Source organism: Trematomus bernacchii, unplaced genomic scaffold (assembly GCF_902827165.1).
Source record: "Trematomus bernacchii unplaced genomic scaffold, fTreBer1.1, whole genome shotgun sequence".
Lineage (NCBI taxonomy): Eukaryota > Metazoa > Chordata > Actinopteri > Perciformes > Nototheniidae > Trematomus > Trematomus bernacchii.
The window spans coordinates 3,973,053-4,080,736 of record NW_022987698.1 but is presented as its reverse complement, the minus strand read 5'-3'; the positions used below and the strand labels follow the sequence as shown (position 1 = coordinate 4,080,736).

The window sequence follows — 107,684 nt, the reverse complement described above, 5'->3', positions numbered from 1 at the left end:
AATATAAGTATGACATTGCAAATAATGCACATACTCAAGTAAAGTCCCTCGAATTGTACTTAAGTAGCCTGCATTACATGAGAGTACTTATATTGCTCTTATTGAAACCATGGTTGAAACAAAGTGATCCATTCACATGCTGAACCGACCAAAGTTGATATTCCTACATTTCCCAGACTGCAGTGCGTCACCGCGAACCCCGCCCTTTCCTCTGCCAAACTTTGGTTGTGTCGACTTTCTGTTTTGCACTGTGACTGCAGAGATTTGATGGTCTCAGCTATGTGAGTTGGTGCAGACACAACCTTGCCCTGCACCACCACTGGCTCTTCTAATCTTCCTCATCATCTTCAAAACAGGAAACAGTTCATGTGTTTGTTTCGCCGTCCTTTTCCAGGGAGAAAGATGTCCGTTGGCTTCTCCGGGACAGAGCCAGTTTAGGAAGATCTCCAGGAAAACGCCAACGCTTTTTGTCGTGCTCGGGTTGTCATTCGGAGGCAACTGTCATCTCCGGGCACCATTTGTTTTACCCGCAGAGCTGTATGGCTGTGAATCTGGGCAGTGGGCTGTTTCCGTGGAGTTAAAGGCGATGCGTGTTGTGCCAGGCCAAGGCGAGGACGGACTGGAGATGCCATCTGGCTAGCAGCGCTAACGGTGTCTGGACCACGGCTAGGTCGCAAAACGCACAATATTTAGCACATTAGTCGGCAACACATGACTGTGCTGTTGGTGTTTTTAATTTTTAAGACACTTATTTGTCTGAAGTCAGTCAGACAGTTGGTGTTAACTAACAAAGATGCCGACATAGCCGTTACTTTGTTCGCTAACCGATGAAACGCAACTGACGACGTCAAGCTAGTGCTAGTCGGCTTCAACATCATAACAACTAAAGACACATGCACAGCGTAATTCACTGACGCAAACACTGCAGGGTTGAATGTCCAGCACTAATGTTAAACTGACTACAAGTGAAGTATTGCACAGCCTAGCAGGTGTATGGACACACGTCATGTTTACTTAAAGGGGAGATAACTGCACAGACTTTTGAGCATCTCAACTGATTTGGTTGTTTGGCACCTGCTAACCGTGTAAATCACAACAAGGGGAAGACCGCAGCTCTATCTGTTCACCATGGAGGGAAATGTGCAACAACAGAAAACCACTCCTTTAGCTCGGGAACTAACAAGGACATTTAACAGCTACAACAAACACACCATACAGTTGAAGAAGAACCTGAAGGAGACCAATGCCTTCTTCCGGGAAATCAGGCAAAATTACAGCAATGCTTGTGCATCGACCATGAGCTCGGAATCAGCTTCTTTTGAGGCAGGTAGGTTTCAACACATGCAGCAACACCTGAACATGTTTATCCATGTTTAAAGCAGCATATGGTAAACTTCTGCATCACAAAGAAAGAGCTAATACGTTTCTACTGCCAAGTGATTTCTCCATCAACAAGTAGACTGGAAAATGCGTTAATTGGGGTTAGGGAAAACTAAAGAGATTAAACCCCCTCTGAAAAGCATGAGTAGACTAAGTGCACCAAATATGCAGGAATCTCTGCACTCATTGGCTGGCTGAGAGCTTGGTTGGCTGGTTAGGTTTTTACTTTAGGCTGTGGACACATTTGTATTATATTTCAGGCACCTTTCAAATGATCATACCCCACCCCTCTTTTTATTTTGTTTCACACTTCTCCATTACAACCACCCAGATTAGTGGTTTTAAACAATGTTTCAAAGCTCCCGGTATCACATATTATGAGTGAGCTGTATTGATCATATGATAAAGATACTTTCTTGAAACATTGATAACATCGAATGTGTCACATCTGCAGGAGTAGCTATGTCAGTCAGAGCTGTTGTACTGTACACCGAGAAAGTCAACATACATTTTTTCAGTGTTGAATGAACAATGTTAAGCTGAAGATTAGATATTGACAGAACAATGCTGCGTTTCATAAGAAAAACCAAACACATGTCTTCACCTGCAAAATGAAGTCAAAAAGAGTCATCTTGCAAATTAATTTGGACACAAAGGGGCAACATATGATGTTAAAGGATCATTCATTGACAATAAAGAACCTTGAACCTTGAACCTTGTGCTAGATTGAATTGACAATAAATTCACATATCTGTTAGAAAGAAATGCACTTTTATATGAAAGACATGTTGGCCATGTCTACTCTCTTTGTTATATAACTGTTTAGACTGTGACTCAGCATTGCTGGGGATTAGTTGTGATGCCCTCTGTAAGAAGGTTCAATTAGTTCCTCTGTGTGCACTTCACATGTAAAGGCTAGATCAGAAAACAATAGCCCCAAGGACATTTTTTCAAAAAATAAATAGAATCTTTTGTTGATATTGTAAGTCATCATCAGATACAAAATAAAGTGTCATTTTACACCCTATTTACGGCTTAAAATTTCACCAAAGTTCCAAAAAAAGCTCACTTACTAGTAGACAGGGTTGCTTAAGGTTACTGAGGAGTAAGGCAAGGCATCAATGATCAGGCAACCAATCAATTAGTCGTAGATAATCGATTTACCGGTCGAGTAACTGTTAATGTTGCAGAACATGCTGTTTTCAGCATCTAAAATGTGGAAAACTATTACTTATTGTATACCCCGTTTAGGCCCTTTTTTGTTTTATGTATATATGTCATACTGTGGGACTGCGGGAAACGGTATCTCGAGATTTCTGTATGTATAACACATGTAGAAATGTTGACAATAAAGCTGACTTTGACTTTGACTTTGAGATTATCGTAGGAAACTTAACATCTTTGTGTAATGGATTGACAAAACAAGAATTTTAAGCCAACATCTTGGAAAATTGGCATTGTCACTTTTCACCTCATTCTTACATTTTGACAACATTATCAATAGAGCAAATAATCTGCAGATAGATAAATAATGAGAAAAAGTGAGTTACAGCCCTACTGAGAAAATCCTTTTCTTTTGTTCTGTCCGTTCCCCCAGGCCAGCTCAGCTGCATCTCTTTCCCCAGCCATGAGGAAGAGTTCCTACGCAACACTGTGGGCGCTGCCCCGTACATCCTGGTACTGGGCCAGGACTGTGCCGCCCGCTACCAGCTGCTCAACTGCCTCCTGGGGGAGAGGCTGCTGCCCCTGGGCCCTGAGGCCGGACAGGCTTGTGAAGGAGTCCAGGGCACGGTCTGCAAGAGGCGGAAGCTGTGTTTCACCCACGGGAGACAGACCCGGCTCAGCCTGGCGCTGCCCGGTCAGTACGAGCTTGTTCACCAGCTGGCAGCTAACTGTGGCCGCTGGGACACCGTGCCCCGGGAAGACCTGGAGATCCATGAGGAATGTGAGGACCCGGCCCACAGGCTGGCAGAGCTGGAGATCACCCTGCATCACCCACTGCTACAGGTAGGTTTCACCTCGCTGCAGACACCCACTGGATCTAATGGTTGTAGTACAATGTCCTCTCAAGGGCTAGATAAAGAGCCTATAAATATGTTTACGTGGTAGTCCTACTGCTATTTCTTTGTTGGCTCTTCATGTACTTTGACACTTAACTCAGTATGGCTAGGCAAGGCTCACTACTTTATTTTTAAAAGGGAAAGTGAATGTGTATGCCTGGATAACAACTCGGTGTAGTTTATTTTTGGCATAAAGATGGACCTTTGTTTATCCCCGTGGGGAATTCAGGAAGCTCTCTAAAGGCACCTGGAGAAGCTTTTAACAGAATTGATGTGAGCAATAATAAGTTAAAGACATCACATGTATACAAGTTGCGTACATACTCTTTTCTTTGGTCGGAATGGACACACATCATTCATTGTATTAGGTCAGTAGTGCCTTGTATGAGTTGCATCATTGATTTCAACCCTATGGCCCAGACATGACTTTACCCTTAGAAACAGGAAAGATGATTTGATTTGTTTCCCTATCCTTGTGTCTGGCTTAAACCAGCCTTTTTGTTCAACACATAGTTAAGCTGGCAGATTACTGAGCAGAGCTGATTATTTCCTGTATTGTTCAGTGTTTTACCCGAATCGTGCTACTGCAGAAATGCATCATTCTCCAGTTGTTGTTGTCTTGTTTAGGTTTGATCGCTTCTTAGAAACGGATTCACAGGTTATTGTGCGGTAACATGGAAATAGGAAGAATCTTTGGACACAGTGAGGCAGTCATCCTGGTAGTCAGCCAGTGTGAGCTGAAAGTCACAATATCTTCAGGGAGAGAATTGATTTAGCATGGTGTAAGGATTGTAGTCATTCCTTATCATGTGTGACACGTGGAAATTAGTCTCTAATCCTTTAGTCCAAGGCCCCTTCGCAAGCATCACACAGCCCCAGAAAATAGGCCTAACTCTGCCTTGGGGCCGCCCGCCCTGCCCCCTTACGTAATGCCACTGGTCTGGTGCGATTCACATGACTAGGTCATGTTAAAAATCCCAAACCCTTTGCTGTGATGAATTTGCCATGGTTATAACTGAAATCTAGGACACATTGTTACAAAAAACGTTACCGTGTTTTAATAACAAAATCAAAATGTTTTTAGTTAGTGTTTTGTGTGAGCTGTGCTAACAAAGACCTATTCACGACGTGTTTCAATCCAACATTTCTGCTACTAAAATCTATTTATACTAATGTTGACTAACATTATTGCCATAAACAATGAATGGATCTTTAAAATGTGTATGAGACAAAAGCGCGGCAGGCAGTAAGTGCCTGATTAACGTTATTGAATAACTCAATTCCTGGTGGATTCTTGACTTTATTGTATTTTAATGCTTTGTTAAATGTGTGTACATTTCTTGGTAAAACCCCATAGCATGGAGTTTGCATGACTTGCCTCATTCAGACTCAGACAAGCAATGTGTTGGCATTGCTTGGTTGAATAAATAAAGCTTTAACATTTGTAAAACTTCTATCATTACTACACAAAGATACATATCTAAAAAACAGAAACGTGTTATAAATTAATACTTGGAACCAAAACGTCAGTGCTTGAAGCCATTTCAGACCCCTGTTGATTTTCACATGTGACTGAAATGCGTGGGGACCTGCTGTCCCTTATTTGTGTGATTTACATGGTGAAATATAATGAAATAATCTTCAACTCAAGTCAATATTTGCATATCACTTGGATAGTTGTGAACAAAGGTTTGTCATAAACCAAAGCAGGTTAAATCTACCCTTTTAGTTTTCTTCTGAATGAATCAAACGAACCTGTCTCATTTGGAGTATACTAAGGCGCCGTTTACACGAGGAGAAAACTGCTTGTATCTGCATAGTTTCGCGTGCGTATAGCCCTATTATTTACACGAGGCCGATAGAAACTGACCCCACAAACGATAACGGGTCCCAAGGTGGATAGATTTGCAAACGAAACGCTCTGGGGGGTCAACCGAGTCCGTGTAATCACCTCTATACGAATATTTCCTGAAAAAATAGCGAAAAAAAAAAAATAGCACCTCTCCTGCTCATTGCTGTAGGAACTATCAAAATAGCTGTGTTAATTAAACGCACAAGGGGTTCTTGAATGAAATAATATTATAAAAGGCAAACCAGAATAGTTAACGCCCAATATACTCCTTAAACAAAATAAACAGAGTCAGATTTCATGCATTGATCCATTATATTGACAAAGGAGGATCTCACCCGGTGTTTGTAGAGAATATCTCTCTTTTCTGAGCGGGTCCTCTCCACGGAGACGTCGGTCGATGCAATATCCACAGATTCGGTTTCTTTCAGTTAACTTCCCCGTAGCATTTATCCATATGCTGAGGAAATTACTATATCCCGCTGAATACCAGCAATCACCACACACACTTCCTCCTGTCAGTAGCTACTGCTAGTGCTACTGCTACTGACCATGCTACAGATATTAGTGCAAAAAATATACAGCTCCTCTACCACAACCATCAGCAACAAGTGGACATGGAGAATTACATGAACTACATGTTGCTAAATACACCGCGGGGCATAAACAGAAGGGTAGCCATGGCAACATTGCGGCGGGGGCTGCTGGGGCTGCTCTTCTTCGCTGCTTTTGGTGTATTTTGGCGGAAGTTACAGCGCCACTTACAGTCCCGGCATATGTACTACAGCGTTTCCAGCGGCCTCGTTTGAACAGACACGTTAAATGAAACAAATGCATGTGAACGGAAGACTTTTTTGAATACGCATACTGTGCATAAACGCAAACGGTCCCGTGTGAGCGGGGCCTTAGGCACAGAATCTCTCTGCTCATTGTGGTATTCACACTCTCCTGCTATTATCACAGCAACCTGCTTTAGAGGCCGACTTGCTAATTATCCTTCTCCATCCCAGAGTCAACCCGTGCTTCCCAACTCAACAAGAGGACCTAAAGGGTGCTCTGCTATCACCTTGTTTCTAAAAAGGTTTTGAGGTCCATCTTGTCTTTTGTGCATTACTCAAGTAATGAATACAAACAAGTCTGCTTGGTTAACGAAGACCTGTTGAATTAGCAATTACCCTTAAAATATGCTAACAGAAGAAAACTGTAATTTCCTACGTGGCCATTTGTCTTGAATGATTTGCTCTGTAGGGCAGGCTCAGATGGGGGCATTAATGCAAACTCAACATTTTCTCAAAGTGTTCTTTTTGAAAACTGACAGCATTAAATCAATTCGAACATTGTACATGGATTTTGAAACGAATGTTTGCAGGCTATCTTTGTTCCAGAGAGACTGCTCAGGCTCTGCTCTTGTTTCTTGGAGACAGGACTGACTGTCTCCTTTGTCTAGCTGTTGGTCATTTTGTCTCTTTTCTCTGGCTGCCCTTTCCCCGGCATTGGTCTCTCCTCTCAAGCTGAGAATATTTTTAGTCAAAGTTGTTTTTCATCAAGGGTTAAGAAAGTGTTTTTACTTGTCATGTCCCTGCCCTGCTGCAGACATTCCCAAGACCATCACAAATATTGATGTGCCATTAGGTGTTCAGAAATAGAAGGAGCATGTGATATGTGTGGACATGTTTTTCTTCCCTTTGCAGATGAAGATGTTTAAAACATCATTTAGTTTTAACACTTGTACACTTAATATACCTTAGGTTAAGTTTAGCTTTTTAAGACTTTTTCTGTCAAGACATTAGACATTGAAAAGCTAAATCTGAGTATGTTTTTCTAGTGTTTGTAGTAGGCATGAAACAAAATGAAAAAATCCTGTCATAACTGTGGTCACATCTTTTTATTAAAAACATAATTGATAAATACATTTAATAGTTCAAATAAAAATTAATTTGAACGACCCTTAAGTCAGAACAAAAACTCTTTCAAAGAAAAGGCTCATAACATGTTGTTGTTTAAACGCTCTGAGCAAGGAAATGCAACACATTTAGTTTTCACATTACGACTTATATCTCATGAACACATCGTAATCATTAGAACAATTGTAGAGGTCTGCGCTCTTCGGGGCCATTTTAGTTCCTGTATTTGATCAATCTGGCTATTTGTTCCTTTCTTTATTGTGGTTACGAACTACAAAGCTTTTAACAAGTAACATTTCATATTTTTGTGTGGTTTGTCCTCAGGAAGCAAAGGTCATGGTGGTGCCTTGCCCGAGTGTCCAGCCTATAGAAGAGGTGCTGGAAGACTTCACCCGGGGAGTGGTCCCCATCATACTTTATGCCATCAACCAGGACTCTCTAAGCACAGAGCAGGTGGCAGAGCTCTGGAAGGTCAAAGAGTTGCTCTCCTTCCCCATCTGTTTTATCCGTATCCCTGACATTATCCCAGCAGCCTCCCCAGAGCCCGGCCGCCGTGGGGAGAAAGAGAAAGAGAAGGAGAGGGAGAAGAGCGCCCTCCATAAGCAGCTGCTCTCCCTCGGCTTCCTCTGTGGCCCGACAGCAAACTGCCCCTGTGGGGCCCCTACACAGACACCCGCCCCTGGTGCCAAGCCCCAGAGCGTACTGGGTGAGGCTTTCGAAAGGCTCCATCGGTTACTGGTGCCTTTTGCTCGCCTGGTGCTTCAGAACCAGCAGGTGGAGGCTGCCAACCTGCTTAATGGGGTCCACTGTCGCTGTCTAGATCTTTTCATCAACCAGGTCAGAGGATAGTGCTGTTCATCTGTATGTCTGGGATTGTTGTGCTGCATTCTCATGAACTGATTTGACCTGGTATGCCCATAATAAATCGCCATCAGACCTTATCGTTTCTGCTCCCCTCCTCTGCAGGCCTTTGACATGCAGAGGGACCTGCAGATTACACCCCGCAGGCTGGAGTACACCCGTGAGAAAGAGGGTGAACTTTTCACCTCCCTTATGGCCATCGCTAACCGTAAACAAGAAGAGATGAAGGAGATGATTGTGGAAACGCTGGGCAGCATGAAAGAGCAGCTGCTGGAGGACGCTGCCAACCTGGAGTTTACAGGTTAGTGAGTGATAAACGCTACAAGTCAGACAGGGTTCCTCTTCTGTTGTTTTGTCGTATTATTTAAGAAGATAATATGTTAATAAGTGGTGGATCGCACAAGTAGATCGATGTTAAAGTAGCAGTAATGTACTGCTGTGGATGAGGGCAGCAGCAAAAACAGTTTTAGCCAATTAAAAGAAAGGTCCACCGTGAGAAATCATTGTGACTCTGATGTTTACATCGTTAATATGTAGAAAATGTCAACTACAGTACAACACAATGTGCTTCACAAAAACCCTCATGATTAGGTGCAAACGAAAACAAATGAAGCCAATGGATTAAAACAATTACAATATAATAAGACGGGTACAAAATACAAAAACAAGAGTTGCAGTGTAAGAAGTGAATACTTATTATATGACAGGAAAGATAAACAGAAAAGTCTTCATCTTTGATTTAAAAGAAGTCAGAGACAGAGATTCTGCTACTGCCTGTCTTTAAGTAGATGTCATGATACAACTTGATAAGATCAGTCTCAGTTCCGTTGTGTGTTCAAGAAACCTGACTCGAAGGCATCAAGACAGGAGTTTAGTGCAGAGAAGTTGCTATGTTTTAGACAAACATCGCTTTTGAATTCATTTCCTTAAAAAAAGTGATGTGGGCTCTTAATCGTTCATTAGTGATGTGCCATGTTTGTAGATGTTCTTTTTTTAAGAGTTGCTTATCGAGAGAAGATCGTGTTTACAATTTGTAGAAGATATGAGATCATGCAATTTAAAATATTTTTGAAAAGCCTGCAGGAGGAGGCTTCCAGATACTGTATAATGACCTCTAGGTCTTTATGGTTAATTGGAAAAAATGGTGTCATGGTATTTAAATTGATCCTGAAGTGCACACAGGTTCAACACACATCCGTATCTAACATTGAAGCACTGACAGTGTGTCTGATTTTCTGAATGTCAGTGAATAAGGAGGTCATTGTGTTGCAGTTATTCGTCAGGATTTCCCTCTGCTTGTTTGTCACGAATACCACATATTAATCTGACCTTCTTCTTTTAACTGCAGACATCATTGTAACAACCAATGGAGAGCCCTTTACGTCAAAGGAGATCAAATCTTGCATCCACCAGATCCAGGAGCTGATAGTGGTTCGCTTGAATCAGGCCGTGGCCAATAAGCTGATCAGCTCTGTGGACTATCTGAGGGAGAGCTTCGTAGGAACTCTGGAGCGATGTCTCAACAGTCTGGAGAAGTCACACATGGACACTTCTGTCCACAATATCACTTCCAATCACCTCAAGCAGGTGGGCACATCTTTGAAACGTCCTCTCGGTCTTTATGGTTGATTGGAAAAAATTGTGTCACAGTATTTAAAGTGCACACAGGTACAACACACATCCGTATCTAACATTGAAGCACTGACAGCATGTCCGATGTTCTGAATGTCAGTGAATAAGGAGGTCATTGTGTTGTAGGCCCTGGTGGATAGTGTCTCTATGTGTGTTTGTAGAAAAGCAAACCAAAACAAAGGTTTCAATATGCTCTGTCAACTCCACTTGGCTTCAGTGCCACCTGCCTCCATAGACTACATTAACTGATAGCTTATGCCATGGCTTTGACTGCATATTTATCCACTCTTTTCATCTGCCACAGTTATTGAATGCTGCCTATCATGTGGAGATCACCTTTACTTCAGGATCCTCTGTCACCAGACTCTTCTGGGATCAAATCAAACAGGTCAGTGTCCAATACATTCAGCTGTAAGAGTTTTCGCTGCATGGAGACCTCTGATGAAGTGTTCCTACTGTGTGTCTTGCTTCCAGATAATCCACAGGATAACGTTTGTGAACCCACCGGCCATCACTCCAGAGTGGAAGCGTAAAGTGGCCCAGGATGCCATAGAAAGTCTCAGTGCTGCCAAATTGGCCAAAAGCATCTGCTCCCAGTTCAGAACGCGCCTCAACAGCTCCCATGAAGCCTTCGCAGCATCATTGCGCCAGGTGAGCCTTCCTTTTTCTTCATTTCTCTCTCTCAATGGCTGCAGCACTTTGCTCTGTATCATTGACACCAGGCAGTCACTTTCACCGACCATATTCTTTAAGGAAAGTGTCATAACTAACACAGTAGACCCAAAGCATACCTTTTTTGAGTCGTTTACCTGCATTATTCCCACATTTTCTAACAATTTTCCAAACTAGAGAGATCCATAATTGTATTCAAAGGGATTGGTCCCCTTCCCTATGGTCGCCTGTTTTGGTGACGTGTCTTTTGAGCATTCATCAGTGTTGTGGTTGTCTGCCAGAAGCTGCCAGAAATTAAAAAGAAAAACGACCTGCGCAAAGGTTAGCGACGATTAACATTGATTTAACAAAAATATATATACTATACATATATTGCTGATAATATTGATGATGATGATGATAATGGCAGCTAGTTTGGATAAAGCATTAGCAGATTAGCATTAGCTGTCGAGAGCTGTTGTCTCTTCTCAGCCAGCGAATGTGTAAAACTGTAAATGATTTGAAATAGAGGGACATTAATCACATGACTACAATAAGTGTGTGACCTCGCTGTTGATTCACATGAATGGTTTTAAAGCCTTTGCACCTTTGAGAGCCCTGGTATGATTTCTTTCACTTTCAAAATACTTTTATTATTAAATTGTATCAACAATTCTGTTATATATCCAATAAAAATCTTTGGACAGCTCTTATTGTCTCTCAGGCCGCACACACCTCTGTGTTCAGCCGTTGTTTCCCCTCCACTTGAATTGCATTGCCTTTTAAGCCTCAATGTGAAAATAGCTGTGACCCTCCATGAAGTATCTTGCAGATCAGTTGCAGTCAAATTGCTCTGATGCTAATTATCACATGACAGACAGTGTGGTTCACATCACTGGATTTATTTCCACGCTGGCCAATTTCTAAAAGAATATAGAAATAATTTATTGTAGCATTCACTTGGGGGAAGAGCTGACAAAGAGAACTGCACAACAAGCGTCCATGGATCACTCCTTTAGAGGAGGAGGGGGTGATGATGTGTGGGTTTCAGGTTTTTTAAGGACAGAAGTATGCACATTTCATTTTTTTAATTGACAGTGATTGTGTGCAGGGAAAATATTTCAACTTAATTAAATATATATATAAATAAATAAATAAATATATTATATTTCTGTTATTATAGAGTTGGAATTAGAGCCAGTAAAGCCACCATGGAGGTGAGATGGAAACTCTGAGTGTGTTGGTATGCAATTTAAATGGAGAAGGTGTTAGGAATTTTAAATGTAAAGTGTGAAGCAGGGATTAATATCAAAGGAAAACAAAGCCTTCCTGGTCACAAGAATTTAAGAGCAGGGTCCTTTTTATCCTGAAAAGAGTACATGACAAGGCACTTATTCTTATCTCCCGAGTTGCAATGTGATGTTAATTACATAATACTTAAGTGAAGTATGTTTGATTTAGTGGAGACGGACCCCTCCAGGTCAAATTCCCAGGCCCAGTTTTTACCCCTCTGTTTTTCTGCCCTGCCTGCTACCGTACGTTAAAGATTCTGGGTTCAAGTCTTATTTATTGCAAAGCACTTCACAGCCGCCTGTCTGCAAACTGTTTGCACCGCATAGGAACCAACACAACATGCAAATGTGAGAGTGACTCACTATTTCATTACTTGAATAATAGATGAATACATAAATGGAGAACAAAGATCTAAACAGTTCCTCTTTATATTGTGTTTTTATTCATACATCTATTATTACCCATGTTGCATGTCAATATCTGAAAAGTTGTATTATTAAATACAGTAAAAATACAAAACAACAGTTTTTATGCCATGAATATGTTACTAATCTGGTTGAATGAACATCAGCGTACATGCCAGACATCAGAATACAGGGTTTAGATGTTGACTGAATCTCTTTTTTTAAGTGTAAAAGTCTTCAACAACTGTATTGACACATAGTGACTAGGACTGAAGGATTTGGGAAACATATCTTAGCTGATGTTACAATTTTGGTTTGATTCCTGACATTGTATTGAATGACAATTATTGCATTATTATTCTACTTTTAATAAAAAAAACATTTTAAATGATCTTACATCATGCGTCTTCTGCGATCTGTAGATTTCATTAGGACATATTGCGTAATTTATTGCTACATCATTTTTAAACTCATGAACGATCCTGTCAAAATCAGCCCGGGGAGGAACATGGAAACTGCTGTTTCAGCATGTTGTGAGATACAGCCGGCGGCAGCTACTGGCTGGAGAAAGCTGTGTATTATATTGCTTTCACAGAAATGTACGTTACAATCTTCAACTGAAGTTGTAAACTTAGCCCAGTCTGATACTATGTCCTCCGACTCCCTGGACACTGAGCAATTAACCTCAGCCTTTCTCTCTACCTGCACTGGAGCTCTTGACATTGTTGCTCCCCTGAAACTCATGCGCCCCAGAGCTAAATCTGAACCCTGGCTCAATGACGTCACTCGTGCTGCCAGGCGTGAGTGCCGGCAGGCTGAGCGCAGGTGGAAGAAGGACAAGCTTAATGTAACTCATGACATTTTAAAAGAGAGTTGGAGAAAGTATCGGAGCATTGTAAAAGCTGAAAAGACGAGTTATTTTACTGATATTATTTCTAGTAATTTAAACAAACCTTGTGTTCTTTTTAAAACCATTGATGCTATGTTAAACTCCTTTATCCACTTGTATTGAAGCTTCAACTGAGGTGTGTGAAAAATGTCTCTGCTATTTTATAGACAAGATCTCCACTATTAGAGCCTGTATCTCACCACCCTCTTTTGACCCCTCCATTGACATCACATGCAATGGAGGGGTCCTGTGTCGTTGTCATCTCTTAGTGACATTGTTGCTAAATTAAAACCCTCATCTTGTCCCACAGACCCACTCCCTCCTCGACTTTTTAAAGAGATATGGGACACTATTGGATCTAATGTCCATACAATTATAAATAGCAGCCTAGAGTCCGGTTCTGTGCCAGTTTATTTTAAACAAGCGGTTGTGGCACCCCTGATCAAAAAACCTAATCTGGACACTTCTGTCTTCTCTAATTACAGACCCATCTCCAAGCTTCCTTTTATCTCAAAAATATTGGAGAAAACCGTACTCTTACAGCTGCAGTCTTTTATACATGCACACAATATTTTTGATATTTTTCAGTCCGGTTTTAAAGTGCTTCACAGTACTGAGTCTGCCCTTCTAAGAGTATTCAATTACCTCCTGGTCGCTACAGACTCTGGTGACTCTGCCATCCTTATGCTCTTAGACCTCACAGCTGCCTTCGATAGGATTGACCACTCCATCCTTATCTCTGGTCTAGAGCACTGTGTGGGTATCAGGGGCACTGCCTTAGAGTGGTTCAGGTCCTATCTGTCCCAGAGATCCTTCTCTGTTAGGCTTGGTGACTTTACATCGTCTTCTGCCCCCCTATCCTGTGGAGTTCCCCAAGGTTCTATTTTGGGGCCCATTTTCTTTTCTTTATACCTTCTCCTCCTTGGACTTTTTTAAAGAAAACATGGCGTCTCCTACCACCTTTATGCGGACGACTCCCAAAGATATCTACCTAGGGCTGTGCGATTATGGCAAAAATCATAATCACGATTATTTTGGTCAATAATTGATATTCATTGACTTTAAAACAAATACAAATAATAATTTGAACAGTATCTTTTTAACTGTTGATTACCCTGAGCGTATAATTCAACTGAAAAACCAATACAAAAATAAATAAAATAAATTATACATTTATATTTACATTTAAATAAATAATATAAAAATAATAAATACCAATAAACAAGATCAACAAATATTTTGGAGCGCACTTCAACAAGCTACTAAACATATGTAAATATGATAAATACAAATAAATTAGACTAAAATAAATTAGATCAAATATGTTGCAGTGCACTGTCACAACCAAGCAAAGCAAAATAATCGTTTTTTTCGATTATGTTGTTTTCGTAATTGTGGCAGGCCAAAATCGTAATTGCGATTAAAATACGATTAATTGCACAGCCCTATATCTACCCCTAAAAACAAACACCAGCTCTCTGATGCCCCTTGTTGACTGTCTTAATGACATAAAGGCCTGGATGGCGCTAAACCTTTTAAATATAAATGAGAGCAAAACGGAGGTCATTGTGTTTGGACCAAATGGTGATTCCATTGACCTGGGTTCCCTGCAACCGTATGCAAAACCCATGGTCACTAATCTGGGCGTCAAAATCGACAGTGCTTTTAAATTGGATACACAGATAAACTCTGTGGTTGAGTCCAGTTTTTATCACTTGAGGCTCCTGTCAAAAATGAAACCGGTTTTTATCCTTTTTAGACTTTGAGCATGTTATTCATGCCTTTTGTTTCGACTCGTTTAGATTACTGTAATGCACTTTATGCCGGCCTAAACCAGACTTCGCTGGCCCGCCTGCAGCTTGTACAAAACGCTGCGGCTCGGCTGCACATCACACCAATTCTGGCTTCCCTCCACTGGCTTCCTGTCCATTTTAGAGTTCATTTGAAGATTGTATTGTTTGTTTTTAAATCGTTCAATGGGCTGGCCCCTCAGTACATCTCCGGCCTCCTACAGGTGTACAGCCCCTCAAGGGCTTTGAGGTCGGCTGATCAGCTGCTGCTGGTAGTCCCTAAAACCAAGAAAAATACCAGGGGAGACCGAGCCTTCTCAGCGGTAGCCCCCAGGCTCTGGAACGATGTCAAATTGTGTCCCGCCTAAAGAACCACCTCTTTTCCCTCGCTTTCGAGTCAGTCTGAGCTCGACCTATTTGTATGCTTTTATTGTCTGTCCATAGCCTTTGTGTGCCTTGTATTTATTCTTATGTGTGCCTTTTATCTATTCTTATGTGTGGCTTTTATCTATTCTTGTGTGTGCCTTTTATCTATTCTTGTAATATTATATTTTGTTATAATGATATCTTTGTTGTGAAGCACTTTGGCAAACCCTCTGTTTTTAAAATGTGCTATAGAAATAAAGTGGATTGGATTGAAGGCAGTGCTACAGTCGTGTGGCTCATCGCTACAGTATTGTTATTTATTCATCTCCCGTTGTGGCTATGATTTGGATTGTGATCTTTTGAATTTGCTTTTTGTTGCAAACTTATTTTTTATGCATTTCATCTGATAATTCTAAAATAACAGAATTGATTGTGGTTCTGTTGTTGTGTAATGCTAGTTCAGCTGTGTAGTTTATTAGCCTGCGAGCATTGAATGTCATTCCTGTTGGAGAATTATTTTCATAGCACCTGATTAAAAAAAATCCAGCGCCTCAAAGCTCCCTAAAATGCATTTTCTGGCACTGCCGCAGATTTCATGAGGTTGTTAAAAGTAATTTTATTTATTTACCACAACATGCACGTACAGTAGGGAGCCCACATATTACAGACTGCTTAGTGTAATCTATCCATTTCATCCGGCTCTGAGTAAGGCACATTAAGGGCTGCTTTAACAGTTTCTGTTAAATGAAAAGAGTCATTTAGCAGCTTGTTTTAATGCTAACCATGGGATGTTATGTCATGTGTTGGTGTTTGTAGCTGGAGGAAGGACACACGGGGCGTCTGGAGCGCACCGAGGACCTGTGGCTGCGAGTGAGGAAGGACCACGCCCCCCGGCTGGCCCGCCTGTCTCTGGAGAGCCGCTCCCTCAGGGATGTGCTGCTGCACGGTGAGTCACCACCAAGTCCTCCCTCTGTCCATTCATACAGTGAAACTCACAGAGCTGACGTACCTCCCTGAACAACTTTTCAATACTGTAAAAAGTCATTTGGGTCGAGGATCGGCCTGTGTCTTTACGGACAGCCCGTAGGATCCTCCCGCTCAGCGCAGGTGACATTATTTTGGGTCTATCACTTTTTCGTCCCGTAACCCACAGGATCTTTGAAGAAATGTAAAAAGACCGTCTTACTGCGTCCAACCTCGGCAGTGATGGAGTGTTTCGAGAGGCCTTGCTTGTGCAGCTCCTCCTTCACAAGACAGAAAGTATTTTGCCTTTGCCACCAGGAGGTCATGACAGTGTGAATGCCTGAATGAAAATGACATGAAAGCCAGATTTCTGCACTGATTTTGAATTTTTAAGGCAATGGTATTAAACCTTTGATCGGCTGATGAACAGCCTGTTTGAGTTTAAATGCAGTTTTCAATAAATTGCCTACTGTCTTTATTTGATCTATTGCCCCCGTTTCTTTTTTTTTGCATTTTGAAGCTCTACTAACAACCTGGATAAGATCCACCAGTGAGAAATACAAATTCTTGTAATTTTCCCCCTGGTTTTAAAGGGCCCATGTCATGGCCATTTCTACTGATCATAATTCCATTGTTGAGGTATACTAAAATAGATTTATACTGTGCAATTTTCCAAACTCACATTGGTTTCTCATACAGCATCTCTGTAAAGTATGTGTATTCACCAGGTATTCACTCTCTGTCCTAAACGGCTTGTTGGAGCTCCTGCCCCCCCCCTCCCTGTGAGCCCAGTATGCTCTGATTGGTCGGGACGTTGATGCTCGTTGCTGCTCGCAGCTGCTGTGAGCTGCTGCGAGGAGCAGACAGGCTTCCGTGTCGGCGATACAGGAGAACAAGCGAAACTCATCCTGAGCACACACAAACACTCACAGCCTAAGTAAAAACAATAAGTGTGGCTTGATATTGAGTAAGAAAAAGGTTTATAACGCTGTGAGCATGGGTCTGCGGAGAGCATTTCTCCGCGATCCCAACTTAGTAGCCCGAAAAACGTTTACCCATTTAAACAGTCGTGGTAGATACCTTGTTTGTTTTAAACATCAGAAATACACAAACAACAATGAATACTTACAGGTTGTGTACCCGAATCTCCAGCTGGTCCAAACAAAGTAGGAACAGCATCGTTCTTCAGTGCCCTACGCTGTACATATCCGGCATGAATCGCTGAAAGGTTTGGGAAGCTTTGTTACGTGAAAGGCGGGCAGAGGGTGCGGCCATAGCTCTGGACGTGGCTACTGGGTATCCCTACGTAGCGATACCCAGTAAGAAAACATTGGAAAATGAGAAATCTCCAACGAGGCGTTTTGGGGAGGTCTTTTCTGTGTTAGAGTTTTACTCGCTACAGGGTGTGCTTTCAGGGTTTTTGACTCTGCAGACCGTTTACATGCATACAAACCTTCATAACACACAAGGGGACGGGTAATAACCGGAAAAGCATGACATGGGAGCTTTAAGATTTTGTTAGGGAGTGCATCATATTATACAAATTGTTCATTTAAAACGTTTTAGAACATTACAACAAAGATTTCTCTTAGTTTACTATAAAGTATTAAACTCATATTTACTGAGAAATTGTAATTCAGATGAACATAAAACAGTCTTCTAGTGTCTAAACTTTGCACATCATTCTGCACAGTGAAGCTCAAACATCCAAATGAAGTAACCATAAGCAAACAGATTTCTGACTGAACTCAGTGTGAGAACAACACATCTAGAGACAATACGTCTCTAGATACAATACAATACTTAATTACATTAAGGTGAATGAATTCAATCATAATCCCACCCAGCTAATAAAGAATCCAAACTTGTTTTCTGACAGGCAAGCCTAAGCTGGGCCGAGAGTTGGGCCGCGGTCAGTACGGCGTGGTGTACCTGTGTGACAGCTGGGGCGGACACTACCCGTGTGCCCTGAAGTCTGTGGTCCCGCCTGATGATAAACACTGGAACGACCTGGCTCTGGAGTTTCACTACACAAGGTGAGTTAGTTAGAAACTTTATTCTTCACAGTGTGGAAAGATGTCTTTGGCTACAAAAGGTTCCAAAGGTGTGTGCATTCCTCAGTATACTGAATACATGCATCATTAAGTGAGTGTAAAACATCACACACACGGACAGACGGACACAGCTGCTTTGTTGTTATATCGGCAGCAAACCTATTTCTCGTAGAGATATTTCAGAGGTTTTCTTCACATCAAACCTTAATAAAACTGAATAGTCATCACAGCTGTCAGTGCATTATACTGACAGGCGGTGAGGATTGAACATTTCAAATGACTCGCTGTGTCTGAGCAGCTCCATTTATTAAAAGTTTGGACATTGAACATGACAGTTGCACTGTTTGCTGTGAAGGCCAAACTCCTCCCAGTGCATTTAAAAAACAAAACAAAAAACAGTTTTCAGTGTGGAAGCCTCGAGGCTCTGCTGTGCTCACATCAGTTGTTGAAAGCGTCTAATTAATATTCGTCTGCTCCAACTGCCATAAAACTGAGGAATGCATGACGATTGTAAAAAAGCTGCCTTAATGTGGACAAACGAGACTTGCATGAGTATACTGTGACTTCAAGATAACAGAAAGTGATTCTTTAAGGATCATATGGCTGAAATATTTTCTTTCTGTCCTTTGGATGTGTGTTTCTTCAGGTCCCTGCCGAAGCACGAGCGGCTGGTGGACCTGCACGGCTCGGTGATCGATCACACCTACGGGGGGGGGTCCAGCATCGCCGTGCTGCTCATCATGGAGCGGCTGCACAGAGACCTCTACACAGGCCTCAAGGTGACTTGGAGGAATATTATTGGATTTGGTCAAATCTAACTCGTTACTTCCACTTTAAAGCTGATTCTTACTAGTTTGATGTTGAAGTTTGAAGTATTCATGTTGGTTTTTTATATTTTTGTCTTAGAAATACAATAAATCAAATTACAATAATGCCTTTGTCCACACTACACAACAAATATGTATGCATACATTGACTGATCGTAAGCATCTTTGAACATTAGGAAAAGCGCTATAGAAATCCCATGTATTATTATTATTATTATTAATAATAATCAAAACTCAAATTTGATGCCAATGCTTAATGTTGTGGTACATTTAGATTTTCTTGTATAATTGTGGGTGCTGAGAAATCGAAAAGATAACGCGTTCTCCCATATTGATGCTTAAATGGAGGCCTGTGCAAATATTTCCCCCTGCACGAATTAATATGAATATTTTGTATGTCAATTTATTCAATTTTTTGAACATGTTCAAAACAAAACAAACATGAAAAAAATAATTAATAATAATAAAAATAAGCAAAATAACCAATAGGGGCAAGAAAAATTACTTTGTTCATGAAATAAAAGTTCAGTTCATCGTCATCGGCATTCGTGATGTAAATCCGTTCTGGGTGTAAAACGGCTTTAAGTCCAAGTCTTCTCCTTTCTGTCCCCATGTCTCCCAGGCTGGTCTATCACTGAAGGAGAGGCTTCTCATCGCTCTGGACGTGGTGGAGGGGATCCGCTTCCTGCATGGTCAGGGCCTCTTGCACAGAGACATAAAGCTAAAGAACGTTCTGGTAAGTTCAGAGCAGCTAAAAACTCAGCAAACCTTTTTTAGTCTGTGACTTCTGAGGGTTTTTGTTTTTAGTATAAGCTTTATTATAACACCTCCGGTATGGGCTCAGAACAGTCTCATAATACACACATGCACACAGAAGGATTCACACTTGTATTTCCGGATCCACACTTGTGTTTGTCAATGCACACACAAATGTGTTCCGTTTCATATACATGTAAATAAAATCCAAATACAGAAAAAAGTTTTATATATGTATTTTTGATCCTCACATATTTGTTTTCCGTTTAAAACCGCTGCACCTACAAACACAAACCACTTTCTGTGCATGGATCGCTGTGCATTCGTGTGTGGGTTTTTTGAGACTCCCCTGACGGTGACCCGATTCGTACTTGTAATTTTTTCTATCTATAGCCAATCAGATGTCTCCTCAATTCTAAGCCAATCACATGAGCGCGCCCCCACGAGGGTAGATTTCTTGCGTTCATGACGTAGCGCTTCATGTACGCATTTTGCGCTGTCCGGAGCTGACAGGTCCATGGAGCCTGCCTGCAGGCGCTAATCTCAGGACACCTCCACTCTCAGTACATTGCCACTTTCCGAGCAGGAAATGCACGCAAATACAAGCCTTTATATTATTAAGGTACAGTGCCACTTTCCGAACCATTAATGAATGCTTGTGTATACAAAAACGGCAGGCAGAACCGTTTTAAATGTGTGTTTCCTGTATGGCGAATACAGCTGCTTTATTTATGTCTGTATGAAGTTGTTGTGAGTGTGGAGGGAGCAGCTACAGGTTAGCTTAGCCTAATCGATCAGTGCACTACGAAGCCAGTGCTAGACAGTGAACTGTCAACGGGTGGAGCCCCGCCGGTCATTATCGGCCGATATTCACTCTTAATAGTTTGATCGGTGCTCTCTATAAAGGCCGATCAGGAGAGCTGGATCTGATCGAGATGGACATAAACGCGAGTGAAGTTTTAGCGAGCTGCATGAGAAACTGACGGGCTGTCAGGAGAGAGGGAGGGAGAGAGGAAAAGAGATGATCCGTTACTCCCGTGTTATTAGACATATCCGGTCATAGTCCGGGAATTAAGGGCGAACAGAAAACGCTGCTAACACAATGCGTGCTTCGGAGGGAGGTCGGCGGGCTTCGGAGGCGGGCGGAGGAGGAGGAGGAGTGAGGAGGAGGAGGAGGAGGGGGGAGGAGGAGGAGGAGGAGAGGAGGCGGAGGAGGAGGTAGGAGGGGAGGAGGCGGAGGGAGGAGGTAGGAGAGGAGGAGGATGAAGGGAGGAGGAGGATGGAGGGAGGATGGAGGAGGAGGAGGCGTGAGGAGGAGCGGCGAGGAGGAGGATGAGGAGGAGGAGGAGGAGGAGAGGGAGGAGGAGGAGGAGGAGGAGGAGGAGGGCTGGGAGAGGAGGAGAGGAGGAGGAGAGTAGGAGGAGGAGGGTGGAGGAGGAAGGAGGAGGAGGACGGGAGGAGGAGGACGGAGGAGGAGGAGGATGGGAGAGGAGGAGGAGGAGGGAGGGAGGGAGGGGAGTTGAGAGGAGGGAGGAGAGATGAGGAGGGGAGGGCGGGGAGGAGGAGAGAGGAAGGAGGAGGATAGGAGTAGGAGAGGAGGAGGAGGAGGGGAGGCGGAGGCAGGCGGAGTAGTCAGGGAGGAGGAAACCGGACTATACAGAGGACGAATGAGGCGAGTGATGGGAGGAGAAAGGAGAGGGAGTAGGCTGTAGCTCTTCTGAGCGTGCAGGGGATTTAAATGGAAAACAAATATGTGAGGATCAAAAATACATATGTAAAACTTTTTTCTGTATTTTGATTTTATTTACATGTATATGAAACGGAACACATTTGTGTGTGCATTGAAAAACACAAGTGTGGATCCGGAAATACAAGTGTGAATCCTTTTGCGGATCATGAAATACAAGTGTGAACCCTTCTGTGTGCATGTGTGTATTATGAGACTGTTCTGAGCCCATACTCAGGGGCTTCATGGACGAACCGTGCACAGACATAACGAGCCCTCTTTTTTGATGTCATTTCAATTCCAGTTGGACAAACAAAATCGTGCAAAGATAACGGACCTGGGCTTCTGTAAACCAGAGGCCATGATGTCCGGCAGCATCGTAGGAACGCCCATCCACATGGCCCCGGAGCTTTTTACAGGTACGATTACGGAGCAGTCACATGACCTATACCAGTGTCTCCAGGAAGTGTGTCAGAACTGAGATTTGTTATCACATCTTATTTCAAAATGATACCAAATTGTGCAGGAAAGTTATTTATTAGTCTGTTTAAGGTTGCTCTGCTTGTGATTCTTCCCCTGACAGGAAAGTATGATAACTCTGTTGATGTTTACGCCTTCGGGATCCTCTTCTGGTACCTCTGCACTGGTTCAGTCAAACTCCCAGAATCCTTTGAGAAATGCTCCAGCAAGGACCAGCTCTGGAATAACGTTAAAAAAGGTAAAACGTTGCTTTCACACTGGCAGTTTGGTGTGTTGTTCCCTGATCAATAAAAGTAAAATGGTTCGGTTTGTGTTCACTCTGACTTTTAACAATCCTACCAAGAACGGCAAACATGATGTTAAACAAACAGGAACGCACTGATTGGATAGTTGTGTTGTTATCTGGCGATTGTGTAATAATACGGATCCATGCGGAGCAAACATCTTCCGGTGACACTTTGATGTTTGTAATGCATTCATTCAGATTCTCTGGTGTCACAGATTCACGAGGAAACGGCTGATTTTGAGCATTAGTCGAGACATCATGTCATGAATAGTGACAAAGTGGTAGAAACAAAACGTAAAGAGGCTTCTCATGCAATAATAAAACAAGATTACTTTAAAATCACTTTGTGGCTTATTGTTTAAGGAAGCAGTGTCCATCGCAATGACAGTCAAAACAAACCGAGGAGATGTGCAATATTGTAGATTTTTAACATAAGCTGTTTTATTTTAGCTAATATAGTTTTGGTTTTAATATTTAATATATTTTGGCATCTACAGAGGTGGCGAGAGAGACTCTTTTGACCACTATTTAACTGGTTATAAATGGATTTTTGTTTAATTTCTTCATGAAGTTAAATTAGATTAAAGTTAAGGAAGTTTTGTTGAATAAATGAATTTAATTTCGAAAGTGGACGAGAAATTATTTTTGAAGTGCTTAGGAGCAGACCACATATTTATTGCTGTAAACGCAAAAAATAAATCTGGTATTTTATCTACATAGTCTGTTTTGTAACCAAAACAATTTGATATTCAAAATAAAACAATATGTCGTCATACATGTTTTTTCTCCTGCCGTGTCAGGTCAGACACGAAGCGTGCCAGAGCTGTTTGGCATTAAATAATCACCAAACAACACTAAACATTGCTGTAGGTATAAAGAAATTCTATAAACTATACTTTTACAATTGAGTTTATAAAGGCTTGAAAGATGGAAATATATTCTGTGCATAGGCGGCGCGTGAGGCTCAGGTTTGGGAAGGCTAAATAACTTTTTTTACCTGACGCTGCCCGCCTCCGGCGTCTATAGAAAAGAGATCAACTCAGTGAAAGCACCGCCTGCTGACCAATTAGAGCTCAGTGTGCGGAGTTTAAATCTATCAAGTCATATTACAGGATAAAGGAAATACAGTTTAAACTGCCGTATGCAGAGAAGACGCCGACGTGTCGCACTTATCATTCATATCACATCATCAATCATATAATATCATAATATATCATATATTTCCTTATCTGAGTCAGCTTCTCGAGCCGTATCTGGCCGTGCAACACTCACAGTGTCACATACTGTATGCAGAAGTATTATTTTAAGCAACACATTAGGTTGACGAAACACTCAACTCAAATGTAATTAAAGTCAGATCCACTCATGTCTTACATTAAATTACATTACATTGCATTTAGCTGACGCTTTTATCCAAAGCGACTTACAATAGTGCATTCGACCAGGAAGATACAAACTTGAAGAAAACTGAATCATATAAGTACATCAGGTTTCATAGAGCCAAAACATTTCAAGTGCTACTCAACTGGCTTTAGATAAGCCAGTCCTTTATTAGTATACAAGTGCTTTGTTAGCAATTATTTGTTAGTAGTCGCTCGAAGTGGAGTCGAAAGAGATGAGTTTTCAGTCTGCGCCGGAAGATGTGTAAGCTTTCTGCTGTCCTGATTTCAATGGGGAGCTCATTCCACCATTTTGGAGCCAGGATAGCAAACCGACGTGTTTTTGCTGATGGGAACTTGGGTCCCCCTCGCAGTGGGGCAGTGATATCATAAAACTGTTGTACGCTTTCAAACACTCGGTAGTTTATTTATTTTTTAACCAGTTGTTCTATATTCACCTTGCAGGTGCAACTATGTGGCTTGTATCCTGGATTATATGTTTAAGTCATGGATGTTTAAAGTTCATATTTGTCTAATATTTTACTTTTCATTAATGAAGTATGACGCTGCGCTGTCAGTAGGCTACACTTGTCCCTGTTTGTGATTGGTCAAATGTAGCTAACCCCGCCCCTTTCACATGAACGCGCTCTCAGCTGGAGAGAGAAACCCTGGCTTGATTTACCGAGTTGATAACCAGCGTCGTAGGACCGCTTAGCGAGATCTCGTTTGTTTTGGGTTAGTTAAGATAACTCAAACATATCCAGGGTATGTTGAACTGGCTTCGTAGAACAGGGCACAGGTGGCTGCATAGCAGCGCTAATGTCAAAGACACAAACATTATACATTATATTTTAATTTTACCAGGATGCGACAAATATTTGGGAAGGCTTAGCCTTCCCTAGCCTACAGTACCCGCCGCCCCTGATTCTGTGCTTGAATTGAGCTTTTAAAGAGCTGTAGGAGCGGCTGTATTGTTCCTGTTTTCACTCTGTCCCGCCCCCCCCAGGAGCCAGACCCGAGCGGCTGCCCACCTTCGACGAGGAGTGCTGGCAGCTGATGGAGGCCTGCTGGAACGGGGACCCCCTGCAGAGGCCCCTGCTCGGTATTGTGGAGCCCAGCCTGCAAAGCATTATGGTCCGTCTCTGCAAGTGCGGCTCTGAACAGAAACGCAGCAGCCTCGAGAACTCAAACTGAAAACACTCTGGACAAACTAACACGTGTGTGACAGGGACGCTGATCAGGAGTGTTTTCTTGTATTTATAAAGAACGGAGATGAACAGGTGACCAATGAATAATGTTTGAGCTGTCCTCCTTTGTCGGATTTACACTATTTATGAGGATTTGATACAGACAAGACGTTTGAAAATATGTGTGTTTTATTGTTTGTGCTTTGTGTATTTGTATACAAACTCTACATCATGCTTTTGTCGTAGCCGCCATGCTAATTGCTACTTGGTTATATAATTGTTACTAGATGCAAATTGTTTTTAAAGTAGTCCATTCCCAGTGTTATAACAAAATATAAATATATAAAGATTAATTTTAGATTGTATTTAAACTGAACATTTCTGCATCTATACAAAAACAACTTTTTTAATAAAATGATCTGTTACAACATGATTGTGTCACTCCGCTGTCTTCAGTCAATAATATCATGATCTTTTCTGAGGAAAGAAAGTAACAGTATTCCTTTAAATCAATGGTTTCTCACCTTTTTGGCCCCATGACTCCTTACTGTAAAGAAGTGTGTCCTCCCTGAGTGTTAACAACCAGTGTACACATGCTATCAAACAATGGCTCATTTGTTTGGCCTGACACATTTTTAGATGCCCAAAGATATTGGATTTTCCAGTTGTTCACGAGGGAAAATAAGGGACAATAAACATAGTTTTGTCAGAATTATCTTTTTTCTTTTTGGTTCTTTTGAAAGAGTTATTACTTACTCTGTCTTCAAACAATAAGCCTGTACTGCGGGGTACTTCAGTGTGATGGCAACATACAGAGTAAGTGCAACTTTTTGACTGTTTTACTGCTGAAGCTGGGAATCATTGGACATTTTACAAATGTTTTTTATTATAAATAATTCTTAATGGTTAATTACGTTAAATGTACCCTGTGTTAAGGACTAGTTGATTAATCAAACAGAAGTTTATAAATGAGTATTGCTTAATTCATTTAATTTAAGTAATCATCATACACACTCTGCTTAAGCTTTTTAATAGAATTGTTGAACTCTTGATTTAGGAGTAAGGAGGAATGAGTTGTAAGAAGGTTCCTCATCACACTTTGATGAAATATGAACATTATGAGCAGCTTTAGCACCACCTGGTGAGTTTATGCCTCATCTCTCTTTGGTTATAAATGTTTCTAAATAGGGTAAGCAGAACGTTTTAGGGGACAAGTAACAAAACATATTTATATGGACCAAATAATCAATACAAATGCTTGACTTTAAAATAATGACACTATAAAGATTTAAGAATAGTTCATTCAGATATTCTGCTTAAATCAAAGATTCACATTGCTGGTATTTCTTCTTGTTCATTAGCTTCTGACTTTAAGAATTTCAGTGGTTAAAATCATATTTTATGTTATGCTTCAGATGCCTCAGAGTTCAGTCGTTGATTCAGGATTTGTAAAGATAAGCTTGTTACCTTCACTCAGGGGCGCCGCCAGGGATTTTGGGCCCCATGAAAAGATAATCACATTGGTTACTTAAACATTTTTTTCTTAATGTTCTGAAATTGTTTGGGTCCCTGTCAGTCACGGGCCCTTAGAATCGTCCTAACTTTTCACCCCCTTATGGCACCCCTGCCTTCACTAGAGGCAGGCCAACTGTTTCCAGACGTTATGCTACACTGGGCTATGAGACAGCTGGCTTCATGTTTGACGCTACCAAGAAATGAAAGTGGTATTAACATTTAGCCAAGTTATAAGTATATTTCCTAAAATGTTAAATGTTTGCCAAAACCATCCGCCGTGAAATGCCACAAAGGCTGTGTTCCCCATCTAGGTTTGTAAACTGGCCCCTTTGTATCTGATTATTCCATCTGCACGGTAGGATGTACCTTGCTTTCAACCGTTAAGCAAAAAACATCAGACAGGAAAACGTTATATATCAAAGTTAAAGTTATTTGACTTGCACCAATAAGAATTGGAGATAAGAAGGAAATGGTAAAAAACAGTTTAATCAGTAAAAACGGGAGGCGGCTGAGTAAAAGAGACACTTCTCTGTTGGGATACCAGAGTTGATATGATTGACCTGGTAGTGTTGTTTATGGCATGATATCTATACATTAAATTCATATGTTTGGAGAAATGGCATCCACATTTATCACATCAATTTGACTGAAAGTAGTAACTAAGATAAAAAGATATTTCCTTCAGACTTTTAAGATACATTTCTAAAAACTGCTTTTGAGTTCATGAAGGAAGTTTTACATACTTTACATTTAAACATATGTCCCCAATTCATTTACAGGCCACTCTGTACAGTAAAAATGGATTACAGCTCAAATAGTATTACAGCACAATTTCGCATTATTTTACAAATGAAAAAAGCTTTGTAGCTAATCTATAAAATACAGCTGTTTAGTCACTGAAGTCGAATGAATGCGGTCATCCTTCCAGAAAAAAGAATGAAAAAACAAGAGCGCTTTTATTGTCCATAGAAAATGTGCTCTTAGTGATTTACAAAAAAAAGACGTATCAAAAGTCCTTTCCAGCTCTGCACATGCAGGTCTGTCCCCTCAGTCTGTGGGGACATCTGTCAGTGATGAGAAATAGCTTATACGGCATCCACTCGCAGGCAGTGAATCGTTCCTCCTTGTTTTCAAGTTCATAAATCCACAAAGAGCCGGCACCGTGCTGTGCCTCTTGGACATTTGAGGCGTGTAACTCAATAACTTGAGTCTGAACGCCCCCAACAAACTCAGACTGGCACAAACAACAACGGTAAACAACAGAAGGCAAACCAGGAAGACGTCACAACGTAATTCATGAATGAAAAAGGAATTTCCCTGAATGTTTGCATGTCTACCACAAAATGACCCCCCCCCCCCCCAAAAAAAAACCTTGACCTCTTTAATGTTCCACAGTCTTTCAAAACTAAATATATATCCTGGAACAAAAAAAATTAAAGAATCGCCGACAAATCTGGGCAGTAAATAAAAAAAAAAGTGCATTGCTTCAAGTATGTAAACAAAATGATTTCTTTAAAGGGAGAGTGAGACTCGTTCTGTCAGTGTGCGTGAGCCTGGGCCAGTGCAGTGACTCCTGAGGTTTGGCACGCATGTATAAACACACACACATTCACACAGTACAACACACACAAACACACTCGCACTCCTTCAGAGGATCATGACGACGAGGGGAATTCCTTCTTTTTCTACTTGTGTTTTTCAGGAGAAGTCCGGTGCTGCCCTGTTTGCAGTCAGTGTTCAGGAAGGAGGCTCTATGACCTGCAAAAAGACAACCCCTCCATCAGCGCAGTCACATGGGGGTGTTGCAGTGGCTGCTGGGAAAACATGGATGAGCATGGATGAGGAGGAGGTGGATGGATTCAGGATGGATGAAGAGGAACGTGTTGAAGACAAATGCAGCGCCACACGAGAAAGAAAAGAATAAACAGTGAGGCAATGAATCACACACACACGCACGCACGCACGCACGCACGCACGCACACACGCACACACGCACGCACGCACGCACGCACGCACGCACGCACGCACACACACACACACACACACACACACACCACACACACACACCACACACACACACACACACACACACACCACACACCACACACACACACACACACAGGGGTGAATGATGTTTAAATGATGCACCAATCTGAAGACAGTGATCCTGATTGTTTTAATGAGGATCAGAGCTTCATGGGATAAAATTAAAGTATAAAAATCTATGATTTTTGAAAAAGAGAGAAGGGGCAAAAAAGGTTGATTAGTAAACTACAATTTAGATTTTTATCTTAGAAAAGACCTGCTGTTTAAGAATTTAGCATTTAGAAGATGAATGCCTTTCAGAGACACACGTGCATGTTCACATCTTAAAAATAAACCCTGATTTAACTTAACCTTGTACAAACATCTGCATCTGCTTATTACTTCCTCTAAATTTAGTAATGAAGGAAATACTCAGATATTTTACTTAAATAAGTAGTAATACAGTTATATGGAAATACAAGGTAAATTAGTATTGTTTTATATCTTCATTAGTAATAATGGATTGATTAATTATAATATAATATCATTTGTTGGATATATATTGTAACTGAATCTTCAAATTAACTAAACGTAGGGTCTCAAAATGGTACTTTAGTAAAGTATTGAGTAGGCTAAATATTATTAGTGACTGTCCACCAGTATTTTGCATTAGATTTGCATCAATAATTCACCAGATGGATGTAGTAGTTAATCATACACGCTCTGTTCTTAAAGTCACCGTTAATGTGGCCTTATCACCCAGAAGTACATTTACAGTAGGTTCACTGTTCTGGTTTCAGTTGAATCACAGCGGCTTTACAACTTTAGGATTCCTCCACACTGAAGTGCACAGTGTGGGTAACAGCATGATGGATGCTGTCTTCATTTGGTTTAACACTTAAGATAATTAGGTGAATGAGACAGACTACAAGTAATGAAAACCACAATCACTGAGGAAGACGGCACTGGCAGTTTGACGCAGACATTTGAACAAAATGACACACAACACTTACAGGTATAAAACAACACTTTACTGCTTATATGTGATATTGCTTTTTGAGTTATTACTCACTCTGATCCTGACGAGTCCCCGTCCACCGTCCCCGCCTTGATGCTCATGGCGACACCGTTCATCTGATCATGCCGGCCGGGGTTAGCCGGGCGGCGCCGCCCTTCACTGGAGGACGACCCCTGTGGGGACGCCGAGCCGGGGGGGGCGTCTTCACAGAGCTCGTTGTGGATGCGGTTCAGACCGTTCCTCTCAACTATAGGAGAGAGCTGCTTCTTCTTTAGGATCCCTGTGGAGGATAAAAACAATCAACAAGTTATTCATTATCATTCTTAGAATAATAATTTGCCTGTAATATAATATAGCAGGATAACATTTTTTCCTTGTGTCATCATCTCAACATAATACTTGATTACTTGAGACTTGATTTATTTCTCAAAATAGAAAATAGACCACGTATTAATGGTATTTTCTCAACAAGAAAATTGTAAGTGTTGTCGAAACTTAACAACAACATGCAAAGGTATTTGCATTGAGCTAAAACTCACCTCTGTGGGGGTGGGTGTAGATGTGTGGCAGGCTGGGCAGCAGCGTCGTCATGGCGTCCTGGCCGCGGTCGTCTGATAACCCCCGGGTGTCACGGCCAAGACTCAGCTCCTGATTGGTCGGAGTGTCAGTCTTCAGTCTGTCTGTTCCTGTGAGCTCTCCCTCATCATCAGGCCAGTACATCTTACTCACACTGTTTTCTGCAGAGACAAAGAATACATGACATGTGGGAAAAAACACATGTAACAGTAACTATGACAATTAAATCCTTATACTAATGTATACAAACTGTTCTGTCTGCTGCCGTCTGGCAGGCGTTACCGCAGCATCCTGACTAAAACCAACAGATTCAGAGACAGTTTCATCCCACAGGCGATAAGACTGTTAAACACCTGAACTGCTGTAACAACATCCATAACATTCTGCTACTTAAGTAATCATTTATCTATTTACCTAATATATCATTCAAATAGCTTGCATATAGACTCTTATTTCACTTTTTTTTTTTAACTATTCCTTTCTTTTTGCAGTTACTTTTAATATTTACTTGCACTATATTTTTCTGTTTTTCTGTAATATTGTGTTGCACTGTTGGAGAAGCCTGTGACTTAAGAATTTCATCGACATAACTACTCTGTAGCTATGGTTGTATGACTAATAAAGAACCTTGACCTTGACCTATAGTTAAACAGGAAGAGATGGGTTGCCTCTCCACAAATACATTATATGTAGCAATAAAATCTATCATTACTGCTGGTTATTGAATGTGCGGTCTTCAAAAGTTGAAGTTACATTCGTTTAAATTAGTCCGATTTAGTGCCTCTCATGCATTAACAATTCATTCAAATCCCTGTTGTTCTGAAGGTATTTATATATTTAAATCCTGAAACGATCTTAAGAATAATACTCTATTGTTTCCTGATTTCATTTTACTTCCTGAATTTCTGATTTTAAAACAAAACATATTTCTACCGATTCTCAAGATGTGATGGTATTCCCTTATCTAGGCAGCCAGAAATTAAACATGCCCCAACTAATTTGGAGAAACAAAAGCAACATTTTACAATATGTTTTGGTGGAAATACATATATATATTTTTAATAATTCTAAATAACAAACAATAACATATGAAGGTTTAATAAACTGAGGAAGGCTCTCCGTCAGTCCTGCTATCATTTGTATTTCTTTGGAATATTAGTTGGATAGGAAAAGTTATCTAGATGATTTGAAGAGACAAAGAGTGGGGATCAGTACCGTTTGGCTGTGGTCTCTTGGCCCCATTAGACGCCATGTTTTCCCAGCATTCATTTGGAGAGAGTTGTCCCTCGCCGTCCTCGCTGTCGGAGGAGTGTGTGGAGGCGTAGGAGCCGCTCTGGTCGTCCTCTAGAGACAAGTCACTGTCCGAGTCGCTGTCGTGATCTGAAACAGACGAGAGGAGAGGGTGACATGGCCGTACCGTACTGCAGTAAACTGAGCGCTGAGTGAGAGTCATGAGAGTATTACCGTCCGGGTGCTCCTTATTTTCATGGAAGAGTGACGTGTGGTCGTTCAGAGCGATGTGCGCCTGGCTGGTACTCAACCCATCATCCCTGAAAAGACACAAGAAGTCAGTGTACAGCTGCTCCTGTCACTCTGTCATGCAGCATATTATTCTCATCTCACTACTTTTATTTCGTTTTCCTACCTGAGGACAAAGGGCACGTAGCTCTGCTGGCTCTTTCCGCTCTGCATGGTTCCATTCAGAGACACGCTGGAGTCTCCAAAGGGAAGGTGGTACAACCGGCCGTCCATGTAGTTAGTGTTGCATTTGTAGCCCTGCAAAGTATAGATGAGTGGTTTAGGAATTGAAAAACACCTATACAGAGTTAACAGGGATTACTATTATTATGTGATTTTGTGCGGTCCAGCTGCTAAAAAAAACATAAACTTTAAGCTGGAAGAAATAATTTTATAGATATATTTTTCTTGTTGTCAACAAATCTAAGAGTCCTTCTGTGGGTCCCAGCAAACAGAAACAAAGAATGACAATTATAATTAGAATGTACAAACAATCACCTAATAAAATAACAGCTTATTACTTTGAAAACCACATGTCTGAATTCATGTAGTTACATTTCCCCCTTTCTAGATTTTTCCAAAAAGTTCGTTTTAAATCCACAATGGAAAAACATTTTGGAAAATCAAGTGTTTTCAGTCTGAACCTTTCTCTCTTGGATCATATGAAGGACAAGATTTTCATTTTTTGCATTTTTATTTTCCAACTATTATGGCCTTCTATTGCTTCCATATCAGTACAAAGCTAATTGGTTTCTAGTGAAGATGTGAACGTATAGAAAAACATGTCAAAATGATGAACTTCCATATTAAAAAAAACATCAGAATAACGGCACAGAGGAAAACAATTTCATAATATATCAGTACCTAATACTTAAAGGTGAAAGTTATATCTAGACAATTTCTATGCACTTGTTACTTGGTGGTTTATTGTTGTTTGGAACAAAATAATGATAATAACTGATGTTTTTAGAAAAGCTCCCTAAATGAAACTCATGCTGAGCTCTACATCACAGAGTGTCTGACTGACTGACTGGAGTATGTTCGGTGAGTGACTCACAGAATTCTTGGATTTGATCATATGATCGGGGCGTTTGCGGCTGCAGCAGTATTTCATGGCATTCCTTGCTTCCTTGTTGAAGACTATGCGGAAAAAGAAAATAAACGGACCCTGTGGTTTGGGGACAGAAGAGGAAAGAGGGTCAGGAAAAAACGACCGAAATAACAAATGTAAACAGTTTAGGCGGGAAATGGATGGCTCACCTGCACACAGTTGAAGCCAGCAAACAGGTAGTGGAAGATGATCATGTCGCTGTTGACGGAGAGGAGCGCCAGGAAACACGTGACGGAAACCAGGAGGAGCACGCCAGCTGCTGTCTTCAGGCCGGAGCTGCAGGATCACATGAGAAGTTAGTGAGGAGCTGTCAGGAATGTTTCTGAAAATTCATCGATCTGAAGATGAAGACTGATGATAAGCGACCAGCAGCCAACATCAGAAGTGCAGTGAAATCAGAGAAACAGAGCACGTTTTGTCCTGTGAAGAGCTGTGATCACGAACACAAACTAAAGATAACTGTGGTGCAACAAAGTCCCAAATCTAATAAAACTTTTCATCAGGACCGTGTATTTGCTGTGAAATGTGGAAGATTAAAAAGCCTACGTTTTAAAAAAAGAATCATAGAATAGTAAGGGCGATCAGGCAGGTTGATGTATCCTTGGGCAAGATACTTAACCCCGAGTTACACAAGGACAACGGTGTGGGAATGTCTGGGAATGTTGGTTTCCAAGAGCAATTGGCACTGCTCTGTATGAATGAGGTGTGAAAGAGCTATATAAGTACAGTCCATTTACCATTTAAGTCATGAAAGAAATAATAAAATGTATTTATAGAAAAAGGCAGAGTATAGTAAGCTATACAAATGTATAAGTATAGTATGTCCTGAAAGTATTTTAAATAATTAAAAGAAAATCATAAAAAGTCATAGTAAATGTTGCTGTGTAAAGATGACACCACCATCAACAACTGAAAATAATGTATTGTGCAATTAAATATTGGACTATAATGATTTTATCTATGAAATGTAAAGAAATGTGAAAATAGCCAAACTGACGTCCTTTATCCAGGTATTGTATTACAGAGAAGCAGCAATCAATCAATCAATTGATTGTTTCCTGCCCTTGTGAAGCTGGAAACCTGCATTTATAGATATATATATATATTATTTTATACTATTTTATTGAAAAAATGATAATTAATTAATAATAGTTTGCTATGATTTCCATCTGGAGCTACAGAGACAGATAACTGAGCTGTTGATAGGGTGGATCAGAGGAAAAGGTCTGATCTGATGTCAGTGTGGATCGTTTGTGTCTTGTTGGTCCAGTTTTACTAGAAAGTTTGATATTCCAGGCTGGGAATTTCAAAGACAAAGCCTAAATATAACTACATCAGCAAAATGTCTTATCATTTATGATGAACATGTTGGTGCACTCACACACGAGGCTCTTTCTTCTCCATGCTGAGGTGTTTCGTTGAGCAGGAGGCTCTGGACGACAGGATGTACAGGAAGACGTTCATCTGCAGACACAAAGTCAAACGGCATCACTGCTAACATCCTGGCACGAGTCCTCTTTCTGTCACAGTCATGTCTAATATTTTCTTTACACACCCAAATGAACAGAGACGGGTGTGTTCCCTGTCACAACAACACCTGAGTCAGCATCATGAGTCAGCATGGTTTGACTGTCAGGCATAGATGATACATATATAGATTGTGAAACATACTAACACAGCTAAACTTCCTGCATTTAAACGTTTATGACATTTTCTTGATTTTTTGTATTTTATTAGTTTATAAAAAGTGAGCCTTTAAAAAGTGATGGATGCTGCTGTTGTCATGTGTGTAAGAGATGAGACAACAGTCTGGATGTGTAGGACTCACCGACACCACCATGGCGATGGGTCCAGCAAAGCTCCAGATGAGAGTGTCGTACATGGAGAGCCAACAGAAGTCAGGGTTCCCGTAGCCTTCAGGGTCCAGTCCCACCGCCAGACCTGCAGTCCAACAGAGAAAGACCCATGGTTTGTATTGCGTTTTTAATACCCGCCTGACCCCGGAACAACTATGTAAATAGGCTGTTTATCAAACTCAATAGTTGTGTCCAACAGTAATCTTCTTAATTTATAACAGATAGAAAATCTCTGATACAGTTCCTTGGATTTGCTGAAGCCAATCTCAGAGTTTGGGGGTTTCTGTCCAAGGTGCTCTGATCACCACTGGAACCACTGTTGCCTTCACTTTCAGAATCTTCTCTAGCTCCTCTCTGAGCCCCTGTTATTTCCAAATATTCTTGTGTTAATTTGTCCTAGGGTTAGGGTTAGGGTTAGGGTTAGGGTTCATTGCTTGGGATTGCTATATCCATAACCATTGCCTTATTCTGCTGTTCGTCTGGTTGGTTAGCCATTACCATTTGATCAGAGTCTGTATCTGGAAGTCCCACAGGATCTTAGCTTTGTCTTCTCAGCCACCTTTGGAGGTGCTACCAGGCGTCCATGGAGTGAGGTCAGCTTCTTTAGTCAGTAGGTTTGAATTATATTTAATTATATAAGTGAAAATGTTTTCTCTATATGTCTCCAGATAGATTTCTATAACTGGTAGGGCTCAAAAGCACTTGTAATATGCTGCTTTTAGAAATGTAAGATACTACAAGACACACATTGGATGAGGCTCTCCCTCGTGCAGCAGGTGTATCTCGGTGATTGTATTTGTGATTATACGAGGGTTCTGACCTGTGATGAAGGCGGGCACTCCCCAGCCAATCAGGTAGTAGAATCTCATTGGTCCGTAGTTGATGTCTCGCACCTCACTGATCATGCGGTAGACATGCAGCCCCTCCAGGAAGAGCCAGGAGAAGGTGCAGAGGTAGAAGAAGTGCAGCAGGATAGCCATGACTGTGCACACAAACTGCAAAGAAAAGGAGGGGGGAAACAGATACGGACGTTTGAAATATTTCAAGATTAAAAGAAACATCAAGTCACATAAATATAGATCGGAAATATTTACCGGGTTGTCTGCCTGGTTGATGCCCAGTATGAAGATGAGCTCAGAGAAGAAGAGAGCGACGCCTCCATTGCTGATGATGCTCGTCTTGTTGCACTGCATGGCTCTCAGGCAGAGGAGGAATATCGAGGTGAGGAAGAGGAAGCCCATCGTCACTCCCACTGTACTCCACGTCAGTATTTTGACTGGCAGAATCTCTCCGTTCTGACGCAAACATCACGATTAAGAGAACAATCGAAGATTTAGAGAACAAATATAAATCACATCTATTGTTTGCTTAGTGTATTCTTTTATATGATCATTTAAACTTATGTAAAGTGTCTTTAGGTACTATTAACAAGTGATCTATTCATAAATGATTATTATTATTATATAATCATCTCAGGTTTTAGTGAAGTGTCATTTTTTAAGTGTTGCTCACCTCTCTTCTGGAGATGTCCATGAGCACCGCGAAGCTGGTCATGTGATAACACTGACAGCTGATGTGGGTGTTGTTTCTGAAGACGACCTCGCACCCCTTCGCTGACCAGCCGCCGTTCCCGCCACTGAAAATAAACACAAAGAGCAGAGGACGAAGTGAGAATAACACAATTTCATGTTTATTATTATCTCTGTGTGTCTTATTGTAATGTTTAATCCTTTACGTATGCAAGGGGACTGGATAATCTTCTTAATATTGTTTGTTCTTCCCTTAAAAATGACACTGTGATGCAATAAACTGAATTGATTTCAAAACAAAATGTAAGAAAGTGATTTATGTAAGAATTTTAAACATAAATTATTTTGATGACCATTGGATGATTTGCAGTTATATTGGACGGATAATCTTGACATGGTGTGTGTCTGCCAGCCTATGGTGTCTGCACTCACAGTATGGTGTGGTTCCAGAAGACGCAGATGGGTTTGGAGCGCTCCTCGGTGGTCATCAGGCGGAACTGCACAGTGATGGGTTTGTCCAGCGTGTGCTGCAGCAGCTCGTCGTTGTCGTGCACCGTGATGCTCACCACCGGCGTGTTGATGACCGGACGCTTGGGCACCCTGATGGAAATGACAAAAAGACATACATGGAACCGTTTCACTCAGAGGGGATTTATGTAATCATTGACATCATGTGTCCTCTTTAAATAAAAACAATGGTAAAAATAAAAGGTGGAAATCAGAAGTTTCTTAAATATCAACATTTTCAGTTTGTCAGGACAATCTATTTTGGAAAAAAAGATTAAAAGAAAGCTCTAACGGCCTAATAAAAAGAAAATAATCTGAAATGAATATGAGCAAAGAGGAGATCCACTGATATTTGAACCATTCAATTAAAGTCACTTTATGTTATCCTTGTGGAGGATTAGCAGGGGAATCCAGTGCATCAAGTTCAAATGCTTGAGACTGTACAATCACAACTTTGCTTCATGGCATCTTTTTATGTTCCAATCACCTTACACAGGGCCGCCCCTGGCCAACTTGTGGCCCCACGCAAAGTTATATGATGAGGCCCTCTGTGTCGCGAGCGACGACGGGGGACGGGGGGCACGCTACACTGTAGGTGCGCCGCGTTTGCGCTTCAGATGAGGCTCCCTCTGCAAAATGAGGCCCCTCTGCAAAATGAGGCCCCCTCTGCAAAATGAGGCCCCCTCTGCAAAATGAGGCCCCCTCCGCGAGGTGAGGCCCCCTCCGCGAGGTGAGGTCCCCTCCGCGAGGTGAGGTCCCCTCCGCGAGGTGAGGCCCCCTCCGCGAGGTGAGGCCCCCTCCGCGAGGTGAGGCCCCCTCCGCGAGGTGAGGCCCCCTCCGCGAGGGTGAGGCCCCACGCAGTCTGCGTGATCTGCGTGTAGGGAGGGGCGGCACTGACCTTACAGGTCATGATAATTATGACCTTGATTATTTGTCTGACCTTCATATTGCTGTTGTGTTAACAGTGTGTTTGTTTATTTAACATTTTATTTCAGCCAACATGTGGCCATAACAAAGGTTAAAAGGTCTTACAATAACAATAATATTGTTTAACGCATAACTTCTGGGACTACAATTCGTCCAACAAAAGTATCTATAACGCAGCTCTAACACAGCTTTATTATATATTATATTAACCGTTCTTACCGCAGACTCCTCTTGTCAGGATCGTAGCTCTCTGGTAGCAGCGAGGCCAGGCTGTGGAAGATGATCACACTGGCGATGGCGTCCTGCTGGTTGTCCTCAGGGTGGCGTCTCTTCCTGTTGGACGAGCGGTTCCTCAGCAAGGACTCCGGGAAGACGTCCAGGTGTCTGTGTCCCTTGGTGTCCACAGGTAGCTGGAAGACTGAATCGGGCAGCGTGACGGCCGTCTCCAGGTCCGCAGGACGAGGGCCCCTCAGGGACTGGTACCGCGGGAGTTTGGCTCCGGCGAAATTCATCTTTTTCAGACGGTCCACAGAGATGACTGCGAGAAAAACACAGACAGGCAGAGAGCTGAGCTGATGAAACTGGACTCCTTCTTTAACCAGAGAATGTAAGCCTTCAAATCATACATTTTGAGTCCAGAAAATATCAGATTTAGCCCAAAAGTAATTACAGTGCTTATAGGAGGGACACTATCTTTTCTTTATTAATGTTTTATAAGACTTAAATTAATGCTGAAATGATTAGTCAATTGATCAATTAGTTAATGTTTTGAGAGTTGGGACCATGTGGAGAAGCTAGTAGATAAATGTGTCAGTAAACTGGATCTATCCTGCAGTAAAATACCCAGTGAGGCTTTGGCAATAACACGTTGTGCTTCCTGGTGAAGCGCTCACCTATGTGTGGTGTGACGATGGTGAAGGGGCTGAGGTAGGTTTTCCTCATGTTCTGTGCCAGTGTGTTGGCGTAGTCCTCGTAGTGGCGCAGCAACGCCGCTGTGCCGCCCTCCGAGTGCTGGATCAGCTCCCAGTGCGTCCGCGTGTCTGGATCCAGGATGGCACTGCCCACACGGACCAGATTCTGCAAGAAAAACAGCGAGCGGTCAGTGTGACAGGAGGTCACAGCGGAGAGCGAAAATTAGTGTGAAGTCTTCCCTGTGGATACAGCATGAAAGGCTGGAAAGTCTGGCTTTTTTTTGTTTAGTGCTAAAACTGCAGAAATGCTTTGTTTTTATTTAGTTTCATGTGTTGTGAAGTTTCCATAGAGCTGTGTTTGTTCACCTCAGTGAAGTGGACGTCCTGCGTAGCGGTGAGGTTGAAGCCCTGCTGGGTGCTCTCGTGCTGCAGCAGACTCTGTGTGAGCCGGTACGCCACTTTCACATCGCTGCCGTAGTACTTCTCCGTGTGCGAGGTGGCGTTGGCCAGCATGGCTGCCGTCTGCTGGACGTGTCCAGAGTCCAGGAGCGAGGCGTTGCGGGAAATCTTTTCAGACTGGGAGAAGAAACAGAAAAGATTATATTAGTTGGTGCTTCATTACTAAAACATACATAGGAAAATGTCTCAATAACAATATTAAAAACATGATTGCTAGATGTCTAAATGTAAAAGCCCTCAGGCCTGTTTAAATCACAAGGACCATATCCACAACTTTGCAGACAAAGATGTTATTTTTGGAATTGGTACATTTAAAAACTGACAGGGAGAGAATACACACCAGGACTTTGAGTTTGCTGAAGGTGACGGAGGTACAGTTGAAGAGATTGGGAGGCAGCCAGCCCTTGTGCTCATCACAGTGACGGATTGCAGTGCCTGAGAGGAAGGAGAAACAGAGAGAGAGAGGGGGTTGTCAAATGAGAGGTGAGGACTGCAGCTTGAGGCAAGTATATATTGCCATTATTATATGGTAATTAGAGGAGCTGCCATCATACCGAGCGTTCCCCTGGGACAGTGAACGGCAGCAGGGAGACCGAACTTGGTCCTGGGCCACCAGATCCCGGCCTCGATGGCCTGAGGGCAGCTGTCATAGATCACTGAGAGAGATGGAGCAGGAAGGAGAGCAGAGATGATGGTGATGAGGATACAAATGGAAAAGGGTTTAATATACTTGTAGCTATAATAAAGCAGGGATTATGAATGAATAATGACTCTACAATAATCTGAAGCATTCTGACCTTCACAGCCGTTTGGAGAAACCTCGGCGAAGGGGTTGTCGCAGCGGTCACACTGGCGCCCGATGACTCCGGGTTTACACTGACACTGGCCGCTCTCTCGGTCACACACTCTGGAGAACGAGCCCACCGGGTAGCAGTCGCACAGCAGGCAGGTGTCGCTGCTCTCAGGACGGTAGTGGTTGTCCTGGAAACGGGAGAAAGTTGCTGATTTAGAAGGCGAAACCCACAAATATTATTGTTGAATTATCTGTCAATTATTTTCTTGATTGATATAAGTTGTTTGGTCTGTAAAATGTCTGAAAAGTATTTGGATCATTGTTTCTTTAGCCCAATATGACGTCTTCAAATGTGTAGTTTTGACCACATCTTAAATATAATCAGTTAAAAGAGGCGTAAAGAAACCAAAAGCATGAATCAGATAATTGAACATATTTTTTATATTTTTCTTTAAATCTCCAATAAATGAATTGATAATTAAAACATTTAGGAATTAATTAATAACATTTATATACACATTTAAATGTATTAAAAGTTGACCTATTTATCTTTGCAGATTACCTCTTTATTATTTGTATTAATTATAAGAATAAAGAAAATATATCTAATTACACTCAATAAAGTTTGAATAAAAAAACAAAACACCCCCACACCTTTTTTCATGTGTATTTGTTGCAGCTCTCTTTCGAATAGACAGAAAACTTAATTTTCTTAAACACACTGCTGTTTATTGATTTCTTGTATACTTGCTTCACACACAGAGTACTGTAATTAATGTGTGGTATCTATGTAATTGAGAAACAGTTGAATACGTTTATTAGACTAGTCCGTCTGTTACAGAGCGATGACGCAGAGCTGCAGGTCGGCACACGCTCACCTTGCAGCGGCACTCTCCGCTCGTCTTGTTGCAGTCAGAGTCGAAGCCTTTGTCAGTCAGACAGTTACAGGGGCCGCACGTCTTGTGACCCCACCAGCCTCGGGGACACGGCAAGTCAGTCCTGGAGGCATAACGTTGATTAATTTAGAGTAATAAAAGACACAAAACAAGAAGAACCACAACTGACACAACATGACAAGCACAGACTTAGATTGTGGTTTTGTATCACACTTTTCCTAACTACTCAGTTCACTGCAATTAACAAACAGGCATCTGGGATTCTGGGTAAATCCAACTATTGTCCTTATTTGAAAACTCTATTTGTGTGCACACATGTTAACATAGTCTGTGTACAACTGGAAATATTGTTTTTCAGTTTTTTCACAATTATGAATTAAATGATAAAATATCTAGTATTTCTCTGTCAGTTATTTAACTCACACAGATGGTTTTTTCATATTGACTATTCTTTTTTTCAATTAGTTACCAAGACATGAAATGACCTTTATAAAGACAGAGTACTTTGGCTATATCACTCAGCCCTAACAGACACACATTTGAAAGTAAATCAGGAAAACTGTACTTTTTCTCGCAGTAATGGCCGAAGTAGTGGCTGGGACAGTCACACGTGTAACCACGAGGGGAGCTGGGCTTCCTGCTGCAGGTTGACTCATGCTCACACGGGTTTAACGAGCACACATCAGTGCAGTTGCTGCCATGGTAGCCTGTAAACAAAGGATAATGAGCTGTTGTGATGGAACAAAAAAGGTATGGCCAATAAACTGTGGTAAGCAGAGAGAAAGAGAAAGATTTATGTATATGAACTCTGTTACTTTTCTGTGTTGCCATTGAGCTTTTACAGACATCATTGTATATAGGCTGAAATAACATTTACAGCAGTATGAACCCCTGCAAACGTTAGGACCATGGTTTTGTGTTTCTGAGCAGTGCGTGGACTGACCGGCGAGGCAGGTGCAGGAGAAGGAGTCCCAGTCGTCGCTGCAGTAGCTGCTGAAGGGGCAGGGGTTGGAGCTGCAGGGGTCGGGCACGCTGCAGCCCGGCTCCACGTTCACCTTCCTCGCCTGAGACAGACTCAGAGCCCCGCCCACACGCAGACCCTGGAGGCAAACAAACAATTAATCACACGAAGGTATCCTTGGAAACACAACACAGTAATGTGTTTGCGAGCAACACTTAGAGGTTCAAAAGAGTAAATTATCCTGTGTTGCAAATTGCAATTTGGTGAAACAGGCAGCGGGATTTGCGGGAAATAAAAGGAGTGTTATAAAAACACTTTAAGTCTGTGTGCATTTTGTGTGCTCTGGTATTAATATATGTTTAGCTGCACTCCATCATTAAGTCAAGAAGTTAAAACTTCAAACAATCCTGAGTTAGAATGATTTCATATCAAAGGGCAAGTAGAAAAGGGTTAACAACAGAAGGAAAAGTTATTTAAACCAGTGGATTTAAATGTACAGGTTTCAACAGATTATTAATGACTGTTTTTTTACACCTAGTCTTTGAATACTAGGCATCTAAATATGTTTTTCTTCAATCAAATTTGACCAAATCGAGATTCCTTTTGATCTGTAAAACACTACAGCAATACCTTCTAGTTGAGATCCTTAGTGTAATACCTTCAGATATCTGCTAGACATGATCACAAATGCTCATATGAGTAAGGGACTACAGAAGGAACGGACCTGTATACAGCCACGGAAACCATGCTGAATTTTCCCATCAGGCCTTGCCACACCACCAACGCTCACAGTCTTCAGCTTGGAGTCTCGCAGCTTCCCGTCCACCTCCATACTGGCCTGAGGAGGAGCATGATAAAGATTTAATGTCTGCAAAACTACAAGATGTAATTCATGGTGATTGACAGCAACAAGGACACATCCACTCACCAGGTAGAGCCCCTGATCTACAGACAGCACAGCCTTATGGTGGCTGGACGCCCCCCCCACACTGCTGATATCCAGCTGCAGATGATGCCAGTCTCCATCGTTTACCAGCACCTCCTCCACCCGGGACAGAGTGGAGTCTTCCCCTCTGTGCAGACCCATCAACACGCTCCCCCCGCGCAGCTACAAAGGCAGGGAGAGAGCCGGGGAAAAAAGGAAGGAAACAGCAGGAGGGAGATTGAATCGATGTTCAATAACAGAGGAGAGAAAAGACTGGCAAGATCAGCACTGCATCACATGATGAAGAGAACCAGAGAATTCTGACTGTCTTTTTATTCACGCAGCCAAGTTCAAACCTCAAAACTCTAAACATCACAGGTGTGCAGAGCTGGAAATAGATTATGGGAGAGTTATGCAACATCAGAGAGGCGTCAGTCTAGACAAGCTGAAACAGTAACTAGACAGAGATGCTACAATGAGCATGTAATCATTCGGGTTTCTGTCTCAACATCGTCTGATTCAGTCAGTGACTCAACCGGCCAACAGGTGGAGCCTCAACCCTAAAATGTTTCATCTTTTTGAAACTAAAGGTGTTGACTGATTTCATGCCAGACCTCACAACCACCAAGAACATTAATATTTTTCACTATTTCAATTTAATTCAGACATTCAAAAATAAATAACCTAGAAGTCTTTCAACATTTTGCTTTTTTTGTCTAATTAACATTTTGCCCAAAGCTAAAAATGAATGCGTTGCAACATTTCAGTGTCAGTAGAACTGTCTGCAGATGGATGATGGATGAAGGAAAGGAGTATAAGTGTGTCACTGCTACATGTTGCTCTCACCTGCAGAGTGAGGTTGTGCTGCTGGCCGGCGGAGATGTGCAGCAGTGTGGCGCTGGCCTGGCGCGTTCGAAACATCAGCTCCACGTGCCAGGGGACCGAGGCGGCCGCCATGTTGTTCCACTGCAACAGACTGTTACCCAGGAAACGCTGCGGGCTGGCCATCACTGGAGTAAAAAGGTGTTGAAAAACCGGATAAATTGTTAGGAGAGAGTTAGAAGAAGGAAAAAGTGATGAGGATAAATAGAGAGTTTCACAGTGAGGCAATGCGGTCAATCAGCAAGTCCAGTCTGTTCTCTGATCACGTCCAAGTAATCACAGCAAAAGAAAAACCTCTTCGTTTATCAGACATAGTCTGCCAGCTTTTTTATGCCGTCTGCAATCAAATCAAGCGTTCCAAAAACCCAGTGAGCATTTGCCTCGAGAAAAGAAGTTTAAAAATGACCATTGTCCCCAATGCCCCAAAATGGCTTTGTTCACTGTCTTTTCAAAGCAGGATTGGCAGTAGTGACTCTTTTTTTCCCTATGCTTTGTTTTAAATATATCATTTTGGATTAATTTGGAAGCCTAACTAAGAATCCACATCCAACACCACAGCCACAGCCACTATTGAAAATCCCAGTGAATTATGGTCTAAATGTGAACTTTTAATCAAGGTCTTCAAATAGTCAGTAAGAAAATATCAATTTGTCTTCAACAACCTTTTAACTTAGAAAAATAATGTATTCAAATATGATTCAAGTCGCCTTTCGTTCAATTTATTTCCTTCATGTTGTTAAATGTGATCTTTGAGGAGGATTTATGATCTCATAACTTTGAAGTCCATTCAGGGTCCAGACCTGCAAACCTCCAGTGCAAATACAGAGAATTTACGTTCAAGTCGTTAACCGTTGAATCAGAAAGTATTTGTGCACTGATAGATTTAGGATTTTTCAATGAGGCCAAGAGAGTAGATGTTATCTTAAGTCTTTTTAACAAGGGAATTGAATTTATTTTGGCAAAAACATATTGGACATAAATTATCCCTCAAAGCTGTATATTTGTATATTACACGAGTATGAAGGGAATCTTTAATAACTCAAACTAGCACTCTAAATGCTTGAGTGTAGCAGTAACACATTAATTAAACATCATTTTGAATGCAGTTGTATCTGTGTTGTTCATGCATCAGAAGGAAGTCTTGGTGTGTGAGCACAGCTTTTTCAAATGGGAACACAGCATGACAGGAAAGGACGCTCTGCCCCTGTCATTAGGCTGTCACTGTAGGAAACGCAGCAAAGCACCTGATCGAAATGATCGATTAGTGACGGCAAATAAACCGGAGGCTGGAGAGAGGAGTGAGATGCAAAGAAAGAAACTGCAGTGCAATTTCAGTCAAAATGTTTCACGTTTATGCAAAAGCTTTGAAATGAATCCACTTACACTGCCTGATTAATCATACTGTGAAGGTTATGCTGATTTTAACCACACCTGTAACCGTAGCTACATGGGGCCAGCAGAAGCCAGTAGATCAATATTTATAGTACATTTTACGCACACACACTATCTAAGAGCTGCAACCAACTTCTAATTTGCAAGCCTAAAGTCAGTGAATAATGACAATTTCGCCAAACTGAGTAAAATACCACTTGCTGGTTACCAACGGTCCAGAAAACCAAAAATATATAGTTTACTATCAAGAAAGACAAAAGAAAAGCAGTAAATCTTCAAGATGGATCCATGATTTTTTTCCTACCCCTGACCCACATAAACTTCATTTAAAAAACACTCCAATGATGGTGTTGATCAGGAGTGTTTATGAAAATAACATATTCAAGGTATCAAAGCTCATTACACATACAACACTGCATTATGTTCCACTTCTACAATCCCATGCTCCATTTCCCTCAGATGTATGCACTCTATGCAACAAACCTGACCGTATTTGAATATAAACCTCTACTTCCTGTTATATGTAATATACACGTGAAAATGTGTCACCGAAACAAATCTTTTTTCACCCATTCTACTTCAACCTTCAAGTAAGAGGTGTGTTGTTTTGTCGTTTACTTGACTTATTCCTCTTCCTCTGTCTCGGCTCAAATTGCTGTAAACCATAAATCAGCACAGATAACAGCTGCAGAGGATCAGGTGGAACAAAAACAGACACTGGAGAACACCGGGTCGGAAACATAAACGACTGGACTGTAGGTCACTAAAGTCTAAAAACATGTTTTAGTCTTTAACAGTCTTAAAGAGCTCAACATTCTGTAAACCAGGGAAAATTCACACTCAAGCATTTGTGATAATCAATCACAATTCATACGGATCCTTCAGAAATCAGATATTCAAACTGCTGTCCTGTCATCAAGAGGCATGTTATCTCTGAAATCAAGTCATGTGTTTCCTAAAAGCTGAGATTTCTCATTTCACACCAATAACCCTGCTTATTTTTGACCTGATGGATGACAGCTTCCTACTCGATGACAGGTTGAGTCTCGGGTCGGCTCGGCGGCACTTTTCATCTCCACTCACCTCTTTCGCAGTTTTGACCTCCAAACCCAAGCAGGCAGTCACAACTGAAGGAGCCCCACAGGTTCACGCAGGTTCCTCCGTTCTGACACGGGTTGTTGTTGCAGAAGTGTCTTTTGGCAGAGCACCCTAGGAAGGCAGGAAAATACGTTAATTATTTCATCGTTATTCATCATTTTCAACCAAGTAACAAAGAGTCAGAGGGTGATAAACTATTCATAGCAGACACAATGATCACTTCCCACTGACTCCGTTCCCTGCTGAGCTAATTGTTTTCTTCTTTCTCCTCTCTCTCTTCAACAGCAGGCGCAGGTTTAAGAGATAAAGTAGAGTATTATGTGTGGTGGCAAGCAGAGGGTCAAAACTAACCTGGCAGAGTGCCGTTGTTGGCGATGAAGCTGGCCATGTCTATGTGCTGGTTGTCGATACGCAGGTTCTTCATGCAGCCCACAAACTGACGGTTGCGAACAGGAAAATCCTCCGGGAGTTTAGGGATCCCTCCGAGGAGCAGGGGGCCGGTCAGGTCCAAGGATCTGAGAAGATGAAACAGGTTTACACACCCAGAGTTTGTTACTCTGTCTTTACAACATCAACACTAATAGGGGGAACACAAAGTTCAGTTTTGCAGTGTTATTTTTCCCCCTGGAGATAAAAACATGAAGAAGGATAAACATTCAAATAAAGGAGAAAGCAAAGCAGGGAGAGCTGGCACTTCATTTCAAAACAAGTTCACTATCTTTATTAATGAGCCACTTGCAAAGAAAGTAATAAATTAAATTACTGAAGAAAATACAGTAGAAATAAAGTAAGATCTGAGGGAAAGAGCAAAAGGTTGTTTTTGAATGTTTGTTGCGAACATTTTAATTATTTTAACGTTGTAATGAAAGAACTTATAATCCTTTTGAATTCCTGTGGACTCACTTCTTGGATCCTGATTGGCTGCCCTGAGCGGAGCAGGTGTAGTTTCCGATCATGTGACCGAACCGGAGAGCCACGGAGGCGTCACAGTTGTCCACCGTCACCACGACGACCTTTTGGTCCGAGGGGCCCTGTGGAAGGCCCGCCTGGTTCATGATCGGCTGTGGAGCAAGAGAAACACTCATGAATATCAAGATTAATTACGATGCGCCTTCCTTATGTTTGGGCAGGCTCTGATCAAAACAAAGGAAACTCTTTTAAAAAAAAATTCTGAGAGGAATTCATCCCAGAATTATGTCACAGGTTTATTTTAAGAAGTTTCCATCAGTATGCAATGTAACTATAAACATAGCTTGATTTATATGGACAGAAGAGAAGAATTATTATCGTCCTATAATTTCATATTCATTTGAGAATTAGCTGGTTCGTCGTGTAAAGATCATAAAACACTGAAGAAAATGCCTTGCTGCTATTTTTAAGACGCTGAAGTATTTTGGTCACCTAGCATTTATAAATAGGAATCAAATTGTTAAGAAAATATCTCATTGATCTGCTCCATTGAATACAGGGTTCATCCATAAAGCAGTGCAAAAACTTCTGGGGAATATCAACCAGTGCTAGGCTGCTCGAAGCTTTATGAGCCAGATTAAAAACTGGAGCTTTGAAACTAGGAAACAAAAAACTAATAAAGGCCATTTTTGCATCACACTGAGTTCAATCCCCGTTCAGCATTAGCTAGCTGGTGTTCAGTATTTCAATAATTCATATCATAGCAGCGAGAGCCAAAAGGCAAATAGGCACACACACACACACACACACACACACACACACACACACACACACACACACACACACACACCACACACACACACACACACACACACACACACACACACACACACACACACACACACACACACACACACACACACACACACACACACACAGAGAGAGAGAGAGAGAGAGAGAGAGGGGAGATGAGCCTACTCTCTGCAGGACATCATCCCTGTCGACAAAGGATCTTCGTCATTGTCTAAGAAATCAATGCGGCGAGCAACAAAAGGGGGAGGGGTCTGCGGGGGAAAGAATGATGATCCCGTCAATAAAAGGTTGCGACCTCTTTTCAAAACGGCCGGTTTCTCTGAGGTCACGTAGAGCTCATGTTATCCCTAAGTGTAGGTTCAGGCTGGTGTGGCTGAGAGCGGCCTGCAGGCGGACGCTGGGCCGTCAGCTGGTCAGACAGGATTTGGGAGGAATTAGCCCGTCTCATGTGCAGAGATGATAGGAAGAGTTGGCTCAGTGCTGATGCAACAAAAACACACACATGAAGCGTCTGGTCTTCTACATGAAGTTAAACTAGAATAGTCCTCGCCTCTGTTTGCATGAGCCTCTGGGAATGTCATTTCCTGACATTTGCTGTCTGGTCTTTTAATGTAAAAGCTAATTAAAACAACACCTAAATCCAGATATACAGTAGATTTCATTGGCTGGTGAAACATCTATAGCAACTCTATCAGAGGACCTTTATTACACACGTCCAGCTGTTCCTCAGTTCAGCCTGCAATTACATTTCTCTCACGTGAATTTATCTTTGAATAGTTTTGATTAAATCTCCATGAGTCTCTCATAATGTGACTCTAACTGAGAGGCTGCAGTCTCCTCCATCCTGCCTCACTTTGTGTCTTGTGATCACAGTGTGAAGAGTGTTAGTGATGAGAGAGCAATAATAGCACTAAACCATCTGTTATAACAACATTCCACCTCCCTCACTGTATGTATTCTAAAATATGTGTGATGTGGAATAGAGGCAAGAATACAACTTTATTGCCCACCAGCGACAAAAAACATGAAATGTATTTAACAAATACTGTAATCAAAAAGTAAAACAAGCAAACTAGTGAAAAAGACAGGGAGCCCGCAGCCATGCTAAATGCTCTGTATGAGGACCGTTCATCATCTTAGCTTAGCATATTAACATTTGGCAATTGGCACTAAATACAAAGTACATCTGAGGCCAATGAGCTTTAGTTTTGCAACTAAACTTAAAGGATTAACACATTTCTTCTGAGGGCAACATGAATGCATGTTCAAAAAGTCATGGTAATCCATCCAAACTAAATGTCAAGTTTGTGTGGTGGCGTTCATATAAAACTCAGAGATCACAAAAGTAAAGTTGATTCCACATTTGAGATTCATGACTGTCAATTTGTGCCATTATATCAAATAACCTTGAGACATTTAACTGGATAAGTGAGAACTGGTCAAAAGATCACGAGTCAGTAGGATCCATTCTTCGGAGATCATAAATGCCGGGACAAAATTATATATATTTTGAGATGTATAAATAAAAGGTCTAAATGTTTATGCAAAACAAAACAATATGGGTTGTGGCTGAATATAAGTTACTTAGCTTCTTAAAACACCTCCCAGAGTTCAGACTAAGGCTAATACCTACGGAAATGTTTATCGTTTTATCAATATCTTTATTTTGTGGCCATGAAAAGGCTAGCAATCCTCTGAACCCTGAAGTCAAGTAGATTAATACAACTCCAGACTTTTGTAAATAATTTCAAAGACTGACTTGAAAGCTGTTGCGTCACCTAAGAAGATTAACATTTTCAGAGACGCTTAATTGGCGGCCCAGTCTGTACAGAGATATATTAGAAACATTTATCAAGTTTTCTTTCACGTACAACAGGCCCTGTTGTGAAGCGAGGTTCCCACAGGAAGTCCCAGCGCTTATTTTCTTGACTGTGAGACTTGTTGTTCAACACTGAAATGTTAAGTAGACGGAGACAGAAGCTGAAGGTGGCTTTGACTTTTCAGTTGATGCTCCTTGACGCCAATTTGTTACAAATTTGTTGATGATGAAACAAGCAAACATGCGGTGTGAATTGCCAAAGGTGAAATCATCCGACATGCTCTTTTCCACGGTTTTCCCTTTGCTGTGAAAGCTGTGAGGCAGGCAGCGCTCCAGAGTGGGCGCTCCTTTCTCTGACCTCTGCTGTCATCAGTCACGGCTGTTGACTCTCCAATAATGACCGTCTGTCAGGACGTCTCTCCGCCGCACAAAACCCCGGCCTGTCAGCGCTGATTGGAGCGCACATATTTGCTCAACACCACATTAAACACTGCTCTCGCTCGCCACTACAGGGGCTTATGGGAATATGAGTTCCCTGTCACAGAGGATGGCAGGGGTTATGCTGGAAGATCATGGCAGCAAGCAACACAAATATGGGATCTAAGATTGACTAGAAACACCATAGCAACAAGAGGGGTCGGCCCTGAAGCGCAGCGTCTCCGCTCAAAGCCCGAGTCAATACTTCTCTGGGCTTTTCTTTACCCTCCTTTCGCTCCTCTGCTGCTCCTCGCTGGAGAACAGAGCGAGAGGGGCACCTTCCCCGGGGCCGCATCATTCACTGCCCAACACAAAGGCAGCGGTCATTGCCATTCTCCACAGCCCCCCACCATCCTGAAAGCCACATTTCAATCTAAAATGCCCCCTCCCCGCCTCACCCTGCCCCACCACCTGCGGACAGGGACGGGTCAGAGTGGGCCGCTGTGGGACACCTCCGAGGGAGGAGCCATGTTTCTACCTCAGCGGCCCACAGGATGTGCGGCAAGGGGGATTAGTTCAGCCCACAGACTCTTCTGGAATATTAAGTGCTAAAATATGCTATGTATTCAATAATGAATGGGGAAATTGTCCATTGGTTACACTTTACTATATACAGGTAAACGTATATGATATAATATAATATATAACATATTGTAGAATGTAATGCATCATTCTTGATCTATTGAAAGTTATATCATGAATTCTTGTTGAAATGTTTCTGTGAGTTTGTAAGATAAGTTATGCTTTTAATAAATCATAAATAATAAAAGTTAACTTCATGCATTCATTTATATGCCACCAAAGCCCTTATCCAGTAAGATAGAAATATATAATGCTGCTGACCTCAACAAATGTGCTCATGAAATAACAACTTCACTTAATACATTTAACTTGAGTAAGACCGCTAACAAACAAATAGTTAACTTATCGACTAGAAGGGGTAAGCTGATTTTTTTATCAAACAAGTAGTCTGATGAAAACATGTTTCTCTTGTCCTGTACATGCAAACTTGACATTACCAGAATCGAGTCCTCTTCAAACATGCAGCACACTTACAGATGTAAAACTAACAGGTCAGTGAGACAACAAAAGAGCCAGAGACTCATTTAATGTGATGGTTTTGTACAAAGTGATTAATGGGACTATAATGTCTCCTTGGCACAGAAGCAGCTAGTTTTCATCCAAAAGTCGACAAGATTTTCCCCTTCATCACTTCTTCTGGCTAAAATTGACACGGCCGTGTTATCATAGACATTGAATAGAAAATGTGAGCAGCGGGGGTGTTGCCTGGCAACATCTTTATGATGCAAAGTGACTTCCTCAATAGACTCAAATGTGACATCCTGTGTGTCGGTCCTGGCTGGGAAAGTACTGAGAGAGCAGAGACAACAGCTCCATACATTCCTCCACAGATTGAGTTGTTGTGGTGTTCTTACGGAGAATTTGTATTAGTCAAAACATATTTGAGCATGTCTGGAGAAACACTGCCTTCCCACTCTCTTGTTTTCATGTATTCACCCCCCCCCCCCCCCCCCCCTCACATCTTTAGTCTCACCCTCCATCAGTGTCTCACGTTGGCTCTCTTCCAGATCATCAGCAGCGAGTCTTTAGTCTGAGCAGCGCTAAAGAGGCCGAACAACAAATGTACACAACTAACTTCACCCACTAAAGACTGTCCTCTATGGATGTCCTGAAGATACAGCTTTTTATTGAGACAGCATGTCAGTCTGCAGTGCAATAAATTGACATGTGTGTGTCTACAGATCAGACCTGTGATTCCCCCTGAATATTTACAGGAACTATGTCTGGTATTTTACTGCCTCACCTGATGAGGGGCGTAGCAGTAGACAGACTCAACCAAAGGTATGTCAGCAACTGTGTATTATTTATAATAACGAAATGAGAAAAACACCTCTTAGTACGACATATTGCTAAATATACTTTATGGCTTTCTTGAAGAGAGTGAGAAGATTTATAACAGACTCGTGTCTAAACGGCAAAGTTCCTTCAGCTTCAGGCCACAGATTCTTGCTTGAACCATTTTTCTATAAATTATATTTCCGCATGTCATAGCGTCGGTAAATCTGCTCTGAGCATCTCACCATACAAGAGATTTTATTTTGCAATACCCAAAAAGCTAAAAACGAACTGCCCTCATGTCTTAACATTTTTGAAACATTAATTTAAGAAGTTTTAATACCAATAAAGCTTATTTTTAGGATTAATGAATACAATGCCTTTTAAGGATCCGTGGGAACCCTGGTACAGTAAAATAATCAATGGGTCTTTCTCAACATTTCAAACACAAGCAAGTGTTTGGATAATGCATCGCCAGTTTACAACCTTCACACTAGTTATTATTTGTCTACATTGAGAAGAAGAGTACAACAGATGAATACTCTATAATAAATGAAAACGTATCATAAATCACTTTGTGCAAAAACACAATGTTTCTTTTCTGTTCATTATTCATAGATCATACCTTGTTGTAGTAGTGGACCTCCACCACGTGCCACTGGCCGTCGCTGACTCCTCCGAGGATGAACGGGGAAACTGTCGTTTTGGTCTCACCTGTGAAACAATGAAAGACGTGAATGACTCGGGACAAAGATATTTTGAAACTGACTAAATACGTTTGCAGTCAATCCTGAAGATAACTATAACCGTTCTACCTGCGGAGAAGGTGAGCTGTATCTGCTCATTGATGATTTCCATGGCCAGGAAGTCGTGTTTCTCATTGAAACGTCCGTTGTACAGTAACAAACCATTTGGCTCTTTAGTAGCAAACCTGAAAAAAAAACAGACAACAATTACATTTTATTAAATGTTTTACTACCAAATCTCATAACGTTTCATTTATTCAAACCAAGGAATGAAAGCTTAAGGCTGGTGTTGCGTTTTTTATTTGTCTAATTGAAAGACCAAAACTAAACAATTTATTTATCTTAGTAACAATTGTCTGTTTATTAAAAGTATGTCTTCAATTGGAACGTATTGGATTGAGTGACACAGACAGGTAGAAGTCACATTGTTAATTTTGGTCTTTTAATTATATGTGTTGAAATTAAGAAAAATGTTGTGTAACAAAAGCCTTTAAAAATATGTACAAATGACAAACACAGACATGCTCTGTAAGACAGCGTTTGTGTCAGCCATGCTCTATACGTAACAGAGAAAAGAAAGAGGGCAATGGTTTCCTTTGACCCATTTAAAAACCATCCATACTATCCCCTCTCTTTCACCTTGCTCAGCCTTCACACCGGAGTGCTACAGTAATGCAGTGTGACGTGTAGCTGACTATCCTGAAGATGAGCTCAAGATTTAACAATGCAGCGGCCTGACAAAGATCACTGAACAGATAATGAGGTTAATCATAAACACAAGGCCGAGTCAGAGGAAAACGCAGACACAGTGAAGGAATGTCGAATCTGCGTGCCATGAATAGATACCACATTAACTGACACACTGCCACACAGAGACAGAAAACTAGGGCAATGTCAAAGAAGCAGAATGGGGGAAGTAAAGAAGAAACGCTTGGGAAGGCAGTTCGGAGTGACGACATTGACAGATTCAAAATATATTTTCTCGAGGAGGAGAACACAGACAGCTGCTGTAACTATAACCTTAGTTTCAGATTTCTGTTTGCATCTTGATCGGGAAACTAGATCGCCCCGGGGCCGCCATGATGCATGATCCTTGCACATTAATGCACATTTCAATATATCTGCGCCCACATGGTTCAAACTCGGGGACCTGATAGCCCACAGTGCCTCACTCTTGTTGTGGGATCACAGTATGTGGTGGAGCACATGTTTAAAAATATCACGCTTTACCTGTCAGCTGTAGTCTGTGGTCGTAAATCTGATTCTGTGGAAATGGGTCACTGGGATGTGTAAAAGTGTGTTATAACAAGAAGAAAATCCGGCACTAACTACCGGATTTATACATTAAGATCCCACAGGGGACGTAACAATGAGTGTCCTGTGCACATCTGCCAACTGAGAGGCATGTGTGGCTTACTGGCATCTGTGTTTACTCGTCATTTACAAGCAGCTTCACTTACTTCAAAATTAATAATGGCTTATTATTTTAAAAAGATCAATCTCAGACTTACCATGAAACACTGAAAACCCACAAAGATAGTGTTCCTTTCTTCTGTGGTTAAACCCCAGACAAGCTGTTTTTTTAAGAAATATGACATACATATATCCACATATCTATACATACTCTCAGACAACATGAGCAGCCGCCCACCCCCACTCTTTAAGACTTCAGGGTTTGAGGGTAAACTGTACATTTGTGCAATATTCTTCAGCTGGAGAGGAGCCAGGGGGCACGGCACCACTGACCTGCTTACTGAGAAAAGCCATGATCATGACCTCGGAGGAAAGAGGATGGTGAGTCTCCAGCTGATAATAACAGCAGATATAGAGCAGTCAGATGGCGTCTACATATCCAGTAAAGAAAACAGAACGCCAGCTAGAATCAGGGTCTAGTCTATTACTCTTCACTAGGCTGGCAGCCTTTGACGGATCGATTTAAAAGGCTCCTCCGCATTGCCCCCCGGAGCCCTTTGGACTATGAAGGTAATCATCCGGAGCTAAATACTGACTCATCTGGCATCACTGCGTGTCACATTAGGCAGCCATCAGTAAAAATAACAACCAGCCTGCCCTTATGTATAGAACCGTGTCACGCAATGCTAACATGCTGCAATTCACAGGATGTGTGCAGTGGGGAGGAAAAAAATAATCCCCCTATTGATTTTATAACCTGAATCAAGATACAGAAATCTGCGCTAGATGACATAATTGTTGTAAACAGATAGGAAATGAAGGAGGAGCCTTGTTGGCTTAAAAGGTTTTAAGAATATTTGAGTTCTGGGGATGGCAGTGTCAGTAGGTCAATTCACCAATTTGGTCTGGACTGATATATCTAATCCATTCAATGGATATTCAATTCTCTACAGATATTAATGTTCCCTGAAGGATGGGTTTTCCTGACTTGTGTTTCTCTGACTTTGCATCTACCATGAGAGGGACATTTGAGTTTTAATTAAAGGTCAAATATTGTAGGGATTGCCAAGATGATTTGGTACAGTTTTTTTGGTCAATGCCAGGCTATATTTGGATAGAAACCAATAGGGTTTACTTTGGTTTATTGCCAAATTCTTAAAAAAATCATTTTGATCAGCCTAAAATCTACATAATGTGTTAATTTGCACATGTTATTATGCTAAGATACATCTCAAATAATTGCTAAATATCAACATGTTTGTATTATCATCATAATCTTGCTGGGCTGCATTATGGCCTCTTTAAGCTGCTTTTGGTCTAACATGGCTGTACCTCTTGAATGAGTTGGCCCAAGACCTAAACATGAGTTCAGACACAGAGAATAATGGAGATATTTCAACGTTAAATTCTAGGAATGTTGTTTAGGCTCAACCCAAAATAGTAAGCACCTTTATTTGTGAAACCTCAGCCTTAATCGAGAGCTCATCAGCACGAAGCTGTTATAGAATGAGACCTAAAATTAGCCGTCACTGTGAGAGAACAAGATCCACATCCTGAGCCGTTCATCATAACAGAAGCTCTTTCAGCGAGAACCCGATCAGTACGGGCTCAGGTGACAGAGCTACTTATTGACCTCTTCTACCTCAGGCTCTCAGGATCGGCACTTTTTACACAGATTCTGTGACCTTCCAGTGAAATGTAGACCACTTTCAAAACTGGTTTGAGCAGTTCTCCATCAAATAACACGGTCATTTGAAACTTGCTTAAAGAAGGGCCGAAACCATAAAGCTCACAAGGGGGATATTATTTCCACCAGCAGCCATTGTGAGTGCCAACCCCCGCCAAGCACGTCTAAGGTGACGGGGAACACAATGAGAAGGGCTAAACGGCAGGACACATTCCCTGTGATGCCATCCCAGAGGTGATACGTGTTGTGCCGTGTTGTGACAGAAATCAAACAGAAAGGACGGCTTATATCTTTGATTACATTTCATCATTACAATTCATGCCGGGAGGAGGTCCCGCTGATTATGCATCTGCTCGTCTCTATAGCACCTCCCCCTCTACAAACCCCCATCAAATGCTCAACCAACAAAAGCTTCAATTTCCTCAACTGCTTCACCTGCATCCTAATAACTCATTCGGAAATTTGCTCATCTTTGGGAAAATACATTCACAATCATATAGGTATGTAAATCGACACTGCCATTAGGTGGAAAGAAATGACTGAAACCGCGTTAAAAGTAAAACTGTCTACTTTTAAAACTAACCTAATACATTTTACATGAAGAATTTGCAGGTTTTTCTTTTTGTGCAGTGTAGGAAAAACAACAAACCTTGGGCTTAGATCTTTGCTATTTTTACTAAATGCTAATTGTGCCATGAGATATCACCTCCAGCTCTCAGAGAAAGTGCCAGCGTTAGCAAAGACATCTCTTCGTCATCAATCCCTTCAGGGAAAAGTCCCGAACATAGTCTAAAAGGAGATTATTTTTCAGTCTGCTATTGTTTTCCTTTTCTAAAATGTCTTGAGAAATATATTTAACAGGCAAATGAGGCAAAGTTTTCCTATCCTGTAGATGTAGGTCGTCGTATGTTGTTGTACAACTTGTTACCACCTCTGAGACAAATCTGCGAAACGAAACAAAAATAAACCCAAATCTGACTTTAAAACTGTGAAATACTGTAAATACATAGTGACTACAATGGGGCTGCTTAAACTTCTATAGGGGTTGTCTTAAGTGTTTTGTTTTTTAAATATTATCTCTTCCTGAATGTAATCTGTATTTCAAAGACACTTCCGAACACATCCCTGGTTAAACACACGATTTAAAGAGATGCTTTTGCTTCGTTGAGAAACTGTTCTACAGATCTGATGGTTACATTACCTAATCAATTAGTCAACAAAATAATATGAGTGTTAAAGGTGGGGTAGGTAAGTTTGAGAAACCGTCTCGAGATACACTTTTTGTTATATTCCATGGAATGCTCTTAACATCCCGATAGCAATGAATATCTTAAGTGCTTTGACAAAAAATCCATAAAAAAATGTCATCTGTGGAAGCCGTAATACTGTAAAAAGTACGACCAATCATTTTAGCCGGCCCGGCTAAAATAACTGGATGGCCTACCTGCCTGTCAGCCTTCCATCTGTGCACAGACTTATCTCGTGCCCTCATTGGTCATGTGTGCGTTTGTGTGTGTTGGAGGAGGGGCTCTGTTAGGAAGTGGCAGATTTGTTCCGGCTGTGTATTTTCAAATTCTAGCGCACTCGAGCTGGTTCCTCCAAAATGACCTACCCCACCTTTAATTGACTAAGAATGTTTTCAGTCGACGACAGCCCTAGACTGCAAACTCATCTAAAGACGGCCTCTGCCTGTCGTCACCTTAGTGAGGGAGACTGTCCTGAAATAAGCCAGCTGCTGACTCACAGCTCAAAGTGACCGAAGACACTGACTGTAACAAGATCAGACTCACTCTTGGCTGCAGGATCAACATCCTTATGTTATGCAAGTTACACAGCTCCTACTTTTACCTCCCAGCGCAGTGTGCACACCTCTAATGTGGTTCTGTATTAATAGCACAGGAACTATATTCTGACACCAAAGTGGCTCTCAGTAAATGGCTATTGTTCAGCGAGTCCATTAGTGCTATTAAACACCATTATGGTTACATAAATGTGAGGTGGGGGGAGCACACTTCAGTGTAGGGGGTAGGGGGAGTGTGCATGCAGAAGCAGGGTGTGGGGGTGGAGTGAATCACAGATGAGTGAAAGGCAATGGAGCAGCTAAGGTGATCCAGGTGAGCAGGAGCTGGCAGAGGTGGGAAGTAGTGGAGTACAAATACTTCGTTATTGTACTTAAGTACATTTTCTGGTATCAGTACTTTACTCCACTACTTATTTTTCTGACGAGTTTTTACTTTGACTTCTTACATTTTGAACACAAATACCTGTACTTTCTACTTCTTACATTTTACAAACAGGTTAGTTACTTTAGTTTTAATCTGCGTTTGGTGGCGTGATCATTATTATTTAGAGTCATTGCGTGCCTATTGATTTTAACACGATCCATGTATCCATCATTTCCTGGTCTTCTCCAAAGAAGAAGGACCAATGAGAACGTTGTCATGTTGCCGTTGTTCAGCATCGAAACATTCATTAGCTAACAATGAAATTATTGTTCTATTAATATAAAGGGAGGTCAGTTACTCTTTAAAACTGTTGGTAGTTATGGGTACTTTTTACTTAAGTACATTTCGAAGCCCATCCTTCTTTACTTTTACTTGAGTAAAGACGTTTAGTCAGTACTTCTACCAGAGTATTTTTAAACACGAGTATCTGTACTTCTACTTGAGAAAAGGATGTGTGTACTTTTGCCATCTCTGGTAGCTGGTGGTAGGGAGGCGGAGGGGCTTACGTGAGAGAGAGGGTGAAGTGGAAGCGCTGGCGGAGGCCCTTGAATGTCAGGAAGGAGTGCGGGGGGAAGTTGCGTGTGGTCATCTCGCAGTAGGGCTTCTCGTAGCCGCCCGACGGACACTCGCACTTAAACCCGCCGACCAGCAGGTTGACGCAGGAGCCGCCATTCTTGCAGACTCCCGGGGCGCAGCGGCCAGAGCGGGACGACAGCTCGCAGCGCCCTCCTGGAGACGGAGAGAGAAATGAGGATTAATATTGTTTATGGCAGACAGCATCACCTCAGACATCCCTGTGGCTTCCACCTCAGGGGATCCTCACTGCCGTTTCCTTTCTGAGCCTGCAGCTGTCCCATATGTGCCTGAAATAAACAGCTTCACTGTTTAAAACATACAGAGTGGATGGAAATAATAATGACATTGCTAACTAAACAGAAAGCTGACTCAAGAAGTATGAACAGTTTTCTCTTCGACTGTCTGAAGTTTCAATGTTTCTCCATCCTCTGTGTTACACCCAGCGTGACTCTCTCCCTCCCCCCCCCTCCCTCCCTCCCTCCCTCCTCCCTCTGGGAATATGTTTGCAGTTTTTTGCTGCATTCATATTTAAGGAGACACCTCGATGTCTAAAAGCTGTGAGTTAGAAGTATTTATGCATTCAGACTCTGAAGACATCAAACGGAATTATAGCATTTTCCAAGGAATGCTATTTTTAGATTATTCATACCTTACAGAAACGTAATGATTTATTTTTTTAGCAATAAAAAACAGAATTAAGAAGTAGCGCCCTATCCAACAGCAAATCACATCAAATATATTTTGAAGCTAAAATACAAAACCATATGCTTATAATCAGACTTTACAAAAATCAGATTAAATCAAGTTGATTGCATCAGATAAAATGTAATAAATGTAGTCATATTGCCCTGAGCCATTGATGGGTTCAAACACTTTTCCCTCATATCCTGTTAATATAAAGGCAGAAAGATTTGTTCTGATGTTCTTCATCTTCTTCGATTACTGAATATGTTGGGGTTTGGGACAACTCATTTGAAGACCATGTTCTTTATAAAGTAAAGAATGATTAACCAAGAAAAATAATCAGATTAATCAATAACAAAACAAAAGCGTTAGTTGCAGCACTTTATCACTGAAATCCCGACGGTCTGTCACACCAGGACAACAAAGCAAACAGTGGAGAGAGTGAGGCGACGTTTAGTGCAGCAGTCAGACGTACAGAGACACTGAGACTGTGTCCTCTGACTGAGACTCTGTCCTCTGACTGAGACTCTGTCCTCTGACTGAGACTCTGTCGGCCATCGCCCGGCTCACATGTGCCGTTTGTCCCGATCCTCTGGATGCGAGGCTGCAGCAGTTGCTCAGGCGGGACTGTACGCTCCCATGCATGAGCTGGAATTTGTGTCAAAGCCTCTCAGTCAGCAGAGTGGAAGACTTCCGCTGTGCACCACTGTAACACACACACACACACACACACACACACACACACACACACACACACACACACACACACACACACACACACACACACACACACACACACACACACACACACACACACACACACACACACACACACACACACACACACACACACACACACACACACACACCTTCCCCTGATACACAGGCCCTTTATTTACTCTCTCACTATTAATCACTCTATTCACAGTCCTCTGAAAGCAAGTTTGTTTTTTCACTCTGGCTGGGGTGCGCTATTCAGGCAAAGTAAAAAGAAGAGATGCTAGATGATAATGACATGTTGAATTATTTTGATGAGCAGAGATCATTTTGGACTACGACCACGAAGGGTCATTCAGAACACAGCGACTAAACGTTCAGCTTTCACTTAAAGTAAGATATAGAATCATTGCTTAGTATTAAGGAACAACAAATAAATGCTTTAAAGTTTTGTAATAACTAAATGAAAATAAACACATTTGGGTTGCCGGGTTGTGGAACCACATTCTGCCAACTTGTTTCTCCTGATTACATCTTTTTTAATAATAAGGGAGAAACTCCTCCAGTGAACTTTTGACCTCCTGGAGGAAAGCTGCAGAGCTTCAAGGCAAAACCTTTGTTAAAGATTTACTAACATTTATAACTTCAGCACTGAGGCCTCATTGTTAAGCTAGAAGACCCTCAAAGTTTTATTCATGGGGTTTATTTAACTTTTATGTCCACTACCTCACATTGCAAACGTTTGTTAAATGCTTTGTATTAACCACATATCTGCAAGACAGTAACACGTTGTCTTTTAACCTGAAGCAATCATTGACAACTTTGTAAGTATACCCTTCTCCAAAGTGACCATTTACCCTCATGTTCCTCCTGATGACAAACAGCCTGTGTTTTAATATGTCTGTTTTTAAAGCACTCGCTGGAGCAGTAACTATAAATCTCGTTGTATTCTGTACAATGAAAATAAAAGCTTTTGAATTTGAATTTGAATTTGAGCCACTGCTGGCCAGCCGGCTGGAAAGTAAAGCCTTTTCTGGTAGTGCTGTCTGCCTCGTTATTAATTCAGCAACTCACTGTAGGCAATACAATACTTGTGTTTCTTTAGGCAGTCACAATGGTCAAACACGGAGCTGTATTTATTAGAGCTGCTTGGCTGGCTCAGTCACAATGACACTTGGAAAACACATATCCAACAGCACATTTTGGTACATATGTGTACAGCCTCACTGATTCCTGACAAATGCTTTTCCATGTTCAGCTCATCCCTGTGGGACGTCTCCTCCACAGCAGCTTTACGTTGCCAGGTGAGCGGCCCAGCGGGGCGGGGACCGGCTCAGAGTCACCTACAGAGTATCCTGATCAATAATTCAAACACGTCTCCTGTGCTCTATTTACACACCTATATAAGTCCACACACTGAACGCTGCCAGCATCAATCATTAAGGTGGCAAATAACTCAGGAATCCTGTTTTCAGCACTTTGACAATCTGTAGATACAGAATATACTGATTGAACATTTACTGGCATTGTATAAACATGGGGCAAACACTACTTTGCAACCACAAAATGCAATAACAGAATTAAAAGCTATTGCAAATGACATATCATATTTACCTTCACTTAATAACCAGGGACAATTTATTGTTTTAGCATTGACATTGCAATAGCCACAAAGAGAACATGCAATTTCAAGTAAGGCTTCCCACTTCCAAGATGTATCCACAAGAGAAGTCTGTCCGACACGATATTATGTACTCTGATTAAAAGGCTCTTTGATACATAACGTTTGTAGCTAGTGAGTGCATACTCATTATTAGCCGTCCACCACAACCAGAAAAGGAGCGGGGAATGGGCTATAAAACAACAACAAGTCTGTAAAAATAAAATAAACTGTTAACGCAGTTGTATGAAAATATTTTAGCTACAGAGAGGATGATGAACAAAAACAGGTCTGCTGAAAACCCCTGTATCTTTAAAATGACAATATATATTGCAAAAAAATAATGCAATGTCAGGTTTTTCCAAGCCCTAACATAACCAGCTCTGCCTATCCATTAGCAAAATGACTCTTGTTTATCTTAGACATAAAATGAAAGTGATATTTTATCTGTTATATGGGTTTTTGGCATTTAATGGCACTGGCAGTTCATCATAAATTGATCCATGAGACACACACGGACACACATACACACACACAATAAAAAATGTGACATATCAGCCTGATATGTATGTGGCTTGCTGATCTGCATAGTTTCTCTTGCGTATAGCCCTATTATTTACACGAGGTCGTAACAAACGGACCCCACAAACGATAACGGGTCCCAAGGTGGATAGATTTGCAAACGAAATGCTCTGGGGGGTCAAACGAGTCCGTGTAATCGCCTCTATACGAATATTTCCTGAAAAAATAATGATAGCCCCACCTCTCCTGCTCACTGCTGTAGCATGGCCAGTAGCTACTGTCAGTAGCTACTGCTAGTGCTACTGCTACTGACCATGCTACAGATGTTAGTGCAAAATCTACAGCTCGACCATGCTACAGATGTTAGTGCAAAATCTACAGCTCCTCTACCACAACCATCAGCAACAAGTGGACATGGAGAATTACATTAACTACTACAAGTTGCTAAATCCACCGCGGGGCATAAACAGAAGGGTAGCCATGGCAACATTGCTGCGGGGCTACTCCGGGGTCTTCTTCGCTGCTTTTGGTGTATTTTGGCGGAAGTTACAGCGCCACTTACAGTCCCGGCATATGTACTACAGCGTTTCCAGCGGTCTCGTTTGAACAGACACGTTAAATGAAACGAATGCATGTGAACGGAAGACTTTTTGGAAAGCGCATACTGTGCATAAACGCAAACGTTCCCGTGTAAAAGCAGATCTTCACACTAAAAACACAGCAGCTCATGTTTGTCTAAGACCAGTAAACACTCAGAAGCAGTGTGCAGCTGTTCAATATTAAATCATTAAACCTGACAAGAGAATACATAAAATATGTAGTGTAGTGTCGCTGTGCACCACACATGTGTTTCCTCAGAGATCTTAAACCTGAGCAGGTGTGTCTGAGCTGCTGGGGAACAGATGAGCTTCATCAACACGGAGACAAAGAAGACAACAAGCTCAAGAGCTGCAGGCGGGATCCACTTCCACTGAAAAACACACAGATAAGTCCTGTGACGACCAGGAGGTCAGTGTGAGGATGTGCACAGGACCAGGATTATGAAGGTGGATGATGAGATATGGTGATCAAACACAGATACCAATCTATATCTGAAATCAAATCTTCTCGTCACGTTGAGGGTCATCGAGAGCCAGAAACACTTCTCACGCAGAGCCAAGACCAGAAAAAAGTACTACATTAAATACACCTTTCCTTTATTACTTGGATATATTCGTCATATTTTGTATTTTAATTTCTGTAATTCTGCGATCATTTATGACACTTTGCAGTACTGTTTTCTTTGCTCTAAATACAGTATGTGTGCTATTATGCACCAAACACCAAGGCAAATTCCTTTTCTAATAAACTTGATCTATCATAATCAAAATACAGTATGTTTCTACCTCTGTCTTTCTCTCTGCTTGTTTCCATTCATACATACATCTACTATCTACTACTCATAGAGGCATTCAATGCTTAAGAAAACGTTTTAAAACTCTCAGCGATTGTCCTCATCAAAAGTGATACAATCAGCCAATCAGTATTGAACTAATGCTGAGCTTGTAGATTGTATATTAAATGTAGTTTCTCCATCAGTGTCATTAAATCATTCATCGTCATTGTCATGTCTCCCATGTCCCTTACATTCCACAGGGTAAGGTCTACAGATATATGTAACAAATGTAAAAAAGAGAGCACTTGTGAGGGTTTAGGGATCAGTAATGACTGAACATTATGTGTCTGGCAACACATTTGTTTTTGTATCCATGCCATCTCTCAGAGGCAAATTGAAGTGGCTTTCAGTGCTTGGCATGTGTGGATTTCAAACACTGGTGTGAGGTGGTTTGAAAAAATATTCACAGGATTTTCCTCCAAAATCATGTCTGCAGTTTAACACCACAAATGGATTGTCAATTATTCAAAGAATTACCAGAGAAGAAGGGACTTTCTCATCACATGTCAGCAGTTAGCTGATGAATGATCATCACACACACATGGGATATGCTACCATTCACTGAATTTAAAACAGATGAAAAAAAAGTAAATTGCTCACGTCGTATGCTTTCAGAGAAACATGAAAGAAAAAGGAGGATGACATCTTGTTCTTCAACATCTACAGAATGACTCAGCCGAGCCAAATCATCACAGCAAAGATGATGGCTGTTACATTTTCTTTCCCGCTACCATCTGGCAATGCCTACGGTCCAACAGTTACAGTCACACAGAGTCACACACACACACACACACACACACACACACACACACACACACACACACACACACACACACACACACACACACACACACACACACACACACACACACACACACACACACACACACACACACACAGTGTCACACACACACACAGTGTCACACACACACACACACACACAGTGTCACACACACACAGTGTCACACACACACACACACACAGTGTCACACACACACACACACACAGAGTGTCACACACACAGTGTCACACAGTGTCACACAGTGTCACACACACACACACACACACACACACACACACACACACACACACACACACACACACACACACACACACACACACACACACACACACACACACAAATCCATGCACCATTAACACTCAAACATTCCACAGATTGTCCATCCAACTTTCTTACACTTAATCGCAGCTTTTCAGCACTTAGCTACCCACCCGAATCACACAGAGCGAGCAATTTAGCACTCACACACACAGACACACTCACACACACCCCACAGTGTGGAGACTGGTGAATTCACTGAAGCAGAACAGTGGGAGATGTAGATCACAGACGGAAATACATCAAAAGAAAACCTGAAGGTTGAACAACCTTGTTTTGTTAGACAGTCTGATGGCAGGATTGAAACATCTTAAATCATCAAATATAATAATAAAGAAACACATTCATCTCATACAACTCGACATGTTCTGCATATTGGATTTAAGCTCCTTGGTCCAAACCACGTGCTGATAGATATTAATGTAGTCGATTGTGGTCCATGCTATAGGATGAAAATACGCCCACTTTACCCACTCACACACTCACACACTCACACACACCCTGCGTCTCTGCCGATTGACGCTAAAAGCACCTACAGTTCAGCTCCCACCCACTGCTGCTGTGCACAGGAATATGTGAGTGCCACTCAACCTGGACTCAGAGTGACTGAGCCCACACATTCACATGCCCAACACTATTTCAGGCTTCATAAACAGCGGAATAAATAGGTGAAAAATCCTTTTAATGTTTGACGAGGAATAATGGAATAATGTTTTTACAGAGAGCAAAACAACAGCTTGAATATATCTGTGCTTTCTGCCTTCTTTAGATATTTATTATAACTGAAAAAAGGTCAATATTGTTTAGGCAACACTGATTTTTCATAATTTTCTGACTCTCTTTTTTACAATTAAAACACGATGTACCCTTACTTGTTGTACTTTATTTAAGTTTTGATCTCAAGTGCAAGACATACTCAGGCTTTCAACTGAAGTAACCAATACGACACTGCATTCTCAATTCAACTTGACAAAATAAATATCTTGCATTAATAATCTGTATGTTAATTGTATTCATAATTAAACATCTGAATGTGTAAAGGGACTAAAGCTGTTGAGTGGAATAAAACTAAAAAGAGCTGAGATTTAATAAGTAACTCAAAATAGTACATAAGTACGATACTTGAGTTAATGTACTTAATGTTACTTTATATTTAACAAACCAACTAGTACAGCTTCAAAGACAAGACGAAACTCTAAATCACATTTAAAAGTCAGAGTTTGACCCACTTAACCTCTCAACAAAAAGATGGGGCAACTACCCACATATTCATATCGTATACATTTGCATATTTTAATTTGCTTCCTCTTTAAACTCTTTTCAACTTCTTCCGGTCCCGTAAAACAGAACATGTGAGCAGAAAAGTCTTTAACCCTTTGAGGATGTGAATAATTTTTGGGGCAGAGACTGAATAACAAGTCCTGCAACCGGTAAGCAATTCATCTGCCAACAGTAATTAATTAATCCTTAATTAGCGCTGCAACTAGAAGCTTTTGTTCTCTCCTTCATACTAAATACATACTGTGTGTATTGTGACATTTTTGTAACCCAAGTATTTTTACCACGGGGCATTTTACAACCAGGGGACACTCTCCATCTGTAGCCATCAATAATTCATAATTTCCTTCACCTTTCCCACTCAGCGAAACCGATGTTGTTTCCTTTATAAAGTAAAGATTTCTTTGGAGAATCCCCAGCGTCCAAATAGACATGAGCGAGGAAACAGAGCCTTGTTATATCATCTGTCTCCTGTTCTTTGAAACTGTCCACTCCTACAGCTCAGGATGAAGCTGAGAGTGTAGGTGTAAAACACGACAGTATGCAGGTATTACAGGTTATTCAACGGCAGCATAAATAGAAATTGGATTTTGACGACAAATGCAGCAAAATGAAGTAAAAAAAAACCTCAGAAAGCAAGAATAAAATTGTGGTTTAAGCCACCTCACTTCTGGTAAATAAACCAGATAAAGCGCAAACAAACAGACTTAACTAACTGTATGTGGCATTAGGACTGCACAATATATACATGTTTAACCCTGATTGCGATGTTAACCTGGATGATAAACACACTGTGCAAGACTGCTTTTCCACACATTGTTCTAGCATCAGTAGATCAAAATAGCACTTGATCATTCTTCTTTTTATATATTCAACAAGCAATCGTTTGTATTTAAGCAGTAAACTGTTGCATTATCGCAAGTAATGTCTCGCCAAGACATTCAACAAAATTATCGTTTGTCACATATTTCCCTCCGGACGTCCCTGTGTGGCGTTCAACTCTAATTAAAACATCTACTTTTGGCGTTTACCGAAATGCAAAGCAACTGTTGACTTCCGCTGAGGCTTCCTGCAACAGATCAATAACTCATCACTCAGCCTTTGTCTGCGAGGATACGGCCATCAGTGTACTGGACAGTCTGCGTCTATAAAGAGCCAGGTTCAATAAAGAGCTGAAGAGGGGAGTGAAGGGGACAGATGCGGACATTAAAGCCCCCATGGGATCTTTGTGAGGAAGAAGAAATTAACATTTTGAAGGATACATGAGGACACTGCACGGCAGAAATGGTGCCCTTTCACCTTGTGGCGATATGTTTGAAGACGGGAAGATGATTCAGTGGGAAGTCACTTGGGACACATAGCTAAACCCAAGGTGTGGAATATATCTAGATATCAAAGGTATTATTTTCAATGTGGTCCAAAATAAAGACCCTCCTCTTACTGATAAAGAGATGCTGTATTGTGGTGATGTGTTGTAGTGAACTTGAGATGACCTATTCCAACTACAAAGGAAGTTTATCAGCCACAAGAAAGGATTTGGAGCAATAAATGTATTACTGTTATCATTGTCAACTAATGTATGTGCAGTGTGAGAGTTGGAAAGGTTAAGAGGCGCAGCGACAGTTACTTTGGAGTTCAAGTGGTTAATGAAGGCAATAGAAGAGACAAAAAAACAGTCACTGCTTCATCAGTTGGTGTTAAATGAGGGCTCTCACCTGTGTAGTCCTCGAAGCACTCGCAGGTGTACCCCCCCTCTCGGCTGCGACACACTCCGTGGGCTCCGCAGGGTTTGGAGTAGCAGAGGTCGATCTCCGTCTCGCAGTAGTCTCCTGTGAAGCCGGTGGGGCAGCGGCAGCGCAGCCCGGCGATGGGGTGGATGGGTCTGAACAGGATGGTGTCGGATGAGACAAACGGCGCCAGGCTGTCGAACTTCAGCACCGACACACACTTCATGTAGTTCTCACACGGCTCCCGCAGGCAGATGTTGTCGTCAAAGGGAAGAACTTCCTGTGAGGAGATCTTAGCAAGGAGGCTGCGGTTTAAATACAGCCTCTCCTGGAGTTCCTCTGAGCCGAAAAACTCTCCTCCGCCTCCACTTTCACCCCCTCTTCCAGCCCGGTTGCCTCCATCGCCCGGACCCCCGGGCCGCTGGTGTCCCTCCCCCAACACGGGCACCGCCACAGACAGGCTGACATTGAGGATGCGAGCGCTGACGTCAGTGTCGTCTTGGATGTTGAAGATGACGACGTCCTCAGGGGCGGCGGACAGGACGCGGGCCACGCCGTCCAGGAACTGGGCGAGCAGCAGGGACAGGAAGTGCTCCTGGGAGGTGTTGGCCAGCCGCAGCGTGATGCTGTTGGAAAGCATCTCGTCCGTGATGATGGTGACCTGGAGGAGACACTGCGCTGACACAGTGTTTTCACCATCTGATAAAAAACAGAGAAAAGGAATAGGTAATGTTAGATTGATGGGACATTTCTTTTAGATTTTCGGAATCTTCAGGTGTTCTGAGTAGGTGCAACGACAAACCCAAAGTTGGGCTTGGGCTTTTTGCTTTTAGGGTGATTTTTTGGGGAAAAGGGTTGGTGGTGGCGAGTGAATAAGAAGAAAACAGGAAATAAATATCTGGGTTTTATAATAATAAACTACACTGAAGAACACTGAGGTAGAGAGAGAAATATCTGAGGAATAATCAACTCATTCACTTTGTCCAATAGTAAAGTTACAAAGTATAATACTATCTTAGGTTTATTAGCAGCAGGGCATCCGCTTGTAACATAACAAGAGATAAACTACAACACAAGAACCAGGGTGTTTTTAGGTTGCAAGACAGATCAACCTTGGAAACACAATAACGTCTAGTTAAGTGGTTGAATTCATGTAGTTGAAGCTCCTGAAATATCTATTAAGAGAACTGTGAGTTGGGTTTGTTAACGTTAAAGGAGGTGGCTAGTGATATTCTATATTTCTGAAACAAATCCCATAAAAAGATTAAAAGCACCATAGTCTGTCTCTCAAGATTTTCTAGCCTTAATCTTTCAAATCCAATCAACAGGAATATCTATTGATTTTTATAAATGCACTGTGATGAGTAGATAATCTTATTCTACGAAAAGCAAATTCCCGAGCAGGTGCAGCATCAACACACGGAGCATCTGTTGGACAAAGTAAATGCAGGACTGATGCAGGTACAGCAGGGAGGAGGACTCGTGTAGCAGCTGCTCCTGTATCACTGGCTTCAGGTTTGTTTAGTGGACCCACATGTAAAAACAGGGTGTTGATGTGAAGGCAGTTGATAATGAAGCACTTAAAAGGATACTTTTACCCAAACAGATACTTAAATGGATATCAACACTTTTATAACTCATATTCTTGGCTCAGACAAGTGTTGCTTTGTGTTTTTCTCATGTGCCAGAACAGATAACGGATGTATGCCAACACTAAGTGTATGTTTTCTTTCAATACATTCCAAGTTTCTAATCAGAAATTTCACGGCTGTATTCACAACTCCCTCCGTCTTTGCTTTGTCCGGAAGCAGCGATGCTACTTCATTATACATGCCACGCTAAAGCCTTAAGTCTCAAATTCAACGGTTACAGCATTTCTCAGCTCGGCAAATCTTGTCTTTTATCTTGCTGGTTTCACCCTGTTAATGTGTTATACACTATACTATACTTCTATACATTCAATCCTTTAGCTTTGACTGCAGACATGTAGTGTTTTGTCTGCTTTTATACAGAAGCTCTTCACTGTACAATACATTCATTCCCGTGCTAGGCTTTTATTAACCAATTCAGACTTGTAATGTAGATTTTGCTTTCATTAAATTACATTACATTTCACTTGTTAGACGCTTTTATCCAAAGCGACTTACATACATTCAGTACTGTGGGCAATCCCCACAGGAGCAATTTGGGGTGAAGTGTCTTGCCCAGGGACACAACGACATGCTGACTGCAGTGGGACTCGAACTTGCTATCCTCTGATTCGAAGAGCAGCGCACTAACCCACTGAGCCACAGCCTCCCCTCCCTCAGCGAATGAAACATAAATTATTCTGTTTCATTATGTTGCCTTGCATGGCAAACATACTTAAGCTGATGCACCCCATTTACATTATCTCAGTAAAGCTTATTTTCTTACTTGTTTTTCTGCTGTAACCACATTTCCAATAACAACAATAAAACTGCTCATCAGCTGAAAGTCAGTGGCGAGCAGTCAGAGCCCTGCTCACTGAAGAGTAAACTTATAATGAAAGTAGGATCCCAAACAATCCAAAAACACAAAGGGAGTTGTTTGTGCTGCTAACAAGGAAAATATCTATGGATCTGATTCAGTTACAGCATGAGGACACATGCCCTACATCCAGCAGACAGAAAACATTTACAATTTAAACTGCATCATTTAGCTTTCTGCCAGGGCTCAAGAACTCGTTCTGTAGATGCTTGTCAAACAGTTTACATTGCATTGTACTTAAATTGTGATTCCCACTATACCGTTAATCATATTTCACTTCTTAAAATCGCATCTTTTAAAACTGGAACCAGTTAAGATGTTATTTCTCGCTAACTTAATTCCTTCATCATGATTAATTGTATGTTTATCTCATCATCTGTGACTCTCCTGTTGTGTGATACATGTGTGAAAGAGAAACTCTTGACAGTGTGCACACCTGATTGTCCCGAATATTGTCATCTGAGAAAAACAAAGTAATATCGGATACACAAAAAATATTTAGGTAAACCCTAGCTGCTGATCATACCAGACCAAGTAAGGCTGTAGTAGTAAAACAAGAGTAAACTGATAAAGGGGGTTTCCCTGCTGCATGAATAAACAATTTAATCTCTCAACACCAGTTACATAGTCTTGTTTAAGGTCACTGAGAGACCACTATCATTTTGTCTATCTCACCGCTAGCCAGCAGTTTTCTGTGGCCTCAAGAGAAAACACAAAACAGGCTTAATCAAATCAAAAGTGTCATGAAAACAAGCCTCTCCCTCCAAATAATCAATGAGCGCTTTGTTTTGGGCGTCTGGACATGGGCCAGAGAGCAGAACCTGCAAGCAGGACTCGCACAAACAAACAGCACTGCCCAAAGTTACCAGATCCCTGTTCTGGCACCGGGCGAGTTTAAACACAGAGTGCCAACAGGGGGGAGGCAGAGGAAGAGAGGGGGGGTCATAGAGGAAAAGAGACAGAAGCATGTTTGACACGGCTTTAATCCTTCTACTTTCAGTCAAGCACTTCCAGCACAGTAATAATACAGGGCCTTAGGAGAGGAAGTGGGACAAATCAAAGTACAGAGACGAGGAGGGTCGCTCCTCTTATTCACACTTTACTGTAAACACACACACACACACAAACACACACACACACACACACACACACACACACACACACCTGTGCACACAAGAAAACACCGGGAGCCAAGACAAAGGCAGAGGGGCTCTATACTTTCAAACAGAGGAGAAATGTAAGTAGAGATTCACATATGGTTGTTTTGATCAACAGTTAATCTGCCTATTATTCTGATATTCTATCTATTGATGATAGTGGTTCCCAACATAGCGGTCAAGAAACCTTGAACCGGTTCGATGGATTTTGGTTTTAATAATAGAGTAAGGAATATTACAACTTATTTAAATCCAGGCCTCGAAAAATGTTGCTATTAACAATCAATGACCGTCACAATTTCACAGATCTCAAGGTGACGCCTTGAAGCTTGTCTAAAACTCAAATGCATTTATTATAGTAATGAAGTTGTTTGATGTTTTTCCTAAAAATAAGACTTTTATGATTTATAAACAATCACCATGACTTCCTTTCTTAAATCATTGAAGGCAAATTGGAATCCTACATACCGTAACAATCTGTCTATTTGAATGTTTCCAGGTTATAGATAGAAATGTGTTTTAACTGTAAAACCTCATTGAACAGCCGTGTTTTTACACTTTCGCCACATTTAACTAAATCTGAAATCTTTCCTAACATGAAAGAAACAAACCAACAACATCTCCTCTCTCCCTCTGCCAGTTTCCTCCTCATCCATTCAGCTCATATTATAACTGATACTCTGCAGCAACAGTAGCCAGGAAACACAGCTCTCAGTGAACAGAGGCTCTTAAAGGTTAGGCCACATATAAGGACAGAAATCGCCTTAATTATGTCCTCTGCCAATTTACATTCTTGGTCTGGGTCTCGGGCAGAGTTCCAGACGGAGACGCAGCGCTGGGAAACTGAGCGCGAGGAGAATCTGCTCTGAAAGGAACAGACCATCCTTCAAAGAGGTCATTCTCCATGGAAGGATCCTCCGCTCAGGAACGGAGGGTAAGCGGAGCGTTTTTGGCCAAAAAGGAGGAAGAGGGGGATGCTTAGATGGTGACGAGGTGCCAGCTCTGAAGTGTGACACTACTCTCAGCCCGGAGCTCGACCCCCTCTGGGCCTCTGGGTGCCAGGAATGCTCTCAGCTGGGAAGTGGCGCCAGGGAAAAGATTAAACACACACTGTGGCTGCAGGACTGCCAAGGCTGTGTACAGCGTTGTGTGTTTGTGTGTTTATCGGTGTGTGTGTGAGTGTAGGTGTGTGTTTATCGGTGTGTGTGTGAGTGTAGGTGTGTGTTTATCGGTGTGTGTGTGAGTGTAGGTGTGTGTGAGTGAGTGTAGGTGTGTGTTTGTAGGTGGGTGGGTGGTGGTGATCCATACGTCAATACAGAAGCATGTAGACTGAAACTGTGGCGGTTTAGTCATCGCTGAGGTTGAGGAAAACCGACAACATGACAATAAATAAAAAGAATAGAGTCTATAATGAAGACAGTATCACTGTTATTCGAAAACCTCACAACACCTTTTCTTGATCAAATGTTGATTTAAAGATCTTCACCAGATACACAAAACTAAATATTTTTTAAGACTATGTTGCCTGTTTTACTTTTTTTAACTCAACTCTTCTAGTACATAAAAGGAATACTCTGCAGAGCTCATTGTCTTAGTCTCATTGTCTTAGTCAGGCAGACTCAGAGACAAGAAATCCTTCTGACAATAAACTGGGGAATGTAAACAAGCATTACAGAGAAGTCTCAGAAACACACAGGGACTGTGTTTGACAGAAGGTTGTTGATTCCTCATCACACAGAACATTCATTATCAGCCAGGAGGTTGTGTAGGGGAGGTGTGGTGCTTTTTATATCTGAAATATTAATGAAACCCAGTTTCAACCTTCGTCAAGAGGATTACAAACGGCAAATAATACACTAACACGATGTAATATGAACACAGAGAGCCTTTAGTACCGTGTTCTTGCTTTAAAGACATCTAGTCAAATCAGGATATATTGATTTCAGTTTGAAGACTACGTGGGATCTTGGTGGCCCGGATAATAAACTGCTGAGAGAGACTGAGAGAGAAAGAACAAATCGGGGAGACTGGCCTAATTAGAGCACAAAGTTGCCATTAAATCTCCCAGTTGAATCCCAGAAAATGTCAACAAAGTCATGGTGGATAAAGATCAGACTGACTGTGTGACCAAATTACTGAGGACAGAGACATCACCGGAGAGAAGCCCTGACCCTCTTCCTCAGAGCCTCGACTCTGACCATTGATCAGTTATATATTCTCTCTCGCAGTTTAAGGATTATATTGTGGTACTTTTGCTTTGTGTCTGTGTGTAGAAGACAGCATTAAAGACAGAAAGAGACAGAGGGGTCAACACGATTCCAATGCTGTAAGTCTGAGCTGTGGGGACACAAAATAAACTGTCCAAATCCAGGAGGCAGCAACCAAAGAAAACAGCAAATGAAGGCATCACCTTCAGAGGCCTGAAGGTTAGCAGGCTGAACCCGCGCCTCCTCTACAGAAAGCTCTGCAGAGAATGTAATAAGGCACCAGTGCAGGTGTCTGCCTCATAGAGAGAAACACCTCGTCAACTCAAACAAGAAAGCTGCATTTAAATTACTGAAAGAGGTTGGAAAATGTCAAATTCACTCCATGCTTCCCAATTTACGTGTTGTGACAAAACAAGCAACCCACCAGGCTAATGAGGAGTAAACAGTTCGGCATAATGTCCATCACCAGAGGAGCTGTTTGTGAGAACACAAATGCCAAATCATTCAGACAGGACATCAAACAGACTTTACCCTGACAGCTCCCTGGTACAGCGTAATGTCCGATTGAGTTCATGTGTGAAAACGCTCTTTGTGCGAGAATTCATGCGGAGAAAGCAGGCATGATGGGGACTGGCATTAAAAAGAGGTAGAAAACAGAAGTGAAGTCAAGAAGAAAGGTTATCGACACTGAACGGCAATTAAGATTTTTGTCAGTAATTGCCAACGTCAGACTATTTAACGGCAAGAGACTTGGTTGTTTATGACAAAATTAACGACAGCCTATGGACCTAGCCTAACCCGCATCATATCATGAGTCCTGACCACTTTACGAAGACACCACCAATCGCCTTAATGAAGCAGTGTATTTCCGTTAAGTGATAATGCTTCTAATACTGAACATCTCCCCGGTTGTGTTGCTACATGCTACCACTGATATTGTTCTAAGGCAGGCGCGCCGGATTCATTTTAGAAGTGGGGGGGGCCAAAAAAGTGCGTGTGTATGGCCCAATCCCAAACCACGCCCTACACCCTACCCCTACACACTCCCCCTCCGTGACGGAGTGAACTCCGTGGAGTGACACATGAGGCTCCCTCCTGTCAGATGGAGGGAGTACATACAGCGGCAAGCTTTAGGACAAACTCCCCTCTCTCCGGCAGAAACAGGAAATGCCGTAACTGTATCAACGGTATCAAATCAGCATCTCTTTGACAAAAAATGTAAATTAATAACTAAAATAAAACTCCAAACATCTCTAATTGTGTTACTTTTTTGTAAAGCTCTTTTAGTTTTAAACCTGATGTTTATAAGTTTCTTAGTTTTTGCAACAGTCTGTAAATATACACAACTTTATAATAAAATGCACACATTTACCTTTTTCTAGACTAAACACAGGTAGATCCTCAGTTAAAAAAATATGAGGTTATCATGAGGTTGTTAACATCGCAGTTTATCAGTGGATGTTTGCTGGAAGCACAATAACTGCATGTTTTGCATTGCTTTTAAATTTCAGTTAATATAGTGATGAGAGACTCCCGATACATTAGATGTATAAGTTAATTAATTGTCTCATGATGCATATTTCCCGGTGAGCATGAAGCTTTTCAGAGTGGGGTTTTTCTCAGCTACGAGTTCTTTTGGAAATTGCTCTCCTTATCCGCATGCCCCCAGGCCCTGTCGGGTTAGAAACTGCAGACAGCGCAGTTGCTCCATCATTCCATCTCTTCTTTTTTCCTGCTCAATACGCTGTTGTTTGACAAGCTGTATGTTGACTGGTGTTTGACTGAAGAAAGCGCACTTTTTTTTAATACACTCTCTGTGGAAATTAGACTTTTCGTGGCTGTCCAGGAGGCTTGGGCACTTTTTCCAGTTATTAACTCCGATATTAACAAAGCTATCATCTCCACATTTTGAGAAAGTGACAAGCCGTTTGACAGCAGCAAATCTGCATATTTCACAGAAGGCCCGTTTAGTGGTTTTGCAAAGAATTAACCACTCTCTGTTTTTGTACCATTCTGCGTTGAAGTACCTTTCTCTTTGCCCAGACGATCTAGCGGTCAGTTAGCTGCAGCTTTACCCGTCTCAATGTCCCGACAACAAACCTCCATGCAGTCGGAACCAGCCTGTTTCGGTTCAACGACGGCGGTGGCGGCGGTTTTGACAGTCTCTGCGGCCGCAGAGCTGTTGCTTTTGGGTTCATCTGGCTTCGCTGGTTCTATGATTGATGAAGGTCCAGGCTCCGGAGACGTGGATGTCAGGGATGTGACCTTCCAGTTGTTCATTTAAGTTTAGATTGACTGTATAGTTTTCTTCTGCGCTGGTTCTTCTGACGTGTTTGCAAGTGTATATTTTTTCTATCTAGGTTAACGGCTGACACACACAGAACAACGTAACAAATAAAGTAAACAACGTAAGGAATAAACACATCTAAGCTTTTTTATTGGTTGTAATTTACATGGATACATTTGAATGGTGTGACAATGTCCTATTTGATTGGGTTAAAATGTACATATTCTTCCTGTTATGTCTGCCTGCTTTATTTTACCTAATGCAAAGTGACCTGCTCCATCGAAATCAGTCGCATTGACCCGAAGACACATTTTGAGTTGTATACACTGTTGGAAAGAGGAGATTCATAGCTTTCTCATGATATCAGGATTGTTGTTGTAGGCTACTCCAAATATTAAGCAAAATATGTCACATTATATAATGACTGTTACAGAGTCATCATTTTGAGAAAAAGGCCTTTAAAGTTTCCTCTTCTCTGGATCGATCTGATTGATTATTAGCGGAGCAAATGATCAAAATAGTACGAAGGGAAGATAGGGGAAGCCCGCGAGTGTGTGTGTGTATATACGTGTGTGTTTGTGTATTTTTGCGTTTGTGTGTATTGTGTTTGTTTCCCGGGGAAAACACTCACAAGAAACACCTGCTGTTATGCCTGCAGTGACGTTAAGTTACTCCGTTGCTTGTAATTATGCCGTTACAAGCTTCAAAGTTGTATTTTTCATCTGAATTTGCCAAAACAAGTTTAATATTCTGAAAGCCAAGACTTTGTTTATTTGAAATCAGATAAAAACAAACTGTAACGGACCCTGCCGTGTTATCTATGATTACTATACGCCTTACATTCATAATTTCAGCAGAGGGGGGGGAAGCGGCACTGTGGAACAGCAGAGTGGCGAGTGAGAGCTTTACAAGCTTAAAAAATACCTGTAGCTAATGAGATTGAATATAACAATCAAACATAACAAAATATACACAGCTAGATCAGATCGCGTTTTAGATGCGACTTTAGAGTAGAGGGGAATTATTGAAACGGGATTTGTACAGTGTTCCATGGCATCCGCCGCTGCGAAAATGTGGGGCAGGGCTGAAAAGTGGGGGGGCCAATGGCCCCCTGGCCCCCCCGCTTCCGGCGCCCTTGTTCTAAGGTCATATGAGAAAACAGCTATGTGTGTCTTACTTCTGCTTACTCAAAACCAGCCTACTCCGCCTCTTCATGTGCAGGTTAAACACAGAGCCAATGAAAACACTTTCCAGTTATTGTGGGGAGGGGGAGAACATTACAGAGTCTAAAGAAATACCATTTATCATCATGACAGTGGAGAGAAGATAAATAATCGCACTCGAGCAGCTCTCTCAAGCTGCAATTCATCACATGTCTAATGGTTTATGAGAAAGCACGCCACAATCAAACGAAAGTACGTTTATTCTGCGATCCGGAGCACCGTGTGTTTCTCCGCAGAAGTGTGTCATGAAGAGGGGGAACCTCCGGGTAAGAAGGTAATGAGGTTGAGCAGAGGCTGTCTTAGCTGTTCAGCATCAGTTCACTACAGTATGTGCAGCACGCTCCGATAACTCAATGCATCAAAGAGCGCAACCATGGGGTCCCATTTCCAAGATCAATAGGGAGATCATAAATTAAAAATCGCTTTGGAGGGTAGAGGCCTGTGGAAGTCTTTGCAGTTCACAGCGTAAACAGCTCCAACCTAGCGAGCCGCTCTGAAAACTAACTAGCTTTAATGAGTTTATGATTTAGAAATGAGCGTGCAGAGCATTACTTTCCGTTTGGATGTTTGTTTGTTTATGGGCGGATCAGTGAGATCTGGGCTTGCATATATCAAACTGCTAAACAGAACAACTTGGGGTTAAACTATTATTTCTTGAAAGTTAAGAATAATACATTTTATCTAGTGACATACTTCTACTTAAAGTAAACTGTAAAATCGTCTCTCAAGTGATCACATGATGAGAGCAGAAGATGGTCATTATCTCCAGAAGAAGTTGACATTTAAAATAATAAAAATAAAGCAAATCATAGTGAGATGCAGTGGGAGGTAAAGTGAGGAGGGAGGGGGGGAGATGAGAGGTGAAGACGCTGAGAGAGGAGAAAGGGACAGGTGCTCATGGAAGAAATTAGGATACTTAAAAAACCCTTAGTGCTCAATTGCTGCAATTTGCATCAAACATCCTACTCTTTCGTGGAGTCCTAACTCTGTCAAATCTGAACTCAAACAAAGAACACACATATTTTTGGATTACTCTTAGAAAGTATATCATTATCTCTGAAATCCCTTTGGAAAAGAAAAGAAAAAGGCAGAACTTGGCAGAGACTCAGCATGTTTTTAAGATCTTAGCTATTAAAGTAATTTTGGTTTACAGTAATGTATAAAGTGAAAACAGGATCTGCTAAAAGCTAATTCAGCATACTTTTAGAAAGGTGCCAATTTGCCTAAATGATAGGCTAAAGGTACGACGATGTCTGGTTTCAGGGAGCCTCACAGTGTCAGGATTATGGTTGAAGTGGAAACAAAAAGAAAAGAAAATACCAACATGGAGGAAATTCTGCCACTGGTAGACAGGAGAAATAAATAAAACACATTTAAAATTAGTGCAGCAATGACAATGCCAGGAAATAATGATGAATGCAAATATATAATTGTGTTGTTTGCACATCAGTAGAAGAACTGTGCAATCACATGTTGGAGAATTATGTAACAGGTTAAACTAGGATATTCTGAAATACAGTTACCTCTGAAACAGGAACAGCTGTCTGTCTGCAATCATTGTGTTTACATTTAAACCCTGTTAACGAGCTGCTTCAGTGTGAAACTACTGTCAAAAGGGTCATGTTTGCGTTTTGCTGACAAACACCGCACCACTGAGTCCACACAATGTCACAGACAGACAACATCTCCGCACAACGCAGAGCTGAGAGTACAGTCGCTGTGGGGCCACCAACAGGACACAGTGTAATTTAATTACTTTTAAATACTCATGCCCTTGGAAGACCCATTAATTACTGCTTCTCTGCTGCTGCATGTGTATGGGACCCTGACTGTACTACATGTTCACTTCCTCTTTTTTCTTCCACAGTAGAAATCACATCTCAGTTGTCTCGTCAATTTGACACGTTTATGGCCAGAGATTAAACCTCCAGGTGCTGCGACCCGTCAACAAGGGGCCCCCTGAACTGTAAAGCTGGCAAAGAGTGAAATCAGTCGAGGCCGGAACACTTACAGATGACAACTGTAGGCACCCAATGTTAAAACACACAATGTAAGTTAAGGCAAGACACTACGGTTCTGTGAATGTAACCTAATTTCACCAACATGTAGTATTAGATAATGCCTAATTTGTACATACAGAAAACATTTTTAAAAATAAATAATTTTCCCTGATGTAAATGATTGGGGAAGATGCATAGTGGTTCAATGTTTTACCATATTTCCCTTTTAGTACTACTTCCATTGAGGTTCATTGAAGAACTGCAATCATTAGATTACAAACTGATTATATAAACCACAGTGTTTTTTCAAAGAGTATTTTCCCTGCTGTTTTGTCATCTTTTATGGTTTCATGGGAATGGACTTGATTTCGCTCCACTTGATAGTGGACATACAGGAAGAGAAAGCTCCCCGCAGGACAACAGGCTTAATCCTCACCTTCATACCAGTGAGCCAGCTGAGGTTCAATTAACAGTCCAGTAAAGAAGAAAGAAAAAAATCAGACACTGATGAGGGCTGATGTGGGTTAAGACCGAGGGAGCAGGAGTGTATCTTGGTGTTGGAGCTCTGCGGCTCAGCGCTCCTTTGGCAGGCAGTGTTTAAAATATTCTCATCTGAGGGATCAAGCTTATCAGATGCCTTCTTCATTCAAACCCAGTGCACTCTGTTTGGTGTCGATTTAATTTAAAAGCTGGAATCTGGAGTCCTGGGTGATCAAAAGGGACGCAGTAAACTGAGGCTGAGGGGGACGGCCTGCTTGAATTAACAGGGGCTGAAAGGTGAAACACTCCTCTGCTGCCTGAATGGAGGCTGATGGCTGGGTGGGGGGTGGAGTGGAGGCTCTGCACTGCAAAGGGAGGGACAGGTTTTTCATCTCATTACCCCCCCCCCCCCATCTCCCCTCTTCCTGACCCCCCACTAGACAAGCAACGGCCGAGGCGGACACCCCACCACCTCCACCACGCTCTGTATTGAACACCCTAACGACTCCCACCAGGCCTCCATCCTCCTCCAGCACATCAGCATCACAAATCAACACAAGCCTCAAATCACACAACATGCTCTCCTGTGGATTTAAAAACATGAGCAAAGCCTTAAACCACTTTAGGCAGTTTTAACTAACCTTCATCCACTTGGTAAACCTTTCTGAAGATTTACGACAAAACTAAATATTTGTATTATTTATTTTTACCTGATTGTTATTTCAAAGCCTTGTCTACTGATATGCAATTATTGTGGGAGGAGACTACTTAATTATTAACCTGTTAAGCCCAAAGCCTGTTTTTCAGGTCTCAGGCTCGAAAATGACATGCCCAGAACAAATGACTATAACTTCACTTCTAAAAGGGGTAAATTAATCATCTTTTTTCTCAAAGCAATGATAAACCTGTGAGTTGGATGTAGAAAAGTCAGAATCAGGTTAAAAATGTATTTATAACTTGAACAGTATTTTATTTTTCTGATATTTACAAACATACGTTTTTAAATGATGGACAGGCTTAATTAGTCATCATATTTGATTGGCTGCATGTGTGTATATGTTCAAGATGAACCAATAATATGTTAATGTTAACCAGTAAGAGAACCTAGCATTTCATGAGAGATTAATCGAGATAAACCTGATGTAACTAGAATTTTCCTTTTTCAGTGTGTCTTTAGAATACTAAAATATGCGCCACCTACATCTGCAATTATCCAATCTAATTTAAACATTATATTGCCTAGCTTAAAAAGCAATTGACGGATGAGAAATGAGTAGCCTTCAGGGTTGAACATGCCATTTGAGCAGAGACGACGTTAAAGCTTCTCTAATCGCTAAAAACATTCTTAAACAACCTCCATTTGGGGGGAAATTTCCGAGCACAATGACAGCAGACTGAGGCGGATAGGAGGAGGATTTTCGGATACAAACTACTACCCACCAATGAGAGAATTGTGTTGTTTTAATTGTAGGGAAAACGACGGTAACACCATATTAAACACGTCTGAACACCAACAGCTCGAGTAAAACAGAGATTCTCACTCTCAGAGGAGGGAATGGAAAGCATGCTCCAACTCCTACGCAGCAGATTTGCTGTTATCTGAGCGGAGTCAGGGCCGTTACATCAACACACAAATTATACTGAGCATCGTAACGTGCAATCCCACTGAGTGTGATTGTGTGCATGTATGTTTGTGTGTTTATATATTGAATAATCGGGTTAAATAAATATGTATGCATCTCTGACTTTGAAATAATGATTACAAATGTCTCACAATGCTGTACCTGGTTGTTTTATCTTCTACATCAGAGCAATTAAGCCTAATTGGCCTGAAGAAAAACAACCAACAATCAGCGGTAATGATAACACAACACAACAACACCTAATTCCTTACAGTGCCTGTGAAGTCAATAAGGGAAACTGCTGCTGTGGCTCAATGTCAACCCAAGGATTTCCATCCAGAGGAGTCAGAGCAATCCCACAATCCCTCTCCCGATTCCTCCATTTGGTAGGAGAGCTGACTACGTCGGAGAGAGGCCATTCATACTCATTTGCGGACCTCGCCACAGCATCCCCTGATGACACTTTTCTGCTGTATCGGAAAACCACAAGTAGCGGACATTCCTCAGATTCTTCCCTATAGTGAAGCAGCTTAGAGCCACAGAAAAGACCTGAACAGCTCCGATCAGAACATTTGCATATCAAAGGAAAACGGCTGTCAGCGGAATAGTAAAAGGACATTAGCATGCAGAGATGTGACCACGCATGAGGCCGTTATTCAAACCTACCAAAAGTCATTTTATAGGTATTTGATTCTGCTGGACAATAAGCACTTTGCCATTTATAAAGAAGCTTTAGCAGGAAGCAACTCAAAGTTATACTAAATATTTGATACTAGTGCTAAAATAACCATACGGGCTGTTATATGAACTTATCCTGGGAGTTTAATGTTCAAACACTTTCCCAAGAACATATTTTTGGAAAGACAGTCACTCAGTTCAGTAGTGAAAGTGACAAAACTGAAAAAGAATCCACCTGCATCTTCAGTATAAATAGTCACTATCAGGGCCGGTCCTAGACATTTTGGTGCCCTATAGGCAAGATTATGATTTGGTGCCCCCCCCCCCCCCCTTCAAGCAATACACAATAGAATATATAAAGAATAAATGAAAAATCTCTACAAAAGACCAATACACTACAAAAACTGAAACGTATTGACATGTTGGTTATATACATAAAGAAGGTTTCAAATGTATTCATTATTGTATGAACATGTTTTAATTGGCGGGTGGACGTCACATCCTCTACGGGGGTCCGGGGGTATGCCCCCCCGGAAAGATTTTTTTTAACATTTTAAAGTAAAATGCTTCAATCTGGTGCACTTTGAGCAGAATTACTAGAGACTAGATCTAGGGGGTACAACTCTAAAGCACCCATATGAAAAAGATCGGTTTACATTTTAATAATCAAATAAGTATATGAACATAACCAATAACCCATAGCCAATAACAAATGAATGTAACGTATTTTATTTTTGTTGTTCATTCATATCTTATTTTACCAGTTAACATTTATTTATTCATGCATTTTTTTTAATATCTCCAGTTTTAAACGATATTTTTGGTTTACTGTCCTATAGTATACATTGGAATGATTTCAAACCTTTTTTTATTTATCCTAATAATTATAAAAGGTGTGCCTTGGAAATATTTGTTTACATAAATTGTGACCAAACCGTTTGAGACCCACTGAGATAACTTAGACTAAAGTGAACTATCTAAACACTCAGAGTCCTTTACCTCACTGAGCTGTAGTTATCAGCCTCGATCCATGTAAATGTATTACATCAAGGGCCTCCAGATCTGGCGCCCTAGGCGACCGCCTATGTCGCCTATGCCAAGGGCCGGCCCTGGTCACTATCATTCATTGAGTGCCACCAAACTGTGAAAGCACAAATGTACTGTGATAGTAATGTGTAAATGTGTGGCAGCTCACGACGAAACCATCTGTTTTGTTAGCCTGACGCCTTCCTGTCAGTATCAATAGAAATCAGACTGTGATGAAACATCTCAAAATCCTTCACGTTGGGGTTCAGCACCTCCACCGGTCACACCTCTCGCCCTCCTGTCTAACAGCCTGATGTTGACAGTTAGCAGGGCAGAGTTTAAGCTATGAAACCAGGTCACTGTGAAATCTCACTATGCTTCAATACAAAATGAGCGCAGTGTTGCGTAGAGGTAACGGCCTGTGAAAGAAACATTGTCCGTCACCTTCACAGTGTGAGAAGCAGACACTTGTTATGATTTCTCTACTCTGATGGAGGTGTGGAATTATTTTTTATTATGGTCTATTGTACTAGACCAGTGATTTCCAAACATCCCAACACAGACCTGTCTTATGAACTCAAGTACCCCTTCATCAACCCCTCGCATCATGTTCATTTGAACACAGTTTATGTCAGTTTGTTCAAGTTTGCATTTGGAGCACCCATAATGGATGTTTCAACCATATAGAGACAGCCATTTAAACAGTTGGTTAACTACTCAAACAATTGTAAAATGTGACAATTCCAAATAACAATGTCTCAAAACAACTAGAACTGCGTTGCAATTTTTGTTAATGGGTGGCTGGAACTTAAGTTATCTATGAAACATCTGAGCAAGCCAAAGAGCAATGAAGAAACACTGATTTGTGACGTTTAACTCTTGGAGGAGGAGATTTCTGCAGAAATTCTGGCTCCAAATAAAAACCTCCTGACCAATGACCAATGAAAGATTCCTTACCTGGAGAAGCTAAATGCATAACAGCCAATGCCACTAAACTCTGTCTTTTGTTATTAATTTTATTGAGAAACCCCCAGAAAATGACACACCGCAGTACTTTTCCCACAAAGGTTCATCAGAACTTAGTTCATGAGAACTCTTTAGTTCTCATGAACTAAGTACAGATCGCGTTCACACCGGAATAAGTTCCTGGGGAAGGATTAGGCAAATGAAGCCGCTGACGTCACTTCTTCTTCTTCTGCTTTGGGTTTACTGGCAGGCCGCAAACAACTTCACGGTGTATACTGCCACCCGAAGTCCCCGGCCGGAAGTCCCCGGAGTTGGGGACTGGCTTCAGTAGAAGCTGCTGGGACTCCCAGCAGCTTCTACTGAAGCCTTCCGAGAAAATCGCCAGAACGCCGACACCTCCTCATCTCCACCGCTCCCATGTTTTCTTTTGTGTTGCCATAAGTTAGTCTCTCTGCGCTGGGCTAATGCTAATGCTAATAATGCTAATGCAAGGATAATAAAATGGCGGCTTCACAAAACTTTTTGGGAGTTTTACGGGGCGTGGTTTGCATTCCGCCCAGCCAATCAGACATAGGAACCTTTTTCTCCCACGAAAGTACCTGCTCTCTAGCAAGGACGGAAAAGGGGGTAAAAAAGGTTCTGATTAACTCATTTGAGTTCCGGCTCTTTTTGGTGTGAACGTGACATTTCGGCTCTATATCGGAACTAAAGTGGGAAAAGTACTGCGGTGTGAACGTGGCTATTGTGCATTTACCTTTATTGACCACTTATAAACTACTTTTAGCTAAACTCTTTTTCTTTCTTCACACACTCTCAATAATAACTTGTGTCTAAAGGGGGTTACAGCTCAATATGTGGATATATTTTTATTTTTTATTTATAGCTACCCCGCGATACTTTCACCTGGCACCTGCAGACGTACGCCTAAGTCTAACTACTTGTGAGCTTCATCATAAGTGCTCAGTCATGAAGTTTAAAAAGTGCCTGAATCAGACTGTACAGTAAATAGGATACGTCACGGATGACTAGCAGGCCTGGTGAAACTGTCATGAAGAGGCTACACCGGGGAAAACAAGTGGACACAATGAAAGAGGGGTGGGGGGGGGGGGGGGGGGGGGGTCGTCCCAGACAGATCCCACTCCCATTGTCTGCCGAGATAGTGAGGACAATGCAGGACAACGCTGAGATATATGCAAGCACCACAAGGCCTCACCCCACCGATGCCCCAGTCCTAATCTCCCAAACACGATTTCCCCTCCTTACACATATAGATGATGTCATCCTCCCCCCTTCTCACCCGCACCCTCACCCCACCTCCGGACCTTCAATGCAACCAAGCGTGGCGGAGGGAGACCCGCAGGAGGATGTTCAGGGCTGAGAAACAAGGCGGCAGAGAGATATCGGATACCCTCTGAGTGCATCTGTGTCACAAATCAAAGAGCTTAAAAGACAACGCTATCATATCACCGCAGGCTTTAAACTCTTCCAAACACAGGGCCTCTCACATCTATCACACGCAACTCTAAACTTTATCCTTTCCATGGAAAGTTTTTATCTGCGGTCAGGTGTCGGCTGACTGTCCTGTAAAAACGTTGGCAGTGAAAGCTGCGGGCGGGACAGGTCAGTGTCCCGGAGCATTACAGGTCCAAAGAAAGCCTTACATGCCTCACTGGAAAGAGGGAGAAGGGGACAGTTGCTCTTTGGAACTTTATGTGCCTCCCCTCCCCCCCATCTCCCCTCCACAAAAGGGACCTTACCCCTCCGTCCCCACCCACAAGGAATTTCTCAGGCATTGCTAGGTTCACCATGACAACTGGGTGCTTAACAAAGCATTTCTCTTAGGCATTCTTCCTTTCACAGTCAAAGGAGGGAGAGACAGAGAGAGAGAGAGGGGGGAGAAGAGGGAGGGCGGAGGAGCTTGAAATGATGGGAGGGAACAGTGGAGGTTGCAGGGGTGAGAGCTATAGACCCGCGTAGATAGGAGAAAAATGGGGAATGGTGACAGGCAAACAAAAAGGGGGAAAGAGAAACAGGATCAAGGTGATAGGTGATGTTAGATGGAGGAAAGAGAAGAGAAACACATTCGCTACAAACATTCCAAGCAAGCCTCGAGTGTGACTAACGCCATCCGGGGAGAATGAAAAGAGCGAATTACAGATGACTCCAGCACCAAACACAGCCGAGCATTCGCAAGCTGTGACTTTGAATCCTATGAATCAACCATAGGGCATACAGAAATTCACCAACGCAGAAACCAAGGCGTGCTCTGTTTGAGTGAAATAATTATATGACGGCGAGGAAGAAATGCAATCAGAGAGGTCCAGCTGTTGGAGGCCACACACATATATAAAATATGTGTGCAGCCTAGTGTTACAGAACACAAACCCCTGAGAAAGTCCCTCCACAGACAGCTTAAAGGTTTAATAGATTATAATGAAATTACGCTGGCTTAGAATGTCTTGGCTCTTACTTTTACGATATGTGATGAAAAAGAGAGTCTCCTCTATTAAAATTCCAGTCTTGTAGCATAATCGTATGCAAGGCTGGCAAAGGGCAGGGGGCAAAGGGTCTAAGAAATTCAACTACATACATTGCTATTATCTATGCGTTATCTAATTAAAGGAAAAACACTGAGCATCCAAATATTTTAAATAAGTTATTCAAGCACTAAATACCCTTTGAAAACCAAACACCTGATACATATAATCGTATTTATGTTTGTTCCAGTTGGTTTGGCTGAATGCCAACAGGTTTGTCTCAGACAAGTTTGACAACAAAGTCGTTTAACCTTGGAGCATCAACAACCACTTTAGACGCTTGAAACTTAAAAGTGTCTCTGCCCTCCCCACACTGACCAGAGCCAGAGAATATCTGCTGTCCACCATGTAATTTGAGCGTCTGTACAACCTGCAGTGTGATGTGAGCTGAATCTAACTGCCATCATTAGTTGCGGAGGCGTGTTTGTCTGTAAAATCTCTGCATTGGCGTTTGCAAAGTAAGCATGCAGGCTATGGTACAGGCTTGGATTCAGAATTTGATTAAACAAGGACAACGTGTCCTCTAGGCGTAGTTGGAATAATGTATACATTGTATTTTTGCCACCCAGGAGGTTAGAAGTGTGTCAATCCCACTGTATAGTGCAAGAGACGTGCAGGAATTAATGTTCAACATAATGTTGACAACACTACAGAAGACACAACAAATTAACTTCATATTTAAACTAAAAAGGATAATAACATGTTAAAAAATAGGGGATGATGTAGGATTAGCTATAGCTTCGATACGGAAATTAACAGGGCTTCAAAGATGAAAGAAAAGCAGGGGGGGAAATCTCAGCCATCAAATGCAAACACCTATTTATGCAGGCTCACGCTTGCCTGGGAACAGTAGATCAGCCCCTGAGTATGTCAACACTGGTCTGACACATCCCAGGATACAGATGCAGCATATCTAATCCCTCAGACGACAACCAGCCTCTCAATTCTGCAGTGTGACCACATTTCTCTTCATAATACAGAAGTGGCACATACTGAATATTATCTTCACATTTGTCAGTTCCGTTCTCAACATGTCAAAAATAGGAACGACAACTGAACAGATCCCTCAAACCTGGAACCAGTTTTGGTACAGAAAAAATAAGTTAAATAGTACCCTAATATGAGTTTATTGTTCTCCTCATATTTAGTAAGGAGGCAGGCCCAATGCTAGCACACTACTGCTGTCAATCTGACTCCTTTACATAATTAAATGGTTATGATAACCAATTGTAAGCCAGTGCATACAACATCTGTTTGCCATTGCAGTGAAAAATAAATCTAGATGCAAGTGAACCAAACAAATAATTGAGTCAATGTTACTTATACTATGACACTTAAACCAGTACATTTGCTCCTCAGGTAGTTTGGAGCCATTATATTTATGGTGCATTTGAAGTGAGTTGATGATTGCTGAAAAGGCCAAAGAGGTGGCTCTTGTTTCCTGTAAATCGACTCATGGAGAAATTAGCATAAGGTAATATAACATTTAGACATGATATTAAACAGAAAACACACATTATCTATAAATGAAACTTGCCGATTAGACACTGATATCCCTAAGAGTCCAAGAGATTTAATGAAGCATAACATTTGTTATTGACACCCAGGTTATTAAAATGTCTGGGGGTCACTGCAATAACAGTATCAAGCATATGTCATACTTTATGTTGTATTGAAGATATTAATATGGCATGATATGGTTTTCATTATCTGAAAATTAATTACTGTAGAACGAGCAGTTGGGGCAGTGCAATGGATTATATTCCTAAATTAAGAAGATAATCATAATCTGTGGATTATTTAAAAGGTGGTAGTAAAGCTCCTAAATGGGACACCCTAAAAACTTGAGCAAAGTGCAGCTACATTTGAAACGTTGCATCCATTTCAGAGTGAGGAGCTGTGCTCAAAAATGATGTTAATCACAGTCCAACAGCATACAAAAGAGCCCATCAAAAATCGTCCATCATAAGGGGCCTCTTAAACGGCAGCACGAAGAGAAAGATAATGGGAAGACTTGGGAGGTCCCTGGAGGGAGAAGCCTTTCAAAATTGGGGTCAGCGGCATCTATTGGAGGAGCTCATCTTCCTACCCCATCTCCTCCTCCTCCTGTTGCCCGTCTAAGGGCTTTCCTGCTCTCTTACAGTACGACTGTATTTTTCCAACATGTTGCCAGTTTACACCACCACAACTTAACCCTCCACCCCTTCCCCCCCTCTCCTCCTGCCTCCCTCCGTCTCCTTCTGTCCCCGGCAGGGGTGCTGACACATAAACCCCAGCAGGTGCGGGACGCGCTGGGCAGACACAGCCTCTAATTGGTCCGTGGTGGAGTCACAGCTGTTGCCCCCAACCACGGCCTGGTATGAGCTTGAGCGCCTGCCTCTCAATCGACAGCTCACTATTGTTCTCAAGAGAGGCAGAGCTCAGCTCCTATCCATTCTAACAACTATCCACTTAAAAAAAAATAGTATCTGCTCCTCACTGCCAACTCATCAACAATCACTTCACTGTCTCACTCAGTCAAATCAATGAATTCCTGAATTTCCTTACAGCCCTAATCCTCACTGTTCTTGTTAAGTATCTGATTTCCTCTTTAAACCAATCTCCTAATGTTCTCTGGCTCTCTCTGTTTCCCTCTCTCAGGTTGTGCCAAGGTCAAAGTGGAGTGAGATTTACAGCAGATCACACTGCGTCAAATAAGCTCCAACAGAGGGTAACAACAACACGCCCCCCACTCTCTGTGGGTCCAATTCAAGTTCAGTCACATTTTTGGAGCAAATCAAACTCTCTAATTTGTGCAGGCATGCAAGATTAAAAGGTGCAGAAAAGGCAGGCAGTTTCTGACATGCAGGTTAGGAGAGACAACAGCAGCAGTGAGCATGAACAGACAAAAAGTGCCAGGCTTGTTTGAATGATCTATAACCTTCTCATGCCTAAAGTAAAAGTGTTAAACAGTGGAACAAACAAGGCTTTACATCCCAACCAACTGTTGTTCTCTCTTAATTAACCATCAAACCGGCTTAAACACTCTGGAGGAAAGCTGAAAGCTATTCAATTCCAGCCCGTCGGTTCGACTACAGAGAGAAAAAAACAAGCCAGTCAAACAATTCAACACTTAAATAACATCACCGCTTAATTATGACTCTACACAAGCTATAGAAAGAAACCACAATTGAATTATGTCTTTCATAGTATGTGGGAGGGGGGGTATGATGGACAATCATGGGGCATGGTCAGTGTGGCCACTGGAGTGTGGATCCCACGGGACACAGACCTGCTCAGACAAACAGCTATTAAATCTCCTCAATAGACGGAGCGAAATCAGGCTTCTCATAAGGGGTTGCCAAATGACAGAAGGCACCTCCTACATTACCAAAATGAATTTAAATAACAGACTTAACATGCTTAAATACATCTTTGGGAACAGGTGCCATGTGTGATTATTTGAAAGGGGGAAGAAGTGGAGTGGCTCAAAAATAAGAGCTGCAAAGATTAATTATTGAACGATTATGAACAAATTATTCTCTGATTGCAGCTTCTTAAATGTGAATGATTTCAGGTGTCTTGACTCCTCGATGACTGTAAAGTGAATGTCTTTGAGTTGTAGACTAAACAAGGAACACTTTTCCAAGACATTTTTCATAATTCTTTCTCAAAGTTTAAGAGCAAGCAACCAACCAATTGATCCAGAAAATTAAGTAAGAGTAAGTAATAGATTAGTTTGCTGCAGCACTATTTCAAATATCCTACAGTGAAAATGAATCATCCTTCATGAATATTTATATTATAGAGAAATCCCTCTGCAACACTGAAGCCAGAGGAGACATACTTAAGCCATCATCACTTCCATTATCTTGTGAGGCGAAGCGAAGAGAAAATGTAAATGAAGAGACAGGACGTGTTAATGGAAATAGAGTAGGAAAACAACTTCTCCCCCTCACTGCACTGAGAGGGAGACATAGAGTTATAAACAGTCTCACCTGACACTGAGATCCTCATGGAGGCCTCCAGGGGCCTGTTGTTATCCAGAGCCGGGCTCAGCTGGATCTCCCCAGTGCTTTGGTTCAGGAGGACTAGGTTCAGCTCGTTGCCCACCTCGAAGCTGTAGTGAAGCTGATCCGAGATGTCGGGGTCGAACGCTGGGATGCGCCCGATCACTCCAGTGGGGAAGCTGTTGGATTTGTCTGTCACGTAGTTGTTGAAGATGATCTGGAAGTTTTTGAGCACAGGCAGGTTGTCATTCTTGTCGACCAGTTTGATGTGGACTGTGGCGCGGCTGACCAGAGGAGCGGAGGTGGCCTGGACCACAATCACATACTCAGACTTTGTCTCATAGTCCAGGTCTATCAGTGCAGTCAGCTCTCCGGAGAAGATGTCCAGCTGGAACACCTCGGGGATGTTTCCCTCCACTATCTGGTACATAATCTGTGCATTGCTGCCTTCATCTGGATCTGTGGCTAACACATGTGCAAAAACAACACCTATGGGGCTGTTCTCCTCCACCATGATGTCAAACTCATCTTTCTCAAACACAGGGGGGTTGTCATTCACATCTAGGATTGTAACGTGGACATTTACTGGTGTTTTCAGAGCAGGAACGCCTTTATCTACAGCAAACGCCTGCAGGCTGTATACAGGCACATTTTCTCTGTCTAACCTACGCAGTGTTCGAATAATACCAGAGGTGGACTCAATTATGAAATCTCCATCACCATCCTCCCCCCCTTGGAAGGTGTAGAAGACACGACCGTTGAGCCCAGAGTCTCTATCAGTGGCAGAAACCTGGACCACGCTGGTGAACACCGGCACGTCCTCCATGACGGAGCCTGTGTAGTGATCTCTGAGGAAGCGGGGGGAGTTATCGTTGACATCATTCACCAGTATCTCCAGGTAGGTGGTGTCAGACTTCTGCGGGATGCCATTATCCCGAGCAGTAATGGCCAGGGTGTAAGACACTTGGTCTTCGTAGTCCAGCTCCATCTGTGTGGTGACAGCTCCTGTGTCGGTGTCGATGTCAAATTGAGGGATGCTGTCTTCCATAAAGTAGGTGATGCGGGCGTTTTCACCTGTATCTTCATCTGTGGCACTTATCACGACAACAGTGGTGCTGACAGGCTTGTCCTCATTGATGTTGACGGTGTAGTGTGAGCTCTGGAACACAGGCCGGTGTGTGTTGGCGTCAGTGACATTGACAAACACTTTAGTGGTGTCAAGAAGTGTACCATCACTTGCAGTGACGGTGAGGACGTACTGGCGTTCTAGTTTGTAGTCTAAAGGCAGCGCCAGAGTAATGAGTCCCCCTCCGCTCTGACTCGTGATGGAGAATCTGTTGCGGGTGTTACCGCTGGATATCTGGTAGGTCACCACACTGTTGATGTCCTGGTCCACAGCCGACACCGTCACCACGCTGGTGCCCACGGATGCATCCTCATTCAGTCGCATGTAATACGCCTTCTGAGTGAACTCTGGGTTGTTGTCGTTGACGTCGAGAATAGTCATGCTGATGCTGGCTGAGGAGGACATGACAGGGTAGCCGTGATCTCGGGCCTGCACTCCAAAGTTGAAAAAATCTACACTCTCTCTGTCCAGCTCAGCAGCCACTATAATCCACCCTGTGCTGTTGTTGATGCTAAAGGGGAAGTTTGGCGTGGTGTCAGTGAGGAGATACTCCAGCTTAGAGTTGTCTCCAGAGTCTGCATCCACGGCTTGGATGTGGATGATGGAGTAACCCAGCGGCACGTTCTCCAGCACGGTGGCCTGGAATGGGGTGCTGACAAAAATGGGGGCGTTGTCGTTGACATCCAGCACCTGCACTGTGACCAGGCCGCTGATGTTGGAGAGCGGAGGACGTCCTCCATCCTGAGCCCTGATTCTTAGAGTGTATTCTTTGTTCGCCTCGTAATCCAGGTGACTCACCAGGTCCATGTTACCTGTCTGAGCGTCGATGTAAAACTGTCCCCTGGTGTTCCCGCTCATGATGCTGAAGTGAACCACAGCGTTGCTCCCTCGGTCCTGATCTGTGGCGCTGACCTGCAGGATCTCTGTGTTAGGGCTCAAGTCCTCTGGCACCTGAACTACATAGCGTTTCTCACTGAACTGTGGAGCATTATCATTGTCATCTTCAACCACAATGTGAACTGTAGCTGTGGCGCTGCGGGGCGCGGGGTCACGACCTTGGTCATTTGCCTCGACTAGCAACATATAGGCGTCCACCTCCTCCCTGTCTACAAGGCCTCTGGTGCGGATTACACCAGACCTCGAATCAATCTCAAACACCTCATTGGACCCGTTACTGTTGATGATGCGGTAAAGGATGTTACCATTAACAGGTGCGTCCCCATCTGTCGCCCTTACAGTTAACACCTCATAGCCTATTTCAAGATTCTCCCTGATGTTTTCCTTATAGTCCTCCTGCTCAAACACGGGGCCATGATCATTAGTGTCCCTGACTGTGATAGTGAGGGTGGCCATGCCTGTACGCCGGGGCTTGCCGTGGTCAACGGCGGTCACACGAAACACATGAGTGTCTTTAGTCTCCCTGTCCAGCACCTCTATTGTGGACACAGCACCGTTGATCGGGTCCACTGCAAACAGATTGTTTGAGCGGCTATCAAAGAGTGCTTCTATAAAATACTCCAGCCTGCCTGCCTCACCCTCATCCACATCCATTGCTTTCAAAACAACAACAGGAGTCCCAGCTGGCTGATTCTCTGCCACAGACACTTGGTACATTGGAGGTTGAAACTGAGGGCTGCTGTTGATGCTTCTCCTCCTCCTGCTCACAATCCCTGAATCAGACTGAGCTGCCTTTTCTAACAACTTCCCTAGGTGGGCCTGCCTGAAGGGACCCTGCCCCACACGCCAGTGGATGGAAATGGGATTCACTTCAGCACTCAATCCATTCCCTGTGAGCACATCGCAGATGAGGTCTAGCTCCCGGAGTGTGTCCTGCATCCAGCAGAGCGTCTCAGACACACACAAGTCACCCTCAGAAAAGTAAAAGTCCCGGGTGTTGGTGACTTTGCAGCGGAGAGGGGCTCCAGGTAGCAGACCCCCCACTGCAAATAAAGCAGAGCCTGCTTCGTGGCACTCTGACCGGTGTTGGCTCTCCGTGCTAAACAAACTGAGCACCTCCATGTCCCACTGAGGTTTTCTTTTACGCATGTTTGAACAGTTCCTACCGTGAACATGCACTTCATACTGGCTGGTGAGGAGGTGCCTGTAGCCGGGGTCCCTGCAGTCAGACACAGTGAACACGGTAAAGGGGTTGGAGCGCATCGAGAGGCACTTTATGGAGTCCGAAACAAACACAATGCCCGCCGCCGCGTCTGTCTCCAGAAACTGCTCCGTGAATTTGGGAGCGAGTACCTGATCCAAAGTACAGCGCGCGCTCCGCTCCAAGCCGGCCACCACAGTCCTTGGCCCCGCATCCTCACTGATGTGAACGGTGTAACAATGCACCAGCGAACCCAGTTTACACCACCAGAAAATCAACAACAAATCCCATTTAACGAAGTGCATCGCTCCTCAGTTTGTGTGTCTCCGAATGGGAATATGTGTCACTCCTTATTCCTTTAAACTTTCCGCCTGTGAGTTTCCCTTTGTTGCAGAGGAGCCATGCTTTCAGCGAGCGCACTTCTCTCTGGTCACTCCGGCTGATTTGAAGACGTTAACCCGCAGTAACCTTGGCTGGAGCGGCTCACACACACTCGCACACACGCCGTCAGCAACAACAAGAGCAGCAGCACCTCCGCTCAGTCCGCGTAACTCCGCTTGAATGGTGAAAATGGCTCCAGCTCCCCCTGCGCCTTGAGGCTCCTCATTATCATAAACCTGTGTGTGCGCGTGTGTTTCTGTGCGCGCGTGTGTGTGCGTGTGTGAGAGAGAGAGAGAAAGAGAGAACGGGGGGGGGATGTCTGAGGACTTGGCAGAAACCCTGTCACTTGAGATAAATAGTAACTTCCTAAATGCTTCATCAACATAGGAGACCAAAGCAAGACTTTCATTATAGCCTATACTTTTTACTTGACAACATTGTTAATTTGTTATTGCCATGTTGTAATGTTTTAGCTGGGAGTTCAGGCAGGCACTGTTATCTTTACATTAGTTTGGTTTTATCTAAAAATGTTGATAGTCTAGAGACTATAATACTTCGACAGAGCTCTTGTGACACATAACTAACCAAAACCACTATTATTTCATCAGGAACAAGCGTATAGGTCCACACCTCCACAAAGAGTTTACTCATTAACTGGAAGACATTCCTCAAATGGTAGGTTTTAGGTGTTTAAACCCATCACCCACAAAGTGTTTAAGTAGAAAAAATGTAATACATTTCACCTCATTTTTGTTAGCTTGTTGATTTAGATCCCATGGTCCAGTTTCAGGACCATAAACAATACTAGTATGAGGTCAACTCTGTTAAAATAAAATACATGAAACAGAATCAAATTACATTTGGACGTAATGGGCTACAGACCAGTGTCTTGATAAAAACTGTGAAGTAGTTGTAAAACTCGGAGCTCAGTCGATGTGTTGAACGTCACTGACACCTAGTGGACAAAGCACAGTCACAGTTTTAGAAGCACAGCCTTCTCTGATGGAGATAATTGTGTTTTCATCTCATGTTGCTGGAGTTTATAAATACTAAATACAATCTAAAATAACCCACTTTTCTTGTGGATTTCTAATTGCAACTAACTTTATTCATAAGTATTGATTTATTGTGTTCTGTATTGCGTTTAAAGGTGTAGCCAACTAAATATCAGCTTTTTGTTAAAATGGTTATTTTACTAATCATTACCAGGAATACCATTTCTAAAGTTAGATTACCAGATATGATTGATTTGGAGAAAGCTGTCTGTTAAATTATCTTATTTGGTTATGTTAAATTTAGATGGGATGGAAAAATACTTCTATAGTGGGGAAAAAAGGTATACAAGTAGGAGTGCAAAATAAGTTAAGTTTTACTGATCATTACTTAGTCTAAAATCCTCAAAATCGATTTGTCCTTCTTGTCCAGTGAAGTACTAGTAGTACTAGGTAGTCATACAATCTGGTAAAGAATAGGGAGACAATGGGTCACATGACATGGAAGCTATTGGAAATATAAGACTTTTCAGCAACTAATGAGGAATTTTCATTTTAAATGGTCATATGAAAACAAGGCGGACAAGAATCCAATACAAATAGGCGTGTCCTACTTGTGCAGTGTAGTAATAGCCTACAATGTCAAATTCGATTTTTGAACAACAAAAACTTACTTTTGCCTTAATATATTCATATAAAATACAAAAGAATGTGGAAGATCATGCTGTCGAAAAATAGTTTGATGGACATTTCTTCTTGTATCAGGTTACACAATAATGCTCAGTGAGACGTCTAAAACTACAATATGTTAAAATGAATAATGCATTAAAAAGTCTTCATGTCTGGAGTGCATTTTCTGAACTAATTGTCCCGTGTAGGCAAACTGAGGAGGCATACTCTTTAAAGACACAGTGACACCTAGTGGCATAAATAAATCAGGTGCTAGAGATGGCTTTATCACGAGATGAGTTTTACAAATGTTTCCACAAGTGACCCAGAGTGCTTCTCTATACCAGTCAAGTATTGTTACACGGGCTGTCGTTGTGAGCATGTTGCCATGTCAGTTTCACATTTGAGTCCTTTATTACAGCGCCAAAGACCTGCAGGCTTCACTGTAGACTCGTTTAACTCCACCAATCTGAAAAATGCAGTATCGATCTATTACAGAAACGTATTTTTCTTCTACTAAATTTTAATGTTGTTATATGGACATTTTGAGGAGCATCATTATTAACAGTATTTACCAACAGTTATAACTTCTGTGCATTTTGAAAATAACTATATCATAAATGCTAACAAGTTAAGCGTTATCTACCTCAATATCAGTGTTTGCAGTGGTAATGTTCTTTGTTGATAGAAGCACATATTTTGTCTAACCATTTGCATATAGGCTACCATCAAGTGTCCTGTAGTAAATAAAACATGTGTACGCCTACTGTTATAGTGATGGTCTACCGACAGATGCAGATCAAAATGACTCTACTTTAAAAAATGTACACATTCACTGGGCAAAATAAGAAAACTAATTCACTTGAGGTTACATGTTAAATACAGCATTATTATTATTATGAAACAAAACTGATTTTTTTTCTCCCTACTTTAACAGCAATTTAAAGCCTTTAACTGCCGATACCTTTCAACAAGAAAAATAAAACAAATAATAGCAAGAGTAGCTTTTTACTGTTTTTATTGTTGCTGGAGGCTCTAATACAATATGAATCATAAGCTTTACAAAATAAAAACAAAACAAAAATACAACAAAAAAGATTCCCCTCCAAAATGGAAACAGTCAAAGGTTTCCACTGAGACACAAAGACAAACTGTGACCCCCAACAAAGACATAGTACTGTAGGTGAGGAGAGAAAAGTTGAACAGAGGGGGGGCTGACTGTCATGTTATACACAGTGTAGGGGGGGTTGGGTTGACATGTGGGTGTAATCACCCGGTGATTATAACAGTCCATCCCCATGTTTGATAGGTCTACATTTCCACTCACTGCAGCACCACACAGGCTCACATGCATGAGTGGAATTAAAGTAAAAACCTTCTAACATAAACCGAAGGCCGCCCTCGTGTTCACACCATTTACTAAGAAGAATGACAGTAATACGCCAACAGTAATAATTTTATACAAATATATCAGGGGTGTCGTAGACAAAAGTAGGTGCTTGAAATCAATTTGATGTACATAATGACAGCCCCACCGAGCCTACACCACCTACAGCACAGTCTGTGTCCGCTTCCTGGACACGGAGGAAGAGCCGGGCCAAAGTCGTGAGTTTGAAACTGACCGAGGACATATCAGCTGTGAGAACATCAGGGATTATTACAACAATGACCCTCACACTGTAAGATTATCATTAACCGTGGTAATACTATCATTATATTCAGAACGTGGGAGAGAGGAGAGGGGTGAAGAGAGACAGAGGGAGCGTGAGGGACTGGCTTCATGGCAGATGAGATGCATGAAGACAAAAACCAGACAGAAAAACAAAAACAAATAAAAAGCTAAGCATTTTCTCCTTTTTTGTTTTTTCCACAAATAAACAAGAGTGCGGCACTGAAACAGGCGTGGAGGGAGAGACGAAGAGAAACAGAGAAAAGATGGCGGAGATGAGGCGGAGAGTGAGAGAGACAGAAAAAAAAACTAAAACAGTAGCAACTCTAGCTGTTGTGTTTGCGTTTGAGTGCCTCCATCAGGTCGACCTTCAGAGCCTCCTGCTTTGACTTGTCAGCCAGAGTCTGAACACTCCTGTGGGGGGGGGGGGGGGGGGGGGGACAAAGAGAGAAGAGACAGTCAGTGCTAGATCAAACGTGAAAACAGCGAGACTGGAAAAGCTTCTCCAGTGACACCAAAACACAAGTTGAAGAGAAAAAGTGAGGAGCTGAATCTATAAGTTAGACAACACGTCCCAACTCCTTCTCTGTGGAGACAAATATGTATTATCACACACTGAATGCATACACACTGCACACATGGGGCATTAGTGTCAGGCACATAATAAACAGTTGCAGTTATTTTCCATCATGCAGTTAAACCGTGTGCTTTACCTGTCTGCACTGTCTTAAAGCAGGATTCATTATACTTCACATTATGCACTTTGTTGAACTCTGAGGTATCTGAAGATGCATAACCATCTGAGATTATAAACAAGGTGCCTGCAGGTTTCAATAAGTGACATTTAAAGACCGTTTTAGGACCACCTAGAATTTGTAATCTGCGTGTGTACAGGCAGAACATTTGTATATGTATAGGATGTTGAAACAAAATAGGAATATATACACAATGAATATATTAAAGTTAGGCTCTGTCCCTCAGTTTCCGTTCATCTATTGAAGCTCATTTACAATGAAAAGGTGTAAAGCTGTTGAACAGAGGGTGGAGAACACCTATGCCAATCGGATTTCTCTGTGATGAGTTTTTTCACTCACAAACACTTTATAAATGTGTTTTACTTTGATAGGCAAACATTCTCCTCACAGAATAAACAACATTTGAGAAAACCTTATAAGGCCAATAGACAGCCGAACAGCAGCGTTGGTGACGGCTTTGAATACTCTGACATGGTTAGTGTGTCGCTCCCTCTCGGCGATTGTTTGTTAGACTTAAAGGTAAACAAACAAAACCTGCACAACATGCCGTCACAGCTGCTAAACACTCCGAGGAGCATGCAGCAAAGTCCTGCACACGCACATTCACATACAATAACAAAATGTTTTACCTCCAGCTTGTTGTAGATAAAATGTGTATATACATCTCAACAATCTACCGTCCAACATACTTTTTTTTCATGGGAATCTAAACATTAGTATTATGAAGTCGTTTTAAAAAAACAAAAAAGGAACAGATGGGTCTCACCAATTCACATCGGAAATCAGAATGCTTTTACAAATATCCTAGGGGTCATAGTGATAGGAAATTGAATTTGCCAAAAAAGTTAATTCTGTGTTTAAAAAAGGCAGAGTTGTGATATTCCTCAGGAAATTAAAGTCCTTAAGGTCCTTGGGAAGCTTTCAAAATGTTTTCTATCAGGTTTTTGTGGCTAGTTTTGTTTAATGCTGGGGTACGTAATAGAGTCGGCCTTTTGCTCCTAAAAGAAAGATATCTATACTTCTGTAATTAGATAGACTTCTCTTTTTATTAGAGAACGTTCCGGATGAGAGAAGCAGGAGAAGAGTTCAGATATTAATTGAGTTAGAAAGTAATCCCCTTTGGTGTTATCATGATTGATTAGAATGAGCAGTTTTGATTGTAAGAAAAGTCTAAAATACTGTATTATTTTAACTTTGCTCGCTTCCTTCCTTTAAGTACAGTGGGACATCTGAGAGAGGCGCAGCAAGTGATGAGAAACATGGTCTCTTTTTCCTGTGTTTGACTTACCAGTATACAATGATACACACACAAACACACACATACACACTTCTCCATGCCAGGTTGTACCTCTGAACCTAGTCAATGAAGATCTGACGCTGAGTGAGGACCTGCGACAGCTCCTTCTGGAGCTGCCGGTACTTTTGGTTATCGGGCAAAGACTCAATAGATCTGGAGCACAGAGGAGAGACAGCAGGAGAGGAGAGGAGACAGAGTGAGAGACAGGGGGAGAGACAGGGGGACAGACAGGGAGAAGAATGGAGGCAAAATGTGGGAGAGAAGACATAAGAAAAATGAAATCATAGGAGAGGTTGAAGAGATGGCTAGGGGAGAGTGGAGGTGGGGAGAATACAGAAAAATATGCAGTGGTGGACAAAATACTCAGATCAGTTACTGACAGCGTTTAAAGTTAACAATGAAATATGATTAATCAAATTAATATGGAAATGCAGCAACGCTCTGTTACTCTGGTATTTAATCATTATCATTGATGCTTCTATGTGTTCACCACTTTAATGTTGCAGCTAGTAAACTTGTATTTTACTATATACTGTTGGGTCATTTATGAATTTTAGCAAGTGGTCAATTATCAAACATAATTTTTGCATAAATAATATGCATCTAAAGCTTTAAGGTAACTCAAGTTATCAAATAAATATAATAGAGTAAAAAGGTAAAATATTTGCCTCAGGGAAGTGGTGACGTGTAAGTGTAACGTTACAAACTTAAAATCGTAATTTATGAATGGTACTAACTTACTGTCCACCATTAAAGAAAAGCAACTGAGAAGAGTAATAAATCAAATAAATGATCAGATAAGAAATGACAGAAATGTCTGTTGAACAAGCCGACAGACGGAGACTCAGAAGTAAACCAACTCCGGTAGAAGAAGACGAACAGAGTCTCTGCAGAACCGCTGACTGAGGCGCTGTAAAATGAGAGGGGGGGGGTTTATTCATCCAAACTACTCGTGTGCTGTTACCTTAGGCCATTGACGATGTCCTTGGTCTTGCCAAAGTAGATTTCATTCAGTGTGGAGCGAATCTTGTTCTCCATATCCTGAAACAAGAATTAAAACATTCTAGCTATCAGTCTGACTTTTTTCAGTTTACAATGACAACATTTTAAGATAAATGCTTTTTGAAAACAGAAAAAGAATACTCCTTAAAGTGTAATGTTCAGGACATCTATTCTTGAATAATAATAAATTCCACTAATGTCACTGCAGATGAGTAGAATCACTGTTTTAGGTAGGCAGATCAAATTTAAAGAAGCAGGATATCAGCTGTTATTCTGACCTCGACAAGGCGGCCGATGTTGGCGATGTGGGGTGAGGACTCTCCAACTGTCTCGTCTTTTTCCATCTGTGAAAAGATTAAACAAATTGAGTTCATGGATGTCAACAGAAGGCTCGGCAGTGGTTTAACATTCAGCTCAACACCGTACCTGTCTCGTAAGACTGCCGCCCAGGTTCATGGTGCCGGAGCCGGTCTTGGTTGTCTGGAGCCACAGCATGACGGTGGAGGTGAGTTTGTAGTGAGCAGTACGACCGCTGGACTTCTCCTGCTCGCCAACAGACACAACACGCAATGAGACAAACTGCAGTTTCACCCTGCATAGCTCCAAGGTTTAAAGGACCCCCTGTATGTCACTGATTTAAACATCACCTGCAAAACTCACACAGGTTTCTGTCTTTGCATGTTCAGACTTACTATACTAAAACAGAGAGACTCGGAGGAGCCTGTTATCATTTGGTTAAGGTAAACTGACAAAATATGTTTGACAACAAACTTTTCCATGACTAAGAAGAAACGATGACGAGACGGCACCAGCGTCATTAAACAAGAACGGTGCTTTATCAACATGGAGTATCGTTTGCAGAAAACTAGTTTAAATAACTAAAGTTTCTGTTTCAGACAAACACACTGTGCTGCGGCACGGATTCTGTATCCGCCCGTGTCTCGGTCCTAAATCCTGACTATTGGCTCCGTTATGCATAAGGTTTGCCAGTTGGGTCCGGTTCTGGTGTCTTATTTACACATACGCAGTTGCACATTTGGCCCTACAAATTGGCTCTAAAAGCGGGTCGGGTGGTGCGACCTAAAAACAAAAAACTTTACAAAAACATTTAGACTAAAACTATGAAGGATGGAAACAACTTAAATGTGAGTAAAAACCAGAAGGCATTGTTGTCTGAGGAATAAGACTTATACTAAATCAGCTGTCAAAACTAATACTGGAGGAGTTCATATGTCAACCTATTTCATTCCGACTGATTCTCACCTGCACCTCCACCACATGGATGGAGTCCCAGCACCCTTTGATCTTCTTGGATCCATCGCCGGCCTTCTTGATGAGAATAACTCCAGCGAAGCCATGATCCAAGTCCCAGAGGTACACAGAGGACACGCCACCCTCAAAGTACCTGGAAGACACACATGGAGGTCAATAGAGGGAAACGCTGACCGTCTATTAAAAACACCCAATCGGATATCTTCGCTGTCACTCACAGATCTCTGTACTGGTCGAAGGCGTTGTTGGCCTCGACCTCGAGTTTCCTCAGGCGGGCTGAAGGCATAGCACCATCTTCAATGGGAGGTTCATACTTATTACTCCATGGGGATCTGATGTATTAAGAATAACAATACAAAACACATTAAAAGTTGGCTGCCATAGGTCTATTTGTCATGATCTTAATGTGGTTAAAGTGCAGTTATGAACTCGACCTGTAGGAGTCGCCGTCTCTGTTGTAATCACAGAGCAGGTAGTCTTTCCCCACCACTTTGTCCCGGGCAATCTTCAGGGGCTGGTCCACAGAAGAGAGGAGGTCCTCGCACAGACTGGGCACCTGAAAACAAACAACAGAAGAAAAAAATCCCAGAACATCAACACAATGTTTTGGAAAGCAATACATTTCTTCAAAAGTTGGTAAAATATCCCTAATTCTAAGACATTTTATTTAAAAGGTGTTCCGTTAGTCTTGAGTGTAAAGAAGAGACATAAGAGCAAGCTATTTTTTTTCTATTTGCACATCCTGTAAGAAATGCAGACTTGAGGAACAGACAGCAGAAACAAAAGCAGCCTTGAGTTTGGTTTTCTCATTTGGTCAAAGGTGAACTGAAAGCTCTTGTCTTCCTTTCACATACCAGCTGTTTTCAATAAGCAGAGGTTACTCAGTGGAGCTTGAATATAATATCAATTGGAAACATAATATGGAGAGGATGAGGGGGTACAAATTACTTCTCACAGACTGACATGGACTCCCCTCTCCATGTCCTCCGGCATCAGAGTACTGACACAAAGGAGGCCCTGTTTCCCCAAAAATCCCCCACACCCCCGAACAGTCACACACCTGGCAGCCCAGACTGGGTGAAACAAGGTAAGGAGGGGGGGACAAACCCCTTTGGTAAGGTGTGAGGTAAGAGAGAAAATGGAGAAGAGAGGAGGAGTCAAAGAGATGTGAGACAAACAGGAAAGAAAGAGGTGATTTCAGGTGAGTCACACCAGGAAGAGTTTGAGCAGAGGTGCCTGGCAGTGGAGGTGATTGACAGCTCTGATAATAATCGCTAACAACCAGACACAGTGTAATGGGTGAGAAGAGAGCTTATGCCCAGGGGAGAGAGGTTAAATGTGAGGGAAGAGGAAGGTGAGCAGGTGGGGGTCTGGGTGGGAAATAATGCAGATGGTGCCATGCTAACACTGGTAGAAGTGTGATTTGATTTGTGTCTAATTTAGCTTAATTTCTCAGACTCAACTGGCACTGCTTTGTTCAAATTAACAGAACAGGTCAAACAACCTCAAAAGAAAACCAATAAGAGTTTAAATAAAACACCAATTGATGTATAGGCAGAAATGTTACGTCATTCAAGTACACGGAGGATTGAGAAAGAAAAGAAACTTCCACAAAGGCTGAAAAAAGCTTCAGTTACCTTGCATTGTATTACATAACGAACACCAACATAAAAACCCACAGGAGGCTCAATCAAAGACTCTTGTGATGCTACCAAACACACTACAGATCTTACAAACAACAATCCCAGGACAGTAAACCAGGGTATAACTCAAAAAATAAATCAATATCAGTTTGAAGTGAAATCTATATTTGGAATATGTTCACTGCTCTACCTGGCTGTGAGGCGGCTGAACAGTGAAACGTGTATCTGTGCTATCCCCAAAGCCACCATGGAACAAACACAGTCACATGTGTATAAGGTTATTTAGATTTAAAAATAAGAATGACGCCTCTTACAGCTAATAATAAGGTAATATTAGCAGGTAAACTTGAAACTAGAATTTTGTGTTTGTTTTCAAACAAATCACACAAAAATGCTTGACACAACTTTGACTTTAGGATTGCAGTCCATCCATTACAGATCATCTGGGTTTCTTTTGCAGAATGTTGTGAATTGATTAAGATAAACACAACCTGGATCCTTAAATTGATTTTTACACCACCTTCTAATAGTCTAAACCCTGTGTGATGAATGTGTGTTTCATTAGAGGTAATGGAGGTCTGACAGATGAAGCGGAGACGTTAACTCACCAGGTCGATGAGGTCGCTGAGGTTCTTCTCGATCTGCTGAGGAGGCAGACGCCTCATCAGGTCCAGGGCACAGTCGAGCTGCTGGTCGTTCTGAAAACAAGGAGACAACATTCATTACACTGTGCCATCAGGTTATAGTTATTCACAAAAAATAAATTTAAAAGTTTTAGTTTGAATCTCATTTAGAAACCAACATTTTTTGTATTCAACAATGTTAAAGAATAATCTATCAATGATATATCATTACATTTATATGTAATTGCTATGAGAATGATATTATTATCCACACAACAGAACAAAGGAAATGTATAGACATTGCTATCTCTTTGTTCTCACTTAATGCAGGTGTAAAGTTTGTTTTTAAAGACTTAGAAGTCATACCAGCTGAGATCAATTATATTATTAAACATTTAAAAAAACGTTTAACTGTGAGACAGTTCCAGCTTTCATTCCCACCATAGAAATAAAAAGCCAATAGCTGTAATGATGTTAGACAATAAAAAGCCTTTTCATCATAATTAGATAAATGGATTCAGTGTTGTTTTATATAAAAGTACAAACATGAGGCTTAAGAGGACTGTTAGTGAAACCAAATTCCTAATTACAAACTTTTTAGAACAACATCCTTCTTTATGTTTCTATCCCTCATCTGCAACCCATCAAGTAAACACACTCACTTTCATTAACGCAAACCTTTTGTGCTAAAGAGACTTTGAACAATTGGGACTGCTGGAGCTTCATGATATCTTCACATAAACTTAAAAAAATACATATCTTCGTGCAGGATTGTGGAATTTGCACCCCTAAACAAATCATGTAGGATCTATTCATGGCCAGTATAAACAAGAGGAAGGATTAGAGCAAGCAAAACCTGCTTCAATGTTCATACGGACATAGGGTTACTGTTTTGAGACACAATTGAATCATTTGGAATCTATACTTTACAAAAAAAACCTGCTTTTGCTCTTGAAGAGGTTGTGTTGAAATAATAACTTTCACAACGTGCCACTTTCAAAGCAGTCTCCCTCATTATGCACTGTGAAGTTGTATTGTGTAGGAAAATATACGTAAGCATTGGATCATGCCATGGTATTGGTATGCTCCCTATAAAAAAATGATGACTTCAACTCCTTCACGTCTCAAAAACAGCCGAATGATAAATGCCTGCTACATTCTGTATGAGGGTATGAGAGGCGTAGATGTGCAGAGTACATTCACACCCTTGCAGGCTAACTCTGCGAGACTACAGACACAACCCATCCAGCTCAGTAGACTTAAAGGTGGGGTAGGTCATTTTGGAGAAACCAGCTCGAGATCGCTAGAATTTGAGAATACACAGCCGGAAAAAATCTGCCACTTCCTTATAGAGCCCCTCCTCCAACACACACGAACGCGCACATGACCAATGAGGGCACGAGGTAAGTTTGTGCACAGATGGAAGGCTGACAGGCAGGTAGGCCATCCAATCATTTTAGCCGGGCCGGCTAAAATGATTAGTCGTGCTTTTTACAGTAATACGGCTTCCACAGATGACATTTTTGTATGGATTTTTTGTCAAAGCACTTAAGATATTCATTGCTATCGGAATGTTAAGAGCATTCCATGGAATATAACAAAAAGTGTATCTCGAGCCGGTTTCTCAAACTTACCTACCCCACCTTTAACATCATTCATGATTAGTCATGTGAGACATTTAGAGACCAAATTAATTGTCCGCCAGTTAAGTTAATAAATCTACCCTCATGGGGGCGCGCTCATGTGATTGGCTTAGAATTGAGGAGACATCTGATTGGCTATAGATAAAAAAAAATTACAAGTACGAATCGGGTGACCGTCAGGGGAGTCTCAAAAAACCCACACACGAATGCACAGCGATCCATGCACAGAAAGCGGTTTGTGTTTGCAGGTTCAGGGGATTTAAACGGAAAACAAATATGTGAGGATCAAAAATACATATGTAAAACTTTTTTCTGTATTTGGATTTTATTTACATGTATATGAAACGGAACACATTTGTGTGTGCATTGACAAACACAAGTGTGGATCGGGAAATACAAGTGTGAATCCTTTTGTGGATCATGAAATACAATTGTGAATCCTTCTGTGTGCATGTGTGTATTATGAGACTGTTCTGAGCCCATATACAACAGACCATATTCAAATAAGTGATGTCAGTGAGGATATTGTCCATCAGTCAAAGGATGCTCTTTATCGTTCTGAGGCTGTGAGGCGTGTCATGTCATGCCGGAAGGGTGGCACATTAAGCGGCAGATAGATGCTATCAGCTTTTCATGAAGAGTCCTTTTCAATGAGCTGTACTGAGGTTACCTTCTATCAATGAAGCAAACAAGTCAATTAACAATATGTTTTTTAAAGACTCCAATGTTACTGATGCTCTTGGAACAAATGTTTTGTTTTCCTGCTATAAAAACCTGTAATTTCAAGTGGCATTACACTAATTTGTATACATTTATTTTTTGTATGCTTTAACTAATAATAAAAAAATCCATACAGTGTTTTTTAGAATTGATACAGTCTCACAAAACATAATATCGCAATACTAAAGTGCACCAATATTTTCTTAGACCCCTAATGCTGATCTGAATCAAACAAATCCTGACTAATTTGATCTCTGCTACGGTGTAGTTACTTGATGGTGGTCATGAAACATAAAACATGGATTAAATCAATGTGGGAACCGAGGGTAAAGGCACTGTAAGCATGTGTACCATCCCCCACCAAACTAACCACAAAATATACAGCCTGAGACTGACGGAGACAACTCCTTTTGTGTTTATCTGTCTTAGTTGTTTACTGAGGGTTGTTTTGTTATACTAAGTCACTCAACACATGTTGGATAAAATGGTCCTCAATAAACTACAGTTTGTAAAGCAGGACCAGTCTTTAACTCTTTCAGATTAATGTTCATGTATATTGAATCCAGTAGAAAACATTCCTTCAAAAAAGTAATCCCTTTAACTGTGATGGTTTCTTTGTTGTGCAGCAGTTTTAAGATAAATACATGTAAAATAGTTTTCTTTTCTTAAGAAAGGCAAGTTAATGAGTAAATGAAAAATGACAGTGGCAAAAAGGCACATAAGAGAGAGGACTGCATAGCAAGGCCTTCCCTGGGGGTTTCTCTCAAAAATATGCACTGAGCAACCGGATATAAGTGAGCAGGGGAGGACAGACCAGCCAGGACATGAAACTCTGGGGAATGTGTAAGAAGATGTAGGAAGTTGAGAGATAGTAGAGGGACAACACTTGTTTTTCATCTAACCCTGGTCTATAACTGGTTCTTCCACAATCATTATCAGACAATAACATTAAAGTCACTTCTTCTGTAGTGTTACTCAGCAGACTGTGGGTAAAAGCCTGCCATTTCTTACACAGCCTTGTCTACTTTGCAAAGGCCCCAACACAGCATTCTGTGCTTAGCAACGCCTAAGACAACTGTGAATGGTTTCAAGAAGTACATTTAAGCAAGGGCTTTTTTTTATTACAAGAATGACAATATTTAGAGCCCGCCCTGACACAGCACCGTGGAGATAGGTCTGGCTATGTAAGACTTAAAGATAACTACAAAATATTACAATACCTACATTTTAGTTAAAGGTGGGGTAGGTAAGTTTGAGAAACCGGCTCGAGATCGCTAGAATTTGAAAATACACAACCGGAGAAAATCTGCCACTTCCTTATAGAGCCCCTCCTCCAACACACACGAACATGACCAATGAGGGCACGAGATAAGTTTGTGCACAGATGGAAGGCTGACAGGCAGGTAGGCAATCCAGTTATTTTAGCCAGGCCGGCTAAAATAATTGGTCGTGCTTTTTACAGTATTACGGCTTCCACAGATGACATTTTTTTATGGATTTTTTGTCAAAGCACTTAAGATATTCATTGCTATCGGGATGTTAAGAGCATTCCATGGAATATAACAAAAGGGGAACTCGAGCCGGTTTCTCAAACTTACCTACCCCACCTTTAATGTTGGTGTTGTATAAGTAGCCCAACTTACATTCTAAAAACATTCAACACGTTATTACAAACGTTACTATGGGTATGAAAGCCCAGAGTTAAAATCCTGACATTTTAAATAATTGTTTTCTTCCATAAGAGACAAACAAACACTGAATGAATGAAGAAATATGAATATATAACATTTTGTTTTGGGAATTAGTCAGAATT

The 107,684-nt window shown here is 41.7% G+C and overlaps 3 protein-coding genes across 4 annotated transcripts in view; 1 reads left to right on the top strand and 2 right to left on the bottom strand.

Moving 5' to 3' along the window:
* Positions 1 to 215: 215 nt before the first annotated feature.
* On the top strand, positions 216 to 25,170 carry dstyk (dual serine/threonine and tyrosine protein kinase). Its single transcript, XM_034139580.1, has 14 exons — positions 216 to 1,327; positions 2,978 to 3,387; positions 7,518 to 8,030; positions 8,160 to 8,355; positions 9,403 to 9,641; positions 9,991 to 10,074; positions 10,161 to 10,337; positions 15,896 to 16,025; positions 17,922 to 18,078; positions 18,743 to 18,875; positions 19,546 to 19,659; positions 21,710 to 21,824; positions 21,989 to 22,123; positions 24,557 to 25,170. Exons 1-14 carry the CDS (start codon positions 1,129 to 1,131, stop codon positions 24,742 to 24,744), a joined length of 2,790 nt encoding a protein of 929 aa, XP_033995471.1. The 5' UTR covers positions 216 to 1,128; the 3' UTR covers positions 24,745 to 25,170.
* Positions 25,171 to 26,730: 1,560 nt separating this feature from the next.
* On the bottom strand, positions 26,731 to 93,774 carry celsr2 (cadherin, EGF LAG seven-pass G-type receptor 2). Its single transcript, XM_034139577.1, has 34 exons — positions 89,970 to 93,774; positions 67,290 to 68,000; positions 58,089 to 58,311; positions 52,327 to 52,442; positions 52,137 to 52,225; positions 46,540 to 46,697; positions 45,988 to 46,151; positions 45,622 to 45,747; positions 43,111 to 43,274; positions 42,268 to 42,447; positions 42,064 to 42,177; positions 41,322 to 41,478; positions 40,944 to 41,085; positions 40,361 to 40,481; positions 39,487 to 39,670; positions 39,244 to 39,345; positions 39,030 to 39,124; positions 38,597 to 38,806; positions 38,213 to 38,396; positions 37,539 to 37,857; positions 36,318 to 36,485; positions 35,869 to 35,992; positions 35,451 to 35,651; positions 35,177 to 35,351; positions 34,329 to 34,441; positions 33,882 to 33,964; positions 32,650 to 32,776; positions 32,447 to 32,557; positions 31,517 to 31,647; positions 31,336 to 31,421; positions 31,087 to 31,251; positions 29,835 to 30,032; positions 29,350 to 29,575; positions 26,731 to 28,063 (listed from the first exon to the last, which is right to left on the bottom strand). The coding sequence occupies exons 1-34, from the start codon at positions 93,508 to 93,510 to the stop codon at positions 28,042 to 28,044; spliced, it is 9,030 nt and encodes a 3,009-aa protein (XP_033995468.1). The 5' UTR covers positions 93,511 to 93,774; the 3' UTR covers positions 26,731 to 28,041.
* Positions 93,775 to 96,248: 2,474 nt separating this feature from the next.
* capzb (capping actin protein of muscle Z-line subunit beta) overlaps positions 96,249 to 107,684 on the bottom strand; it is a 13,112-nt gene continuing 1,676 nt past the window's right edge. The window contains exons 2-9 of one of the 2 annotated variants that reach the window (XM_034139617.1): positions 103,494 to 103,583; positions 101,677 to 101,798; positions 101,461 to 101,574; positions 101,234 to 101,375; positions 100,397 to 100,513; positions 100,249 to 100,314; positions 99,933 to 100,009; positions 96,249 to 97,330 (exon numbers count right to left, since the gene is read on the bottom strand). In XM_034139617.1, the coding sequence (XP_033995508.1) occupies positions 97,243 to 97,330; positions 99,933 to 100,009; positions 100,249 to 100,314; positions 100,397 to 100,513; positions 101,234 to 101,375; positions 101,461 to 101,574; positions 101,677 to 101,798; positions 103,494 to 103,583 (816 nt within the window). In that variant the 3' untranslated portion in view covers positions 96,249 to 97,242. Of the gene's footprint in view, positions 97,331 to 99,012; positions 99,122 to 99,932; positions 100,010 to 100,248; positions 100,315 to 100,396; positions 100,514 to 101,233; positions 101,376 to 101,460; positions 101,575 to 101,676; positions 101,799 to 103,493; positions 103,584 to 107,684 lie in introns of those variants that run through there. The other variant, XM_034139618.1, reaches the window with a different exon arrangement.

Coding starts and splice junctions, on each gene's coding strand:
- celsr2 (XM_034139577.1), bottom strand. CDS start 93,510: ATGCACTTCGTTAAATGGGATTTGTTGTTGATTTTCTGGTGGTGTAAA. Junction 45,748..45,987: donor CAACAACGGCACTCTGCCAG/GTTAGTTTTGAC, acceptor CTGCCTTCCTAG/GGTGCTCTGCCAAAAGACAC. Junction 32,558..32,649: donor CTGGCTTCAACTGTGTGCAG/GTGAGCCATCCA, acceptor CCCAAACCACAG/GGTCCGTTTATTTTCTTTTT.
- dstyk (XM_034139580.1), top strand. CDS start 1,129: ATGGAGGGAAATGTGCAACAACAGAAAACCACTCCTTTAGCTCGGGAA. Junction 3,388..7,517: donor TGCATCACCCACTGCTACAG/GTAGGTTTCACC, acceptor GTTTGTCCTCAG/GAAGCAAAGGTCATGGTGGT. Junction 19,660..21,709: donor TAAAGCTAAAGAACGTTCTG/GTAAGTTCAGAG, acceptor TTTCAATTCCAG/TTGGACAAACAAAATCGTGC.